The sequence below is a fragment of the Aegilops tauschii genome, chromosome 6 (assembly GCF_002575655.3).
Source record: "Aegilops tauschii subsp. strangulata cultivar AL8/78 chromosome 6, Aet v6.0, whole genome shotgun sequence".
Lineage (NCBI taxonomy): Eukaryota > Viridiplantae > Streptophyta > Magnoliopsida > Poales > Poaceae > Aegilops > Aegilops tauschii.
The window spans coordinates 221,954,809-222,098,987 of NC_053040.3; positions in this window are offsets into that span (position 1 = coordinate 221,954,809).

The window sequence follows — 144,179 nt, forward strand, 5'->3', positions numbered from 1 at the left end:
ACAACAAAGGTTAGTGAGTTAAGACAAAATCGTTAAAATGGAAGGTGAAGTATTCAGGTCAATGGTTTACCGCTGGAGCCGGGTTAGCCTTGCAGAAAGGGCTTAAGCCCTCTCCCGCAATCTGCCAGGCTCTCGTTCAGAAGGGACCTGGTTGTATCATCAATGACGTCCTCAGGTAAGTCGTCTGGACTGTGCCGAAGAGGATCATCCTTCTGGCCCGTGTAATCACACATCAAGCCGGGGCGGCGGCTTAGAGGAATCACCCCCCAGGCAATCCAGACCCGGACCAGATCAATGCCATTTAGGCCGTTCCCCAGAAGAGCTTTGATCTTGTTGATGGTGGGAGTAAGTGGTTGACGTTCAGCTTGAGATAATTTATCTGGTAAGGGGTGATTTGACTCCAGATGCAGGGCGCGAAAGCTGGGCAGAGGGTTCTCATCAGCCGGAGAAGTGTCTTGGCAGTAGAACCATGTCTGGTTCCAGTCTTTCAGGTGGCTTGGCGGCTCAGCATAAGGGAAGAGACAATCTCTCCGCCGTTGGATTGAGACTCCACCGAGTTCCAAGCTAGGCCCATTGGCACATTCATTCTGGCGGTTCAGATAAAATAACTCCCTAAAGAGTAGCAAGCTGGGTTCTTCTCCGAGGTACACCTCACAGAATACTTGGAAGTTGCAGATGTTTGACACAGAGTTGGGTCCGATGTCTTGAGGTCGCAGATCAAAAAAATGCAGGATATCTCTTAAAAATTTGGAGCCGGGTGGAGCGAAACCCCGTTTCATGTGATCAGTGAAAATGACAACTTCCCCCTCCTTGGGATGAGGTTTCTCTTCTGACGGGTCAGGAGAACGATAAGACATGATCTCTTTCTTTGGCAGATAACCCGTCTTTACAAAATCAGCTAAGATGCTGTCAGTGACGTTGGATCTAACCCAGTTGCATGTGATGGGTGCTTTGGGAGCCTTAGGCGGCATTGTGAAAGATGGAAGCCTGTGACAAAATAAAATTTCGGGTTCAAATTTAAGCCGGAGGAAGATTTCAGTTCAGTATTCAAGATGGCGGCTTATGAAGGGGCCTAATGATATATGGCTAATTGTGTTAGGTTATTTAAGCCGCCGTGGATATCATGAGCAATTAAGTTATTTAACTCTATTATGAATGATCCGGAAATTTCACGAAGCATGGCCTCTTTAAGCCGGCGATATGAGCCGCCATGGCTAGCAAATGCAGTTTTCTGCCAAAGTGTTGCACAAACAAGTTTCACAGATTGCAGGGATTATTTTGGATCAAACGATCGTCCAGAAAAGAAAAATTTCTAGACCTAAAAACTGATACAGAGAAGTTCATAAGCTCTAAATGAGGTCTTTTTGCAAGCAAAAGGGATCTGCTAGTATTGAAAATGGGTGTGAAACGACTACCGCCGAAGTTATGTACTACTCTTGGATCAAAGGAGGCCGTTGTGGAAGAACTGCGAAGGAATCGCGAGGAACCACGAAGAACACAGAAGAACTCACGAACCCTAATGCGGATCTAATATACGGGACGGCAAGGACTTACTGGTGCTCATGAGCAGCGGAGGCGCGCCGCGGTTCTTTGGTCAAGACAGGTCGATGCAGCGGCCTTGGTTGGTGCAGACGGGATGCGCGGTGGCGGCGGCGGAGCTCGGGCTCTGAGGCGTCAAGAGGAGGAAGACGATGGAAAGGGAAGAATGACGAAGACCAAAGGGTCGGGCCTACTTATAAGGGATGGCTGATGAATGGGTGCGAGAAACGAGGAGGCTAAAGACATGATTATCTAGCTGCAGAGACGCCTCGATTTTTGGGATAGTTATTAAGACAAGGATTCATGGAGATACATTGGGCAGAACATGCATTAATGACGGATGACGTCACGGCGGGTTACAAAGAATCCAGAAGATGACGTTATGGCGGGTTATAGCCTTTGCGCAGACAGAAGCCAGAAGATTTTTTATTAAGGTATTGAAGATTGACATGAACCGGTTCAAATCAACCAGGGGCCTAATGTTGGGGATATAACTACTGGAGTCACCCGCCCAGGAGGGGCTGGGTTATGTTATGACGATCATCACATGAAGCCCAATATCAAGCTTGAGGATGGCGGTTCAATAATGGGCCCAAGGCCTAGAGGCGGCTTAAGGCCCGTAGTGATAAACCGCCGTTAAGGCATGACTTGTAGTGTAAGGCAAGAATAGTTACGAGTCCGAGCCGGACACTGTTTATAAGCCGGCCGGGACTCTGAGAGCTGCTGGGCGTTAACCTCTCTATATAAAGGGACGACCCAGCGGCGGTTCAGGACAAGTAACATCAGATCGATAACCAGGCATAGCGGTTAAGCTCCCTGGTCATCGAAACCCTAAGTAATTCCACCTCAACTGGAGTAGGCTTTTACCTTCACCGTAAGGGGCCGAACCAGTATAATCCTCGTGTCCTTTGTCTCGTTTAACCCCTTTAAGCTTCCTAGTTGCGATGGCTCCACGACTAAGTCCTTGCACGAGGACATCTGCCGTGATAATTCCACGACTGCTGGGCTGCAAAGTGAAGGGGCTTTTGGGCTACGCGATTAACCGTTGGGGTATCAAACGACCTCCAAATGGAACAAAATTTGACGGGCGGTCTGTCGGTGCTATAACAAGGCCACTCGGCAAATACCGACCCATTCCAAGAAAGTTTTTCTCCCGCTCACGAAACAAGGTCTGAGAGAGGCGACGAGCGCGTTGGGAGTGTCGGATCGCGAAACGGACAACGGGGAAAAGGACCGGATGCAAGTTTGAAAAACATGAGGATGCAATGCAGATGATGACATGGCAAAATGCAACACGCAAGCAGCTGACATGGCAAGGACAGCGAATAACTGGAAGACACCTGGCGCATCGGATCCGGGGCGTTACAGGTGTAGATAGGATTCCACTTAGTTCTTGCTTTTGTTTCCTGCGAAGAATCATGAGGTACCTCGTGGGGGCATGTAAGGATCTGTAGTGCCTTTTGTGTATATATTCCCTGTTATGAAAATTTGCGAACGCATATCCTGTTCGGGCTCGGTCTCCCCTTTCCAACCTCGCGATAGCTTGTTGTTCTATGCTGACAGGTCCTGGTCCCCAGGCAGGCTGCAGCCGTCGCTGGTATGCCAGGTCGTGTGCCGTGGTCAAGGCCAGGAGGTGAGCGGCCCGAGGTCCAGTAAGAGCCCCTGAGGCGCGATGCTCAGGAGGTCCCCCTTAGCGCCCAAGCAGCTATGGTAAGGCAGGAAAGGATGCGGCGTGGCCGCAACAGGAATGCGGCAAGCACGCCCCTTAGGTCCTATCAATTAGCCGGTCTGAGCACGAGACTTATCTCAGTAGTTCAGGGTTGATTCTTCGTGATGCACCAGCCCTGTGCGCCACCATCCACAGCATATCTAGGTTAGGCCCGTACGGGTCCTTCCCCTTCCAATGCTTTCCTTCGTGCTCTACGTCCTCAGGTCCCGGCCCTCGAGCGAGCTCAGCCACCGCTGGTATGCCAGGTCGCGATGCCGTGGTCAAGGCCAGGGGGTGAGGGCTGGAGAGCCAGTAAGAGCTCCTGAGATGCGATGCTCAGGCGCCCCCCTTTTAACGTGCAAGCGGATTACTTGTAAGAGGGGAGAGCCCGCGGTACCGCCCGCTATTATCCTCGGGAGGTTCCTGCAGGTCATCATGAGAAGAAACACGGTTTTGCCGTTATGGTTGCCAGCCTTGCTCTGAGACGGGACGAAGGCACTGAGGGCCTGGTGAGTGACATGCGCGGGGCGTGCCGCGAGCCAGAGCTCGACCGCTCAGGTTTGTTGACGGACCCATGCACCAGCGTCGTGCCTGTGTGAGGAGGCCCCGTGGGAGGCGACGATCGACCAGGTGGTAGCCGAGTAGGCAGTAATCATATGCAGATTAAGCATGGAAGACAAATCAACTTGGGTAAATGCAAAAAGATACATGCCACTGGTCAGGCTCGAGCGGCTTGGGGATGATGCAGCCCGAGGGGCGCCCCCAACAAGGTAAGCTAAAGACACGAGCAAAAGGGGTACATACCACAGGGACGGACCCACGTGGCCTGGGAATAATGCAGCCCGAGGGGCGCTCCCAGCTAAACGAACTTTGGAAAATGTCACCCGGTTCTGTTGACGAAGGAGAGTTGGGGCAGCTAAAGGTACGCGGCGAAGGAATGGCTCCTCACGAGCCACCGGGGCCTAGAGCCTCAGGAAGCTCTGGGGGCTCGGGTGGTTCCTCAAAGACCGTCTCAATCTCTGCCAGGACGGCGTGGTACCTGGCCTCCTTAGCCGCCAGGACACGCCTCATGTTGTGCTGATAGGCTGATGCCACGCTCGGCAAGCCGAAGGGCATGCGAACGTAGCTGTGTGGTGGACCCTCGCAACGGCCTACACGCGAAGGCCAGAAAAGCTCCTGAGACGCGGCCCTGTTGAGCCCTGGGACGTCGATGCAGACGGGCAACCCGGCATCCTCGCCTGGATGGGGAGCTGCGCCTAGTGAGCGGCGGTCTGCGCGCATGGCCCTTGCGTCTTGCAGTTCCTGAGTGGTCTTGGTGATGAACTCCTGAGTGGTGGGCACTCCTTGCCCTGTGTTCTTCTGAGGGAAACGTGCCACGAAGCACGCCTCCAAGTGGTGCCCAAGCTCCTCCCTCGTGAGGTTGGCAAGGTCCGAGGACTCAAGAAGAGAGCCCCCGAGCCCTGCCCGAGGAGGGCGCCGGGCGCGCCTTCCTATGTGATGGAGGGAGGCGCCCCTGGAGCGGGTGCTGATCCTGATGAGGCTCCAGCTACGTCGTCACCCTCTTGAGATCCTGCACGGTGCAGTTGCTTCTTCTTGTTGGGGAGGGCCTCAGGAGGGCCCTCACCTTTGTTGTCGGGGTCGTCGATTGCTGCAGCTTGGAAGGCGCGCTCGAGGGAGCACACCGCATCTCTCTCTCTTCACATGGGACCGTGATGATTCCCCCGCTTCCCGGCATCTTGAGGACGTTGTAGCCGTGGTGGGTGACCGCCATGAACTTGGCCAGGGCCGGATACCCGAGGATGGCGTTGTATGGCAAGCGGATGTGCGCGACGTCGAAGTTGATGAGCTCGGTGCGGTAGTTCTTGCGCTCCCCGAAGGTGACAGGCAGGCGGACCTGCCCTATCGGTGTGGTGGAACCATCGGTCACTCCTGAGAAAGGCTTGGTAGGCTGAAGCTGTTCATATGGGACTTGGAGGTTATCGAACGTGTCGACGGATAGGACGTTGAGCCCTGCGCCGCCGTCGATGAGGGTCTTGGTAACTTGCACATTGCTGACGACTGGTGAACAAAGCATCGGGAGGGCGCCAGTGGTGGCTGCGCACTTGAGCTGATCTGCCGAGTTGGAGGTGATGGCGCACTGGGACCACCTGAGCGGGCGCGTGGCCTCGAGCTTGGGGAGGACTCCATTCACCTCACAAGCGAACTATTTGAAGATGCGCTGAGAGGCCGGGGCCTCAGCGCCGCCCAAAATGCAGGTGATAGCACGCGGCTCCTGGAAGCCCCCAGCCCCCTTGTCCTGATGGTGATTGTCGTTCCTTCTTGCTAGTGGCGGCAGCGGGGGAAGACCAGTGTTGCCCTGAGGACGATCCTCACGAGGCTGGTACCTCCAGGCGCCCTCACGAGGATGGTCCTGCTAGCGGTCCTCACGAGGCCTGTCGCGCCACTCCTGGCACGGGCCACGGTCGTCCCAGCGTCCGCCTCCACGTCCTCCTCCTCGGCCGTAGACCCATTCGCCGTGTTCGGGGCGTCGACCGAAGCGTCCTTCGCGAATGGCTCTGAGCTCTTGACAGTCGCTGGTGTTGTGGGTGTTCAGGTTGTGGAAGGCGCAGAACGGTCGGCTGCCCTTGGATGACTCGGGCTGGTCTCTTCCTCGCTTGGTGTCTGGCTCCGCTGCGAGCACAGCTGCTTCCTTGCTCTTCACTTCCTTGGCCTTGGCCTTCTTCTCCTCTGCACCCGCAGCTGGCAGCTCGAGGAGGGAAAGGCGCCCCTCCTCAGCTCTTGCGCACTTGGTTGCCAGGTTGAACAGCTCCTGAGATGTGCCCAACTCCTCGTGGATAGCGAGCTCCTCCTTCATCTTGATGTCGCGGACGCCGTCAGAGAACGCAGAGATGATGGCCTCATCCGTGACCTTGGGGATCTTGAGGCGAGTGTTGTTGAAGCGTTGGATGTACTTCTGGAGGGTCCCTCCTGGTTGTTGCTTGATGCAGCGCAGGTCACCCCCGGCCGGCGAGCGGTCGCGGGTGCCCTGGAAGTTGGCGACGAAGCGGTCGCACATCTCATCCCAGGAGGAGATCGAGCCGTGCTGCAGGTTCAGGAGCCAGGAGCGGGCACCATCCTTGAGAGCCATGGGAAACCAATTTGCCATGACTTTCTCGTCACCGTTGGCCGCTTCGATGCTCAACTCGTAGAGCTGCAGGAACTCCGCGGGGTCGGCGGTGCCGTCGTAGCGAGGAGGCAGGTCCGGCTTGAACTTGCCTCGCCAGGCGACGCTACGCAGCTCGGGGTTGAAGGCGCGGCAGCTGGCTATGGATGCCGGGGCCCGTTTCAAAGGTGGAGCTTGGTCTTGGTGAGGCCCGCGTGGTGCTACCGCAGGTAGCGTGCGGCCTTGGCGAGGTGGCGCGGGGAGCGCAGGTGCAGCTTCCCACGACCGAGGAATTTCATGTGCACCGGGCGTGGTGGGTCACACCGTGGGGCCGCGCGCCTTGGCGCCAAGGCACCGTCTTGGGGCAGAGGTGGTGGAGGCGCTCCATGAGCCACGTCGCCCGTGGCTGGCGGAGGGCGAGGCAGAGAGTGGGATGGCGCCGGGGAGCCCCCTGCGGCGTGGACGAGTACGGCGACGCGGTCAAGCCAGTCCTCGTAGAGGTCGTCGACCGGGCAATAACGCAGGAGCTCGTTCGCCATGAGGAGCACGGCCTGCGCGTCCGTGGGCGCGCAACGTGTGTGGGACGAGGAACCGGCCGGGGTCAGTGATGGAGTGGCGGTGCGGCCGTCCTGCCGCACCGATGGGTGCAGCGTGGACGCTTGCTGCTCGTTCCCCGCCGGGCCGGTGGCGGCGTTGGCTGCAGGAGACAGAGAACGACGAGGTGCCCACCAACGGGAGCCGTCTAAGCAACACGGGCGGGGAGGGTAGCCCGGCGCTCGGCTCGAGCGCGGCGAGCGTCCTCCATGGAGACGACGGAGCGATGGAGCGACAAATCGACGGAAGGGAAGCTACGGCGCACCCCTACCTGGCGCGCCAAATGTCGAATGTGGGGTTCCGGCAAAACCCTTAAGGTTCGAACTCTGGGGTGCGCGCGAAGTTCTTTCCCTCATACCGATCTACGCCCTAGCTTGCTAAGATCTTGCGGACGAACTCGACGAACTCACAACACGGAAAGACACGAGATTTATACTGGTTCGGGCCACCGTTGTGGTGTAATACCCTACTCCAGTGTGTGGTGGTGGATTGCCTCTTGTGCTGATGAAGAAAAGTACAAGGGGAAGAACAGCCTCCTGAGGTTGAGGTGTTCTTGTGCTCTGTGGACTTGTGGATGAGAACTCGATCCGTCCCCCCCTCTGTGGTGGCTACCTCTACTTATATAAGCCCTGGTCCTCTCCCCAAATATTGAGCGGGAAGGGAGCCAACAACAGTGGGCAAATTTGAAAGGGGACAGCTAGTACAAGCTATCTTGACAAAAGCAGTCTTCGCCTGCAAAAGGCTCTGGTGGTGACGCCGTGTTGGGCTCCATGGTGACCTCCGTCTTGCCGTCCTGCTGGTCTTGGTCTCGTTGCACCGATATGGAAACCTTTGCCTGATGCCTCGGTACTCCGCGCCTGTGCCTGCCTCCTTAGCACCAAAGAGGAAACAAGGACGCTGCGCGCGCTGGCGCCCGCCTGGTGCCAGTCGTCATGGCTCATGTCACGAGAGCCTCGTGAGGTTTTCCCCGCCTTGATACCTCCGCTCCTTGCGAGGTAGCCTAGTGAGGTCGCTCTCGAGGAGGTCTCGCGTCGTCTGCCTCGCGAGGCTTGGCCCCCTCGCGAGGGTCTTGAATGCCTTGATGATGAAGATGGGCCGTACAGGCCCGCTAGCATAGCCACGCCATGGGCCGCAGACAGGCAAGTCTGGGGACCCCCGCTCCCAGAACGCCGACAACTCCAGGTGGCGGACCTCAGCATTGAACACCTTGAAGAACAGCGTGGAAGCGCCGTCGTACTCAAAGTGGATCGCGAGAGCGCCCTCCGCACGGCAAACCCGCGCAACCTCGCCCCAGCCGCGGTTCATGAAGATCTTGCCGAGGGAGACCGCTTCGACCTCTGCTCCAGTCGCCGGAGCGTCGCAGTCAGCATGCTACAACCAGAGCGCGAGGGGTCCCCTCGGAGGCACCACGTCAGAGAAGAACCACGGGAAGCGGATCCAAGAGCTTGGGGGCATCGCCGCCCATAGCACGAGCTCGCATGAGGAGTCCGCCGCATGGACTCCAAGAGCGACGGCGCGCGTCACCAGGGCACATCGACCTTGGCCACGGCGCGCGCGTCGACGCTCGTCGTTCCTTCCTCCTGAGCCCCCGGATTGGGCATACAAGGGCAGCGGATACCCTGGAGGAGGCCGCCGCACCAAGGCCTCGTCACCACCTGCATCGCCGCTGCGTCGCGGCGGTGAACCAACCTCTTCTTCGGCGGAAGCGGCGCCGGCACGTCGAGGGGAGTCTTTCCCTTCTCCGCAGCAGAAAACCTTCGGATGGGCGCTATTGCCACTAGCAGAGGGTCAAGTAGGAAGAAGCAAGCAGGATGGGGAGAAATGGGTGACGGGGGATCCGCCCCCCTCCCTCATTTATAGCAGAAGAAGGCCAACCAGCGCCCTGCACGATCACAGGTAATGATTGTTTTCCTTGCATGTCGCAGGGACTTGTCAAGTCGAGCAGTTGTCGAGGAAGAGTGGGGAAGCGGAGACGCCCAGGTCCAATCAACCACCACGCGTCGACCGAGGCTGCAGGCTATTGGGGCCCACGGCGCTCCACACTTGACCTTTGGCTTCGCCTCAAAGCCAAGCCCGAGCGCGCCTTGGGCCTGGGGGCTACTATCGCCGTTCTGGGAACGGGGGGTCTCCAGACTTGCCTGCCTGCGGCCCATGGCGTGGCTGTGCTAGCAGGCCAGTACGGCCCATCTTCATCAATGAGGCATTCAAGACCCTCGCGAGGGGCAAAGCCTCGCGAGGCGGATGATGCAAGACCTCCTCAGGAGCGGCCTAACCAGGCAGGCTCACGAGGGGCGGAGAGATCAAGGCAACGCAAACCTCACGAGGTTCTCATGACGTGGGCCATGACGATCGAGACCAGGAGGGCGCCAGCGCGCGCAGCGTCCTTGTTTGCCCTTGGGTGCTAAGGAGGCAAGCGCATGCGCGGAGTACCGAGGCATCTAGCAAAGGTTTCCATATCGGTGCAACGAGACCAAGACCAGCAGGACGGGAAGACGGAGGTCACCATGGAGCCCAAGGCGGCGTTGTCGGCGTTCTGGGAATGGGGGTCCCCAGACTTGCCTGCCTGCGGCCCACGGCGTGGCTATGCTAGCGGGCCGGTACGGCCCATCTTCATCAACAACGCATTCAAGACCCTCGTGAGGGGACAAGCCTCGCGAGGCGGGCGACGCAAGACCTCCTCAGGAGCGGCCTCGCCAAGCGGGCTCACGAGGAGCGGAGAAATCAAGGCAAGGCAGACCTCGCGAGGCTCTCGTGATGTGAGCCATGACGATCGGCACCCGGCGGGCGCCAGCGCGTGTAGCGTCCTTGTTTCCTCTTTGGTGCTAAGGAGGCAGGCGCAGGCGCAGAGTACCAAGGCACCAAGCAAAGGTTTCCATATCGGTGCAACGAGACCAGGACCCGAAGGACGGCAAGACGAAGGTCACCATGGAGCCCAAGGCGGCGTCACCACCAGAGCCTTTTGCAGGCGAAGACCACTTTTGTCAGGATAAGCTGTACTAGTTGTCCCCTTTCAAATTGGCCGTTGTTGGCTCCCATCCCGCTCAATATTTCGGGAGAGGACCAGGACCTATATAAGTAGAGCTAGCCACCGCCGTAGAAAACAACGGGATCAGAGGCATCGAATCCTCACCCACACAAGTTCGCCAAGCACAAGAACACCTCCGCCTCCAGAGTTTGTTCTTCCCTTTGTACTGTTCATCATCAGCCCTAGAGGCAATCCACCACCACCACACTTGAGTAGGGTATTACACCACCACGGTGGCCCGAAACAATATAAATCTCGTGTCTTTCTGTGTTGCGAGTTCGTCGAGTTCGTCCGTGAGATCTTATAGAGCTAGTCCGTAGATCGGTAGGGAGGAAATCTTCGCGCGCACCCCAGTGTTCGAACCTTAAGGGTTTTGCTGGAACCTGAGATTCGACATTTGGCGCGCCAGGTAGGGGTGCGCCGAAGCTTCCTTCCATCGCCCCTCGCCACGTTGCTCCGTCATTTTCATGGCGGACGCTCGCCGCGCTCGAGCTGAGCGCCGGGCTGCCCTCGCCGCCCGCGTTGCCCAGACGGCTCCCGTTGGCGGGCCACCTCGTCATTCCCCGTCGCCTGCCGCCAACGCCGCCACCGGCCCGGCGGGGAACGAGCAGAAAGCATCTTCGCTGCACCCCTCGGTGCGGCGGGACGGCCGCACCGCCACTCCATCGCTGACCCCGGCCGGTTCCTCGTCCCATGCACGTCACGCTCCCATGGACGTGCGGGCCGCGCTCCTCATGGCGAACGAGCTCCTGCGCTACCGCCCGGTCGACGACCTCTACGAGGACTGGCTCGACCGCATCGCTGAGCTCGTCCGCGCCGCAAGGGGCTCCCCGGAGCTGTCCCTCTCTCTGCCTCGCCCTCCGCCAGACACGGGCGACGTGGCTCATGGAGTGCCTCCACCACCTCTTCATCAAGACGGTGCCCTGGCGCCAAGACACGCCGCTCCACGAGGCGACCCACCGCGCCCAGCGCTTGCGCATGAAGAGAGAAGCTGTCAAGAAGTCCCTCCGCCGCCAGAAAACGTTCCGCCGCTCCTCGCACCACCGCGCCAGGACCTCCTGCTACGACAAGACCGCGCGCCACCTGTAGCGGCAGGGCGCGGAGCCTATCAAGACCAAGCTCCACCCCAAGGCAGGCCCCGGTGACAACAGCCGGCTGCCGCGCTTTCACCCCTGAGCTGCGTAGCGTCGCATGGTCGGGCAAGTTCAAGCCGGATCTGCCTCCTCGCTACGACGGTACCCCTTGCCCTGCGGAGTTCCTACAGCTCTACGAGCTGAGCATCGAAGCGGCCAACAGCGACGAGAAAGTCATGGCGAACTGGTTTCCCATGGCTCTCAAGGATGGCGCCCGCTCCTGGCTCCTGAACCTGCCACGGGGCTCGATCTCCTCCTGGGACGAGATGCGCGACCGCTTCGTCGCCAACTTCCAGGGCACTCGCGATCGCCCGCCGGATGCGGGTGACCTGCGCCGCATCAGGCAGCAACCAGGAGAGACCGTCCAGGAGTACATCCAGCGCTTCAACAACGTCTGCCACAAGATCCCTAAGGTGACGGACGAGGCCATTATCTCTGCGTTCTCTGATGGCGTCCGCGATGTCAAGATGAAGGAAGAGCTCGCTATACACGAGGAGCTGTGTACGTCCCTAGAGCTGTTCAACCTGGCAACCAAGTGTGCAAGAGCTGAGGAGGGGCGCCTCTCCCTCCTCGAGCTCCCAGCTGCAGACCCGGAAGAGAAGAAAGCCAAGGCCAAGGACATGAAGCGCAAGGGAGCAGTCGTGCTCGCAGCGGAACCGGACACCAAGCGAGGCAGGGACCAACCAGAGTCGTCCAAGGGCAGCCATCCGTTCTGCGCCTTCCATAACCTGAACACCCACAACACCAGCAACTGTCAAGAGCTCAGAGCCATTCGCGAAGGATGCTTCGGTCGGCGCCCCGAACGCGGCTACGGCAGAGGAGGAGGACGTGGTGGCGGACACTGGTTCGACCGTGGCTCGCGCCAAGAGTGGCGCGACCGGCCTCGTGAGGACCGCTGGCAGGATCAGCCTCGCGAGGGCGCCTGGAGGGATCTGCCTCGTGAGGATCGTCCTCAAGGCAACGCCGGACTCCCTCTGTTGCCGCCTCCACCAAGAAGGAATGACGACCACCATCAAGACGAGGGGGCTGGGGGCTTCCAGGAGCCGCGTGCTATCGCTTGTATCCTGGGAGGAGCCCAGGCCCCAGCCTTGCAGCGTATCTTCAAACAGTTTGCTCGTGAAGTGAATGCAGTCCTCGCCAAGCTTGAAGCCACGCGCCCGCTCAGGTGGTCCCAGTGCGCCAGCACCTTCAACTCGGCAGATCAGCTCAAGTGCGCAGCGACCGCTGGCGCCCTCCCGATGCTTTGTTCACCAGTCATTAGCAACATGCAAGTTACCAAGAACCTCATCGACGGCGGCGCAGGACTCAACGCCCTGTCCGTCGACACGTTCGACAACCTCCAAGTGCCATATGACCAGCTTCAGCCTACCAAGCCCTTCTCAGGAGTGACCGACGGGTCCACCACACCGATAGGGCAGGTCTGCCTCCCTGTCACCTTCGGAGAACGCAAGAACTACCGCACCGAACTCATCGACTTCAACGTCGCGCACATCCGTCTGCCGTACAATGCCATCCTCGGGTATCAGCCCTGGCCAAGTTCATGGTGGTGACCCATCACGGCTACAATATCCTCAAGATGCCGGGAAGTGGGGGAATTATCACAATCCCGTGCGAAGAGAGAGATGCGGTGTGCTCCCTCGACCGTGCCTTCCAAGCTGCAGCAATCGACGACCCCGACAGCAAAGGTGAGGGCCCTACTGAGGCCATCGCCAAGAAGAAGAAGCAGCTGCGCCGAGTAGGACCTCAGGACAGCGGCGTCACAGCAGGAGCCTCGTCAGGATCAGCGCCTGCTCTAGGGGCACCTCCCTCCATCGCATAGGAAGACGCGCCCGGCGCCCTCCTCGGGCAGGGCTCGGGGGCTTTCTTCTGGAAGGCCTCAGACCTTGCCCACATCACAAGGGAGGCGCTCGAGCACCACTTGGAGGCGTGCTTCGCGGCACGTTTCTTTCAGGAGGACACATGTCAAGGATCGCCCACCATTCAGGAATTCATCACCAAGACCACCCAGAAATTGCAAGACGCAAGGTCCATGCACGGCGACCGCCGCTCACGAGGCGCAGCTCCCCATCCAGGCGAGGATGCCGGGCTGCGCGTCTGCATCGACGTTCCAGGGCTCAACAGGGCCGCTTATCAGGAGCTCTTCTGTCCTTCGCGCGTGGGACGCTGCGAGGGCCCACCGCACAGCTACGTTCGCATGCCTTTCGGCCTGCCGAGCGTGTCGTCAGCCTATCAGCGCAACCTGCGGCGTGTCCTGGCGGCTCAGGAGGCCAGGCACCACGCCGTCCTGGCAGAGATGGAGACGGTCCTCAGGGAACCACCTAAGCCCCAGAGCCTCCCGAGGCTCAGGGCCCCGGTGGCTCGTGATGAGCAACCCCTTCGCCGCGTACCTTCAGCTGCCCCAACTCTCCTTCGTCGACAGAACCAGGTGACAGTTTCCAAGTTCATTTAGCTAGGAGCGCCCCTTGGGCTGCATCATTCCCAGGCCGCGTGGGTCTGTCCCTATGGCATGTATCCCTTTTTTTGTATTTAGCTTACCTTGTTGGGAGTGCCCGTCGGGCTGCATCATCCCCAAGCCGCTCGGGCCTGACCCAGTGGCATGTATCTCTCTTGCATTTACTTAAGCCTGCAGCTTTCATGCTTAATTTACCTATGATTATCACCTGCTCGATCATCGCCTCCCACGGGGCCTCCTCATGCCGGCACGGCGCTGGAGCACGGGTCCGTCCCTACCACGCCGATAAACCTGAGCGGTCGAGCTCTGGTCGCGGCACGCCCCGCGTACGTCACCTCAGCAGGCCCTCAGTGCCTTCACTCCATCACGGAGTAACCAGTGGCAGGCTGGCAGCCATAACGGTAGATCGTATTCTTCCTTTTGCTGGCTCGTAGGGATCTCATGAGGATAACACCAGGCGGCATCGTGAGCTCCCACTTCTTCCGTGTGGTCCGCTAGCACGTTAAAAGGGGGTCTCCTGAGCATCGCGACTCAGGAGATCTTACTGGCTCTCCAGCCCTCACCCCCTGGCCTTGACCATGACACGCGACCTGGCATACAGGCTTGGAAAACCAAAAAACATTAGTAACAACTTGACGTCCGAACTAGGTCAAGTGTTCGGTGCCAATCCGAAATTGGTCTTAAAAATGTGTGCTTCTATCGTGCATTAATATGACACACCCGATCTCAAGACCTCAAGCGGATCATCCCACGGCTGCAACCTCCTATCCCGAAGGCGGAGTACTACTCGTTAGGCCAGTTTAGTGAACTAAACTCGAACGGCTTTGAGAGAGAAAACTAGGCTCCTCGGCTATCGACCACACACGCGTCGAAAAAAGGAGTGATAGAAAAAGATTTTGCAAAGACCAAGAAGAAAATACTTATTATAAAACGACTCATGTAAATTTAAGAGCCCCCAAGTGACTTGGGTAAAAGAATTTTATGTATCATGATTGTATGTACCGAAGTACTTATATCATATCTATGTTCACCCAAACATTAAACGCGTCTTAACCGACCGTCGGCTTCTCCCACTTCGTTCAAGGGCCGAAAAGTGTTATGTACTCCACGTGTCGAGAATATCGACGGTGTTTCCGATAACCAGGCAATCAGGCCATAAGGCTGTAACAGACAAAGCGCGCTCAGGGAACTTATGCTATATTACTGACGAAGTGTAAGAAGCATCTTCGAAGAAAATAGTACCCCCACCGATACCTTTCTTCGGTTGCTCATTGTTACTATGAGACTTGTGCACTAGATTTTTTGTACTCATGAGTCCCGTTGTGTGCCGACCATGATTGAAAACAATAAGAGTGCTAGCTTTTGGCTTCACCCAGTCTGAGGTCCAAGCTCAGATGACCCGATCGTGACAATCGCAGAGGTGCTCCCTTTACTTCCTAGCCGAACAGTCGGGAACGTAGGGGTAAACACAGAAGCAAGGCAACCCAGCTTGCGGAACACTTAAGTCAACATGGTGAATATTGTGGCGTAATACACGAACAAGGAACGAAGCCGTATAAGTATAATCATATGCAAGAGGAAAGGCTTCATAAAGGAAGCCCCCAAGTAAACGGGGTATTTGAATTTGTGTGCACAAACAAAGTTTTGACAAGGAAGTTTTTCACAAACAACTCTTTGCCAAAAATAGTATAATGCTCGGTCGAACCGAACAAAATTTAAAACTGAAAGTTTTTTAGCATGAAAGCGACTTAGCTGGTTAATGTGATCGACGTTGATGACGCAGGCCGAGATTGCGGCGGGATGAGGTCCCAGCCCCCGAGCCGGTCCTGAGATGGCCGAGCGAGGAGTTCGGCATTCTGAAGTGGTGACATAGCACGGTCGATGTGGCGAGGCCAAACCCCCAGTCCGGCCGAGGTGTGATGATGACGTCGGCATGCCGAGGTGAATGCGTGACGCAGCCGAAGTCGTTAACACAGGGACGCGCACTGAGGCAATGCCACAACTTGATCGATGCAGGCAGGACGACGACGTCGGCCCACAGAGTTGTCCGCGTGACGCAGTTGAAGTTGATTACCTACACACATAAAATAGTGCAAGCAAGAAATAACAACAATAATAATAGTTGAAAGAAAAAATGATTATTTGCACAATTAAGTTTATGCAAAGTAGATAAAAGAAAAATAGTCTGGCGCCAAGGTCAATGAAGACGGAGGAGTGAGGACAGCTGATCCGGTTGCATATATGACATCCGTTAGACTGTGCAAAAAAAGATAAAAAAGAATTCCATATGCAGGCGTTGGTGAAACGCTAGTGCAATGCTAGTTTGCACTGTTCGTTAATTGGCCGTTAAAAACGATGCTGCAAAAACTAGCACTTTTGGTCAGTACTTCATATATGGATGATAGTGACCATATGCGCCAAATTTAGAAAGGAAGGAACTCCCTGAATGCCGCTGCCCGCGCGGGAGTGTCTTCGGTCATGTAATTGCATGGTACGGGCCGTGCTAGGCACGTACTCCTCAGCCCCCGTGACGCCCAACATGTGAGGCTAGCACCTAATTGATCTCGACGGGGCACGACTGCTATGATTAGACATTGCCGTTTACTGATCTTCATACCGCGGTAGAACACAGGATGTTGTGTACCAGCGCGCCACTGGTAGCAATTTTCCTCTGGACCTTGATCTCAGATAAATCATCTCACGCCAGTGCTTGCAAGTACTCCAAGTAGTAGTAGTACTACTCATGGTAGGGTTAAATCAATCTACTACGTGAAAACATGGACGGAAGACAGACTAGAGGTTAAAAGGTTGGACCGTCTTCGTACTTAATTGAATAAAATAAAGGAAAGAAGGGATTGAATCTTCCTGGGATTGCCGCATAGCTGAAGTAGCATCGACCCGGGTACACGTCTTCACGCGAGAAGTACCATGCATGCCTGGTCTCCTTGGCCGTAGCGCCAATGGCCAAACCGCCATATTCTTTTTCGCGTTGACCCGTAGATTGAGTGTGTAGACTCCAGGCGGATGTCTTTATGCAGGTGTTTCTCAGTAGCAGTACACCTCAGATCGGACGCTGCCAGGCAGTGAACACAGCCGCTGCTGCTAATGTTTTCTTGATCCTGATATGCCTATAGACAAAGTAGTACGACGCGGCAGCACTGATTTTGAAGAAGACACAATTTACATGTAACAGATCTTTACTGAAAAATATCACCTGATTGTTAGGGATTCCAGTCGAACCATAGCGATCACCTAGCAGGCTCTCAATGAAAGTACCAATGTCGGTGTGAAATCTGGCATATCTCGTAGTAGGGGTCCTAAGCCAGGCATCTTGGAACGATGGTAACATAGACACAGGATTTTACCTAGGTTCGGGCTCTCTTGAAGAGATAATACCCTACGTCCTGTTTTTGATTGTATTGATATGGGGATAGTACATAGTACTGGTATCTACCACAAGATTGTAGTAATGAATATTTGATGTCTATTGACTAGCCTGGCCTCGGTTTATATAACACACCAGAGGCCTAGGGTTTAGGAGAGTCCTCGTCTTGGGCGCCAAGTCTTGTGGGATCTCCCTTGTATGCGGCATGGGCTGTCCGAACTGGCCCAATAGTGAACTGCCATGGGGGTCCTCGGCCCGACCCACTAGTTGGGAGATGACGTGGTGTGTACCCCCTAGTCCAGGACACCGTCAGCGCCAACCAACGACGCCTGGTTTTCTACCATGGAGCCCGTCCCCGCGCCCTCCGCATCCGCCACCTACCCTACGCAATGCATGCAGTACACGCGGCGGATGCACCCAAGGCGGGAGGCAAGTGGGATGGCAGTTTCAACCCCATGATCGTCGGGCGTGGGCGATCCACGGTTCACGATCTGGATTTTCCCATAACGTTCAGCACAACGTGTGGGAAAACCGGGGCCTAGCCCAGGCTCAGGTTAATGAAGAAGCAAAGAAGATCTCAAGGGGCCAGCCATCTCTATACCCCTGCTGTGCACTAGTTACCCCGACGACGCCCGACAGCGTGTCCGGGCCAGGCCTGGGTGCTCCTGTCGGTGCAACAAACCCTGGGTCCGTTGCCCAGACTATGCACACAGGCCCAAGGATGAGATTACAGCACCAAGGTTAGATCAAAGTGCGAGGGATCAGTTCTTTGAAGGATCAAAGTGCAGACCAAGAAGACCAAGACTAGCCAGAGAGACAAGATACCAGTATGGAAAAAACCTCCCTTGCCGAGCAGGCAAGCCTGGCAAGGTTGGGGTTACCGTGGAAGCAAGCCTTCAAGATCGCCTCGGTAGGCCTGCTGGGGAGGCAAACCACTCCACTGCACCACCTCACAGCGACGCACGCCGTCAATTAGTGCGGTGTCAAGCTCCTAAGTGACTAAGTGGCTGCTTCCTGCCAAATGGCAGCCACTTCCTACAGAAAATACCTCCAAACTACACCCATCCTGAGACGTGTCAAGCAAGCAAACACGAAGCTGGCAAAGCAGCCCAGCAAGGCCTGCCGGGCATGCTGTCATGTGACACTAAGTGGTGCATTTAATGCGCTCTGTCAGCCTGCAGAGTTAGGTATGAAGCACTGTTTGCTATCTAATCAGTATGTAAAGACTGATTTGCCACCATGGTGACCCCTTCATCTATAGAAGGAGGCCCATGGCCACCGTAGAAAGGATTCAGACCCCCACACATTCATACGCGCGTGGCCACTCTTTCCCCGAGGCAACCCTACGGGGCAAGAGCGATGCGTTTTAAACCATTTTTCACCAACAATCCACCAAAGTAGGAGTAGGGTTTTACGCCTCACGGCGGCCCGAACCTGGGTAAAATGGCCCGTGTGATCTCTGTCGTGTTGTGTTACACTTCTCCGCTCTTTGTGCAACGTGCCCATCCCCCCGCCGAACCAAAAGGGGCTCATGGCTCCATAATTGACAGTGGTTTCCCACGACATATTTGCCCTCCCATGTTTTGCAGATTGTTGATAGAAACAGGCATGGACTGATTTGTTTGCCAGTGCACATAGAGTGAAATAATCCATGCAGAACCAAAGAGAATTCTATCTCTGGTGTCAAGTTCGAGGAACTTCACCGAAGAATATCTGCATTGCAGAGAAGAATGAGCTACATCTAATAAACACATGTGGGCGAGAAGATTGGTGGGATGGAGTTAAGCCCTCGAAAATTTATTGCTGACGTGAAGAAATTGGTTCGGAGATTATGTCCGAAGGAATTTGACTACAGCGAGTGGAAGTAGAAGACAAAGTGAAGATGCAGTATTCATTTCGTTGTTCTTCTTTCATTTATTTGAGTCATAGGACCTTCGTCCTATAAAGAGGGGTATAGGTTCTCGAAGCTTAGATTCGATGTGATGCTTAGCCCAAACCTATGTGTCGGTTCAACAAACCCTGGGTCCGGTGCCCAGACTGTGCACAACACGGGAGCAAGATTACAGTGCCAAGATCAGACCAAAGTGCAAGAGATCAAGATCTACAAAGGACCAACGTGCATATCAAGAGGACCAAGGCCAAGCCGGAGAAGTAAGAAACCACCAGGAGAAAAGCCTCCCTTGCCGGGCAGGCGAGCCTGGTAGGGACGGGGTCACCCCCGGAAGGAAACCTCCAAGACGCCCCGGCAGGGCTTGCCGGGACCCGCGGAGGCGGAGCCACCTCACCAAACCACTTCACCATGATGCACGTCATCGATCAATGAGGTGTCGAGCCGCAAAGTGACCCAGTGGCAGCCATTTTCCACATGGCGGCCTCTTTCTATAGGAAATGCCTATAGACGACACCCGTCCTGCGACGTGTCGAGCGAGCAGGTGCGAAGATGGGAAAACAGCCCGGCAAGGCTTGCGGGGCAAGCGATGGTGTGACGTTGAGCGGCGCATTTAATGCGCTCTATTAGCCTGCAAAGTTAGGTATGATAGGACTGTTTGCTATCTTATCAGTGCATAATGACTAATTTACCACTGTGGTGACCCCTTAGTCTATAGAAGGAGGCCGGAGGAAATCTTAGAAAGGGTTGGACCCTGCATTAGGGAATCCACCCTCTCACATTTTGTGCGTACGTAGCCATTTCGCCCTGAAGCAACCCTACCGAGCAAACGCGCTGTGACCACCACCATTTTTCCACCATCAATCCACCAAAGCAGGAGTAGGGTTTTATGCCTCGTGGCGGCCCGAACCTAGGTAAAACTGACCGTGTAATCTCTGCCGTGCTGCCCCACGCTCCTCTGCTCTTTGTGCAACTTGCCATCCCCCCCCCCCCCCCGCGCCAGCAAGGGACCTTTTGTCCGATAGGTGGCCGTGGTTTCCCGCGACATCTTTGGTGTGCCAGGTAGGGGGAACACTTGCACGAACCCGAAAGCGTGACCAGCGTGTCATCTTCATCACCATCTTCATCTTTGACGGTGCCATCGACCATGGCGCCCAAGAAGAAAACCGGTGCTTCAGCTCACCCGTCCACCTCGAAGGCTCCGCCGCCCGTAGCTACCAATGTTACGGGGATGCGGAGGCGCATGATGATGTGGACGCTGCTGGGGATGTGGTCGGAGTAGGTAGCACCGTCACCACCTCCCCCGCGGCCGAAGCAGGAGCAAGAGACACCGAAGGAGAGCACCATCATCAACATCCCGATGGCCATGCTCCATGAGGTACGGGTGAAGGGATTATTCCACCTGCGCACCTTCCTCTCGCCAACGGGCACAGTCACAGCAGTGGCGCTCGGTCTGGGGCGAATCGACCGTCCTCCGGCGCCACCCCATGGGAGCGACCGCGGCGTGCACCTCCCCCGGGGCGAGTCGACCAGGTCGCCGCGCCCAACGCAGTTGCTGCCCTCAAGCGCCTTCACCAAGTCACCATGCCATCCAAGTGGTTGCCTCTCAATAGCAAGGACGTGGTGCTGCCGCCGCTGGTACCGTCATAAGCTAAGCCAGTGTGCGGTCCATATCATCACCACCCATGTTGTCGGATTTTGGGTTCCGCAATCTCTTGAGAGGTTCGAACTCTGGGGTGCGTGGGAAGAACTCAACCTCCCCAATCTGCCTATTCGCTAATCTCACAGCCTAGCTCGACCAACTATAAGGAAAGAGGACACAGCAGTTTACCCAGGTTCGGGCCACCTTGCGGTGTAAAACCCTACTCCTGCTTTGTGCTGGATTGGCCTCGATGGGCTGAGGATGAACAAGTATAGTATGGGAACAACCTCAGGAGGAGGAGTGTTCTTGGGCTCGAGTGAGGTGGTGAGTGTGAGGATGGAATGGATCTGATCCCCGGGCCCCCTCTATGGTAGCGGCTAAGTCCTATTTATAGTGGCCTTGCTCCTCTTCCCAATGGAAAGGCGGGAAGGGATCCCATAACTGCCAATTCGAAGGGAGACAACTAGTACATGCTATCCTGACAAAAGTAATCTTCGCCTGCAAAAGCCTCTGGTCGTAACGCCATGGTGGGCTCGGTGATGACCTCCGTCCTGCCGTCCTGCGGTCTTCATCTCGTTGCATGGGAATGGAAACCTTTGGCTGATTCCTCGGGACTCCGCGCCTGCGCTTGCCTCCTTAGCACCAAAGGGGAAACTGGTACACTGCGCCCGCTGGCGCCCGCCTGGCATTGGTCGTCATGGCTCACGTCATCCGGACCTCGCGAGGTGAGGCTTGCATAGAAATCTCCGCGCCTCAGGAGCCAGCCTGAGGAGGTTGTCGGCGTACAAAAGTAGGGGTCCTTTTTGTACCCCTTTACTTGTGCATGGGCAGTCGTAGCCACACGCTTGAGGCCGCGCTTGGCGGGGCAGAAGAAGAAGCGAAGACACAAGACTACCAGAGCAACGCCAAGACAGAGGCGCGAGGAGCAAAGGGACAAGGTGGGCTCTCCCAGGCAGGAGCCTTGCCGAGGCAGCTTAGGTAGCCCCGGCAAGGGCCTTGCCGGGGCAATTTTCCCAACACCATCGGAGCCGCCACCCTTGAGCCTAAGAGTTCCGACACCGTCGACAACATTGGAACTAAGGCTCGGGAGGCGCCTGCATGGTGGCATGCAGATCTTTGTAAAGACCAAGAACGTACAAGACTAGATGAGAACCAGAAGACGGAAACCCCCAGCAAGACCCTTGCCGGGGACGCCTACAAGACCCCGGCAAGGTCCTTGCTGGGGCCTGGCAAGACACTTGCCGGGGACATCTGTGGGGCCATAGCCAGGCCCCCACCTACCAAGGCTCCACTGCCGTTCCAACACAGAAGTCAGCCCGCCAACAAGGCAGGAACCTGCGTGGCGACATGCAGCTTCCAGGCCAAATTAGCAAGCACCTGCGTGGTGGCATGCAGATCTTCATGAAGACTCTGCCACCGCACCAACTCAGCAGCCAGCCAGCCAGCATGGCTGCATGCCTAGTACACCTGGACGCGTGTCGGAGCGAGGCGAAGCGGTGGCAGACGGGACGAGTTTCCTTGCCGTCCCCAATAAAGTGAGAGGGCACGTCGACAGTGCATTAAATGCGTTTGTCCTACGGTGCCAGGCGATAGACTTGTATACAGTGCAAACTTTCCATCTCCTGTGTGCCACTGTGGCAACCCCCTTCGGCTATAAAAGGAGGCCCAAGGCATACTGGAGGAGGATTCAGACTTTTTGGACCCTGCACGCTTTGTAGCTAGTCCAAGAACACTAGATAAACACAAATCAGCAGGAGTAGGGTATTACGCATCACTTGCGGCCCGAACCTGGATAAATTCCCTGTGTTGATCTTCTAAACCCGCTCTTTCCACAGCCCCGCGCCCGCCAAACGCAGAAGGCATTCCCCGTGATCCAATAGGTGCCATTTCCACCGACATCTTTGGCGCGCCAGGTAGGGGGCGCAAGCTGTGAAAATCTTGTTTTGGAGTCAACTTGCTGAGTCCCTCGTCGCGATGGCCCGAGAAGAGAGCGACGTCAATCAGCCGCACTCTGGTGCCGTCCGCGGCTGCAACGACCATCCGTGTGGCCGCAAAAAGCTAAGTCACGCACAACTTTGAGCATTCTTCTTAATATAAGGTTATTCTCCTCGAAAGATCTTGCTCTTTGTATGGAAAACCTGCACGCAATGGGACCCTTCCGCTATTGGCAACGCCCTTGTTTTGTTTCGAGTCCGCTCAATAGTTCAAGTGGCCGCGCTGAGGATGGCAAGGTGGTCTACCCGCTACTAGCAACACCCTTGCTCTGTTTCGAGTCCGCGCAATGATAACCCACAAGTATAGGGGATCGCAACAGTTTTCGAGGGTAGAGTATTCAACCCAAATTTATTGATTCTACACAAGGGGGGCCAAAGAATATTCTCAAGTATTAGCAGTTGAGTTGTCAATTCAACCACACCTGGGTAACTTCATATCTGCAGCAAATTATTTAGTAGCAAAGTAATATGGAAGTAACGGTAACGATGGCAAAAGTAACAGTGATAGTTTTGTAGTGATTGTAACAGTGGCAACATAAAAGTAAATAAGCAAAGAACAATATGTGAAAAGATCATAGGCATTGGATCGGTGATGGAGAATTATGCCGGATGCGATTATTCATGCAACAGTTATAACATAGGGTGACACAGAACTAGCTCCAATTCATCAATGTAATGTAGGCATGTATTCCGAATATAGTCATACGTTCTTATGGAAAAGAACTTGCATGACATCTTTTGTCCTGCCCTCCCATGGCAGCGGGTCCTAATGGAAACTAAGGGATATTAAGGCCTCCTTTTAATAGAGTACCGGACCAAAGCATTAACGCATAGTGAATACATGAACTCCTTAAACTACTGTCATCACCGGGAGTGGTCCCCATTATTGTCACTTCGGGGTTGCCGGATCATAACACATAGTAGGTGACTATAGACTTGCAAGATAGGATGAAGAACTCACATATATTCATGAAAACATAATAGGTTCAGATCTGAAATCATGGCACTCGGGCCCTAGTGACAAGCATTAAGCATAGCAAAGTCATAGCAACATCAATCTCAGAACATAGTGGATACTAGGGATCAAACCCTAACAAAACTAACTCGATTACATGATAAATCTCATCCAACCCATTACCGTCCAGCAAGCCTACGATGGAATTACTCACGCACGGCCGTGAGCATCATGAAATTGGTGATGGAGGATGGTTGATGATGACGATGGCGACGGATTCCCCTCTCCGGAGCCCTGAACGGACTCCAGATCAGCCCTCCCAAGAGAGATTAGGGCTTGGCGGTGGCTTCGTATCGTAAAACGTGATGAATCCTTCTCTCTGATTTTTTCTCGCCGAACGTGAATATATAGAGTTGGAGTTGAGGTCGGTGGAGCTCCAGGGGGCCCACGAGGCAGGGGCGCGCCCAGGGGGGTAGGCGCGCCCCCACCCTCGTGGACAGGGTGTGGGCCCCCTGGCCTTGATTCTTTTGCCAGTATTTTTTATTAATTCCAAAATAATTCTCCATTGATTTTCAGGACATTCCGAGAACTTTTATTTCTGCACAAAAATAACACCATGGCAATTCTGCTGAAAACAGCGTCAGTCCGGGTTAGTTCCATTCAAATCATGCAAGTTAGAGTCCAAAACAAGGGCAAAAGTGTTTGGAAAAGTAGATACGACGGAGACGTATCAACTCCCCCAAGCTTAAACCTTTGCTTGTCCTGAAGCAATTCAGTTGATAAACTGAAAGTGATAAAGAAAAACTTTTATAAACTCTGTTTGCTCTTGTTGTTGTAAATATGTAAAGCCAGCATTCAAGTTTTCAGCAAAGATTATGACTAACCATATTCACAATAACATTTAGGTCTCATGTTTACTCATGTCAATGGCATAATCAACTAGCGAGCAATAATAATAAATCTCGGATGACAACACTTTCTCAAAACAATCATGATATAATATAACAAGATGGTATCTTGCTAGCCCTTTTTGAGACCACAAAACATAAATGCAGAGCACCTCTGAAGATCAAGGACTGACTAAACATTGTAATTCATGGTAAAAGAGATCCAGTCATACTCAATATAAATTAATAGTAATGGATGCAAATGACAGCGGTGCTCTTTAGCTGGTGCTTTTTAATAAGAGGGTGATGACTCAACATAAAACTAAATAGATAGGCCCTTCGTAGAGGGAAGCAGGGATTTGTGGAGGTGCCAGAGCTCAATTTTTGAAATAGAGATAAATAATATTTTGAGCGGCATACTTTCATTGTCAACATAACAACCGAGAGTCTCGATATCTTCCATGCTACTCACATTATAGGTGGTTCCCAAACAGAATGGTAAAGTTTATACTCCACCTCCACCAACAAGCGTCAATCCATGCCTTGCTCAAACAACGTGTGCCTCCAACTAACAAGAGTCCCGGGGGAGTTTTGTTTGCAATTATTTTGATTTGATTTGCATAAAGCATGGGACTGGGCATCCTGATGACCAGCCGTTTTCTTGTGAATGAGGAGCGGAGTCCACTCCTCTTGAGAATAACCCGCCTACATGGAAGATACAGACAACCCTAGTTGATACATGAGCTATTCGAGCATGCAAAACAGAATTTCATTTGAAGGTTTAGAGTTTGGCACATACAAATTTACTTGGAACGGCAGGTAGATACCGCATATAGGAAGGTATAGTGGACTCATATGGAATAACTTTGGGGTTTATGGAAGTGGATGCACAAGCAGTATTCCCGCTTAGTAAAGTGAAGGCTAGAAAAAGACTGGGAAGCGACCAACTAGAGAGCGACAACAGTCATGAACATGCATTAAAATTAATAAACATTGAGTGCAAGCATGAGTAGGATATAATCCACCATGAACATAAATATCGTGGAGGCTATGTTGATTTGTTTCATCTACATGTGTGAACATGCGCCAAGTCAAGTCACTTGAATCATTCAAAGGAGGATACCACCCTATTATACCACATCACAACCATTTTAATAGCATGTTGGCATGCAAGGTAAACCATTATAAACTCCTAGCTCATTAAGCATGGTATAAGCAACTATAATATCTAATTGTCATTGCAAACATGTTTATTCATAATAGGCTGAATCAGGAACGATGAACTAATCATATTTACAAAAACAAGAGAGGTCGAGTTCATAGCAGCTTCTCTCATCTCAATCAGTCCATCATATATCGTCATTATTGCCTTTCACTAGCACGACCGAATGATGTGAGTAATAATAATAGTGCACGTGCATTGGACTAAGCTGGAATCTGCAAGCATTCAATAAACAGGAGAAGACAAGGCAATACAGGCTCTTGGTTAAATCAACAATAATGCATATGAGAGCCACTTTAACATTTTCATTATGGTCTTCTCCTCTCGACCCCCAAAGAAAAGAAAAATAAATAAAACTATTTACACGGGAAAGCTCCCAACAAGCAAAAGAAGAATAGGAAATATTTTTGGGTTTTCTTTTAATTATTACTACTACAACATGGAAAGTAAACTAGCTAAAAGCTACAACTAATATTTTTTTGTTTTTCTTAAGGTTTATCAAACACACAAGAAGAAAGCGAGAAAAAGAAAATAAACTAGCATGGATATTACAGTGAAAGAGTATGAGCACCGACAACTAGTATGAGTGTGTGAATATGAATATAATGTCGGTGAGAAATACGTACTCCCCCAAGCTTAGGCTTTTGGCCTAAGTTGGTCTACTGCCATGGCTGGCCTGGCGGATATCCGAAGTTATAGTTGGGGTCATACTATGATGGAGCCTCGGGTTGCCACTGGTTGGCAATCTCCTCGTGGAGGAACAAATTGTGGTTCCGGCTCTGGCTCTGTATTTGGTGTGGGGTTTCGGTAGGCGTGAATATCCTTCGGCGGAACAAGGTACTGGCCTGCAGATAAGTGAAACAAGGAAGGAGCAGGCAAAGTAATAATCTCAGGGCGAATTTTATCAAATATCAGTTTGTACTTATGTGTCTTTTCCCCATTCTTAACGATAAAATCATGTGCTACCATACTCTTATAGTCTAGAAAAACAGGAGGCAGCAACTTTTCTTCTTTCTCATAATGTCTAATAGGGACGTTAAAATGTGCAGCGAGGCACGAGGCCCTTAGTACGGTTAAGATGTGCAACAATAGCGCCCATACTAAATGTGTCATCATGGAACAAGGCATGGCAGAAAATAACAATATCAGGGGCACTTAGGTTGCCACAGTATCTGCGACCAATCAAGCATCTACTAGCAAAAGTTGCAAAGTAATGTAGGACAGGAAAATGTATGCTAGTAATTCTTGCATCGGACACCTTCCTAGTTTCCCCTACAGCAATTGTATCAATAAACCCCTCCACATCGTCACGATGTGGTTCCTCTACGCTACCCAAAAAGGGCAATTTGCAAACCTCACAAAATTCAGAGAGGGGCATCTCCTTATACTCATCATATAAATAAAAATCCACTGAAGGTGGTGACCTCCTATCATGGAAATGAAAGTTTTGCACAAGGATATTAGTGAGTAAGAGATACTGTTCGCGTTGGTCACAGAGGAAGTTGGTGAGGCCTGCATTATCAGCCAAGTCATAAAAACCATCATAAATCCCGGCTGCTCTAAAAAAATCATCACAAGGCAATTCACATGGCCAAACTTCCGCGGTGCGAGCGAGATTATATTTGGGCCTCTCTTCTTCTTCACTTTGCTTATCCTTCGAGCTTCGGCTCGAAGAGCCCCTTAAAAATCTCTTCATCATTTTCTGAAAATTTCTGAAATTTTTATTAACTTCAAATAAAAGTGAACCAAGCTCAACAAAATTGAGAGCAACTACTCCCACAAGTGCCTAGAGACTATATCATGCATTAGAACTACTTTGAACCATATAAATTTGGCATGCAAGCTCAAGAACATGGTCACCTAGGCAGCAAAAATTTGCAATGAATAAAGCACTAGAACAAAAACTAATTGGACCGTTGGAGGAGTCACATACCAAGGAACAATCCCCCAAAGCAGTTTTGTTAGAGGGGCTTTGAGCAAGGAGATCGAAAATGGGAGCAAAATGAGCTAGAACTCGTGCTTGAGCTGGTTGGTGATTTTTTGGGAGGAAGAAGGAGTGTGTGGTGGCTGAAATAAGTGGAGGGGAGCCACCATGGGCCCACGAGGTAGGGGGCGTGCCCTGGACCCTCGTGGACAGGTGCTTGCTCCCCCTGCTGTGTTCTCAATGCCAGATATTCTCAAATATTCCAGAAAAAAATCATATTTCAATTTCGGGGCATTTGGAGAATTTTTATTTTCGGGGTATTTTTCTATTGCACGGATAATTCAGACAACTGACAGAAAATACTATTTTTACTTTATTTAAACTACATAACAGAAAGTAAAAGGTGGGTACAAAAGGTTGTGCTTTCTAACTTCGTCCATCTCATGCTCATCAAAAGGAATCCACTAACAAGGTTGATGAAGTCTTGTTAACAAACTCATTCCGAATAACATGGAGCCGGAGAAATTTCGAATAACACTATGTTACCTCAATGGGGATATGCACGTCCCCAATAATAAGAATATCATATTTCTTCTTGATAGTAGGAAGACGAGATTCAAAACCTCCAATAGTGATCGATGGAATTTTTCCAATAGAATTGATACTGTGGACTTGAGGTTGTTTCCTCGGAAAGTGTACCGTATGCTCATTACCATTAACATGAAAAGTGACATTGCCTTTGTTACAATCAATAACAGCCCCTGCAGTATTTAAAAAAGGTCTTCCAAGAATAATAGACATACTGTCGTCCTCGGGAATATCAAGAATAACAAAGTCCGTTAAAATAGTAACGTTTGCAACTACAACAGGCACATCCTCACAAATACCGACAGGTATAGTAGTTGATTTACCAGCCATTTGCAAAGATATTTTAGTAGGTGTCAACTTATTCAAATCAAGTCTACGATATAAAGAGAGAGGCATAACACTAACACCGGCTCCCAGATCACATAAAGCAGTTCTAACATAATTTCTTTTAATGGAGCATGGTATAGTTGGTACTCCTGGATCTCCATGTTTCTTAGGTATTCCACCCTTAAAAGTATAATTAGCAAGCATGGTGGAAATTTCAGCTTCCGGTATCTTTCTCTTATTTGTAACAATATCCTACATATACTTAGCATAAGGATTCATTTTAAGCATATCAGTCAAATGCATGGGGTTAATCATTTCAGCAAAGCGCTCAAAATCCTCATCATCCTTTTTCTTGGATGGTTTAGGAGGAAAAGGCATGGGTTTCTGAACCCATGGTTCTCTTTCTTTACCATGCTTCCTAGCAACAAAGTCTCTCTTCTCATAACATTGATTTTTTTGATTGTGGGTTATCAAGATCAACAGCAGGTTCAATTTCTACATCATTATTATTACTAGGTTGAGCATCAACATGAACATCATCATTAACATTATCACTAGGTTCATGTTCATCACCCAATTGTGTTTCAGCATCAGAGATAGAAATATCATTGGGATTCTCAGGTGTGTCAACAATAGGTTCACTAGAAGCATGCAAAGTCCTATCATTTTTCTTTTTCTTCCTCTTAGAAGGACTAGGTGCATCAACATTAGTTCCCTGAGAATCCTGCTCAATTCTCTTAGGATGACCCTCAGGATATAAAGGTTCCTGAGTCATTTTACCCCCTCTAGTCATAACTCTAACAACAAAGTCATTATTCTTACTATTCATTTCATTGAGAAAATCATTCTGAGCTTTAAGTACTTGTTCTACTTGAGTGGTAACCATAGAAGCATGTTTACTTATGAGTTTAAGTTCACCCTTAACTCTAGACATATAATCACCCAAGTGTTCAAGCATATCAGCATTGTGTAATTGTGTTTCAATTTTCTACCAACATAAGCATTGAAGTTTTCTTGTTTAACAATAAAATTATCAAACTCATCTAAGCATTGGCTAGCAGACTTATAACGAGGAATATCACCTTCATCAAATCTATAGAGAGAGTTTACCTTTACTACCTGTGTCGAGTTATCAAGACCATGTGTTTCTTCAATAGGTGATGGATTAAGACCATGTATTTCTTCAACAGGAGGTAAATCCTTAACATCTTTAGCTTTAATACCTTTTTCCTTCATAGATTTCTTTGCCTCTTGCATATCTTCAGGACGGAGAAATAGAATACCCCTTTCTTCGGAGTTGGCTTAGGAGTCTGTTCAGGAAGTGTCCAATTATTTTCATTGTTCAACATATTAATCAATAGAATTTCAGCTTGATCAACTGTTCTTTCCCTGAAAATACAACCAACACAACTATCCAGGTGGTCTCTGGAAGTATCGATTAGTCCATTGTAAAGGATATCAAGTATTTCATTTTTATTGAGAGGATGATCAGGCAAAGCATTAAGTTATTGGAGAAGCCTCCCCCAAGCTTGTGGGAGACTCTCTTCATCAATTTGCACAAAATTATATATTTCCCTCAAAGCAGCTAGTTTCTTATGAGTGGGGAAATATATAGCAGAGAAGTAATAAATCATATCCTGGGGACTACACACACAACCAGGATCAAGAGAATTAAACCATATCTTACATCACCCTTTAATGTGAACGGAAATAATTTAAGGATATAATAGTAGCGAGTTTTCTCATCATTAGTGAATAGGGTGGCTATATCATTTAATTTAGTACGATGTGCCACAATAGTTTAAGATTCATAGCCATAAAAAGGATCAGATTCAACCAAGGTAATTATCTCAGTATCAACAGAGAAATCATAATCCTTAGCAGTAATAAAGATAGGTGAAGTAGCATAAGCAGGATCATATTTCATTCTAGCATTCAGAGTTTTTTTCTTTCAGCTTAACTAATAATTTCTTAAGATCACTTCTATCATTGCAAGCAAGAAAGTCTCTAGCAGTTTGTTCATCCATAACATAACCCTTAGGCACAACAGGCAATTCATATCTAGGGGGAGAATCTTCATCATCACTTTCATCAATATTATCAGTTTCAAAAATTTCATTCTCTCTAGCCCTAGCCAGTTGTTCATCAAGAAATTCACCAAGTGGGACAGTAGTATCAAGCATAGAAGTAGTTTCATCATAAGTATCATGCATAGCAGGAGTGGCATCATCAATAACATGCGACATATCAGAATTAATAGCAGAAGCAGGTTTAGGTGTCGCAAGTTTACTCAAAACAGAAGGTGAATCAAGTGCATGAGCTAGATGGCAGTTCCTTACCTCCCCTCGTAGTTGAGTGATAAATCTTGGTTTTTTCGTCTTTCAAGTTCTTCATAGTGATCAGCAGATATAAATCCCAAGTGACTCAAATAATAGAGCTATGCTCCCCGGCAACGGCGCTAGAAAATAGTCTTGATAACCCACAAGTATAGGGGATCGCAACAGTTTTCGAGGGTAGAGTATTCAACCCAAATTTATTGATTCGACACAAGGGGAGCCAAAGAATATTTTCAAGTATTAGCAGTTGAGTTGTCAATTCAACCACACTTGGATAACTTAATATCTGCAGCAAAGTATTTAGTAGCAAAGTAATATGGAAGTAACAGTAACGATGGCAAAAGTAACAGTGATAGTTTTGTAGTGATTGTAACAGTGGGAACGGAAAAGTAAATAAGCAAAGAACAATATGTGAAAAGCTCATAGGCATTGGATCGGTGATGGAGAATTATCCCGGATGCGATTATTCATGCAACAGTTATAACATAGGGTGACACATAACTAGATCCAATTCATCAATGTAATGTAGCCATGTATTCCGAATATAGTCATACGTGCTTATGGAAAAGAACTTGCATGACATCTTTTGTCCTACCATCCCGTGGCAGCGGGGTCCTAATGGAGACTAAGGGATATTAAGGCCTCCTTTTAATAGAGTACCAGACCAAAGCATTAACACATAGTGAATACATGAACTCCTCAAACTACGGTCATCACCGGGAGTGGTCCCGATTATTGTCACTTCGGGGTTGCCGGATCATAACACATAGTAGGTGACTATAGACTTGGAAGATAGGATCAAGAACTCACATATATTCATGAAAACATAATAGGTTCAGATCTGAAATCATGGCACTCGGGCCCTAGTGACAAGCATTAAGCATAGCAAAGTCATAGCAACATCAGTCTTAGAACATAGTGGATACTAGGGATCAAACCCTAACAAAACTAACTCGATTACATGATAAATCTCATCCAACCCATCACCATCCAGCAAGCCTACGATGGAATTACTCACGCACGGCGGTGAGCATCATGAAATTGGTGATGGAGGACGGTTGATGATGACGATGTCGACGGATTCCCCTCTCCGGATCCCCGAACGGACTCCAGATCAGCCCTCCCGAGAGAGATTAGGGCTTGGCGGCGGCTCCGTATCGTAAAACGCGATGAATCCTTCTCTCTGATTTTTTTCTCCCGAACGTGAATATATATAGTTGGAGTTGAGGTCGGTGGAGCTCCAGGGGGCCCATGAGGCAGGGGGCGCGCCCAGGGGGGTAGGCGCGCCCCCACCCTCGTGGACAGGTGTGGCCCCCTGGCCTTGATTCTTTTGCCAGTATTTTTTATTAATTCCAAAATAATTCTCCGTTGATTTTCAGGACATTCCGAGAACTTTTATTTCTGCAGAAAAATAGCACCATGGCAATTCTGCTGAAAACAGCATCAGTCCGGGTTAGTTCCATTCAAATCATGCAAGTTAGAGTCCAAAAAAAGGGCAAAAGTGTTTGGAAAAGTAGATATGATGGGGATGTATCACGCAACAGTTTAAGCGGACGCGCTGAGAATGGCAAGGTGGTTTGTCCGGTAGCAAGCGCCCCCCGGCAAGCTGCTAAGGATCCGTCCTCAAGGCGCCATAGCATGGGTTTACGCGCCGGCGAACCTATCCTACTAGGCGTACGGTGCATACTTACAAAGAAAGATCAATACAGGAAGATAGCATGTTTTCATCTTAAAGTATTGCAGAGTTATATTACATTAATTGTTGCTGCGGTTCTAACTTAAGATAAAATCGTCTTGGTCATGAACTCGCAGCGACAATGAGAAATGAGGTGCCTAGTCTCGGCGCTGGCCCTCCACTCTCCTGACTCCATCGACGCGGCTGATGATGGGCGATACGCTCTTTGAGCGCCGCGAGGTCCACATCCTCTGGCAAGCTCTCCAGTGCGCCTCCTTGGTGAGCACCTTGGTCAGGGCGCCCCGGCGAAGCTTCCGGGCCTCATTGGCCAGAGAGGTCGCTCGGTTGGAACGGAACTGCTCCATGGCGTCGAGGATGCCCTCGAAGAACAGGGTCAGCCTGGCATTGGGGCTCACATTCGGCTCCTGGGAGTACCTGATGTTCGGCATCCCCATGGCAGCCAGCTTCATGGTGATCTTGCCGGCGACGTCGACGAGGCGGCTGATTCAGAGGTTTACGCCCTTCCGTACTCCTCGTACTCGGGGCGCCATCCCTCCACAGCCGTTTCTCGTCCTCCAGGGTCTTGTTCAGGGTCTCCTCACGAGCCCCGGCCTCCGAAAGCTTCCCCTCCAAGCCGTCCAGCTTCAACTTCAGATTGTTGATGGATTCGTTGGCCTCGGAGAGCAGCTTGCCCTTGTCAGAGATGGTGACCTGCGCATCCGCTAGAGTTGGTTGGCTGCGTCCCTATCCTCCAGCAGCGCCGAAACTCTCTTCTTTAGCTCCTCCCGCTCCAGCTCCAGCTCCTTCACCTTGCCGGCATGGACTATGGCCTGAGCATCGAGTGCCTCCTTGTGCCTCTGCTCCAGCTCTTGGGTCCGCTGCGCAGCGAGCTTCTTGACCTCCGCATCCCTGCCACGGAGTGTGGCGGCGAGCGCCTCCTCACGGCCGGCAAGCTCCTCCTCCCGGGAGTTCAGCAAAGCCTGGTGCTGTTGTCAAGCGGCCTCGTCCTTGGTGGCCTGTTCCTTCACCACCTCCTGGGCCTTCTCGACGTCAGCCTGCTTCAGGATGAGCTCTCGTTTGCGCTCAGCCAACTCACCCTGGGAAGCCTTCAGTTCTTCCTGAGCCTCGCGGAACCAGGCCTGCATCTGAGCGACACGCTCCTCAAGATCCGCCTCCGCCTTGTCTGCTGCCACCATCCTGGATTTCGCCTTGTCTAGACGGGCACGGTGAAGCGCCTGGAGCTTCTGGAAGTTGACGCTCATGGCCCGAAGAAGCTGCTCCTCTTGGGAACCGCCACCGCCGGCACCCGGTTCATCAACAACCTGAAGCCCGGCAGTGGCGAGCGCCTCGTCGCCGAACACCTCCCCCTTGGATGGCGCCCTGGTGCTCGCCGTCCCTGGGAGGTGGACGAACAGGTCATCGCCCACTTTCAAGTACTTTCCCGGCCAGGGGCTGTAGGGGAGGAAGGTTGGTCGTCTGCCACCCCCTCCCTGGCAGGCCCCTTGGGCCTCCCCGGCAGGCCCCTTGGCGGCCTCCTCGGTAGCAATCTTGTCGGCCTCGGCATCCTTGGCGACCTCCTCGATGACGGTATCAATATCCTCTTTGTCCGCCGTGGGAGTATCTGAATACCAAGAAGGAGAATGAGACGGGGCCGAAATCAAGGTTCAAGAAGAAGAAGAAGAAAACACGGGGACAGGGGGCAGACCACGTACTTGCGCCAGGCTGGGAAGAAGTGGTTCCCTCCCTGCCAATGTTTGTTGCCGGGATGGAGCCACTGCCACCAAAGTTCACCTCCTCCTCCTCCGTGCGTGTGGGCTCGGTGCTTGGTGCCCTTGTCGGGGACGCCCCTCTGGGCGGCATGGTTGACGGGGGCGGCGTGTTGGGAGTGGCCCTCAGCGGCTCCTCCTGCTGCTGTTCTCCTCCTGCGAACCCGGCAAGATCAGCACCAGGGGATCGTGCCCCAACACACACCGATAGGAAGTGAGTAGTGTACTCATGCTGGGGGCTAAAGCGGGGGCTGTGTCGGGGGCTATCGTCCGGGCTGATCACCACCAACTCCGGCGTGCGTGGAGTGCTCGCCACGGGCTTGTCGCCCGTCGATGCCCTGGTCCTCTTCGCCACCCTCTGGGCCAACGTCTCTGTATCCCTGTGAGGATAACATCAAGTTCAAGGAGGATAGCACAGGCGTGGGGTCAGGAGATGATGGAGGGCGAAGTGCTTACTCGTCCTCCGCCTCCTCTTCCACTAGCCTCCTCTTCCTCTTCGGGCTAAAGGACCCGAGGACAAAATTAATCTCTAAGGTGCCATCCGAGGGAGGAGGAGAAGGGGATGGGGTCCAGCGCTGCTTGGATGAGGAGGAAGCAGCCACCTTTTTCTTTGCTACTGCGGTTTTCACCGCCTTCTTCGCTGCCGCGGCCTTCGTCGCCACGGCTCTCGTCTGGCGCACGGACTGCTCCTGGACCTGCTGCCGCTGCGCGGTCCTGCCGGGCCGGACCGGCTCGCCGGAGCTGGCCCGCCGCAGGACGCGCCTCTTCCCTATGGCAGAGGGGTCGATGGCATCGGCCTCTTCTTCGGCTGACTCCTCAACCACGTCTTCAATGAGGGGGGCCCCGGCGTCGATGCTGCTGGCCTCCCCAGCAGACTCCGCCCATCCGGCGAGCTGTTTCTCCTCCGCGGCCGCGTCGGCCTTGTCCTCCATGGTGCTGGCGCTGCCATCCTCCTTGCCGAGCGCCGCATTCGCCGCCCTGGCGGTGATGTAGTCCAGCTCCTCCTTGGTGGTGTCGCAGAAGAGTAGCGGCTCGTCGCGGATATAATTCTCCGACAAGTTGTCGAAGAACGCCTGCACATCCTCCACTTCCAGCTCGACCCAGAGCGGATAGAGGCCGCGTGCGCTCAATTCCGGCATCATGGCAATGATGGCAGTCTGGCGAGAGTTGTTGCTCAACGAGACCACACCCGCCGGCAACCCAAACAGAGACGCCTTGACGGCCTTGTCGGCCTTCTCGGCTCTGCCGGTCCTCTCAGCCCTACCGTCGTCACTCACCTTGAGCTGGAAGAGACTCTGGCAAAAGTGAGCATGCCCCATCACCGTGAAGTTGTGCTTCAGGCCAGCGCGGAGCCTCATGATGTCGGTCGCGTTCCCGTAGTCCCTGGCCGGCCTCCCCTTGTTGTGCAGTGGGGCAATCCAACGGCGGATGAAATCGGCCCCAATCATTTTGAGGGTGAGCCCGGCCACGGTGAGGCAGTTGATCCTGGTAGTGGCGACCGAGAGCTTCTTGTCGTTGGCGTCGAGGTCACTCCAGTCCTTGCGGCGGACCGGCGGACTCCGACGAACCCGGCAGAACTCCCGCGGATCCTCCTCCTCGATCCAGCACCATCGGCCCCGCCACTCGTCCCACCTCTCCTTCTGGGCACCCTCCGGGTACGTGCCCTTCTCCTGAGACCTCGGGATCCAGATGATGCAGCCAGAGATGGCGCCCCCTGGCTGGATGCGAGGATAGAAGTACTAGCGGAAGAGCGCCGTGCTGGGGAGCACTCCGGTGAAGCCCTCGCAGAGATGGGTGAAGAAGGCCATGCACGCCACGGCATTCGGCGTAAGATCCAGAAGACGGAAGCCGTAGGTGTGCATGACGTCATTGAAGAAATTAGAGAAAGGGGCGCAGAGCCCACAAGAGAAGTAGTCAACAAAGAAGGGGTACCGATTTGTGCCGGCCTCGGTGAAACCGCCTGGGACGATGCGCGTGGAGGGGTGCCCCGTCGTCTCCCTCCCCCACAGGGGCCTGAAGTAGTCCCTGAGATGGACCGCATTGACCCTAGAGGGGAAGTAGGCGTGCTGCATCCGCAGCGCCGCCAACTCGCTCTCCGGCGCCTCTTTCTCCCCGGCATCCTTGGCCGCCCCCTTGCCTTTGCCGGTCTTGGGCGCTATGGCGACTGAGAGGGGATGGAGGATTAAGGGCAGTGAGGGAATGGCGGCGGCGAGCAAAGGCAAGAGCTTGAGGAAGAAGAAGTAAACAACGGTTCCGAGATTCGGGAAGGCACATGGGGTAAATGAGCAGTGCGCCTGCGGTTTTTCCCTTTTTATGGGGAAGGCGCGGGCTGCCTCTTTACCATTTACCATGATGTGATGCGAGCGTGCAGCAACCGCACCACGCACGACCCCCACGTCACACATTCAACGTAGGTCGTGGGGAAGCGCAACTGGCGAGGGAGTTACTACGGTAAAACTCCACCACGCGTATTCATGCACAGTTCTGGGCCTAGCCCAATAACGCTCCGCGCTTATATGTGGCCCAGGCCAGGGGGCTCCTGTCGGTGTACAAAAGTAGGGGTCCTTTTTGTACCCCTTTACTTGTGCGCGGGCAGTTGTAGCCACAGGCTTGCGTCCGTGCTTGGCGGTGCAGAAGAAGAAGCGAAGACACAAGACTACCAGAGCAACGCAAAGACAGAGGGACGAGGAGCAAAGGGACAAGGTGGGCTCTCCCCGGCAGGAGCCTTGTAGAGGCAGCTTACGTAGACCCGGCAAGGGCCTTGCTGGGGTAACTTGCCCAACACCCTTGAGCCGCCACCCTTGAGCCTAAGAGTTCCGACACCGTCGACAACATTGGAACCAAGGCTCGGGAGGTGCCTGCATGGTGGCATGTAGATCTTTGTAAAGACCAAGAACGTACAAGACTAGATGAGAACCAGAAGACGAAAACCCCCGGCAAGACCCTTGCCGGGGACATCTGCGGGGCCACAGCCAGGCCCCCACTTGCCAAGGCTCCACCGCCGTTCCAACACAGAAGTCAGCCTACCAACAAGGCAGGCACCTGTATGGCAACGTGCAGCTTCCAGGCCAACTCAGCAAGGACCTGCATGGTGGCATGCAGATCTTCGTGAAGACTCTGCTACCGCACCAACTCATCAGCCAGCCAGCCAGCATGGCGCTGCACGCCTAGTCAGCCTGGACGCGCGTCGGAGCAAGCCTAAGTGGTGGCGGACGGGACAAGTTTCCTTGCCGTCCCCAATAAAGTGAGAGGGCACGTTGGCAGCGCATTAAATGCGTTTGTCCTACGGTGCCAGGCGTTAGACTTGTATACTGTGCAAACTTTCCACCTCCTGTGTGCCACTGTGGCGACCCCCTTTGGCTATAAAAGGAGGCCCGAGGCATACTGCAGGAGGATTAGGACTTTTTGGACCCTACACGCTTTGTAGCTAGTCCGAGAACACCAGATAAACACAAATCAACACGAGTAGGGTACTACGCATCACTTGCGGCCATAACCTGGATAAATTCCCCGTGTTGATCTTCTAAACCCGCTCTTTCCACAGCCCCGCACCCGCCAACCGCTGAAGGGATTCCCCGTGATCCCATAGGTGTCGTTTCCACCGACTTAGGTCGTTCCTACTGAAGGTCTTGGTGTCGTCCGCCTCGCGAGGCTTGGCCCCTCGCGAGAGTCTTGAGTAGTTGTCACTGAAGCTGGGCCGTACCAAGTCGTTGATGGATCCACGCCGTGGGCCGCAGGCAGGCAAGTCTGGGTACCCCCATTCCCAGAACGCCGACCATAGCCCCCGGGACCAAGGCGCGCTCGAACTTGGCTTCGAGGCGAAGCGAAAGGGCAAGTGAGGAGCGCTGCACGCCCTAACTGCCTGCGGCCTTGGTCGATGCGTGGCGATTGCTGGGACATGCACGTCTCCGCTTGCCCATGCTGTCTCAGCAACCTTTCGACTAGATGAGACTCTGCTGCATGCAGAGAAAAAACATCATTGCGTGGGATCATGGAGGCTCGCGGTGGGCCTCCCTCTGGCTATAAATGAGGGGAGGGGCCGAGCCCCCTCGCTCATCTCCATCTTCTCGCTGCCCGCTCCTTCTTCTTCTTCTTTGTCTCGCCGTCTTGATGGAGCATCCATGGCACCGATTAGGAGATTCTCTACAGCGGAGAAGGGAAAACCCCCTCGGGAGGAGCCGGGGCCACTCCTGCCAAAGAGGAGGTTCGGCCGCCCTCACGACACCGGCAAAAGGCAAGAGGTGACACGGCCTTGGTACGAGCGGCCTTCGCCTGGCTTCCCGCTCCCTCTGTACGCCCGCACAGGGCTCCGGATGGAGCGGTAATGCCCAGCGCCGCGCGGGCCGGGGTCACGGTGGAGAGATCGAGGCTGCGTGGCCAGCAGGCCTGCGAACCCATTCCAAGGGGACCTCGCACGAGTTCGTGGTGTGGGCGGCAATGCCGCCACACACGTGGATCCGGCTCCCGAGGTTCTTCGCCGAGGAGATGCCACTGAGGGGGCAACTTGAGCTGTGGCTGCGGCATGCCGGGTACTGCAGCCTAGCCACAGGGGTAGAGGTCGAGGTCGTCACCCCGGGGGGCATCTTCATGACCCGAGGATGGGGCGAGGTCGCCCGCGCCTGCCGTCCGGAGGGCCGACGTATGGAGTGCTGCCCCGGGTACTTTGAGTACGATATCGCCTCCACATTGTTCTTCAAGGTCTTCGATGAGGAGGGCCGACGTATGGAGTGCTGCCCTGGGGGACGCATTCCGTGTGGCACGGCCGCGGACGTCGAGCCCACCTCCGGCCTCGCCGGCAGTTCCTCCAGCAGCAGCGACGACTCCTGGGAATCCGGCGACTCTCCCGAGCCTAGCGATTCCCCGGAGTCCAGCGACGATAGCTACATACCGCCGATCTCTCGTTGTGCTCGGAGCGGGGCAACAGCCTCCGCTCAGCGTCGTTGGTGATTCCCAGCAGCAGGGGTCCCTTGAAGTTTCCTTCTTTTGTTTCCCTGTGCGAAATTGTGACAAACCCCGTGGGGGTATGTAAAAACTGTAATGCTTTTGCTCCAATGTTTATTATTCCTAGTATGATGTTGCAGCTGCGCATCTTGCTTCGGCATGGTTCCCCCTTTTCGTTCTCACGGTAGCTTAGTGGTCTACGCCGACAGGTCCCAGTCCCCAGGCTGGCTTCAGCCGTCGCTGGTATGCCAGGTCGTGATGCCATGGTCAAGGTCAGGAGGTGAGCGGCCCGAGGTCTAGTAAGAGCTCCTGAGGAGCGATGCTCAAGAGGTCCCCTTTGGTGTGCAAGCGGCTCCTGGAGGCCGAAAAGGGAAGCGGCTTTGCCAAAGCGAGATTGCGAGAATCAAAATACTGGACAATGAGGTTCACTCTTATATGTATGGGTGACTTATCTTAGTAAGCCTGAAGTGATTCCTTTGTGCAGCTCCTGATTGTGCCTTGGCAGTGATACTTCCGGGTAGGACTCACGCTGACCTCCCTTCTCCTTGCTCATCTAGGTGCTCTACGTCCTCGGGTCCCGACCCTTGAGCGAGGCTCAACTGCCGCTGGTATGCCAGGTCACGATGCCGTGGTCAAGGCTAGGGGGTGAGGGCTGGAAATTCAGTAGGAGCTCCTGAGGCGCGATGCTCAAGAGCCCCCCTTTTAACGTGCAAGCGAATTGCGTGAAAAGGGGACGGCCGGCGGGGCCTCCCGTAGCTAAACTCCAGGGATTCCTACGGGTTAGTCTGAGAGGAGAGTATAACTCATAATCGAGCTTGCTGTCCTGCCGCTGATCTTTCCGCAAGAAGATGAAGGCACTGAGGACCTAGTGAGGTGACGTGCGCGGGGCAGGCCGCGAGCCAGAGCTCGATCTCTCAGATTTGTTAGAGTTGGAGGGACGGACCCGAGCACAAACGCCGTGCCAGCATGTGTATCCCCCGTTGCGGGATGAGCAAGAGGCTGGTCAGCAATGCGGGAGGCCATGAAGGGCGATAAAACACCGGGCAAGTAGGTGATAACATAAATCAACTCATCTATAGGGTAGAGCTTGTTCTGATAGATGCAAAACGATACATGCCTTAGGGACGGCCCACACGGCTTGGGGATAATGCAGCCCGAGGGGCGCCCCCAACTGAACAAACCAGAAAATGTCACCTAGCAATGTTGCTGAAGAAATGTTGGAGTACCTGAAGACGCGTGCCACAGAAGTTGCCCCTCATGAGCCGCCCAGGCCCTGAACCTCGGGAGGCTCTGGGGGCCCAGGGGGCTCGAGAGGATCCGTCTCCTCCTCTGACAGGATTGCTTGGTTCCTCGCCTCATGAGCCACCAGGACGCCACGCATGTGGTGCTGGAATGTAGCAGCCGCATTCGAGAAGCCAAAAGGCATGCAAACGTAGCTGTGAGGGGAGCCCTCGCACCGGCTAGCACGAGACGGCCAAAAGCGCTCCTGAGATGCGGCCCTGTTGAGCCCTGGGATGTTGACGCAAGCACGCAGCTCGCTGTCCTTGCTGGGACAAGGAGCCGCGGCGGGTGGTGGGCGACGATCGCCTCGCATAGCTCTCCACTCCAGAATCTCCTCGATTGCCTTGGTGATGAACTCCTGAGTACCTGGCACCTGGCACCTTGTACCCTCCCGGCGGAAGCGCGCGCAGAAGCATGCCTCCACATGGTGCCCAAGTGCCTCCCTCGTGACCTTGGCCAGGTCAGAGGCCCTCCAGAGGATAGCCCCCAAGCCCAGATTGAGAGGGGTGCTGGGCGCGCCTTCCTATGCGAGAGAGGGAGGCGCCCCGTCAGTGGGCGCAGGTCCTGAGGTGGTACCGCTGGACACCCCGCTCTCCTGAGGTCCTTGGCGGAGCAGCTGCTTCTTCTTCTTGGGGACGGCTAAGGGAGTCCTGGATTATGGGGTCCTCGGGTGTCCAGGCTGTGTAGCATGGGCTGGATAGATGGGCCATTGAGATACAAGATAGAAGGCCTTCCCCTGTGACTGGATGGGACTCTCCTTTACGTGGATGGCAAGCTTGACGTCCGGATGTGTAGTTTCCTTTCTCTATAAACCGACTCTGTACAACCCTAGGCCCCTCCGATGTCTATACAAACCAGATGGTTTAGTCCGTAGAGGCTATCAGATTTCATATAGGCTAGACATCTAGGGTTTAGCCATTAGGATCTCGAGGTAGATCAACTCTTGTAACCCTTATACTCATCAAAGTCAATCAAGCAGGAAGTAGGTTATTACCTCCATTAAGAGGGCCCGAACCTGGATAAACATCGTGTCCCCTTGTCTCCTCTTACCTTCGATCTTCAGACGCACAGTTCGGGACCCCCTACCAGAGATCGGCCGGTTTTGACACCGACATTGGTGCTTTTCTTGAGAGTTCCACTGTGTCGTCAACGACGGGATCGATGGCTCGCCTTGTCATTAACGACAACATTTCCTTTGGAAGGGCCCTAGCTCCGGGACAGGTCCTCCAGCTCGGCGGTTTCTCCATGGGCGCCCGGGTGGCCGTTAAGCCAAAGGCAACCCTCGAAATCGCTAAACATCGTCTTTGCATCGGCCTTGAACACCTCGAAAAGATGGATCCAACAGATGTCTCATCCTTAATCAAGCTACTAGATCGCATCGCCGCCCTGGGAGTTGCAACAGACTACGATCGGATTGGGCTTAAACCTGATTAGAGGGGAATCAGGTCCCCGCCGATCACCCATCTAGTAGCGGTTGTGGAAACAAGCTATGTTCGGATTTTCGAGGCCTGCGAGCCGGATACCCATCTTTGGATGAGAGCTCATGTCCTCCAAACATAAGGGCGGGCGTGGAGCCCAAAAGCCACCAGGACACTCCGGATCCTGGGCTGGTGACCTCAGAAATTCTTCAAACTCCGGATGCAATAGTGGGTCAGGGTTCAGATTTTAACCCGCCCACCCACCACAAGCAATATTCCCCAAGCAATTCAAGTCCTCCAGATGTATGCGACCTAATGTATGTACGGCAGCAACCTGAGGAAACGGACCATCACTTTTGGGCCAGATTCCTCGTTAAAAACAAGATCAAAGATTGCTGCGACGATGACGCCGTTTCAGTATTTTGTCGTAACTGTATGGACAAGGGATTCCTTAACGCCCTCAACCGCCGCCGCATACTACACTTTGCAGATTTGGCACACATCATACAGAAGTACTGCGCAATGGAAAGCGCCTCCAAGGCCTAGATAGCTCGGTGGGAACCTCCTGCCTTCAAGCAGCCCACCGGACGGACAAAAATGATGTACCCTTATGGGGCATCTGATCACCATCTCATGGAAAGAAGGTCAAGCCCTTCATGGGACACAGAACTTTCCTTGACGTCCTGCTCGACAAACCCTGTCAGATACATATGACGCCGAATACCGAACCAACACATAGCCTTCGGGCATGTTGGGTACTCCGGCAGGTGGCTAAGAGCGGTGAGGCCATCCTCACCAACATTACTTTAGAGAGGCACTCTTTGGAGGACGCCGATCTTAATGTCTTTACGGTCTTCGAGACCTTTTCTTCAAACAATCAGCGCAAGAGGGTGCTCCATGACCTCGCCGAAGTCGACCAAGTAGCTGCAATAAACCCTTGGAACAATATGGAAATAACCTTTGCTGCCGACGATGAACCATGGCCCAGATCAGTCCGAGCACCTGCCGCCTTGGTCTTAAACCCAATTGTGGATGGTTTTAGGCTCACTAAGGTGCTCATGGATGGCGGCAGCGGACTCAACCTCATCTATGAAGACACGCTCAATAAAATGCAAATGGACAAGAGTCGCATCGAGCAAAGCGGCACCACCTTCCGAGGCATTATCCCCAGTCGAGAAGCACGAAGCTCGGGGAAGATTAAACTCGACATCGTATTCGGCACGCCGGAGAACTACAGGTCCGAAGAGTTTCTCTTCCACGTGGCACCTTTCAACAGCGGATATCACGCCCTGTTGGGGCGAGACGCATTTACATGCTTTCAAGCCATACCCCATTACAGGTACATGAAGCTTAAAATGCCAGGCCCTAATGGAGTTATCACTATCACTAGTGACCCGGATATTGCAATCCGCGCCGAAAACAAAACTGCGTCTCTGGCCCTCGAGGTGCTATCCGAGGCCTTCGCGCCGAGGAGCTAACCACTGTGTGCTCCACGATGGACAAGGACGATTTCATTCTCGACAAGAGGCCCAAATCCACTTCCTTCAAACTAGCAGATGAAATAGTCAAATCTCAAGTACACCCAACAGATCATAACAAAACAGTAGCCATTGGAGCGCAGCTGGATCCAACGATCGATGCTGCTCTACGAGCGTTCCTGCGCGAGAATTGGGACATCTTTGCCTTGCATCCTTTGGATATGCCAGGAATCCCACGCGGACTGGCCGAACGGAGCCTCAACATAATAAAGGGGTTCAAACCAGTCAAGCAAACGTTGCGGCGATTTTCCGAACCCAAGCGACAAGCTATGGGCGAGGAGCTAGCCAAACTAATGGAAGCCGGGTTCATCAAAGAGATCAAACACCCGGACTGGCTAGCAAACCTGGTCATGGTACCAAAGAAGGACAAATCATGGCGCCTTTGTGTCGATTTCAAAGACCTTAACAAGGCCTTTCCTAAGGACCCCCTTCCCGCAGCCCCGCATTGACCAATTCATTGACGCTAGTGCCGGACACGATTCACTATGCTTCCTCGACACATACTCCGGATACCATCAAATCAATATGAAGGAATCCGATCAGGCTGCAACGACATTCATTACTCCGTATGGGCCTTTCTGCTTCAACACTATGCCTTTCAGACTCAAAAATGTCGGCGCCACTTATTAATGCATGATTCAAACATGCATGGAAAAACAAATTGGCAAGACGGTGGAGGCGTATGTAGATGATGTAGTCATCAATACTAAACATGTCGACTCACTGGTGGACAACTTACGCCTTACATTCGTCAACCTCCGAACATATGACATACGGCTCAATCCAGAAAAATGCGTTTCCGGTGTTCCGGCCGGAAAGCTCCTCGGGTTCATCATTTCCAATAGAGGAATTGAAGCAAATCCAGCCAAAATCCGGGCCCTGTCACAATTGGCAACGCCAACAGACCTAAGGCAGGTCCAAAAACTAACGGGGTGCATGGCAGCCTTGAGCCTGTTTATCTCCATATTGGGAGAAAAGGCACCGCCACTTTATCGCCTGATCCGACGTACCGACCACTTTGAGTGGACGGATGCGGCAACAGCCGGATTAGAAGAAATAAAAACTTTATTAGCAAGCAACCTTATCCTTGCCACACCAAACGTCAACAAACCTATGTTGCTCTACATATCTGCAACTCACCAGGTTGTGAACGTTGTGCTCGTCGTCCAACGAGAGGAAGAGGGACACAAATTCCCACTCCAAAAACCAGTATACTATGTATCGGCGGTCCTTACACCATGGAAATCCCGATACCCGCACTATTAAAAGATAGCGTATGCTGTCTTCATGGCATCTCGGAAGCTGCGGCACTACTTTCAAGAGTGCTCGATCAAGGTGGCTTCCGAAGTACCACTCAATGACATCATAAACAATCGAGACACCGCCGGCCGCATTGCCAAATGGGCTATCGAGCTCTTACTGTTGGATCACGGGTTCCGGCAAAACCCTCAAGGTTCGAACACTGGGGTGCGCACGAAGAGCTCCTCCTACCGATCCACGCCCTAGGTTTGCTAAGATCTCAAGGACTAACTCGACGAACTCGCAACACAAAGGAGACAAGATTTATACTAGTTCGGGCCACCATTGTGGTGTAATACCCTACTCCAGTGTGGTGGTTGTGGATTGCCTCTTGGGCTGAGGATGAACAGTACAAGGGGAAGAACAGCCTCCTGAGGCGAGGTGTTCTTGTGCTTGGTGGGTGTGCGGATGAACAGAATGAGTTCGAGATAAGTTGCCCCCTACGGTGGTGGCTAATCCTATTTATATAGGCCCTGGTCCTCTCCACAAATATGGAGCGGGAAGGGAGGCAACAACGGCCAATTTGAAAGGGGACAGCTAGTACAGCTTATCCTGACAAAAGTGGTCTTCGCCTGCTAAAGGCTCTGGTGGTGACGCCGTCTTGGGCTCCACGGTGACCTCCGTCCTGCTAGTCTTGGTCTCGTTGCGCCGATATGGAAACCTTTGCTTGACGCCTCTATACTCTGCGCATGCACTTGCCTCCTTAGCACAAAAGAGGAAACAAGGACACTGTGTGCACTGGCGCCCGCCTGGTCTGGATCGTCATGGCTCACGTCACGAGAACCTCGCGAGGTTTGCCTTGCCTTGATCTCTCCGCCCCTCGCGAGCCAACCTGGTGAGGGCGCTCCCGAGGGGGTCTTGTGTCGTCCGCCTCGCGAGGCTTGGCCCTCGCAGGGGTCTTGAGTGCTTGTTGGTGAAGATGGGTCGTACGGGCCCGCTCGCAGAGCCACGCCGTGGGTCGCAGGCAAGCAAGTCTAGGGACCCGCGTTCCCAGAACACCGACAGTAGCCCCCGGGCCCAAGGCACGCTCGGGCTTGGCTTCGAGGCAAAGCCAAAGGTCAAGCGCGGAGCGCTACGGGCCCCAATAGCCTGCGGCCTTGGTCGACGCATGGCGGTTGATTGGGCATGGGCGTCTCCGCTTCCCTATGCTGCCTCGACAACTACCTGACTGTCAAAAGGTTGGCGTAGACAGCGCTTTCCTTCACTGCTTCCTTTCGCCTTGCTCAGATCCCCTTTCTTGCGCCCTGCCTCCGAAATCCCCAGATCTGCTTCCATCTTCTCCCGCATCAGTTACTAATGGCGCCGCGCAAGGTAAAGTCTGCGTCGCCGCCGGCTTGGTACGAGCCAGCCCTTGATGCGCCCAACGTCTCAGAGAAGAACCTCGAAGCCACGCGCTTGCTAACGGTGGGGGAAAGCAACAAGAGGGGGAAGACTGAGCTCCGGGTCGGCTATGCCGTGCCAGAGCCCGAAGGAAGCACCTTCTTCCCCTTCTTCACGAGTAGCATCGCCGCAGGACTGGTTCCCCCCTTCTCTGACTTCTTCTACGAGGTCCTCGGCCACTACGGGCTGCATGCGCTGCATCTTCATCCCAACTCCATCCTTCTCTTGTCCATCTTCGCCTACTACTGCGAGGCGTACCACGGCATGATGCCGTCCGTGGCTCTTCTGCGCCACTTCTTCTTCCTCCGCGTCAAGGAGGGTCACACCTCCGGGTGTGCCAACTTCATCGCGGCCGGCAAGGCCAACTCGAGCTCGAAGACGGGGAAGAAAGCCGAAGGCTTCTGGAGCAAGTGGGCCATGATGGACGCTAAATGCGTCCACCCATGCTTGACGCTACCGACGGAGATGCCCCAGTCTGACAAGGGGTGGTCTTGCGCGAAGCTCACCGACGAGCGGGCGACATTGGTTCTGGAGCAGATGAAGACCGACCTGAAGCCGGTCAATGCGAAGGCGGCGAAGGTGACAGGGGCCATGCTCCTGAGGGAATTCCGGAAGCTGCGCGTAGCCCTGCTTCAGGCCCGTACGTGCCCCTTGTGGGAGCTTGGGGACGAAGAGGACAGTCGCCTGAGCCCGACAGCCTTGTCCGACGGTGAGCTGGCCACAGTTCTCCGCTTCTTGGTTGGGGACGACCAGGAGTACCGGCCGAGCATCTTCACCCCCTTGTTTCACCGTGAGGACGAGGCGCAGGTCGTGGCTTCTAGGCCGACTTTTGACGGACGCGGGCTGGTGCCGGCGGCGCCTACCGGGGCCCCTGCGGCGCCGAAGCCGGTGGAGCTGTCTTCTGATGAGGTCCATGGGGAGGAAGAGGGGGAGGAGGAAGACTCGGAGGTGACTCCCGAAGGGATGGGGGAGACCTCCCCCTTGAGCAAAGCTGACATCCTCCGCGCCTTTCCTGACGACGACGAGGCCGACGCCCGCCAGGAGGAGGGGGAGATGCCCGTTATCCCGACGAGGGGCAGATCGTCGCTGGTCTCTCGAGATGTTATTCCCGTCTTGGCGCCGTCTGAAGCTACTTCCGGCCCTTCTGTTGCGCTGTTTTCTGCTCCCGGAGTCTGCGCGCCCACTCCTCGGGCCACGAGGCTCTCAGGCTTCAAGCTCACCAAACGGAGGGTGGACTACGCTGCTATGGACCAATAAGTGCTTGGGCTTCATCTTGTTCTTGCTTATACTGCTGCCTCCTGACATTCGTCCTTGTTTGACCAGGCCGCCGCCTTCGGCGAAGAAGAGGAAGGAGGATGCAGTGCCCACGCCTGGGACCGAACCATCTACAGCGGCCGCACCCCCCTCCATGGAGAAAGGTAACAAAAACTCTCGTACCTCTCCGGCCCTGTCGCCCTCGCGAAGCCTGGAGGGGCGTCGCCCGGAGGAGTCAGCCCCCGAGGCCCCGCTGGTTTCGGAAGTGCCGATGTCCGGTTCGGCTGCTGAGGTCCCGGAGGCTCAGGAGCCCTTGGTCTCCCAAGCCCTGGTGATGACGTCGCCTCCTCCTCCTGCTGCACCATTACTCCCAGGTTCTTCTACCTCCTCTGCTGTCTTGGAGCGTGCCCTTTTAGGGATGACTTAGCTGCGGGAAGATCTCCTGGGCGCGGATCCGCGCCTGGTAGCCGGGTGCCTGCAGCTGGCCTCCGGCTGGCTTCAGTCTGACACAGCAGTCCGAGCAACGCTGAGCCAGGCCGCGACAACCTCCGAGAAGCAGAAGCGGGCCGCCGCTCAAGCTGCGGCCGATCGCGAGGCGGTGCTGAACGACGCCGAAGCCGCCCACGACCGCTGCCGGGCGCTGGAGGATGAGCTGAACACTCTGCATGATGAGCACGCAGAAGAAGCTCGCGCCCACCAGGCAAAGGAGGAGGAGATGAGGGACCGGGAGTACGCCATCAAGAACTGCGATGCCGAGCTGGGGGAGTTGGCGAAGGCGCAGGCCACTGAACGCAGCCGGCTGGAGGAGCTGGAGCGGAAGGTGGAGGCGAAGGTGGTCGATCTTGATGCCCAGGCGAAGGTCCCGGCTGAGGACCGCGTGGCCTTCGCGCTTCTTGAGAAGAGGTCCCGCGTGGCGCTGAAAGCACTTTACGAGAAAAGCCTGGAAAAGCCGCTGACCACCGACGAGGATGGCCCTGCTCAGCTGCTTCCCTACTTGGGTGACGCGCTCAAGGAGGTTGTGGATGGCATCGGTCCCATGGCAGAGGTAGAGGCTCGTGTCGTTTCTTCAGCTGCGCTGACGCATGTCTTCAGCCATCTGCACCTTCGCGACCTCGGCGCTCGTCTTGATGAGCTGCTAGAGCCTGTGGCTGGCGAACACTGCACAGCCACCGCCACAGCCGTGCAAGGTCAGGTGGAGGCCCTGCTGAAGAAGTGTCGCGGCTCTGCTTCCGCGCCTTCAACCGGAGACGCCGCCACTCCTGCAGCTCCGGCCGGTGGCCAAGACGAAGGCGACGTCGTCAAGGGAGGAGTGCCCCTCGTGGGCGTCGGTGGTGTTCAGGGATGACCTGCGGCTCCTATCCTGTTTTATTCCTGCAACATGCATCATGCCTCGTGGAGGCGTTAAACTTGCGTTTGATATTGTGAGAACAATATGTCTTGTAATATTTGCTTTGAGATTTTGCGATTTTCTTCCTATTTGCTTTACGTTCTGCGCTAGCAGAGCCCGGCCCCGTGCATACCTCTGCCGCCGTTGGGCCGACTGGAGACTAGGACGGAACCAAGGAGTGAGGGGCTACGTGACCAGTTAGGCTCCTGAGTCGCGATGCTCAGGAGTCCCCCTTGACGTGCGAACAGCTTATAGGAAGGAGACGCGGGGATAGGTTTGGTGTTCTACGTCGGCAGAGCCCGGCCCCGCGCATACCTCAACTGCCGTTTGGCCGACCGGAGACCAGGACGGACCCAAGGAGTGAGGGGCTACATGACCAGTTAGGCTCCTGAGTCGCGATGCTCAGGAGTCCCCCTTGACGTGCAAACACCCTTCATACCTTTGACCTCGCCGAGGCTCGGAAGGGGCGCGCGACGACTGGGCCCGGGGGATCCGGTTGGGGGGCGTACGCTTGGGCGTGGCCCGAGCGCAGCCCCCTCGCGCGACTATCCCAAGGGGAGGTGTTGCGCTGAGGCCGGACACTGAGCTCAAGGGCTCCCTGAGGTTGATGCGGCCGTGGGGCCGCCCTCAGTTGTTTATCACCAGCGTGGAGCATAGGGCTTCCGCACTTGCACGGGCATAGCCACTCCTCGGCAGTGTCGACGGCCAGCGCGGAGCATGGTGCTTCCACTAGTACGTGGGAGGGGACTCCCTACTGCGGAAGGCCCCCGGGGCGTGTACAGCCCCGCCCTGACACGTCGCTTGGACGGCAGGGCTAGACGAGGTGTGTCTGGGCACTCGTGAGTTAGCGCGGGACTCACAAGGCCCTACCTCAAGGCGGGTTGCGCCTGGTCTTGGTTTTTGTTTGCTATGCTGGTCCTGCGAGGTGGTCAGAGAACCTGCACCGAACGAATCTCCAGAGGTTATCGTGTGAGAAGGACAAGCACCAACGGCCCCAGGAGGTGACGTGAACGGGGCCGGCCCGCCACAAAGAGCTCAGCCATTGGATTTATCGACGCTGCAGGGATGGGCCCGAGCACAAACGCCGTGCCTAACTCTCTCACGCAAAGGATCCTGAAGAAAGACGGCCGGTGTGCGGCTCCCATGGTGGGTAACGATCGAGCAGGTGATAATCATAGGTAGATTAAGCATGGAAAGCAAACTGGCTTAAGTAAATGCAGGGAAGATACATGCCACTGGGTCAGGCCCGAGCGGCCTGGGAATGATGCAGCCCGGGGGGCGCTCCCAGCCAAATAAACTTGGAAAATGTCACCTGGTTCTGTTGATGAAGGGATGTTGGGGCAGCTGAAGGTACGCGGCGAAGGGGTTGCACCTCACGAGCCACCGGGGCCCTGAGCCTCGGGAGGCTCTGGGGGTCCAGGCGGTTCCTTGAGGACCGTCTCCATCTCCGTCAGGACGGCGTGGTGCCTGGCCTCCTGAGTCGCCAGGGCGCGCAGCAGATTGCGCTGATAGGCAGACGCCACGCTCCGTAGGCAAAAAGGCATGCGAACGTAGCTGTGCGGTGGGCCCTCACAACGTCCCACGCTCGAAAGCCAGAAGGGCTCCTGAGATGCGGCTCTGTTGAGCCCTGGGACATCGATGCAGATGCGCAGCCCGGCTTCCTCGCCTGGATGGGAGGCTGCGGCAGGTGAACGGCGATCGCTGCGCATGGCCCTCGCATCTTGTAGCTCCTGGGTGGTCCTGGTAATGAACTCCTGAGCGTTGGGCGCTCCTCGTCTTGTGTCCTCCTGAGGGTGACGTGCCACAAAGCACGCCTCCAGATGGTGCCCGAGCGCCTCCCTCGTGATGTTGGGAAGGTCTAAGGACCTCCAGAAGAGAGCCCCCGAGCCCTGCCCGAGAAGGGCGCCGGGCGCGCTTTCCTATGCGATGGAGCTAGACGCCCCAGGCGCGGGCGCCGACCCAGTCATGGCGCTGCTTGAGGCGCCGCTTGCCTGAGGCCCTGCGCGGAGGAGCTGCTTCTTCTTCTTGGGGGTAGCCTCAGGAGGGCGCTCGCCCTTGCTGTTGGGGTCGTCGATTGCTGCAGCTTGGAAGGCACGCTCGAGGGAGCACACCGCATCTCTTCCTTCACATGGGACCGTGATGATTCCGCCACTTCCTGGCATCTTGAGAACATTGTAGCCGTGATGGGTCACCGCCATAAACTTGGCCAGGGCTGGGTACCTGAGGATTGCATTGTACGACAGACGAATGTGGGCGACGTCGAAGTCGATGAGCTCGATGCGGTAGTTGTCGCGTTGTCCGAAGGTGATGGCCAGGCGGACCTACCCGATCGGGGTAGTGGAGCTGTCGGGCACTCCTGAGAAAGGCTTGGTGGGCTCAAGCTGATCATACGGCACTTGGAGGTTGTCGAACGTGTCGGCGGACAGGACGTTGAGCCCTGCGCCGCCGTCAATAAGGGTCTTGGTGACTTGCACATTGTTGATGACTGGCGAACCTGAGGACGATCCTCATGAGGCTGATCCCTCCAGGCGCCCTCGCGAGGCTGATCCTGCCAGCGGTCCTCACGAGGCCGGGCGCGGTACTCCTAGTGCGGGCCACGGTCATCCTAGCGTCCACCACCATGTCCTCCTCCTCGGCCGTAGCCCCGGTCGTTGCGCTCGGGGCATCGACCGAAGGGTGCTTCTCGAATGTCTCTGAGCTCTTGACAGTCGCTCGTGTTGTGGCTATGCAGGTTATGGAAGGCGCAGAACGGTCGGGTGCTCTTGGATGACTCGAGCTGGTCTCTGCCGCGCTTGGTGTCCGTCTCCGCCGCGAGCACGGCTGCTCCCTTTCGCTTCACGTCCTTGGCCTTGGCTTTCTTCTCCTCCGGGTCCGCAGCCAGGAGCTCGGGGAGGGAGAGGCGCCGCTCCTCAGCTCTTGCGCACTTGGTCGCCAGGTTAAACAGCTCCAGAGACGTGCACAGCTCATCGTTGATGGCGAGCTCCTCCTTCATCTTGACGTCGCGAACGCCATCGGAGAACGCGGAGATGATGGCCTCGTCCATCACCTTGGGGATCTTGAGGCGGACATTGTTGAAGTGCTGGATGTACTTCTGGAGGGTCTCTCCTGGTTGTTGCTTGACGCGACGTAGGCCACCCGCGTCCCTGGAAGTTGGCGACGAAGCGGTTGCACATCTCATTCCAGGAGGAGATCGAGCCTGGAGGCAGGTTCAGGAGCCAGGAGCGGGCACCATCCTTGAGGGCCATGGGGAACCAGTTCGCCATGACTTTCTTGTCGCCGTTGGCCGCCTCGATGCTCAGCTCGTAGAGCTGCAGGAACTCCGTGGGGTCGGGAGTGCCGTCGTAGTGAGGAGGCAGATCCGACTTGAACTTGCCCGGCCAGGCGACGCTACGCAGCTCAGGGGTGAAGGCGCGGCAGCCTGCCGTGGTCACCGGGACTCTGTGCTGGTGGAGAACTTGTGCTTGATGGGGTCCGCGCACCGCCACCATAGGCGGCACGCGGTCTTGCCATGGTGGCAGATGAACCGGCCGGGGTCAGCGATGGAGTGGCGGTGCGGCCGTCCCGACGCACTGTAACACCCCAAAAATTTGACCTTGTTTTATTAATTAAAATTTTGCCAGGAAATTAATTTTTTATTTTTCTGGATTTCTCCTTTGATTTTAGAACCCCTCTTCTCTTTAATATTGTGGGTTTTTACCTCAAGTGGAAACTTTTCAAAAGTATTATTGGACTTGTATGCTCTCTAAATAAAACAATTCTTTATCAGTGGATTTATTTGCATAATTGTTTTTCCTGAGCTTTATACTTTTAAAATGATCTTTCATAAATTTGGAGCCCCTTTCTCACTGCAACCTTTTGATAAATACATTTAAAATGTTCACCAAAATTTGGGGATGTCATGTGAGGTTCCCACATCACTTTTATGCACAAATATCTTTTGGTTATTGGAGATTTTGAGCTCTACATCAATTTTTCAAATCTGGCCCAGTAGGTATTTTTGCACTACTACCTATTTAAATATTCTTCTAAAAATTCTTCCAAGTGTTTGGAGATGTCAGTGGATGCTTATAGTTCAACTTCATGCAAAAACCCAGTGATGTTCTATGAAATTTTTGAGTGAATCAACCTCATTTTCATTCTGGTCCAGTTTGGTGATTTGTACTGCAACCCTATTTTTATTTTGCTCTAGAGCCCATGAACTTTCTCCTACTTATAGTCCTCCCTACCAAACCCTTAGGTCCAGGAGATTGGACCCATTGGAGTATTTTTGGTGCATGAAATGATAGCCTTTAGTTTCTGCCCAAAACTGGTTTTCTCAAAAACTTGCACTAACAAGTTCCTGCTTTTGCCAAACTAACCTTACCACCTTCTTGAGCTCCTAAAGAGACTAGGATCTGGAGAGTTTGGCCACCCCAAGAGTTGCCTAGATGCCCATGGCATTCTGTCGAACACCCTGTGTGCAGGAACAGTTTTGGCATGTCTTCTAGTTTGCATTGTGGACTTGAGCCCCTGACCCATCCACCATGTCCACTGAGCTCCTAGCTATCCCTACCCTAGTCCTGTTAATTGCCAGCCTTCCTCTCGCACTCTAGGCTGCCCTGGCTTTTCGTCGAGCATGTCCCGTGCGTGCCCTGGGCGCGCCCAGAGCGCACGTTTTGCACGCTCGCGCACTGAGCCGCCGCGTCGCACTGCCGCCCTCGTCGCGTCCCGTCCCTGGCCCCTGCTCGCCTGCTGAACCACGCACTACACTCGCCCACTCTCCATGCCACCCCTGGCGCCCTACAGCGCCGCTGGCAGAGCTTTGGCGGCACGCCGGCATCGGCAACGAGCCTCTGCCGTGGACGGCGCCGCCCAAGCCACCCGCGCGCGCCAGCTTCCCCCTGCCCCCTGGGAACAACCCGAGCTTATCCGCAAGCCGTCGGCACGCGCTCGTCGCCGCCACGTAGTCCTGCGGCTACAGCACAGCGGTCGCCGGCGATCTTATCCACGGCCGCCGCAGGACCGACCTCGAGCGCCTATATAAGGGGACTCCAAGCTCAATGTAGCACTCAAGCAACCTCAGACCTTCCCCCTAGAGCTCCCCTAGCCGCGGATTGACCGGAAGAAGCTTTCTTCCCCGCTTCTAGCTAGTTCGGTCGCCGCCGCAATCCGGTGCAGCACGACGCAGCCGGACCCTTCCCCGCCTATCCAACGCCACCAGCCGTCTCCCCATGGTCTTGCGGAGCTGCCCAGCACCTCAGACTCGACCAAGGACCACCGTAGCCCGAAGCCCCCTTTGCTCCCGAACCACCGTCCGCCGCGGAGCTCGCCGCCGGTGACTTCCTCTGTCCCCACCTGCCCAACGACCACCGGGAGGACCGCCCCGGTCTGGCGGGTCCATCCCCGCCCTCAGGTGCCCTCGAAGAGCCACCGTTCGTCGACGGCGATCGCCGGAGGCCCGCCACCGTTCGGGCAGAGAGGGAGGAGGGAGGGAAGACCAGTCAAACCTGACCAGTGGGCCCCCTGGACCCACTGTCAGCGACCCGCGCGCCCATCCACTCTGGTTAAGTGATGGCGCAAAATCCCGAGTACGTCTCCTCTGCTTCCAAAGCGTATTCTCCCCCGAAGCGTTTTCTTTTTCTGATTTTATTAAAAACAGAACTTTGACTGATCTTTGACTGGCTATATCTTTTAAAATAAAACTCCAAATGAGTTGATTCTTTTTCCTATCTCTCTCAAATTTCATCTAGTTTATTTTAAGATTTATTTCAAAAATATTTGGGACAACTTTTTGTACTGTATTTGAAATGTGTGTTATTTGAATATTTCTCAAAATACGATTTTGGAGAAAGGGCAACCTTCAAAAAAATGCACCCCCACATGCATACACTTGAAGGCAAGCATTCTGAACCCTGGCTTAATATTTTTGGATGTTGTTGATACGGTTACAACATCACCTTGACTTGGATCATACGTATTTTATGTGACGGTAAGATCATACGCATGAGTGAAAAATGGAGTTTTCCCTTGCTGTTATAAATGGATATGCTGGTGATATGATCGTCCTCGTAAGCTTCTCATGCATGCTGGAAGGAAGTCGGGAAAGTCGCGGTCTTGGGTAGACGCGAGCTTGTCCCTAGTCCCTCGTTGAGACGAGTATGTCCGGTATGGCATGGTGGAGCTTGATGAGTGTTAAGCTTATCTGTTATTGGAAATATTTTGTTATGCTAATCATGCAGGGAACACTTGAACCTCCTAAGTCGGCCCTAGATCGAGTCTTGTCCAGTAACCCCCACACTTGCTTCGTACTACCACTTGTCCCTGCCATAGTTAGGGTACGGTTCAGTAAGTTGTCAACCCCTTTCTAGCACACACCGTACAGAGAGGCCGTGATGAGGGTCCCATGGCCATGGATTAAAGCCAGTCATCCGGTCCGGGGGCATGGGTGTTTCGGTTGTAGCCGAAGGGGTAGCTCCCCTAGTTTGCGCGCGGTATAAATTTTGTGATCCCATGCTACGTTGAGGTTGTAGCCTCCCCACTTAGAGTTTCGCTTGACGGGTGTCGTGGGTGATTCCAGACACCGGTAAGTTAAGCTGGTGTGCGCAGGTCAGGCGTGTTTTCAATTAAAAGACCGTAGACGGAATTTGTCCCGATGGACTAAAGAAATCCGTTACCCATGGGTAAAGAGTACACCCTCTGCAGAGATTATACATCTATTCGAATAGCCGTGTCCATGGTTAAGGACTACAGTCTGGGATAGGTCAAGTGTCGGTCTTCGGAGGAAAAACTGCTAAACCAGAACATTGATTATGAACTGTGAATTATGATCATTATTATTGTGGACTAACCATTTACTTTATTTGAACTATTGAGTATCCCTGGGACGGTTCTACCTCCTGGATATTCACTGTGATTATCCCTTATAAGCCCTTTATGCGGTGTCGCGTAGACGCCCGACTGTGGCATGCTTGTTATTTCTTTTATTTATAAGCCCTTTATGTGGTGTCGCTGAGACGCCCGACTGCGGCATGCTTGTTATTTAATTATCCTTTATAAGCCCTTTATGTGGTGTCGCTCAGACGCCCGACTGCGGCATGCTTGTGATTTAATTATCCTTTATAAGCCCTTTATGTGGTGTCGCATAGACGCCCGACTGTGGCATGCGTGTTATTTCTTTTATTTATAAGCCCTTTATGTGGTGTCGCTCAGACGCCCGACTGCGGCATTGTTAATTTATTTGCACCCTTTTCGAGGAGTCATTTCAGACACTCGATCACTACACTCTATTTCTATAATGCATATTCATATTTTACCCGCATGCGTACATCATGGATTTCGTATATTTCGTGACAGACGTTATAATCATAGAATATTTCGGAGCATGTTTAGATATATTATACCCATGTTCTTGATGTTTGCGAGTACATTCAAACGTACTCACTGGCTTGTCCCTAGCTATTGTCTTGGTCAGATTTCTTGCGTGGAGAAGAGCGTTACGACGACAGCCCCGGAACCCATGTAAAGGTGGTAGCAGCCTCACGAAGATAGGAGTTATCCTGGTCAGCTGTTCTTATGGGAAATGGAGTCCCATAGACGCAGATGAACCTCAAACCTCTTCCGCCATCAACCACTAGAAACCAAGTGTTGTACTCATAGGCCACAATGGTCTTGTACTACATATTTTGTACCTTGCTTGGAATTCTTGTATCAAGTTGGTGCCTCATCAGCTAACAGTAATCCTGGGGCTGGTGAGCACAAGGGCCATTTTCTGGAGAATTAATATCCCGAAAATCCGGTCCTGACACGCACCCAGGGGTGCAGCGAGGATGCTTGCTGCTCGTTCCCCGCCGGGCCGGTGGCGGCGTTGGCGGCAGGCGACGGAGAACGACGGGGTGGCCCCTCGACGAGATCCGTCTGAGCAACGCGGGTGGCGAGGGCAGCCCGGCGCTTAGCACGTGCGCAGCAAGCATCCGCCATGGAGACGATGAAGCAGCGGGACACGGAGCGGTGGAAGGGAAGCTTCGGCACGCCCCTACCTGGCGCGCCAAATCACGGGTTCCGGCAAAACCCTCAAGGTTCGAACACTGGGGTGCGCACGAAGATCTCCTCCTACTAATCCGCGCCCTAGGTTTGCTAAGATCTCAAGGACTAACTCGATGAACTCGCAACACAAAGGACACAAGATTTATACTGGTTCGGGCCACCATTGTGGTGTAATACCCTACTCCAGTGTGGTGGTTGTGGATTGCCTCTTGGGCTGAGGATGAACAGTATAAGGGGAAGAACATCCTCCTGAGGCGAGGTGTTCTTATGCTTGGTGGGTGTGAGGATGAACTGAATGAGTTCGAGACGAGTTGCCCCCTACGGTGGTGGCTAATCCTATTTATATAGGCCCTGATCCTCTCCCCAAATATCGAGCGGGAAGGGAGCCAACAATGGTCAATTTGGAAGGGGACAACTAGCACAGCATATCCTGACAAAAGTGGTCTTCGCCTGCTAAAGGCTCTGGTGGTGACGCCGTCTTAGGCTCCACGGTGACCTCCGTCCTGCCGTCTTGCTGGTCTTGGTCTCGTTGCGCCGATATGGATACCTTTGCTTGACGCCTCGGTACTCCGCGCCTCCGCTTGCCTCCTTAGCACAAAAGAGGAAACAAGGACACTGTGCGTGCTGGCGCCCGCCTGGTCTTGATCGTCCTGGCTCACGTCCCGAGAACCTCGCAAGGTTTGCCTTGCCTTGATCTCTCCGCCCCTCGTGAGCCAACCTGGTGAAGGCGCTCCCGAGGGGGTCTTGTGTCGTCTGCCTCACGAGGCTTGGCCCCTCGCGAGGGTCTTGAGTGCTTGTTGGTGAAGATGGGCCATATGGGCCCGCTCGCAGAGCCACGCCGTGGGCCATAGGCAGGCAAGTCTGGGGACCCCCGTTCCTAGAACGCCACTTACCATTTGAAATAACATACAAGCCACGCCGAGCTATTAAATCTCGGGTGTTAGCCGACTTTGTCGGTGAATGGACAGAAGCCGAAGTCCCTAAAGAGTACAGCACATACTCCAACTGCGTGATGTACTTCGACGGCTCTAAAATGTTAGCCGGATTGGGGGCTGGTGTCATCCTAACATCCCCTACAGGGGACATAGTCTGTTAAGTTTTACAAATCATGTATACGGACTCCAAAAACACGACCGAATATGAGGCACTACTGCATGGTCTCCGGATGGCCGTTTCTATGGGCATACAACGCCTCGAGGTGCGTGGGGATTCGAACCTCGCGATATCTCAAATAAATGGAGAATTTGATGCAAAAGATCCATAAATGGCGGCCTACCGCAACGACATGCTCAAAATATCAGCTCGGTTTGAGGGGCACGAGTTTCATCATGTGGCTCAAGACAGTAATCAAGCAGCGGACATCCTTGCTCGAATGGGCGCTAAATGCGACCTCGTCCTGCCTAACACCTTTGTGGAAAGGCTTTTCAAGCCATCTGTGGTATGGCAGGATGAGAGCAGAAACACCAGTCCGGCGCCGATCACACCCCTGGATGCGGAACACGATTCAGATATCATCTGGGGCTCGGGCACTGAACCAACGCCTTCCGCCCATGTAATCATGGCGGTAATCGCTCCATGGACCGAACCCTTCTTAGCCTACCTTAACAGGTAGGAGCTCCCTGATGACCAAAACGAGGCACGTCGCATAGTTCAATGTTCTAACGCCTACAAAGTTCACGAAGGGGAACTCTACAAGAAAGCACTCATGGAGTTCTTCAAAGATGTATCTCTGAAGAGGAGGGGTGTCAACTCTTGGCCAAAATACATGATGGCCTCGACGGCCATCACACGCAGCTCGAGCCCTCGTAAGCAAGGCCTTCCATACAGGTTTCTTCTAGCCCACAGCCCGAGAAGATTCGCAGGCCCTTCTACAGTGCTGAGTCGGATGCCAGCTTTTTGCCAATCAAAGCCATATGCCGCCCACCGCCCAAAGAACAATCCCCATTACTTGGCCTTTCGTAGTCTAGGGGATAGACATGGTCGGACCCCTTAAAGGGGGAAGCCATAAGAAGAAATATTTACTGGTTATGGTAGAAAAATTCACTAAGTGGATAGAGGCCAAACCAGTAAAGACGGCTAAAGCCGGACCGGTGGTAGATTTTATATCCGGTGTCGTACACCATTATGGTGTCCCGCACAACATTATTACTGACAACAACTCTAGCTTCACAGCCGATGAGGTGAAAAATTGGTGTGCTAACCTGGGCATCAAGCTCGATTACGCCTCCGTATATCACCCTCAAACAAACGGGCAGGTCAAACGGGCTAATGGCCTGATAATGAGCGGCATCAAACCCAGACTAGTGTGATCCCTAAAGGAGTCGGATAAACACAGGGTCGAGGAACTCGATTCCGTACTCTGGGGGCTGCGGACCACGCCCAATCGCATGACCGGATACACACTGTTCTTCATGTTGTACGGCGAAGAGGCTGTCTTGCCCTGCGACATTATTCATGACTCACCTCGAGTCCGCATGTATGAAGAGAGAGATGCTGAGCTCGATCGGCAGGACGACTTAGATGGCCTGGAGGAGGAGCGCGATGTCGCAAAAGCCTGTTCTGCATTCTATCAACAACAAGCTCGGAGATACCAAAGCAGAGAAGTGCGGGCAAAGACATATAACGTCGGTGAGCTCGTTTTATGCCTCCCAGAGAAGAAAAAGGACAAACTCAAACCGAAATGGGAAGGTCCCTTCATTATAGATGAAGTTCCACTAGAGGAGCCTACCGCCTTCGCAATGCATCGGAAATCGCTTAGAGCCAAACCCTTGGAACGCTGCCCGGCTCCGAAGATTGTACGCATAAGTTCGGCCATGATTCTTATTCATTCCTTTGTCTCCTTTTCATTTTTTTCCTTTTTTGGTTTTTATACGTTTCCCATGGGGTGTTCGTATAAGCCGAATACTTGAGGGGTAGACATCCTTAAATGTACACACCCCACCATGACTGGGGGCTTCTGTAAGTAGAGGCTTATTATTATACCAAGCCTAGAGCTCACAATAGATGTGTCGTTTGCCGATATACATCCTTTTTGCCCTTATATGCACCTCTATGACTTAAATTTTTGCCAAGCTGGGTTGCCTTGCTCCTGTGCTTATGCCCTACGTTCCCGATTGTTCGGCTAGGGCATAAAGGGAGCACCTCTGCGATTGTTACAACCGGGTTATCCGGACATGTACCTCAGACGGGTGAAGCCGAAAGCTAGCGTTCTGAAGGGAATAATTGGTCGGCACTAAAACGACAGACTGTTGCCGTATTGCAACCATTTTAAGCCATGCGAGACAGTTTTTCCGTATTACGGACCACACACCCCGGCACGTGTAGTAATAATATGCCGACCCAAGGAAAGGAACCCTTAACGTAACTATTTTCCTTGGAAGATGTTTCTTACATACGTAATATGACATACATCCCGAACTCGAATTTTTTGTCTGTTCGAGCATAATGACTGGGTTGCCTGGTTTCCGGATAAATACTTCCTTTTGTCATAAGTATCCGGAAACACTCCACCATTTTGGTCCAGAGGTTAAAGCCGAAAGCCTGCGATGACAATATCATTTCACATGTTCGGATCAAACCAAAGGTTGATCATAAATGTACATTGATACATTAAGTCAAAAACCTATTCCTTATCTATTCCGTCTAGAAGGCTGTCTAATCTACAGTCTTCCTGCGAATATTTCACAGCAATCATTACTTGATCATAGACCAAATTTAAAGGGATTTCCTTCCCATCTGGTCCCTGTGGTCCTACTTGGTCCATATGATTCGGGTCTAGTTTAGTCAAGTGTGTCTTCACCATGGCCCAGGCTTCTCGTGCGCCTTCACGGCAGGCAGACATCTTCCATAGCTCGAATCGGCGCCAGGCACCTTTGAACAGGTTTGCCAGGCCCTCCATACTTTCTGGAGGGGTATCAGATGGCCATAATGCCTTCACCACACTCCTCATTGCTTTTTGGGCCCGAGCATGCACGGCAGACAACTCCTTTAGCACGTCGCCTTGAAATCTGGATACTTCCTCTTCCGGCCGACCAGTTAACAGACCTGCAGCAACAAAGTCATGATATTCCGCATTATGGACTACACATGAGCACCTATGGTGGTTCTAAATAAGAGTTGAAGACATACCGAACATGCCGCCCTTCAGTTTTTCATTTTCCTTCCGAACGGCCGTTAGCCGAGCCTTCAAGCTCTCTATCTCTTCGGACTGTTTGTCCTTTTGCTCCTCAAGTTTTTTCTCCCTAGGTGCGCCCGTCGCGGTCTCTTTCAATTCCGCTAGTTCGGCGGTGACCGCATTCAGTTGCGTCTGGTTTGTGTTCAGCTCCTGGGCTAGCATAGTGTTCTTTTCTTTCAGAACTTGCAAAATTACCGATCCTTAAATCGGTTTGCTTCACCGTTTCAAGTCTCGGGGGCTACTGGCATATGACCATACAAATTGTATCTAATTTTACCTGTATATCCTTTGTGAACTGCTGAATGACTCCGGCAAGTCCGTCTCGAGCGGCTCGGGTATATGCATCCACCGAACTCAGTGTGGCAAACTCTTGTTCGGAAAAGGCCGGAGCACGCATAGCCTCCTTTAATCAACGATGATTCATCATGCTCTCCACATCAGAATTCGTGACCTATACATCATCAGAATCCTCTTGAGGATGCGGAATGGGCATTGCATCGACTCATGTCCTAGTTGACAAGTCCGGCACCGGATTTGTGGACATTTGGCTAATCGAGCGTTTTCCCACCGTCTGCCGCATACTCCTCCTGATGTCAAGGACAAAAAGGGAGACTTTTAACAACCCAGACTCATGCCTAGGCATATATTAAAGCACACATACCTCTTGGAAGACTGTAGGTCTCCGCAGTACTCCTGGCCCCTTTTCATTTTGAACGACGACCTTGTGTAGGAGCCGCCCTTGTGGAGATACGGTCCCTAGAGCGTCAATCCTACTAAAATACCGGATGAGTACAACGGGTAAGGATGCAGAAAAGGATCTCCTTTTAAAGAAGCCTCCGGATACTCACGATGCAGAAGGGATAAAGGCGAGGGTAGTCGGCGGTGATAGCCACTTCCGAACCGTCAAGGCTCACTTGATAGAATACCCCATCATTGAATTCTATATCTATGTCCGGATCCTCGCAAAAGCCAGGATCTTTATCACGATTATGATCCTCTGGCTGGGGAGCAGGACAGTGGACGTCCTCGGTCATCCTCCTCCATGACTGTTGGTGGAAACAAAGAGTAAATTCGATTAGTGTCTGCAACGCAATGAAATAACCACAGATGATCGAGATCTTACCCATTCAATTGGGGTGTACATAGAATAAGCCTCCCGGCAGTTTAACCGAAGAAAATCTTCTTTTTCGCCCTTATACAGATCAGCCAAAATTGAGGCCAGTACGGCTGGGGTATCCGGACCGTTCCATCTGTAGCGGGACGCGTCGTCTTCTCCGTTGTAGCACCATAAGGGAGTTACTCTGGATTGAAGAGGCTGGACACACCTCTTTATTGCAATGGCCATGACTTGAACTATTGAGAGCTCGGTATGGGCTAGCAACCTGACCTTGCTAACCAACCTCTTTATCTCCTCACTGTCCTCTTTCGTGGGACTACGGGGATGCCAGTTGAGGCGCTTCCTTAAAGGAGCATTGGAAAATTCAGGGAGACCATGTCGAACTGGGTCCAGCAGCGGGACGTCGTCCATATAAAACCATTCCAATGACCACTGCGGGTATACCTCTTTAGGTGTTCCTACAGGGTATCTGGAACCGGCTATACGCCATACTTCGACACCACCTACTTCAAATATGGAACCTCCTCGGTGGCGGGGAACGAGGCGAAAGAATTTCCTCCATAATTCAAAATGGGCCTCGATGCCTAAGAATAGCTCGCAGAGGGCAACAAAACCTGAGATGTGCAGAATCGAACCTGGGGTCAGGTTGTGTACTTGGATGCCGTAAAATTCCAATAACCCCTAGAGGAAGGGATGGATTGGAAATCCCAAGCCCTGCAACAGAAATGGGATGAAGCACACCCTCTCCTCCTTATTGGGGTTGGGGAAGTTCTCAGCCATCCCATTGTTGTCGATTGAATACAAGCCCGCTCGAACGGAGACTAGATCCGCGAGGGGGAGGTAACCCTGCGTCTGGAGTCGGCTCAACTGAAGATGAGGCATGGAGCAACTCTGCCAATCACTCTCTTGAGGGCCATGGGGGCGTGAAGAGGAGCCTGGAGCACTGGCCATGATGGAAGGCTTTTCTTGTGGCTGAACTTGGTGGTTTTCCTTCCGCGCGATGTGAGATGACATTTGGAGATCTACATCTCCTTATATAGGTGCCATCCAAGCGTAATGAGGAGCTTATTTGCAAAAGAAAGCATAGACCATTCATATTCTCCCGACGCGAGAAAATCAGAGCATCGACAGGGGGGAATCGTAAAAGACATCGAGGTTATCACCAGATTGTCATTGGTCCAGATTATAATGAAGAACCCGCCTTTTAAAGCCGAAGACATGAGATGAATACTATGTCATCATTGAAGGCAAGTTCGGGGGCTACTAAGGGAGTTCTGGATTATGGGGTCCTCGGGTGTCCAGGTTGTGTAGCATGGGCCAGACTGATGGGCCGTGGAGATACAAGATAGAAGGCCTTCCCCCATGTCCGAATAGGACTCTCCTTTGCGTGGATGGCAAGCTTGACGTCCGGATGTGTAGTTTCCTTTCTCTGTAAACTGACTCTGTACAACCCTAGGCCCCTCCGGTGTCTATATAAACCGGAGGGTTTAGTCTGTAGAGGCTATCAGATTTCATATAGGCTAGACATTTAGGGTTTAGCCATTACAATCTCGAGGTAGATCAACTCTTGTAACCCCTATACTCATCATAGTGAATCAAGCAGGAAGTAGGGTATTACCTCCATTAAGAGGGCCCGAACCTGGGTAAACATCGTGTCCCCTTGTCTCCTGTTACCTTCAATCCTCAGATGCACAGTTCGGGACCCCTACCCGAGATCGGCCGGTTTTGACACCGACAATGGCCTCAGGAGGGTAGACGGCGCCTTCGTCATCTCGACCGCCACAGCCTGGTAGACGCACTCGAGGGAGCACACCGCGCTCTTCTCCTTGTAGGCGACCGTGATGACGCCGCAGCTCCCTAGCATCTTGAGGACATTGTAACTGTGATGAGTCACTGCCATGAACTTGGTCAGGGCTGGATACCCATGGATGGCGTTGTATGGAAGGAGAATGTGGGCGACGTCGAAGTCGATGAGCTCAGTGCGGTAGTTATCGCACTTGTTGAAGGTGACAGGGAGGCAGATCTGCCCTATCGGGGTGGTGGAGCCGTCTCTCACTGCTGAGAAAGGCTTGGTAGGCTGAAGCTGGTCATAGGGCACCTGGAGTCGGTCCAACGTCTCGATGGAGAGAATGTTGAGCCCCGCACCGCCATCGATTAGAGTCTTGGTGACGAGCACGTTGCTGATGGTAGGCGAGCAGAGCATCGGGAGAGCACCGGCAGTTGCCGCGCACTTGAGCTGGTCAGATGAGCTGAAGGTGATGGTCCACTTGGACCACCTGAGCGGACGCGTTTCCTCGAGCTTGGGGAGGGCCGCGTTCACCTCACGGGCAAACTGCTTGAAGATGCGATGAGAGGCAGGGGCGTGAGCGCTGCCGAGGATGCAGGTGATGGCACGAGGCTCCTGGAAACCCCCAGCCCCCTCGTCTTGAAGGTGGTCGTCATTCCTTCTTGGTGGTGGCGGCAGCGGAGGAAGGCCAGCGTTATGCACAGTGGCTGCGTGGGGGATTTGGAATGGAAGGAATGACAAACACTTCAGAGGAATCTAGCCAACGTTTGAATCTTGGAAGGCTAGGTTCAAGAAAGACTTTGCTATGCTAGTCCACAGGGCTAAACAGGAGTTTGCCCCATACATCTTGTCCTTTGTTGCTACTTTGTAAACTTGTATGTTTGTAACCTCATCCCCCCTCTCACAATGTAGACTGTAAGTGGACTGGCTAACCTGTATTGACACACTAAACTAATTAATATAAAGTCAGTGGGATCCTCTCCCACTGTCATCAGTTCTCAAAATGGTCCTCACGAGGCTGGTCCCTCCAGGGGCCCTTGCGAGGCTGGCTCTGCCAGCGGTCCTCATGAGGCTGATCACGCCACTCTTGGCGGGCGTCGCGGCTGTCCCAGCGTCCTCCACCTCGGCCTCCTCCGCGGTTGTAGCCTTGATCGCTGCGCTCAGGGCGACGACCGAGGCGCCCGTCATGGATGGCCCTGAGCTCCTGGCAGTCGTTGGTGTTGTGGATGTGCACATTGTGGAAGACGCAGAACAGGCGGCTGCCCTTGGATGACTCTGGGTTGTCACAGCCGCGCTACATCTCTGGTTCGGCCGCGAGCACGACCGGTCCCTTGCACTTCACGTCCTTGGCTTTGGCCTTCTTGTCTTCTGGATCAGCCCCTGGGAGCTCGAGGAGGGAGAGGCGACCTTCCTCAACTCTCGCACACTTTGTTGCCATGTTGAACATCTCCAGAGCTATGCATAGGTCCTCATGTATGGCGAGCTCCTCCTTCATCTTGACGTTGCGGACGCCATCAGTGAATGCCGAGATGATAGCCTCTTCCGACACGTTGGGGATCTTGAGGCGAATGCTGTTGAAGCGCTAGATGTACTTCTGCAAGGTCTCTCCTGGCTGCTGCTTGCTGCGCTGTAGGTCACCCGTAGCCGGTGGGCGGTCGCTAGTGCCATGTAAGTTGGCGACGAAACGCTCTCGCATTTTGTCCCAGGAGGAGATCGATCCCGCGGGCAGGTTCAGGAGCCACGAGCACACACCATCCTTGAGGGCCATGGGAAATCAGTTCGCCATAACCTTCTCGTCGTTGTTGGCTGCCTTGATGCTCAGCTCGTAGAGCTGTAGGAACTCGGCAGGGTCGGGGGTGCCGTCATAGCATGGAGGCAGGTCGAGCTTGAACTTCCCTGGCCAGACAATGCTGCATAGCTCCGGAGTGAAGGCGCGGCACCCCGCTGTGGTCACAGGAGCCGGTCATGGAGGTGGGGCCTGATCTTGATGTGGCGGTGCTGGGAGTGCATGAGCATCTTCTTACGGCCGCTGCACCACCTGGCAGCTTTCCTCTTCACGCGCCGAGGCCCTGCGCGGCGGGTCGTGTCGAAGCCCTGCGCGGCAGATCGCGCCGCGGGGCCTCGCGACTTGGCCCGAGGGCGACGTCTTGATGGGGAGGTGGAGGAGGTGCTCCGTAGGCTACATCACCCACAGCAGGCGGCGGGTGAGGCAGCGAGCGAGATGGTGCACGAGAGTCCCCGGCGGCGCTGACAAGCTCGGCGATGCGGTCCAGCCAGTCTTCGTAGAGGTCGTCGACGGGGCGGTAGCGCAGGAGCTCACGCGCCATGAGCAACGCAGCCTGCGTGTTCGTGATACGTCTCCAACGTATCTATAATTTATGATGTATTCATCCCATGTTTACAACAATTTTATATGGTTTTGGTATGATTTGCATGGAACTAACTCGGGCTGATGCTTTTTTTAGCAGAACTCCCGCGGTGTTGTTTTTTGTGCATAAATGAAAGTTCTCCAAATGAGCTGAAACTTTTGGATGATTTTTCTGGAACAAAAGAGACCCCCGGAGCTTCATGGGAGGGCCAGAAAAACCACGAGGAGGGCACAACCCACCAGGGCGCGCCTGCTGGGCCATCTTCGTGTGAAACCGACGCCAATAAATCCTATAAATAGAGAAACCATCAGAAGTAACCCTAGATCAGAAGTTCCACTGTCGCAAGCCTCTGTAGCCACCGAAAACCAATCTAGACGCCGTTACGGCACCCTACCGGAGGGGGGAATCATCTCCGGTTGGCCACCACGATGAGGAGGGAGTAGTCCACCATCGGGGCTGAGGGTTTGTACTAGTAGCTATGTGCTTAATCTCTCTCTCTCTCTCTCTCGTGTTTTTGAGATGTCACGATCTTGATGTATCACGGGCTTTGTTAATATAGTCGGATCATATGGTGTTTCCCCCTCTCTATCTTGTTGTGATGAATTGAGTTTTCCCTTTGATATTTCGTTTTATCGGGTTGAGTACTTTCATGGATTTGAGAGAACTTGATATATGTCTTGCATGTGAATACTCGTGGTGACAATGGGGTATTGTATTGATTCACTTGATATATGTTTTGGCACTCAAGTCTCGGATTCCCAAGGTGACATTGGGGTAATCTACGCATAGGGGTTGATGCACGTTCTTGTCTTTGTTTCTCCGGTAGAAATCTTGGGGCACCCTTTGAGGTTCTTTGTGTTGGATTAAGTATTATGAATCTGAATTTATTTGGTGTTATTTTAGTATGAACTCTTAGATAGATCGATCGAAAAGAATAGCTTCGGGGTGGTTTCGTACCGTACAAATAATTTCTTCTTATGTTCTCCGCTAGATAGGAACTTTCGAGTGATTCTTCATTGCACTTTGAGGGGTGGTTATATGATCCAATTATATTAGCACTGTTGGGAAATTGCACTAGTGAAATTACGGACCCTAGGCCTCATTTTCAAGCATTGCAATACCGTTTGTGCTCCGTTTTATCAATTGCTACCTTGCAATTTTTATTGTTCCTATTATAGAAATACATTTCTACCATCCATATTACACTTTTATCACCATCTCTTCACAGAACTAGTGCACCTATACAATTTGGCATTGTATTGGGTGTTTTGGGGACACAAGAGATTCCTGTATTTGGTTGCAGGGTTGTTTGAGAGAGACCATCTTCATCCTACGCCTCCCATGGATTGATAAACCTTAGGTCATCCACTTGAGGGAAAATTGCTACTGTCCTACAAAACTCTGCGCTTGGAGGCCCAACACGAGTCTACAAGAATAAAGTTGCGTAGTAGACATCAAGCTCTTTTATGACACCATTACCGGGGAGGTTAGGTAAGCGGCACTCACGACCCATCAACGAAGCTCTTTTCTAGCGCCGTCGCCGGGGAGGTGAGTGCTTGAAGGTATATCTTTAGATCTTGCAATCGAATCTTTTAGTTTCTCATTATATCACTAGTTTGGTTTATAAAATAAAACTAAAAAATGGAATTGAGGTTGCATCATATTATTCATCTTTATAATGTATTTCATGAAAATGATGGAAAGGAAAATTGTGCTCAATTGATAGAAGAAGAATTCAATAGAATGTTTGGTATAAATGATGAGCATGATTGCAATGTTGTTAGTATGAGTTGTTTGAATATCCATGATGCTAATGATATGAAAAGCCATAAGCTTGGGGATGCTATATTTGATGAAGATGATATTTTTAGTCCCCAAGATTTGATGTGCAAATTTGTTATAATGATTGCATGCCTGCTATTTATGATGATTACATTGATGAAAGTGGATTTGGAGAGGTCATGACTTTATTTAGTGATTAATCAACTATTTCGGAAGAGTTTTCAATATATTATGAAAACAAAGTTGCTATCTATGATGATTATGGTGATGACACATATGCTATAAAGAATAATGATAACCATGAAACTTGTCATCACGATTTTAATATTCACTCTCATGATAGTTATTTTGTTGAGTTTGCTCCCGCTACTATTGATGAGAAGAAATTTGCTTATGTGGAGAGTAATAAGTTTTCTATGCTTTTGTGTCATGAAAATAATGCTTTATGTGATGGTTATATTGTTGAATTTCTTCATGATGCTACTGAAAATTATTATGAGGGAGGAACTTATGCTTGTAGGAATTGCAATAATATCAAGTTTCCTCTCTATGTGTTAAAGTTTTGAAGTTATGCATGTTTTCCCTTCCTATGCTAGTTGATTCTTGTTCACATATGTTGTTTGCTCACAAAGTCCCTATGCATAGGAAGTGGGTTAGACTTAAATGTGCTAGTCATGTGCTTCATGATGCTCTCTTTATGTTTTAATTCTTATCTTTTATGCGAGCATCATTGAACTCATCATGCCTAGCCAAAAGGCATTAAAGAAAAGCGCTTGTTGGGAGACAACCCAACACTTTTACCTACTGTTTTTGTGTGTTTCACATGATTATGCTACTGTAGTAATCATGTTTTACTGTTTTTGTTTCAATAAAGTGCCAAGTAAATCCTTTGGGATCATGTTGGGTGATAGTTGATTTGATCTTGCTCAAAAACAGAAACTTATGCGCTTACGGAAATAATTCTCATTGTTAACAGAACAGTTATTTTGAGTTGATTCTTTTTGCAGAAGATTAATATACAATTTTCTCACGTGGTCCTAATTGTTTTAGAATTTTTGGATTAGCAGAAGTATGGTTATTCTGCAGATCATTACAGACTGTTCTGTTTTTGACAGATTTTGTTTTCAATGCATAGTTTGCCTGTTTTCTAGTTTCTATGGCTTATATTGCTCAATATAAATTGTGGAAATGATATGCTACAGTAGGAATTCTGTGGAAGAAATTATGAATCTTGTCTTTGACAGTACCAAATTGGAATGGTTTGCTCTTTATCACACAAACCTATCTCACGAAGTTCCGTTAAGTTTTATGTGATTGAAGTTTTCAAGTTTTGGGTGAGATGTCGATATGAGGAGAATAAGAACTGATAAGAACCTAAGCTTGGGGATGCCCAAGGCACCCCAAGGAAATATTCTAGGAATATCGAAGGAAATAAGTTTGGGGATGCCCCGGAAGGCATCCCCTCTTTCGTCTCCAACATTATCGGTAACCTCACTTGGAGATATATTTTCATTCGTCACATGATATGAGTTTACTTGGAGCGTCATTTTATTTTGGTAGGATTTTCTTGCTGTTATTTATAATAATGTTCAATAAAAGTGTCAAGTATGGCCTTCACCATGCTTATCTTGCAAGTATATGAGTTGCTATTTCAAAACAGAAAGTTATCGATGTTGCAAAAATTCCCTAGAAAAGTCAGAATGTGATAAAATGTTGATTTTTTTGCAAAATAAGCTCTGGTAAATTGTCTACAGTTTGGAAGATTTTCATAATCTTTGGAGTTTAAGAAGTATTGATACTGTTGCATTCTTTACAGACTGTACAGTTTTGGCAGATTGCTGTTATGTTTGCATTGGTTGCATATGTTTTCTTGTTTAATGGTTCTATTTGAGGATAGGAGTATTAAATATGCAGAGGCATTTAGTATGCAATGTTGAATAATAATTTTAGTGATTTGCTACAATAGAGAATGATAAGGTTTTTGCATTGGTTTATACTAACTTATCTCATGAGTTCTTGGTGAGTTTTGTGTGGATGAAGTTTTTAAGATTTAGGGAAGCCGTGATATAAAAGGAATTAAGGAGACACAAAAGCTCAAGCTTGGGGATGCCAAGGCATCCCAATATAATATTTCAAAAAGTCTCAAGCATCTAAGCTTGGGGATGCCCCTTTAGGCATCCCACCTTTCTTCATCAACAATTATCGGTTAGTATCGGTTGAGCCTAAGTTTTTGCTTCTTCACATGAGTTGTGCTATTCTAGAAATGTCATTTTATTTTGTTTTGCTTGCTGTTTGAGTAAAATATTTAGATATGAAAGTTATAAAATAAAAGTGAGTCTTCACGTAGCTACCTATTTACAGAACTACTCGTTTGATCTTCACTTGTATCCTTTTTGGAGTAGTTTATCATTTACTCTTGTGCTTCACTTATATCCTATGAGTAAATTGTTGAATGAATTGAATATCATGAAGTTGAAATTATATGTTCATATCGTGCCTAGTGGTAGCTTCACATTGGGTTTAGAAAGTGAAATCTTTTCAAGCTTGAAAATCACAATTTTGGTCATGAAAGCAATTCATGAATGGTTAGTAAAAGGAAGGGAACTTTCACATGCAAATACACTATCTTGGAAATCTTTTGTGATTGTGACCCCCATCAAAATATTATATGCCAAATTTTTTTACGTTGGACAAGGAAGACAACGTAATTTATATAGGGGCCAACCCTAGTTGCCCGATCTTTCACGATTGGAGCGGATCCTACGAAGAACACGAGGGAAAAACACGAGGAGAGAATCACTCAAACCAACAAGAACAATCACACATGTGCTAGATCCTCGAAACACAAAGAGATGCACGATCCTAATCAAACAAAGGACGATACATAGGGTAGCTAGTTCATCTCCAAAGGAGGTCTTGGTGATCTTCCCAAAAGGGGTCTTGAATCCAAGGAGGATCTTCTCCGAAGAGGTGTCTGTCCCTCGCGGTGGAGTAGATCCGGATGGATGAGCGAAGCTCTATCTCACATATGAGCTAACACAACACTGACCCTCGTAAGGAGCTAGGGGACCAGTATATATAGTCCAAGGGGTAAGTTGGGGATACATGGGTCGAAACCCCCTTCACTGCGCATAGGCAGGGCGGTAGTACCGGTCATGGGGGCAGTTCTACCGCTGGGAGTCCAGGTGCTGATTCCTGGAGGTGTACGCGGAAGGGAGTAGCGGTTGTACCGGTGGTCTGGGCGGTTGTACCGGTCTTTTGGCTGTTAAGGGGATAAACCGGGGCGATACCGGCCTTGCACCACTCGATCACCGAAGCTTGGACGGTAGTTGGGCGGTGGTTGAGCTATTGTACCGCCCGGCGTTAGTTGGGCGGTACATGGGCGGTTGTACCGGGATTTCTGGCCCGGGCAGATTCTCTTCATGCTCTTGATGTCCATCTTGCACCGTAGCTTCTCCTTGGTTGCTTCCTTGGTACCTAAGCACACAAAGCATCTCTGTTTGAGGTAGTAGCCATGTCTTAAGTGGGTCAAAGGGGAGTTCAACAAGGAGAGAGTTAACCTCGTTCTCGATAGCCTTTGCTCGAGCTCGTGTCATTGGTCCAAGTGGTGTCATGGGAGATGTAGGTAGGTCCACGGGGATGACCTTGGGATGCTCCGCATCATCTCCCCCCACCCTTGGGAAAGATCCGACCTCAGATCGAAATCCTCATCACCATGGTACGGGGAGAGATCTTTGACGTTGAAGATGTCGCTCACGGAGTACTTGTCACGTGGAATGTCGATCTTGTAGGCGTTGTTGTTGTAGCGTTCACGCACCTTGAAGGGTCCATCGGCTTGTTGAAGAAGTTTGGACTTGCGTTCGTTGGGGAAGTGGTCCTTGCGAAGGTGTAGCCACACAAGATCTCCAACGCTGAATATCATGGGTTGCTTGTTGAAGTTGAGCTTGGTCGCGAGTCGTTGTACTTGGCGCTCGATGGTGTGCCTTGTATCTTCATGCATCTTCTTGAGGTAGATGACTAGGGCACTCGCGTCCATGTTGGTGCGCTTTTGTAGTGATAGAGGGAGAATGTCCAATGGGGACAACGGGTTGAAACCATAGACGACCTCGAAGGAGGACTTGCAGGTAGTCGAATGTCTTGCGCGGTTGTAGGCGTACTCGGTGATGGGTAGGCACTCCTCCCACTCCTTGATTTTCTTCTTGATCAACACGCGGAGGAGAGTGGAGAGCGTATGGTTGGTCACCTCCGTTTGGCCGTCGGTTTGCGGATGGTATGCCGAAGAGAACAATAGCTTGATTCCGAGTTTGGCGCATAAGGTCTTCCAAAAGTAACTCAAGAACTTGACATCGCGGTCCGAGACAATCGTCTTTGGCACTCCATGTAGGCGCAAGATTTCCCTACTAAAAAGATTGGCAACATGTGAAGCATCGTCTATATTGTTGCAAGGAATGAAATGTGCCATTTTAGAGAATCGGTCCACAACAACAAACATGGAATCCTTTCCATTTCTAGTCCTAGGCAAACAAAGCACAAAATCCATGCTAATATCTTCCCATGGGTGATATGGAATTGGAAGGGGGTATAAAGACCATGAGATTGAGCTTTGGACTTAGCTTTGCGAGATGTCGAGCATCGGTTGGTGAAGCGTGAGACGTCGCGGAACATCTTGGGCCAAAAATAGTTCTTAGAGAGCGTAGCAAATGTCTTGTCGCGTCCAAAGTGTCCCATTAGTCCTCCTCCATGGCTTTATTGATGATGCTACTTCTACTATGAATGATGCTTATGGTGATGTTAGTACCTTGCTTGATAATGATGTTGTGCCACTTGGTGAATTTCTTGATAAACAAATTGCTAGAGTTATACAACATGATGTTGTTGAATCTGATGATGAGCTTGAAACTGAAACTCCTGAAACACCTGCTGGAACTAGCCTTTCTAGATATGAATTGCCTAAGGTACCGGAAGGTTATGTTATGAGTGAAGAAACAACTAGAGATATTCTTGCTTGCAATGATAGAGATGATCTAGAGAAATTATTACAGAAGTATAAGGAAAAATCTCTGAATGCTAGAATGAAATGTGATCCTAAGTTTGCTACTTCACCTATCTTTATTGATGATAGGGATTATGAATTCTCTGTCGACCCAGAGTTAATTACTCTGGTTGAATCCGGTCCTTTCCATGGTTATGAAACTGGAACTGTTGTGGCACATCTTACTAAGTTGAATGACATAGCCACCTCTTTACTCATGATGAGAAAACTCGCTATTCTTTTATTATCAAATTATTTCCTTTCTCATTAAAGGGTGATGCTAAAGCTTGGTACAACACTCTTACTCCTGGCTGTGTGCGTAGTCCCCAGGATATGATTTATTACTTCTCTGAAAAATATTTTCCTGCTCATAAGAAACAAGCTGCCTTACCGGAAATATTTAACTTTGTGCAAATTAAAGAAGAGAGTCTCCCACAAGCTTGGGGAAGGCTTTGCCAGTTACTTAATGATTTCCTTATCATCCTCTTAAGAAAAATGAAATACTTGATATCTTCTATAATGGACTAACCGATGCTTCTAGGGACTTCCTATATAGTTCTGCTGGTTGTGTTTTCAAGGAACGAACTATTGGACAAGCTGAAGAATTATTGAATAACGTATTGAAAAATTATGATGATTGGACTATTCCTGTACCACCAGCTAAACCCACTCCGAAGAAGAGGGGTATATTATATCTCAGTCCTGAAGATATGCAAGAGGAAAGAAATCAATGAAGGAAAAAGGTATTAAAGATGAGGATGTTAAAAATTTACCTCCTATTGAAGAAATACATGGGATTATACACCACCAATGCCTAAGGTGGTAGAGGTAAATTCTCTAATGAAGTTCAATGATAATGACAATCCTCACAATATGCATCCTAGCCAATGCCTTTATGAGTTTGAAAACTACATTAGAAAACAAGATCACTTCAATGCAAATGTTATCAAACAATTGAAATATAATTTTGATATGATTGTTCGCTTGAGTGACTTGTTATTTAGAATCTCAAATGATGTTAGAGGTGTTGGAAAACATGCTTCTATGGTTCAAACCCAACAAGAACAAGTTGTTAAATCTCAGAGAGAATTACTTGATGAAATGAATCATAATATGCATGACTTTGCTGTTAGAGTTTCAACTAGAGGAGGTAAAATGACTCAGGAACCACTTTATCCTGAAGGACACCCAAAAATAATTGAACAAGATTCACAAAGAATTACCACTAGTGCACCTAGTCCTTCTAAAAAGAAAAAGAAAAATAAAAATGATAGGACTTTGCATACTTCTAGTGAACCTAAAATATAAAAACCTCCTGATAATGATAATGAAATTTCCATCTCTGATGTTGAAACTCAATCTGGTAATGAACACTCACCTAGTGATAATGAAAAAGATAATCATGAGGTTCATGAAGACTCTCAACAAAGAAATGATAAAGAACTAGATAATGATGTTGAGATAGAACCACCTGTTGATCTTGATAACCCACAACCCAAGAATAAAATATAGGACAAAAGAGGCTTTGTGGCTAGGAAACATGGTAAAGAAAGAGAACCGTGGATTCAAAAACCTATGCCTTTTCCACCCAAGTCAACTCAAATGAAAGATGATGAAGAATTTGAACGCTTTGCTGAAATGCCGAGGCCAGTCTTTTTGCGTACTCGCTTGACTGATATCTTGAAAATGCCTCCTTATGCAAAATACATGAAAGACGTCATTACAAATAAGAGAAAAATACCGGAAGATGAAATCTCCACTATGCTTGCTAATTATACTTTCAAAGATGGAGTACCTAAAATACTTGGAGATCTGGGAATACCAACTGTACATTGCTCTATCAAAAAGAATTATGTGAAAACTGCTTTGTGTGATTTAGGAGCTGGTGTTAGTGTTATGCCTTTCTATTTGTATAAAAGACTTGACTTGAATAAACTGACACCTACTGAAATATATTTTCAAACGGCTGACAAATCAACTGCCATACCTATCGGTATCTATGAGGATGTGCCCGTTGTGGTTGCTAATGTTACTATTTTGACTGACTTTGTTATATTTGAGATGCCCGAGGATGACAATATGTTGATTATCCTTCGTAGACCCTTCTTGAGTACTGCAGGGGATGTTATTAATTGCAATAAAAGCAAGGTCACTTTTCATATCAATGGTAATGAGCATACGGTGCACTTTCCGAAGAAACAATTCCAAGTGAATGGTATTAATGTTATTGAAAAATCTCCGACAATCACTATTGGAAGTTTTAAAATACCTCTACCTACTGTCAAAAAGAAATATGAAATACTTATTTTCGTGGTAATGCATATCCCCATAGAGGTAACTTAGTTATTTACGAAAGTCCTTCGGTTTCATGCTAATCGAAAGTGGTTGTTAATAAGACGTGATCAACCTTATTAATGGATCATTTTTGAACGAGTTGATGAATTTAGTAAGCACTACCTTCTGACCCCACTTTTTTTTCTCTGTTTTTGTTAGTTAAATAAAATAAAATGCCATGATTTATTTGTTTTCTTAATTTTTCGGGCAATAAAAAAGACCCAAAAATAAAAGTTCTCAGAATGCCCTGAAAATTTTATATGTTTTTTTCTGAATATTTAAGAATTTTAGGTGCAAATAATACCAGAGGGAGGTGCACCAGGTGGGCACAACCCACCTGGACGTGCCAGGACCCCCAGGCACGCCCTAGTGGGTTGTGGTCCCCACGTGGGCCCCCTCGCTTACCTCTTTAGCCCACATCATCACTCACCTCCAGAAAATAATCCCTATTGCTGTCTCTCCCGTGTTCTTGAGCTCAAACCCGCGGATTTCAATCTCTTTGGTCGAAGCTCCATTTCCGAAAGTGTTTCGGGGGATTGTTGCTTGGTATGTGAATCCACCATTTGTCCAATTAGTTTTTGTTTTAGTGGTTTATACTTTGAATAATTATTTACTCTTAGTGCTACTGTAGATGTTCTTGCACGTTGAATTCTTAGTGTTCTAAGTAGTTTGAATGCTTGCTATGGCCTCTATGTATCCCTATGAGTAGTTGCTATCAATTTTGTGAAGTTTTGTTGACAAATTTTGGCCACCCCAAAAAAATTTATTTTCAGAAAATTGTACGCGGACATGATGAACCTATTTGGAAGGAGTTCTTCGAGGAGACGATCCTCGGGGCATCTTCTAGTGACAGTTCCGCTCGCCAGTCTTACGTTGAACCGAGTGAAAGTTCCACGCGAGATGCCGCCACCAAAACATGCTTATGGCCTTGCAATGAATATATGGTGCGTGTGGGCATCAAGGAGGAATTTGAGCAATATGTTCACAATGCCGGTCTCGGTCCGCACCTTTCAGATAAGTGTGAACAACACCAACTTCTCACTGAATCATTTGTCAAAGGATTTAAATATTTTCCACATGAGTCTAGGGTGTCTTTTATGCTTTATGATGAACCATTTACCATCCCACTGGAGAATTTTGCTTACCATTGCAAACTTCCATTTTGGGGTTCGCTTGATGAGCCATCAAAGGCTGAGTTTGAGTCTTTCTTGACTAGCCTTTGTTATGGTGAGGGTAGGGGAGTGAGACAAGGAAGAATAAAAAGCATTCACTTTCCCGCAATTCAGTACCTTGCATTATTTAATGGGAAATGTATAGTAGGCAAGCAACACTGTAGCATACTTTGTGCGTCAGACTTTAGCCTCATTCACGCCTCTCTCACTTGTGAAAGGAATTATAACCTTGGAGCGATTGTTGCACGTAGACTTCAGCATAACGCTAGTAGTGGCTGGTTCTATGGTGAAATTTATGCCACACGTCTAGCACGAGGACTGAGTGTTTCACATTTGCCCTTTGATCCTATCCTACCCACTCGATATTTAGATTTTAATGCCTTGAAGGAGCATATGATTCTCAAGGGAAGGGGTGATAACTTCACTTATAATTTGTTGTTTAACCAATCACATGTTGTGGACACATATTTGCCTGCGCCTGCTCTCTTTGATTGTCACAGCAAGGGGAGATATTTTGTTCCTGACAGCGAGGCCCGAGCTCACAACACAACAGTGGTGGCAGCCCAGCAGGCCGAGGCATCCGCACCAAGAGCCTCCGTGAGCTACCACGCCGACTACTACCCTCTAGGCTACTGATCGACTACCAACTTAGGCCAAAAGCCTAAGCTTGGGGGAGTACGTGTTTCCACCGACTTTACATTCATGTTCATATCATTCTATTTGTCGGTGCTCACACTTTTTCATTGTATCATCCATGCTTAGATTTATTTTCTTGCTTTCTTCTTGTGTGTTTGAAAAACTTTAGAAAAGAAATAGTTGTAGTAATTTACTTTCTATGCATGCTTAGTAGTAGCATTAAAAACTAGAAAACCCAAAAAGATTTCCTTGTTCTTCTTTTGCTTGTTGGGAGCTTTCCCGTGTAAATAGTTTTTCTCGTTTTTGCTTTTTATTTTACTTGTTGAAGAAAACCAAAAACTCCAAAAATATTTCAATTTGTTTCTCTGAATTTCTTTTCTTTTTATTCGAGTTGTACCGAGGAGAAGACCACGATGAAAATGTTGAGTGGCTCTCATATGAATAATTGTTGAACTAATAAAGAGCACATTTTACCTTCTCTTCTCCTGTGGAATAAAATGTTTGCAGATTCCAGCTTAGTCCACGGCATTCTTGCACTATTAGTATTCTCATATCATTCGGTCGTGCAAGAGAAACTGGTATGAACTTGACTTGTTCTGTTTGTGTAAATATGTTTAACCTAGTATCCAGGCTTCAGTCCATTGTGATTAAACATGTTAGCAATGACAACTAGAGATTGTAGTTTATCATGCCATGCATAAATAGCTGGGAGTTGATAATGATTTATCTTGGATATCAACATTGCGTTAAAATGATTGTGATGTAGTATGATGATATGGTATCCTCCTCTGAATGTTCAAGTGGCTTGACTTGGTACATGTTCATGCATGTAGTTGAATCAAAACCAACATAGCCTCTATAATATTTATGTTCATGGTGCTCATATCCTACACATGCCAGTGTCCAATGTTACTTATGCATAATGCATGGTTATGATCGCTGTTGCTCTCTAGCTGGCCACTTCTCAATCTTAATTGCTAGCCTTCGCCTGTACTGTGGGAATTCTACTTGTACATCAAAAACCTTGAACCCAAAGTTATTCCAGATGAGTCCACCATACCTACCTATATACGGTATTACCCTGCCGTCCTAAGTAAATTTGCATGTGCCACCTCTAAAAACTTCTAAAAGACTATCCTTTTTGTGTACCCGGATTGTTCATAGAACGACAGGATGTGGTCGATATCTTCCATGCTAAGCGGGTTATCCTCAGGTCGAGTGTTTATTCACTCGCCATCGCACGAGGAAATGGGCGGTAATAGGGAGGCCCAGTCCCAAATTGCAAACATGAAAAAGAGTTCATCTCTGAAATAATCAAACAAAACTCCAAACAGAGTCAAAACCTTTACTTTCATCGCCTGGGAACCGCCACTAGTCTGCTTAGCATGGAAGATGCTGATAACTGATGGTCGTGATGTGAATGAGAAGGGTGCATGTCTCAAAATATCATTTATCTCTGTTTTAAAAATTGAGCTCTGGCACCTCTGCAAATCACTGCTTCCCTCTGCGAAGGGACTTTCTATTTACTTTTATGTTGTGTCAACACCTTCTAGAAACAAGCGCCAGAAACTGAGTAGAGCACAGTTGTCATGATTTATGCATTGTGTGTAGCTAATGTTGGGTGCATCATGATTGGATCTTTTCTACCATGAATTACAATGTTTAGTCACTGGTTGAACTTTGGAGGTGCTCTGCATTTATGTTTTGCAGTCTCAGAAAGGGCTAGCGAGATACCACTATTGTCATATTATATCATGATTGTTTTGACAATGTTTTGCTGTTTGAGATATCTTATTATTGCTCGCTAGCTGGTTAGTTATAATGTTGGCTGAAAACCAGGGTGTTGTTTAAGCTTATTTATGCAAACAAGAGCAAAAGAGTTTGTAAAAGTTTTTCTTTCTCACTTTCAGTTTATCAACTGAATTGCTTGAGGGCAAGCAAAGGTTTATGCTTGGGGGAGTTGATACATCTCCAACGTATCTACTTTTCCTAACGCTTTTCCTCTTGTTTTGGACTCTAATTTGCATGATTTGAATGAAATTAACCCCGGACTGACGCTGTTTTCAGCAGAACTACCATGGTGTTGTTTTTGTGCAGAAATAAAAGTTCTCGGAATGGAATGAAACTTTGCGAGGATTTTTTTTATATCAATAAAAAAATTCTGGAGCCAAGACCTGCCGGAGAGGGGCACCTGGGTGGGCACAACCCACCAGGGCGCGCCCCCTCTCCTGGCGCGCCCAGGTGGGTTGTACCCACCTGGTGGCCCTGCCGACGACCCCCCTGATACTATAGAATCACATATTTCCAGAAAAAGAACCAGGCAGAAAGAATTATCGCGATCCACAAGACAGAGCCGCCGCCAAGCCCTGTTCTTCCTCGGGAGGGCAGATCTGGAGTCCGTTTGGGGCTCCGAAGAGGGGGATCTTCGTTCTTCATCATCACCAACCAATCTCCATCGCCAATTCCATGATGCTCCCCATCGGGAGTGAGTAATTCCTTCGTAGGCTCGCTGGTCGGTGAGGAGTTGGATGAGATTCATCATGTAATCGACTTAGTTTTGTTAGGGCCTGATCCCTAGTATCCACTATGTTCTTAGATTGATGTTGCTATGACTTTGCTATGCTTAATGGTTGTCACTTTGGGCCCGGGTGCCATGAACTCAGATCTGAACCGTTTATGAATTCATCATTATCTCCATGTTTTAGATCCGATCTTGCAAGTTATAGTCACCTACTACGGTTATGATTCGACAACCCCGGAGTGACAACAACTGGGCCCACTCTCGGTGATGACCGTAGTTTGAGGAGTTCATGTATTTACTATGGTTATTTCAAATGCTTCTACACAGTCATCATCAAAAACAAATGGTATATCCTTTTGTATTAATTAGTCAGAGGCCGAGAAATTTTTGAGAAGTCCTTAATGAACCTCCTATAAAATCCGGCATGACCGAGGAAACTTCTTAGACCTTTGATGTCCTTGGGACATGGCATCTTTTCAATAGCATCAACCTTGGATTTATCAACCTCAATACCTCTTCCAGAAACTTTCTGCCCCAAAACAATACCTTCATTAACCATAAAGTGGCACTTTTCCCAATTCAAGACAAGATTAGTTTCTTCACATCTCTGCAAGACTCGATCAAGGTTGCTCAAGCAATCATCAAAAGAGGATCCATAAACGGAGAAATCGTCCATGAAAACCTCACAAATCTTTTCACAAAAGTCAGAGAATATAGCCATCATGCATCTTTGAAAGGTAGCAGGTGCATTACATAAACCAAAAGGCATACGTCTATAAGAAAAAGTACCAAAAGGGCAAGTAAAAGTAGTCTTTGATTGATCATTGGCTAACACAGGTATTTGAGAGAAACCAGAATAACCATCTAGAAAGCAAAAATCTGTATGTTTGGATAATCTTTCTAGCATTTGATCGATATATGGTAAGGGGTAATGATCTTTTTTAGTAGCCTTATTTAATTTGCGGAAATCAATTACCATCCTATAACCTGTAATAATTCTTTGCGGGATCAACTCATCTTTATCATTAGGAACGACAGTAATACCTCCCTTCTTAGGGACACAACGGACATGACTTACCGACTGACTATTAGCAACGAGATAAATTATACCTGCCTCAAGGAGCTTTAGTATTTCCTTTCTTACCACTTCTTTCATCTTAGGATTCAGCCATCGTTGATGATCACGAACTGGTTTGACATCTTCCTCCAAATTTATTTTATGTTGACATAGAGTGGGACTAATGCCCTTATGATCATCAAGAGTATATCCAATAGCAGCACGGTGCTTCTTCAGAGTTTTCAATAATCTCTCTTCTTCATGCTCTCAAGGGAACGGTTTGAGCTCAAACACGGGATCACCCTTGGGTGGAGGAGGATCCCCTAGGGTTTCAACAGGCAAATTGTGTTTCGGGATGGGTTCCTGTTTAAAGAATACTTCATCTGTTTCCCTTCTTTCATTCATAAACATATCATTTTCATGGTCTAGCAAATATTGTTCTAAAGGATCACTAGGAGGTACGGCAATAGAAGCAAGACCAATAATTTCAACCTTACTAGGTAATTCCTCTTCACGGTGCTGTCTACGAAATTTAGAGAAATTAAACTCATGAGACATATCACCTAGACCAATAGTAACAACATCCTTTTTGCAGTCTATCCTAGCATTAACGGTGTTCAAGAAGGGTCTACCAAATATAATGGGACAAAAGCTATCTTGTGGGGAGCCAAGAACAAGAAAATTAGCAGGATATTTAGTTTTCCCACACAAGACTTCAATATCTCTAACAATTCCAATGGGTGATATTGTATCTCTATTGGCAAGTTTAATGGTAACATCAATACCTTCTATCTCAGCAGGTGCAATTTCATGCATAATTTCTTTATATAAGTCATGAGGTATAGCACTAGCACTAGCACCCATATCACATAAGCCATGATAACAATGATCTCCTATTTTAACAGAAATAACAGGCATGCCTACCACAGGTGTATGTTTATCTTTAGCACAAGGTTTGGGAATTCTAGCAGTTTCCTCACAGAAATAAATAACATGCCCATCAATATTACCAGACAAGAGATCTTTAACAATAGCAATATTAGGTTCAACTTTGATTTTCTCAGGAGGTGTGTAAGTTCTAATATTGCTTTTGCGAACCACAGTTGAAGCTTTAGCATGATCCTTTATTCTAACAGGGAAAGGTGGTTTCTCAACATAAGAAGTAGGAACAATAGGATCATTATAAGTGACAGTCTTTTCTTCAACTTTAGTAGGTGCAGCTACTTTTACTTCTATGGGAGGATGATATTTAAACCACTTCTCCTTGGGGAGATCAACATAAGTAGCAAAAGATTCATAGAATGAAGCTAATATCTCAGAGTCAAGTCCATATTTACTACTAAACTTACGGAAAACATCGGTATCCATAAAAGTTTTAACACAATCAAACTTAGGTGTCATACCTGACTCCTTACCTTCGTTGAGATCCCAATCTTCAGAGTTGCGTTTAATTCTTTCCAATAAATCCCATTTGAATTCAATAGTCTTCATAGTAAATGAGCCAACACAAGAAGTATCGAGCATGGTGCGATTGTTATCAGAAAGCCGAGCATAAAAATTTTGAATAATTATTTCTCTTGAGAGCTCATGATTGGGGCATGAATATAAAATTGATTTAAGCCTCCCCCAAGCTTGAGCGATGCTTTCTCCTTCGCGAGGCCAAAAATTATATATATAATTGCGATCACGATGAACAAGATGCATAGGATAAAATTTCTGATGAAATTCCAATTTCAATCGTTTGTAGTTCCATGATCCCGTATCATCACATAGCCCATACCATGTCAATGCATCTTCCTTCAAAGATAAAGGGAAGACCTTCTTCTTAATAAAATCACCGGGCACACCTGCAAGCTTAAATAATCCACAAACTTCATCCACATATATTAGGTGATCATCAGGATGCTTTGTTCCATCTCCTGCAAAAGGATTAGCTAACAGTTTTTTTAACATACCCGAAGGAATTTCAAAGTAAATATTTTCATCTTCAGTAGGTTCAGTAGGTTGAGGAGCAACTCTTTGCTCTACTGGTCGGGGTGAAGATACCCCGAACAAGCCCCTCAGAGAATTACTTTCCATAGTAACAAGTGACAGTAAATTTCAGCACACTATATAAATTTTTCCTTACCAAATTCCACCTACCAAAGGCGCTTCACTCCCCGGCAACGGTGTCAGAAAAGAGTCTTGATGACCCACAAGTATAGAGTATCTATCGTAGTCCTTTCGATAAGTAAGAGTGTCGAACCCAATGAGGAGTAGAAGGAAATGATAAGCGGTTTTCAGCAAGGTATTCTCTGCAAGCACTGAAATAATAGGTAATAGATAGTTTTGTGATAAGATAATTTGTAACGAGCAACAAGTAACAAAAGTAAATAAAGTGCAGCAAGGTGGCCCAATCCTTTTTGTAGCAAAGGACAAGCCTGGACAAACTCTTATATAGAGAAAAGCTGTAACACCCACGATGCGGCTATATCTCCCACGTGTCGAGGCACGACTTAGAGGCATAACCGCATTGTGCTTTTGTCGCAAGAAGGTTCATCTTCACACAATCCCATGTAATGAACAAGAATGGGATAAAGAGTTGGCTTACAATCGCCACTTCACACAATACATAAATAAATCATACATCATTCAAGATACACACATAGGTCCGACTACGGAACCAAGATAAAAGAAGACAACCCAACTGCTAGATCCCTGATCGTCCCAACTGGGCTCCACTACTGATCAACATGAAAAGAAACAACACAACGAACAAGATCTTCATCGAGCTCCCACTTGAGCTCGGTTGCGTCACCTGCACTGGTCTCATCGGCACCTGCAACTGTTTGGAAGTATCTGTGAGTCACGAGGACTCAGAAATCTCACACCCGCGAGATCAAGACTATTTAAGCTTATAGGAAAGGATGGTGTAAAGAGGAGGAGTTGCAGCAAGCACTAAGCATATATGGTGGCTAACATACGCAAATGAGAGCGAGAAGAGAAGCAACGGAATGGTCGTGAACTAGCAATGATCAAGAAGTGATCCTGAACTCCTACTTACGTCAAACATAACCCAGAAACCGTGTTCACTTCCCGGACTCCGCCGAGAAGAGACCATCACGGCTACACACGCGGTTGATGCGTTTTAATTAAGGTCAAGTGTCAAGTTCTCTACAACCGGATATTAACAAATTCCCATCTGCCTCATAACCGCGGGCACGGCTTTCGAAAGATAATACCCTGCAGGGGTGTCCCAACTTAGCCCATCATAAGCTCTCACGGTCAACGAAGGATAAACCTTCTCCCAGGAAGACCCGATCAGTCTCAGAATCCCGGTTTACAAGACATTTCGACAATGGTAAAACAAGACCAGCAAAGCCGCCCGAATGTGCCGACAAACCCCGATAGGAGCTGCACATATCTTGTTCTCAGGGCACACCGGATAAGTCAAGCTACGAGTAAAACCAGACCTCGAGTTTCCCCGAGGTGGCCCCGCAGGCTGCTCGGTTCGGACCAACACTCGAAGGAGCACTAGCCCGGGGGGGGGGGGTCTAAAATAAAGATGACCCTTGAGTCTGTAGAACCCAAGGGAAAAAGGCTTAGGTAGGCAAATGGTAAAACCAAGGTTGGGCCTTGCTGGAGGAGTTTTATTCAAAGCGAACTGTCAAGGGGGTCCCATAAATCACCCAACCGCGTAAGGAACGCAAAATCAAGGAACATAACACCGGTATGACGGAAACTAGGGCGGCAAGAGTGGAACAAAACACCAGGCATAAGGCCGAGCCTTCCACCCTTTACCAAATATATAGATGCATTAATAATATAAGAGATATTGTGATATCCCAACATAAACATAATCCAACATGGAGCATTCTTCATCTTCACCTGCAATTAGCAACGCTATAAGAGGGGGCTGAGCAAAAGCGGTAACATAGCCAAACAATGGTTTGCTAGGAAGGGTGACAAGGTTAGGGGCTGACATGGCAATAAGGGAGGCATGATATAGCAAGAGGTAGGTAGCGCGGCATAGCAATAGAGCGAACAGCTAGCAAGCAAAGATAGAAGTGATTTCGACGGTATGGTCATCTTGCCTGAAATCCCGCAAAGAAGAACAACGAGTCCATGAAGAAGACAAGCGGACGTAGTCGAACGAATCCTCACAACTCCGGAACGAAACCGAAGCTAACGAGAGAAGCAACCCGGAAAGAAACAAACAACATAGTAAACAACCACCACATACACATGACATGATGCAAAAACAAATATGATGCATGACCGGTTTAATGAGGCATGGCATGGCTAAATGCAACAAACAACACTACAAATTAAGTGGAGCTCAATATGCATCGAGTTGCATATTGACAAAACACCACATCAATTATTTAGTTCTCTCTCGTTTATGGACCCAACAATATTAAATGTTTTTAACCATGGCAAGAGGTGAAGCATAAGGAAACTACCTATTTAAGCAAGTTAAATGAGGCCGGAAACAAACAACAACAATTCCGGAAAATCCTCGTGTCCATATATTGGGATTGGTACTGTTCTGCCCTAAACGCAATTTTAATGTTGTTAAACAGCAAAATGAAGTGCACCAGGTTAAACTAGGCACTTTTCTACCCCATTTACATATATAATTTATTAAAATCCGAGCTACGGTATTTAGTTATGAATTAAATCATTTTAACATGTCATTTATGCAAATTTAAACAAACAGCATTTTAAACATTTTTAACATGGATGCAAGAAGCATATTATGAAACTAGATGCGATTCTAGACATTTTACATATATGACATGTTTAATTTGGATGCATGGTTAAATAGTTATTAGCAGTTTAAAACAGGGGCATTTCTGAAATAAGCATGTCCAGGATTTAAGACAAAATCACATCACAGAAAAAAAAAACAAGTCACAGGCCGAATCTAGCTGAACTGGGCCAGCTGCTGCGAGCGCTGCACACGGGTGGGCTTCGGTGGGTGTCTCACCACGGGCCAGATCTGGCTTGCTGGTGGAGAGGGGGCGGCTGGGCCGGATGAGGCTGGGGCGGCGCTGGGCCTTGGTCAACGCTCTCGAGAACGAGCGCAGCTACTCGGTGTTCAGGCGCGCGGCATGAGCATAACTCCTGCTTGAAGAAGAGGAAGCAGAAGCCGCAGGAAGCTGGACTTGGCGAGGACAGCTCCCTGGTGGTGACGTGCAGCTCCAGTACTTGGCGCGGCGAAGGAGGAGCGGATCCGGGCGTGGGGAGCTCGTTCCCGGCGGCAGAGAGGGAGATCCGGTGGGAGAGCTCGAACGGTGGCAGCGGGGTCCCTGTGATCCACGGAAGAGAGCCATGGGAGGGGGAGAAGAAACGAGATGGGGAAAAGGAAGGAGAGGGAAGGGCGCGGGGCGGCGGAGCACTCTTGCGGGGAAGATGGCCGGCGCGGCTGGGACTCCGGCGAGGACGAGGCAGAGCAGCGGCACTGGGCCTTGGCGAGGCAAGAGGAGACCAACGCGCGGTCAACGCGCGCGAGCGGCCGCAGCGCTCCAGCGAAGTCAACGCGACCTGGCACCCGCGTCTTGAACGAAGCAGAGGCGTGACGCGGCGGGGCTGCGGGGCACAGGGAGGCACAACTCCGGTGGGCAGGAGGTCGCCGATGTGCCCGTTCCCTGCTGGATCAAAGCGGCGGCGGGCTGGCGGAAGAGCTGCAAGCTTCGAAGGGGCACGGCCATGGCGGACGGGCGAGGACGATGGGGAACGAGCCTGGGCTCGGGCAGGAGAAGCCCTCCTGCTCGAGGGGCTTGGCCTCGGGCGCGATGGCTACTGCTCCGCGGCTGAGGGCACGGGGACGAGGAGGTGGGAGGCGGCAGGGAGCTCCTCTCCCTAGCTCGCGACGAGGGGAACGGGGAGGTCTGCATGGGCTGTGATGGTTGGATGGATCGGGAAGGAGGAGGCTGGTAGGTTGGGGATGGATCCCGAGGGGGATTTTTGGAGTGGCGGCGGCCGAATGGGGATGGGACAAGGCTCCTAACTTCTAGGGTTGGACCTCGAGTATAAATAGCAGGGAATTAGGTTAGGGGCTAGTCCCTCCGATCGAAATCAACGGTCGAGAAAAATAGGCTATGGGCGTCCAACAAAGAAAACGGTGATGTTTTGTAGATGTTAGGGGATGATCCGGACCCAACGGTAACGAAAGTCCGGTTCGGGTTCGGGACAAATTTCGGACGCGCGCGAGGGGGCGATGCACTGTGCAAAGAGGGACTCCGGTTTAAGCAAGAGGGAAAACGAAGAACGAGGTTGGTCTCGGAAGGGTCAGCGGAAGCAAGGGGGGAACGCGGCAACTACGATCGGATGCATGTTTTAAAAAAACAAAGCCGGCAACGAAGTGCCGATGCAATGCGGATGATGCGATGATGAAATGCAACAAACAAATAAAACACATGACGACAACGAAAAACATGGAAGGCTTCTGGAGCGTCGGTCTCGGGGCGTTACAACACTCCACCACTACGAGAGGATCTCGTCCCGAGATCTAGGATGGCACAGGAGAAAAGCGGAAGAGGAAGAGGTAAAACAAATTGCTTCTTTGACAAGCGAGTGAAACCAAAGAACCTTGAGAGGTAGCAAAGCTTGAAGAAATGACACGACAGAGGTGAACAAAATTGAGAAGACTCCGGTAGAAAAGAGAGACAAGGAACACCATGTGAACCTTGAGGTTAATTGACACGATAGATATTTAAACCACTTCGGTTAAAACAAGATAGGGAAGGAATAAGAATGATATAATTTGGGCAGCACTCCGCCTGTAAATGGAAGGAATTTAACATGATCTTGACAAGATGAGAGGATACTCGATGAAATAAACAGCACATTGCCTCCGGAACTAATGAAAGAATGGCACAAGGGGTAAGAAAGATTTCAGACAGCACTCCGGTTGAGGAGGGAGTTAAAACTTGACAGAATGGGAAGAACTTGAAAAGAGGGCACGACACTCCGGCTGAACGGATAAGAAAAGAAAAATTACATGATCTTTACAAAACAAGATGATTGGTCGAAGAGAGCAAGATCACAAAACCTCCGGAAGAAAGAATAGAAGATAGATCGTCGAAATAAGAGAACGGAGAAGGAAATGCCAACTTCTGCCACAAATGAGCTTGGAAAGCACCCTTCGGAGAAGGTTAGAACGGAGTTGTTGGGAAAATCAACAACGAAAAAGAACAAACTTGTTGAGGGCTTATGGAACACATCTCAAAATATGAGGTGAAAATTATGCCACTAACGAAAACAATTGCTTGCTTGAGATCAACGAAGAGATGAAATCTTCTTCCGCCAAGAGGAGAAAGAGAAAACTTGATCATTGATAAACACCACAATTAGCAACATTCCTTAGGGAAGGCTGTAGGAGAAATATAACCCAAGATAACTCCAACAAAAAGATTGATTGGTTGAAAAGATCTCTTGAACGAAGAGAAAATGATGGATTAAATTATCTCATTCTTGACAACATGTGAATCATTAAACGCAAACTCAAATTGTCAAGAATGACATAACACCACCTCAAGAGATAAGAGAGAGAATTGCACTTCAGAATGCAAGATGAAGAATGCTTGGACTCCTCAAAACAAAACATGTGTTGAACACCATGTTTATTTTAGAGTATAGCTTGACGGATCATAACGTCAAGAGAAATCTTGAAGAACAATTGAAAAATGAAAGGAATCCTTGACGAACCACCATGTAGAGCCACCATGAAGAACTCCGGTAATAAAAGAATGATCAAACGAAAGGGAAAGTTGAAAAGAACTCCGGGAGAAGCCTTGCAATGATTAGATGAAGCTTTGAAATGAAATAATTGAAATAACCTAGAGCTCCGGAAAGAAAAGATGAACAACTTGGAACCGAAAATTTGATATAATGAACGAACTCCAAAAGAAGGAATTAAACACTTGGAGGAAACAAGAATAAGAATTACATTACGCGTATCCTTCACCAATTTAGATTGATGACAAGCAACGGATCTTGCATACTACTTATTCTCGTAGAAAGGATTAAGATAGATATTGCGCAAACTAGTGAAGGTCTTCATCGAAACACCGGTAGGATTTGGAAACAACGAATGAATTGATATGGTAACGGGGGAAGAGAAATCTTGAACGAACCACCGTAAGAATTGGAAATGAAAGTAGCAAAGGCACAATTCAACGGAAAGAATTAGAAAATGAATGAAGATACTTGACAGAATTTAGATACACGAGAATGAAGAGATCGTGAACTGATTAGAGGATATTTGAACGATGCACCGGAAGAATTCGAGAACGAGAGCTGAAAGCTGAGAACGAAGAAATCTTTGAAATGATGGCCTTTGGATGATCAAGAAGCGAAAACAACTCATGAAATGCTCCGGATGGGTGAAAAGAATTCTCTTAATCGAAAACAATTATGAGAGGATGGCATAAGCTAGAACTATGAATTTTCAAGAGAACGGACCAAGATTTAGGAGAAATACTTCTTCGGTCATCACATGTTGAGAATGATGACGAGAAACACCACCATGAATTATTGAGGCACTCCGGAATGAAAAATTAGAAAGGTTGAACCAATGATGAAAAGAATTTGAAAGATCTAGGAGAAATACATTTGACTGATGATAATTCATTCTTACGTCAAACTTTGCAATGAATTTTAGAAACTCCGGGAAAATTAGAAGAGTCAGGTAAGATCTTGGGAAAAGACCTGTGGGTTAGAGCCCACTCAAAATATACATCGTTGGAATGATTTAAAAGAGAGATCGCACTAGTTGAATTAAATGGCTTGAATGAGATAGCATCCTCAAAAGGACTTGAGTGAATTGAGAATGGAAACTTGAATCTTCTGAGATATCTTCATCACTCCGGAACAATTGAATAACGAGAAGTGGAAGATTAAGAGGTGCACCGGTACGAGAAAAACATTTGAAACAAGGAAAAGATATGATCGACAAAGCTTGAATTTAATCCACCGGAGAAGAAAAGAATGAAGAATGATAAACTTGAAATTTCGTGAGCATCTTCATGAGAAATCACCAGTGAAGAACATTGACGGAAAAGAATGGAGAAACTTCACCTCCATAAGATGGATACATGATTAAGAAATCTGAGTCATTGAAGAAAAAGGGTGGGAGGGCGGGAAAAACAAAGGCAACTTGGGACGGATGAAACAAAAAATGTTGGGAAACTGAGAGGTGATCTTGCGAATGTTGAAATGATTGGATCCACTTGACGAGAAGCACGCCGGTTGGAAAAGAAATTACCATGATGACCTCGATGATCAAGAAGGATTAGTATTCACATAGCAATCTGAGAACACCGTTTAGGAAAGGTATGGATTCAACACTTGACTTCGAAGCAACTCGAATACCACAAAACAAAACAAAACAAAGGATTGGCTCGCAGAATAAGCCGGAACAAACATATGATAGAGATTTCGTCCGAAGTTTTCGTGGTGGGGCCCACACGGGCTCAATCGTACAGCACCGTCATGTACAAGGCTGTGCACATGACATACGAAGCGTCCCCGAGTCGGCATAGCCATGGACTCTTTAAGACACTACGAGACCACTGTAAAACCAACCGTGGAAAGGCGGACCACTAGACGTCGAACCTCAATCTCATATCATGCATCTGTCGGAAAGATATCCTAAGAGCTACTTGAATTCCCACTTATAAACTCCCGAAACTTTCTGGTTATGCAATCTGGTGTTGGGGATACAGGGGACACAAAATATATCACCCAAACTAACAATACCTAGATCCAGCTGTATCCATCCGTCAACACATAACCAAGAAAACTCCGGAAATCGTTTAGCTCAACCTTCGAAAAGCATCCGTTATACAAGTTATGGCAATACTCCCGAACTCCCGCCCCAGTACTGGGTGGCGTCGAGGTGATCTCACCAACAACTGCATAAAAGAGATTTCGGTGTCGGCGAAACTCAGGTATTCCAGAACTGCAACGATAAAATTGTGACGACAACACCTCGGAGCTCAACTCCCCGGGACACTGCCACAACCCCTAAATGTCAGGAGGCACCAAGAACAATGTTCTCGTCACAAAACCATCGGAACGATTCCAAGATACCCGCGTGATCCAAAAAAAAAATTTAGTGAACTTTGAGGAGAGAAAAGTCAAAACTTCTACGTCAAGAGGCCTCACCAGAGCGACGAAGGGACTGAGGAGTAAAAAGAATCCTACTCTCCGATATATATAATCCTAAGACTCAAAACATTTCTGTTCTAGACTCAACAACGTCAGCGATTCGATCAAGGAGGGGGCTCCTAAGTCGGGCATGGCTCTGATACCAACTTGTAACACCCACGATGCGGCTATATCTCCCACGTGTCGAGGCACGACTTAGAGGCATAACAGCATTGTGGTTTTGTCGCAAGAAGGGTCATCTTCACACAATCCCATGTAATGAACAAGAATGGGATAAAGAGTTGGCTTACAATCGCCACTTCACACAATACATAAATAAATCATACATCATTCAAGATACACACATAGGTCCGACTACAGAACCAAGATAAAAGAAGACAACCCAACTGCTAGATCCCTGATCGTCCAAACTGGGCTCCACTACTGATCAACATGAAAAGAAACAACACAACACAAGATCTTCATCGAGCTCCCACTTGAGCTCGGTTGCGTCGCCTGCACTGGTCTCATCGGCACCTGCAACTGTTTGGAAGTATCTGTGAGTCACGAGGACTCAACAATCTCACACCCGCGAGATCAAGACTATTTAAGCTTATAGGAAAGGATGGTGTAAAGAGGAGGAGCTGCAGCAAGCACTAAGCATATATGGTGGCTAACATACGCAAATGAGAGCGAGAAGAGAAGCAACGGAACGGTCGTGAACTAGCAATGATCAAGAAGTGATCCTGAACTCCTACTTACGTCAAACATAACCCAGAAACCGTGTTCACTTCCCGGACTCCGCTGAGAAGAGACCATCACGGCTACACACGCGGTTGATGCGTTTTAATTAAGGTCAAGTGTCAAGTTCTCTACAACCGGATATTAACAAATTCCCATCTGCCTCATAACCGCGGGCACGGCTTTCGAAAGATAATACCCTGCAGGGGTGTCCCAACTTAGCCCATCATAAGCTCTCACGGTCAACGAAGGATAAACCTTCTCCCAGGAAGACCCGATCAGTCTCGGAATCCCGGTTTACAAGACATTTCGACAATGGTAAAACAAGACCAGCAAAGCCGCCCGAATGTGCCGACAAATCCCGATAGGAGCTGCACATATCTCGTTCTCAGGGCACACCGGATAAGTCAAGCTACGAGTAAAACCAGACCTCGAGTTTCCCCGAGGTGGCCCCGCAGGCTGCTCGGTTCGGACCAACACTCGAAGGAGCACTGGCCCCGGGGGGGGGTCTAAAATAAAGATGACCCTTGAGTCTGCAGAACCCAAGGGAAAAAGGCTTAGGTAGGCAAATGGTAAAACCAAGGTTGGGCCTTGCTGGAGGAGTTTTATTCAAAGCGAACTGTCAAGGGGGTCCCATAAATCACCCAACCGCGTAAGGAACGCAAAATCAAGGAACATAACACCGGTATGACGGAAACTAGGGCGGCAAGAGTGGAACAAAACACCAGGCATAAGGCTGAGCCTTCCACCCTTTACCAAATATATAGATGCATTAATAATATAAGAGATATTGTGATATCCCAACATAAACATAATCCAACATGGAGCATTCTTCATCTTCACCTGCAACTAGCAACACTATAAGAGGGGCTGAGCAAAATCGGTAACAGAGCCAAACAATGGTTTGCTAGGAAGGGTGACAAGGTTAGGGGCTGACATGGCAATAAGGGAGGCATGATATAGCAAGAGGTACGTAGCGCGGCATAGCAATAGAGCGAACAGCTAGCAAGCAAAGATAGAAGTGATTTTGAGGGTATGGTCATCTTGCCTGAAATCCCGCAAAGAAGAAGAACGAGTCCATGAAGAAGACAAGCGGACGTAGTCGAACGAATCCTCACAACTCCGGAACGAAACCAAAGCTAACGAGAGAAGCAACCCGGAAAGAAACAAACAACATAGTAAACAACCACCACATACACATGACATGATGCAAAAATAAATATGATGCATGACCGGTTTAATGAGGCATGGCATGGCAAAATGCAACAAACAACACTACAAATTAAGTGGAGCTCAATATGCAACGAGTTGCATATTGACGAAACACCACATCAATTATTTAGTCCTCTCTCGTTTATGGACCCAACAATATTAAATGTTTTTAACCATGGCAAGAGGTGAAGCATAAGGAAACTACCTATTTAAGCAAGTTAAATGAGGCCGGAAACAAACAACAACAATTCCGGAAAATCCTCATGTCCATATATTGGGATTGGTACTGTTCTGCCCTAAACGCAATTTTAATGTTGTTAAACAGCAAAATGAAGTGCACCAGGTTAAACTAGGCACTTTTCTACCCAATTTACATATATAATTTATTAAAATCCGAGCTACGGTTATTTACTTATGAATTAAATCATTTTAACATGTCATTTATGCAAATTTAAACAAACAGCATTTTAAACATTTTTAACATGGATGCAAGCAGCATATTATGAAACTAGATGCGATTCTAGACATTTTACATATATGACATGTTTAATTTGGATGCATGGTTAAATAGTTATTAGCAGTTTAAAACAGGGGCATTTCTGAAATAAGCATGTCCAGGATTTAAGACAAAATCACATCACAGAAAAAAAAACAAGTCACGGGCCGAATCTAGCTGAACTGGGCCAGCTACTGCGAGCGCTGCACACGGGTGGGCTTCGGTGGGTGTCTCACCACGGGCCAGATCTGGCTTGCTGGTGGAGAGGGGGCGGCTGGGCCGGATGAGGCTGGGGCGGCGCTGGGCCTTGGTCAACGCTCTCGAGAACGAGCACAGCTGCTCGGTGTTCAGGCGCGCGGGACGAGCAGAACTCCTGCTTGAAGAAGAGGAAGCAGAAGCCGCATGAAGCTGGACTTGGCGAGGACAGCTCCCTGGTGGCGACGTGCAGCTCCAGTACTTGGCGCGGCGAAGGAGGAGCGGATCCGGGCATGGGGAGCTCGTTCCCGGCAGCAGAGAGGGAGATCCGGCGGGAGAGCTCGAACGGTGGCGGCGGGGTCCCTGTGATCCACGGAAGAGAGACCATGGGAGGGGGAGAAGAAACGAGATGGGGAAAAGGAAGGAGAGGGAAGGGCGCGGGGCGGCGGAGCACTCTTGCGGGGAAGATGGCCGGCGCGGCTGGGACTCCGGCGAGGACGAGGCAGAGCAGCGGCACTGGGCCTTGGCGAGGCAAGAGGAGACCCACGCGCGGTCAATGTGCGCGAGCGGCCGCAGCGCTCCAGCGAAGTCAACGCGACCTGGCGCCCGCGTCTTGAACGAAGCAGAGGCGCGACGCGGCGGGGCTGCGGGGCACAGGGAGGCACAACTCCGGTGGGCAGGAGGTCGCCGATGTGCCCGTTCCCTGCTGGATCAAAGCGGCGGCGGGCTGGCAGAAGAGCTGCAAGCTTCGAAGGGGCACGGCCATGGCGGACGGGCGAGGACGATGGGGAACGAGGCTGGGCTCGGGCAGGAGAAGCTCTCCTGCTCGAGGGGCTTGGCCTCGGGCGCGATGGCTACTGCTCCGCGGCTGAGGGCACGGGGACGAGGAGGTGGGAGGCGGCAGGGAGCTCCTCTCCCTGGCTCGCGACGAGGGGAACGGGGAGGTCTGCGTGGGCTGTGGTGGTTGGATGGATCGGGAAGGAGGAGGCTGGTAGGTTGGGGATGGATCCCGAGGGGGATTTTTGGAGTGGCGGCGGCCGAATGGGGATGGGACAAGGCTCCTAACTTCTAGGGTTGGACCTCGAGTATAAATAGCAGGGAATTATGTTAGGGGCTAGTCCCTCCGATCGAAATCAACGGTCGAGAAAAATAGGCTATGGGCGTCCAACAAAGAAAACGGTGATGTTTTGTAGATGTTAGGGGATGATCCGGACCCAACGGTAACGAAAGTCCGGTTCGGGTTCGGGACAAATTTCGGACGCGCGCGAGGGGGCGATGCACTGTGCAAAGAGGGACTCCGGTTTAAGCAAGAGGGAAAACGAAGAACGAGGTTGGTCTCGGAAGGGTCAGCGGAAGCAAGGGGGAACGCGGCAACTACGATCGGATGCATGTTTTAAAAAAACAAAGCCGGCAACGAAGTGCCGATGCAATGCGGATGATGCGATGATGAAATGCAACAAACAAATAAAACACACGACGACAACGAAAAACATGGAAGGCTTCTGGAGCGTCGGTCTCGGGGTGTTACAAAAGCGCTCCCGAGGACACATGGGAATTATCGTCAAGCTAGTTTTCATCACGTTCATATGGTTTGCGTTCGGTACTTTGATAATTTGATATGTGGGTGGACCGGTGCTTGGGTGCTGTCCTTACTTGGACAAGCATCCCACTTATGATTAACCTCTATTGCAAGCATCCGCAACTACAACAAAAGTATTAAGGTAAACCTAACCATAGCATGAAACATATGGATCCAAATCAGCCCCTTACGAAGCAACGCATAAACTAGGGTCTATGCTTCTGTCACTCTAGCAACCCATCATCTACTTATTACTTCCCAATGCCTTCCTCTAGGCCCAAATAATGGTGAAGTGTTATGTAGTCGACGTTCACATAACACCACTAGAGGATAGACAACATACATCTCATCAAAAATATCGAACGAATACCAAATTCACATGACTACTAATAGCAAGACTTCTCCCGTGTCCTCAGGAACAAACGTAACTACTCACAAAGCATATTCATGTTCATAATCAGAGGAGTATTAATATGCATAAAGGATCTGAACATATGATCTTCCACCAAATAAACCAACTAGCATCAACTACAAGGAGTAATCAACACTACTATCAACCCACAGGTACCAATCCCGGACTTGGAGACAAGAATTCGATACAAGTGATGAACTAGGGTTATAGAGGACATGGTGCTGGTGAAGATGTTGATGGAGATTGCCCTCTCCCGATGAGAGGAGCATTGGTGATGACGATGGCGATGATTTCCCCCTCCTGGAGGGAAGTGTCCCCGGCAGAACAGCTCTGCCGGAGCCCTAGATTGGTTCCGCCTCGTGGCAGCAGAGTCTCGTCCTGAAAGCTTGCTTATGATTTTTCTTCGAGCGAAAGACTTCATATAGCAGAAGATGGCCATCGGAGGACCAACAGGGGGCCCACGAGGCAGGGGGCGCGCCTAGGGGGTAGGGCGCGCCCCCACCCTCGTGGACAGGTGGTGGCCCCCTGATGTATTTCTTCCGCTCAGTATTTTTTATTATTTCCAAAAATAACTTCCGTGGAGTTTTAGGACTTTTGGAGTTGTGCAGAATAGGTCTCTAATATTTTCTCCTTTTCCAGCCCAGAATTCCAGCTGCCGGCATTCTCCCTCCTTATGTAAACCTTGTAAAATAAGAGAGAATAGGCATAAGTATTGTGACATAATGTGTAATAACAGCCCATAATGCACTAAATATCGATATAAAAGCATCATGCAAAATGGACGTATCACTGCTGTGGCTTCGTTCACCTACGGTCCATGGTTAGCGTAATCGTGCTCCTGAGATATCGGCTGTACCCAGTGGCTGTTGTCGTCGAAGGTGTCGATGAAGTTCCGGGGCGGCTCGCGGAGAGCCTTGAATTCATGTGCCCCCAACGCCCAGCCTGATGAGGAGAACCCGCCGGGGCGTTCTCTTGACGCGTACTATAGATCCATCATGGGGGGTACGTAGGAGTCTAGGACTGCCGCACCAGGGTCGTTGTCTAGGTGCCCCGCCTTGTTGGCCACTAGGATCGGTGCCAGGCTCTGACGGCCACAGGGTGGCGCCCCGGTGCGGCCCCAGGAGGGACCGCCCGAGCTCGCCTCGCCTGGGGGTAGCATGGTAGGCAAAAGGACGACCAGCGCTGCGGGCCGGGTTGGCGTCGGTAGGTCCCTCAGACGCTCCAGGGAGGGGCCCGCGGGGGTGGCAGGGCCCCCCGCATGCCCTTGTCACAACCTGTGATGTAGGCAGGGTACAGAAAGGTGTCGCGCGCCTACAGGCGGCGTCAAGCAGCTCGGCGACCCGCTCCAGCAGGGCATCACGGCCGCCTTCCGCCAACCTACACCGCAGCAGCTCTCGTGCCACGATGAGTGCGGCTTGCATGTTCTCCTGCTCCCGGCGAGAGAGTGGCACCGTCGCCGAGGCGTAGCTCTAAGATCGCGTAGTGGCGCGGTTGCGGGGTGGCGTGAGGGCGGGCGATGGCGGCCCCCACCGCCCGCGACAGATAGCATCGGGCGGCGAGCGGGCTGCAGGGAGCGCGGAGTGGAGATCCTATTGGGCTGACGGTTCTGCTTGGGCAGGCCGAACAACCCAGTGCTCAACATGAGCCCTCGGGGAGTCGGCCATGATAACTGCAGGGTGGCGGCGAATCTGCTGGAAGAAGAGAGTCTCCGACACACCCCTAACTGGCATGCCAAATGTCGGATTTCGGGTTCCGCAAACCCTTGAGAGGTTCAAACTCAGGGGTGCGTGCGAAGAACTCAACCTCCCCAGTCTGCCTACTTGCTAATCTCACGGCCTAGCTCGACGAACTGTGTGAAAAGGGCACACGGCAGTTTACCCAGGTTCGGGCCACCTTGCGGTGTAAAACCCTACTCCTACTTTGTGGTGGATTGGCCTCGACGGGTTGAGGATGAACTAGTACAGTGGCGAACAGCCTCACAAGGAGAGGTGTTCTTGTGCTCAAGTGAGCTGGTGGGAGTGAGGGTGATATGAAATTATCCACCCCCTCTATGGTGGTGGCTAAGTCCTATTTATAGTGGCCTTGGTCCTCTTCCCAAATGAAGGCGGGAAGGGATCCCACAACAGCCAAACTCGAAGGGAGACAACTAGTACATGTTATCCTGACAAAAGTAGTCTTCGCCTACAAAAGCCTTTGGTCGTGACGCCGTGGTGGGCTCGGTGATGACCTTTGCCCTGCCATCCTGGCGGTCTTGGTGCCATCCGCCTCGCGAGGCTTAGCCCCTCGCGAGGGTCTCAATTGTTGATGTTGAAGCTGGGCCGCACCAGGCCGTCGATGGAGCCATGCCGTGGGCCGCAGGCAGGCAAGTCTGGGTACCCCCATTCCCAGAACGCCGACACATAAGGCTGGAGGTTCCTGCCGTGAGCTTGGCCTCCGCGGGAATTGGGAAGATGGACCAGCACTGCGACCTCCGACAAGCCAAACAGATTAGTTCTACCTCTTGTCCATAAGTTTTGTGTAAGCTGAAACTTGTGCATGAGAAAACCTCACCACTCTTTGAAACTTAGGTGCTCCCATCTCCGGACTTGAACGTTGCATCAACCAGGATGGTTGTACTGGCCTTTGGTGAAAAGAGATTGGCGGGGGGCTGGTCCCTTTATTTTTGCTCGGTAGGCTCAGTTCTCCGGCAAAAAAATAAAAGGGTACCGGCAGGATAGCCTGCCGGGGAAAACTTTTTTATTTAAAGTAAAGAGGCATTCCATCTCTACATGGACATGTACATGCACGAGTCCCCGGAAAGGTTCATACTTTTTCATTAATATGCTGATCATACAAGTAACCTTACAGAACACAGACATGGACTCGAGAGATTTCATTATTTGAACAAAAATTTGGCAAGTGCCTACAGATTTAAGAGTGAAAAAAGATAAGTGCCTCGTAAACTCCTCTCCCTGTCCCTCTTGTCCCAGGTAGTGTGGTGGAAAGATAAGAGGGTAGGAGGCACACCGGCACAACGCCACCCCGATCCCGTCAAGGCCTACCAAATACAACCTGACAAGATCGGGAGTGGCAAGGCCACGAAGGAGGAAGACAAAAGGAGCACCTCAGCGCCCCCCTGGTCACCACTTCTAGGACCAGTCAAAAGGCTCTAGCACAGGCACCGATAGAGAAGGACGTCAGGGCCCAGCTGGAAGACCACTAGAGGAAGAGAAAGCACCAGGAGGGCGACCCTTTCCCTATAAACTGATAAAACGGTGATGACGGTGCTGGGGAAAGGAGGGGAGAGACAGAAAGACAAGGCACCAGGTCGCCAGTACGAGATGAACAGGTCGGTGCTATCATACTCTGACTGGACGGCCTGCCTCCCGCCTTCTCCATCTCCAATGGCTTCATGTTCATCAACACCGTCCCAGGGAAATGCTAACCTCATGGTCCGGCGTCTTCCTCGAAGAGACGGCAAGCGACCAAGACGGCCAGGGGGCTCGAAGCGCACCGCTCCCCACCTCGACGGGCAGGAAGGTGCACCTCTCGTCGACATCAACCCCAGGGCCTCCGGAAGGGGCAGTGCTGGGATTACCAACGACCCCCGGCACTGCCTCACAGGCAAGCATCAAAGACACCGAGAACCTGGTCGCCAAGCCAACGAGCAGCAGCAGCCTAGGGCTAAATGCTGCAATACCCAATGGGCAACGGACCATGGTAGAAGGGGCAAGCATTTCCCCACAATGGGGAAGCTTTATATCTCCCATGCCACGGGCAGCTTGTCCACGGCGTCTTCTCCAAGTATGTGATGTCACTTGAAGCTACGTCGGTATTTCCCCAAAGAGAAAGGGATGATGCAGCACAGCGGCGGTAGGTATTTCCCTCAGATATGAAAGCAAGGTTACCGAACCAGCAGGAGAACCAAGCAACACGACATAAACAGCCCCTGCACACAGATAATAAATCCTCGCAACCCGACGTGTTAAAGGGGTTCTCAATCCCTTTCGGGGTACGGCGCCTCAAGTGGCAAACGGACGTGAGATAAATATGCAGTAAATTGATAGATCGAACGCGAAATAAAATAAATAAAGAAAAATTGCAGCAAGGTATTTTTGTATTTTTGGTTTAATAGATCTGAAAACAAATGCAAGGAAAAAGTAGATCGCAAAGGCAAATATATGAGAAAGAAGACCTGGGGGCCATATGTTTCACTAGTGGCTTCTCTGAAGAAAAATAGCAAACGGTGGGTAAACCAATTACTGTTGGGCAATTGACAGAACTTCAAATAATTATGACGATATCCAGGCAATGATCATTATATAGGCATCACGTCCAACATTAGTAGACCGACTACTGCCTGCATCTACTACTATTATTCCACACATCGGCCGCTATCCAGCATGCATCTAGTGTATTAAGTTCATGGAGAAATGGAGTAATGCAATAAGAATGATCACATGATGTAGACAAGATCTATCAATGTAGAGATAGACCCCATCGTTTTATCCTTAGTAGCAACGATATATACGTGTCGTTTCCCTTTCTATCACTAGGAGCAAGCACCGTAAGATTGAACCCACTACAAAGCACCTCTTTCCATTGCAAGATAAATAGATCAAGTTGTCCAAACAAAACCCAAATATTGGAGAAGAAATAAGAGGCTATAAGTAATCATGCATATAAGAGATCAAAGAAACTCAAATAACTTTCATGGATATAAAAAGATATAACTGATCGTAAACTCAAAGTTCATCAGATTCCAACAAACACACTACAGAAAGAGTTACATCATATGGATCTCCAAGAGACCAGTGTATTGAGAATCCAACGAGAGAGAGAAAGCCATCTAGCTACTAAGTACGGACCCGAAGGTCTACAAAGAACTACTCACGCATCATCAGAGAGGCACCAATGGAGGTGGTGAACCCTATCCGAGATGGTGTCTAGATTGGATCTGGTGGTTCTGGACTCGACGGCGGCTGGATGAATATTTCGTCGATGCCTTTTGGGTTTCTGGAATATTGGGATATTTATAGAGCAAAGAGGCGGCCCAGGGGGCACCCGAGGTGGGCACAACCCACCAGGGCGTGCATGGGCCTCCTGGCGCGCCCTGGTGGGTTGTGGCCCCCTCGGGGCACCCCCAGGCGTAGCCAGGGCCCGTTGTGTTCCTTCTGGCCCATAAAAATTCTCCGTAAAGTTTTGGGGCATTTGGACTCCGTCTGATATTGATTTTCTGCGATGTAAAAAACATGGAAAAAACAACAACTGGCACTTGGCACTATGTCAATAGGTTAGTACCAAAAAACGATATAAAATGACTATAAATGATTGTAAAACATCCAAGATTGATAATATAACAACATGGAACATTAAAAAATTATAGATACGTTGGAGACGTATCAGCATCCCGAAGCTTAACTCCTACTCGTTCTCGAGTAGGTAAGTGATAAAAACAGAATTTTTGATGTGGAATGCTGCCTAACATGTCATATCATATTTCTTTTCTTTATATCATGGATATTTGGACTTTTAGCTTTTCAAAGCTGTCGTGGTGGGCGCACGGCAGATGCCAAGGGATGGCTAAAGAGAGAAGGAGGCTCGAGGGCACTGGTGGGCTCAAGAGGCGAGGTCAGCATGAGCGAGCGCGGGACGGAAGACATAACCAGGTTTGTGGCTCTCTGGAGAGATAACACCCCTTGTCCTGCCGAGTGTAGTCGATGTGTGACAGTACAGAGTTGCTCCTAGAGCTGTATAGAGGAAGAAGAAAGGCAGGCCAAGGCTCAGGCTGCTCCCTCTCCTGGTGTGTGGCTAGTCTAGTTGATCTGGTGTTCGCTACAGTTCTCGTCGTGCATGCGAGAGTTGATTGCTCGTATGCATGAGGGCTCCGCGGGGGTTTATAGGGCTACCCCCAGGGGTACAATGGTAAAGTTACAAGGCCGTGGGGCCGGGTTGTCATCGTCCGGGAAACCGGTGTTGGGACCTGCCAGGTGTCAGCGCTTGCCGGATTCTCTGGGCACGGGCCCCGTATGCCAAGGGGCACTATTCGCCGTCTTGTCGATCGTCAGGGAGTGGCCGGGTTGAGTCCGTTACAGTGGCGCTCCGTCAGGTCGCCGCTTGCCGGCGTCAGCAGTGACGACGGGTGCACTGTAGCCACGCCAACCCTGGTCAGCGGGTAGGTGGGGCACTGTTGCCACGCCCCGGCTGACCAGAGGCATGGGAGGGGCACTGTTGCCTTGCTCATCTCTGAATGAAGACACATCCCATCGTACAGCCAGGATAGGACGGGAGCTGACCCGCGGCCGGGTTGGGGAACACGCCAAAGGGGAGCTAGCTTGCTGGAGAAGTCTTGGTGCACCGGATTCGGCTGCCTTGCGCCGGCCGTTTGGGCCAGGTTGAGGAATTCGGCTGGGTTGAGGAACCCGGCCAAGCATGAGCCGGCTTGAGGGGCGTGGCTGGCCCCGTTGTTTTTGAAAATGATCCGGGTTCCCTTGCCTGCCTGGGGTTCATCCCCCCGACAGTAGTCCCCGAAGCTATGAAGGTTCGCCGTCTTCAGGTGGGAGGGCCTTCGCAGTGCCCCCCTGAGGAGGTGAATTTTGTGACCGCCCGGTCTGGCAACACCTACTGTGTGTCGGCTTCCGGATGCCGGATCACGGCATCCCGGCAGGGGTGGGAAACCGAAGAGTCCGTCGAATCTTGAGGCAATCTTTTAGGCTTCGCGCGGGCGCCATGTGGCGCCTGGAAGCCGGAAGGGCCTGACAGGCCACGCGCGTGACAGGACGGGGCGACGCTCTGGGCCCGCCGCCACGTGCCCTCCGCCTACACGCGCCGATTTATTGCGGCATCCGCAAGTCGGATGCCATTCTCAAGGCAGTTATTGCGTGCGTACGTGCACAGTTATTGCGGGAAAGTGGGAGGGGCAAGCGCAAACGATCCCACTTCCCCACGTTCGAACTGTGAATTATAAATTGGGGGGAGGGGACCGGCGGAAATCATTCTGGCTCGCGCTCCCCTGCCTCTTCATCCTGTCACTGCTCTTTGCGACCACCGCCCGCTGCAACGCCCGCTGCTTCGAGCAGGACTCCATCGCCATTCTTCTTCCCTTCTCTCTGTCTTCGTCGATGGCGCTTCCGCCGGGCTCGTGGATGGGCTCGACCGTCACCATGGATGACGTCACTTATCACCGCACCACCAGGCGCTTGTCGGGCGAGACGGAGGTCACCGTGCGCCTGCAGCAGGGCGAGCGGGAGCCGCAGCCCAAGGGCACGGAGCGCGTGGTGTTCTACCTGCACTTCAAGCGCGGGTTTGGCCTTCCCGCGAGCACCTTCTTCCGCAGCTTCCTGGAGTTCTTCGGACTCCAGCCCCACCATCTTGGCGTGGGCGCCATCGTGCAGCTCTCCGGCTTCGTCACCCTCTGCGAGTGGTACCTGGGGGTCGAGCCTTCGATCGATCTCTGGGTACACTTCTTTTTCTTGAAGCAGCAGGGGCTGAGGGCCGGGGAGATGTCCAACTACGGGGCCGCCATTATCTCCAAGCGGTCGGGTGCTGATTGCCCCAAGATGCCGCTGGAGGATTCTGCCAAGAAGTGGTAGAACTCTTTCTTCTACGTCTGCAACCTTGGCACGGATCGCATCAACCTGCCGCCCTTCGTCGACGCGCCGCCGCGGGCGAAGCAGAACTGGGGTTACTACCCCAAACACCCGTCGCAGGAGGTGCTCAACCTATGCCAGCGGGTGTCGGAGATGAGGGAGCGGGAGGGGCTCACTGGTACTAATCTCATCATTTCCTTCATCAGGCATCGGGGTGTTGCCCTTGCAGGAGCGCACCCATATCATTGGTCAGATGACCAGACTCCAGGACCCCAACCGCATGTCGAAACTTGCGCCTGGCGGCGGACCAGGTCGCCTGCCGGGTCAACGGCATCTCCAAGGCCGGGCTATGGGAGGATTGGGAGTTCGGCAAGCCTCCGTACAGCCAGGCGAACCCGGCACCCGTGGTGAGTCCCTGGTCCCCGTACTTTGCTGCCGCCCATCTTCTTGTTCGTCCTGACGCGACACAGGAGGTGCTCCTGAAAACCATCGGGCATCCATATGACCGAGCGCCGACACAGGTGGTGCGGGCCGGCTCGGAGGAGCCCGCGGCCCACGGCGAGGAGGAGGTGGCGGCCGCCGATGCTGGTGCAGGGCGCCGTGCGGGTAAGTTTGTCTTCCGTTTTTCTTGAGTTGCCGAGAGCGAAGCGGCGAGGGGAACGCTGGCGCGGATTGTCGATGTAGCGGCGCCGAGTGGAGGAGGCGGCGCGGCTAGAGCCGGGTCGTCCCGTGGGGCGACGGTGGCGAACCGGCCGCACGGGAAGGACAACGTCACACCCGAAGTCCCGACTGTGAAGCGCGCGGCGAACCCGGCCGGGGGTGCGAAACCACCCGCCAAGAGGAGGCGTGGCGCTCCGCAGGAGAGGCCGTCGAGGCCCGTCGTTCTGGTGGTTCCCGGGTAAGTTTCTACTCGTCTGAATCCGAACAGTCAGCCGGTTCTGCTTGGTTCTTGCTTGTTTACTTCATTGAGCCACAGGTCGCCGATCTCACTGGCTCTAGCGGTGGCGGACGCCGCGTCCGCCAAGGGCGCCGCGTTCCGGAGGACATAGACTAGTGCCGGCGAGGAGGAGGAGGCGGCGGATCCGGACCTCGGCCTGAACCCGGCCGATACCGAAGGCCTAGCCTGATGGGACCGGAACAGGGCGGAGGTGGAGTTGCTGGCGGCGTCAGCCCAGGCCTAGGTCAACACCGCGAGCCGGCGTGGCCGGAGATGCCGGCAGGGACTTTGCCGGCGGCGACGGTCTTCGTGCCGACATCGGAGGGGGAGCGCGGCCGTGCGGACGCGACGGACCTCGACCAGGGTCATGGTGGTTGGGGATGAGACCCCGGCGTGGACCAACGTGGTGAGCGGGAGGCGGCCAATGGAGGCGGCGATGACGCCGTCTTGGAGGAGGCACCGCGGGCGGCGCCAGAGGGGGCGCCTCGGGCGTCGACGAGCGTTGTGCCGCCGGTGGTGGTGCCGCAGGCCACTCCGGCTGTTGAGCCGGCGAGGGTGCCGGAGAGGGCGCCGGAGAAGGTGCCGGCCACGGAAGAGGCGGTCAGCGCCGAGTACGCCCTGGTGCCCAGACCAGGGGGTCGCCGAGCCGTCGGGTCGCTGCCGGCTCGGGGCGGGACCAGCGAGGTCTTCTTCGGGCCCCTGACCCAGGAGGAGGCGGTGATGGCACCGTGAGCCGGCGCCTATGGGGGTGGATGGACCGGATCCAGGCCTTCGCCTAGGCCGAGGTGGAGCAGACTCTTCTGTTTTTATTTTTGTTGCTTATTCTGGGTGGGTGTGCGCTAGCGCACCCACTGGGTGTAGCCCCCGAGATTCGCGCCTACTGCGTAGTAGTTGGGTTGAATCTTAAATTGTTGTCTTGTGCTGATCATTGCTCCATGCAGCAACTGGACTCCTTCCGGGCCAGTGTCTTCAACCGACTTTTGGAGAAGCACTGGGAGCTCAAGGAGCAGCTTGCCGCCAAGGAGTTTGGAGCATGCTTCCGGCCAGGACCTCAAGCTGCCCCACCGTGGGCGCCAACTGTCGTGGTGGGCACACGGCAGATGCCAAGGGATAGCAAAAGAGAGGAGGAGGCTCGAGGGCGCTGGTGGGCTCCAGAGGCGAGGTCGGCATGAGCGAGTACGGGACGTAAGACATACCCAGGTTCGGGGCTCTCACAAGAGATAACACCCCTAGTCCTACCGAGTGTAGTCGATGTGTGACAGTACAGAGTTGCTTCTAGAGTGGCATAGAGGAAGAAAGGAAGGCACGCCAAGGCTCAGGCTGCTCCCTCTCATGGTGTGTGGCTAGTCTAGTTGATCTGGTGTTCGCTACGGTTCTCGTCGTGCGTGCGAGAGTTGATTACCTGTATGCATGAGGCCTCCTGGGGGGTTTTATCGGGAAACCCCCAGGGGTACAATGGTAATTTTACATGGCCGTGGGGCCGGCTTGTCATCATCTGGGAAGCCGGTGCTGGGACCCGCCGGGTGTCAGGGCTCGTCGGGTTCTCCGGGCACAGGCCCCGTATGCCTTGGGGGCACTGTTCGCCGTCTTCTCGATCGTCAGGGAGTGGCCGGTTTGAGTCCGCTATAGTGGCGCTCCGTCAGGTCGCCGCTTGGTGACGATAGGTGCACTGTAGCCACGCCGACCCTGGTCAGCCGGTAGGTGGGGCACTGTTGCCACGCCCCGGCTACCAGACGCATGGGAGGGGAACTGTTGCCTTGCTCATCTCTGAATGAAGACTCGTCCCATCATACGGCCAGGATGGGATGAGAGCTGACCCGCGACCGGGTTGGGGAACACACCAAAGGGGAGCTGGCTTGTTGGAGAAGTGTTGGTGCGCCGGATTCGGCTGCCTTGCACCGGGCGTTGGGGCCGGGTTGAGGAATTCGGCTGGGTCGAGGGGCTTGGCTGGGTTAAGGAACCCGGCCAAGCGTGAGCCGGCTTGAGGGGCGTGGCTGTCCCCGTTGTTTTCTAAAAGGATCCGGGTTCCGTTGCCTACCTGGGGTTCACCCCCCCCCCCCCCCGACAAAAGCAAAAGTCTAGTTTTGACATGATAATTTAGATACTCAAGCATATCAACAAGCAACCATGTCTTTCGAAATATCAACACTAAAATAAGTTATCCCCTCAAACATTGATCCATTCATGAAACACATTCTAATATTAGCTACACCCAATACTTAAGTATGACCATATTGCCTCCTAGTTGGTGCTTTTATAAGAGAAGATGGAGACTCAAAATAAAAATTACATAAAGTAAAAGAAAGGCCATTCGCAGAGGGAAGTAGGGATTTGTAGAGGTGCCAGAGCTCAAAACAAAAAACTTAGAGATAAAAACATTTTGGGAGGTGTATCCATCCCACCAACGAAAACGACTTAGTGTTCCCAACACTTTCCATGGTAGATATATCATAGGCGGTTCCCAAACAGAAAATAAAGTTTGTTCCTTTTTCCACCATACTTTCACTTTCCATGGCTAGCCGTATCCACGGTTGCCCTCCATACCAACACTTTTCCAAGGAATTTATTATATGACAACATAAAGTAAATTCATTTTTTTTTGCATTTCGGGACTGGGCATCCCTAGTACCTTTGCCTTACTCTCGTGCAATGACATGTGAATAAACACTCATCGTGAGAATAACGCATCTAGCATGGAAAATATTAGCCACCCCTCACCGCTCCGCGAGTGAAACAAACACATAAAAGAGAAGCTTATTTTGAAAATTAGATATGGCACATACAAATTTGCTTAGGACGGCAAAAGAATACCGCATATAGGTAGATATAGTGGACTCATGTGGCAAAACTGGTTTAAGGGTTTTGGATGCACAAGTAGAGATCATACTTAGTACGAAATGAAGGCTAGCGAAAGATTGAGAAGTGACCGACCAAGAAACAGATAATATCATAAGCAAGCATTAAGCATAAATAACACCGAATAATGCACCACAAGTAGGATATAATTTCATTGCATGACTATTGACTTTCGTACTTGCATAGGGAATCACAAACCTTAACACCAATATTCTTACTAAAGCATAATTACTCACCAACATAACACACATATCACATCATCATATCTCAAAACTATTACTAAGAATCAAGTTTATTTTGTCCAATGATCTTCATGAATTTTATTACTATATCCTTCTTGGGTATCTATCACTTTGGGACTAATTTTCATGTGTTTCTTTTGTCAGGACCCCGATCCTAAGTCACATCGATCTAGCATGTAACACATCATATCACTTTGAGGCCTCACGCACAGTATTCCCACGGGTGCCACCTTACCTGGCCCGGGACCGTTTGTGCCTTTTGGCTCACGTATATGATAGTGTCGCTAGCATCCATATGACAGAGAACCTGGGCCGACATGACTAGTCGTGAATCCAAAGTGGCACTAACTTACAAGGACAGGCATACATGACCCAACAACGAACATGTCGGTCATCAGCGAGTGAATCCGAGCTGTAGCAGCTGGCTAACAGGACTCCGGAGAATCCGAGATATAGTAGGCTAACAGGACTCCGGCAGACACCGCGTGACATTTCCCCGAAGGGACATACAGACACATGTTCCGGAGTAGTAGCAAGCTACCATGGCTCAGTGGAAGCACTAGGAGCCATTTCCCCATAAGAGAGGCTACAAAGTATAAACAACTTGGTTGTCGGATCCCACACCAAGCATTTCAATAACATACACACAATATGCTTGATATGTGCAAATACAACATGGCATCACAACATAACTCTATGACTCAAAGTATTTATTCACTAGGCTCCGATTCGCCAGATATTACAAATATGGGTCCGATGACCTAGCATTCAAGTCATACAAGCAACAACACGGGCGGAAGCATAAACATGTCTGAGTACAAACAACTACAGAAGAAAAATGTTGAGACGCCTGACTATCTACAAGACCCTCCCAAGGGTACAAGATCGTTGCTGAGGTAACAACTAAACATTGAAGTCCACGTGGAACTACTAGTGAGACTGAAGTCTCTCTACAAAAACATAAATTAAGCAAACGTGAGTACAAATGTACCCAGCAAGACTTACATCAGAACTAGCTACATATGCATCAGTATCAACAAAGGGGGTGGTGGAGTTTAACTGCAGCAAGCCAGCTTTGACTCGGTAGCTATCATGTACTACAACTGCTGGTAACTCTTTTGAGGTGGCGCACACGAGTCCACATATTCACAAATCAATACACCACTATGGGTCCGCTCCAGTCTCCCTACGAGAACGCCATCCATAGCACTCACGCTTATCTTGCGCATTTTAGAGTATCCACTTTCACTTGTCTATGAACTGTACAGGCAACCCAGAAGTCCTTTACCGCGGACGCGGCTATTTGAATAGATGACGTTTACCCTGCAGGGGTGTACTTCTTCACACACGCTCTCACCACGTATCGACGTTTACACGACATGTACTCGGCAACCTTCAAGCGGAAGCCAGCGAGGGTGTCGGCCATGACCTGACTAACCACACAAGTCTCTAGTCCAGGTTTATCACCTATATGGGTTCCATCCGCAAGGAGATCCGCCCGGGGTTTCGTTCACGGCCCCAAACCATGAGAGCTGGGCTCCCGAGGCACCAAACAGGCGTCCCGGTACACTATGCCTCGTGTCTCTACCGCATCATACCCCACCCCTAGGGTTAGCGCTACGCACGGCCCCCAACACATATCCTACAAACACCAGAAACTTGGTGCAACTCCTGGACAGAGATCAAGGCGATTAATAAGTCGAGACGGGCACTTAAGCATTCCAATGCGTGGTAGTAGCCGTTCATGGATCACAAACACAAAACTCGGTTCCTGAGGATGCTTTCGAGACAACCCACCATGTACTCCTACATGGCCTCTAACCGCTACCTTTACCAAATTGTGTTCACACACTTACCTTTCAACAGTAGGACATGTTCACCACATTCCAATTCATCCCTGATGAGTCAGACCTGACTCAACCCTAAGCAGTAGCAGGCATGACAACAAGCATGAATGAGTAGGCACATCAGGGCTCAAACAACTCCTACTCATGCTAGTGGGTTTCATCTATTTACTGTGGCAATGACAGGTCATGCAGAGGAAAGGGGTTCAACTATCACAGCATGTAACAGTTGAAGCGTTGTTGTCCTAATGCAGTAAAAGAGAGTAGAAGCGAGAGAGTGGGATTGTATCGGAATGAACAAGGGTGTTTTTCTTGCCTAACACTTCTGAAGATAGTATAGTTCTTCATCCGTGTCATCGATCTGATCATCGGAACAACGTCTACTGAGAGGGGACAAATACCGGTAGGGCTGGAAAGAAAGCTCGAAGCTTGCGAGCTAAACGAGTAGCTCGTGACTCGGCTCGAATCGACTCGAACTCGAAGAATAACGAGTCGAGCCGAGCTTTAGTCAAAGATCGTTTATAGACCAAGTTAAACGAGCCAATCTCACGAGTGCTCGTGTAACTCATTAGGCTCGGCACAAAAGATCAGCCACTCCCAATACAAAAAAAGATCAGCCAGTCGGCACCCTATGTCCTAGGCGCACAACACAAGGCCTAGTCGTTGAAGGGCCAACCACCTAGGAGACTCATGCGTTACAAGGAAATTACTATTGTTTAGTGATATATATGTTTAACATATACATAATCAATTTATAATATATGAGGGTTTTATGTTCATATCTTTAACAAGCTTAACAAGCTAAACGAGCCAGCTCACGAGTTATACGAGTCGAGCCAATCTTGGATTTGAGATCACTATAATAACGAGTCGAGTCGAGCTAGCTCGTTAACGAAACGAGCTCTAGCGAGTCAAGCCGAGCTCGCTCGACTCGGCTCGAATTCCAGCCCAAAATACCGGAAACAGAGAAGAAACACAATCAAATGCAATGCAACAAAATGATGCATGATAATGACATAGCAATATGTTGTTGATTGAGATAATGCAACTAGCAACGATTTAAATGAAGTTGGTTTGAACCAAAGGTTCAAATTCAAACTCCATATGTGAGAATTCAAATGCCATTTATATGATTTGTCCTAAACAGTGAATAGAAGTTCTTCTAACATGCATGGAAATGGTACAGATGGATAGATTGGATTTTTCTGATAATTTTTCATATATAAATCTTTTCATTTGGAATTACGGATTATTTTCTATGATTTTCTGAAGTTAAACCCTTTTCTCGATTTTTCTGATTAGTTAGAATTGAACTAATTCCAGAAAAGGAATTACCGCGTCAGCATTGCGTCACCATGACGTCAGCGGTCAACTAACCATGCTAGGTCAAACCTGACTTGTGGGTCCTGCATGTTAGCCTCTCCTCTAACTAAGGGTATTAATTAGCACTAATTTAGCCCTAAGCCTAAACTAATTAGGAGCCGCCTGCTACCTCTTGAGCATGCGTCGGTTTTCCCTTGAAGAGGAAAGGGTGATGCAGCAAAGTAGCGTAAGTATTTCCCTCAGTTTTTGAGAACCAAGGTATCAATCCAGTGGGAGACTACACGCAAATCCCTAATACCTGCACAAATAATTAAGAACCTTGCAACCAACGCGATAAAGGGGTTGTGAATCCCTTCACAGCCACTTGCAAAAGTGAGATCTGATAATGATAATAAGATAAATATTTTTGGTATTTTTGTTGTATAGATTGAAAAGTAAAGATTGCGAAATAAACAGTGAGAGAAATAACTAGTTGACGGGAGATTAATATGATGGAAAATAGACCCGGGGGCCATAGGTTTCACAAGTGGCTTCTCTCAAGATAGCATATTTTACGGTGGGTGAACAAATTACTGTCGAGCAATTGATAAAAAAGCGCATAGTTATGAGAATATCTAGTCATGATCATGAACATAGGCATCACGTCCGTGTCACGTAGACCGAAACGATTCTGCATCTACTACTATTACTCCACACATCGACCGCTATCCAGCATGCATCTAGAGTATTAAGTTCATAAGAACAGAGTAACGCATTAGGCAAGATGAGATGATGTAGAGGAATGAACACAAGCAATATGATATAAACCCCATCTTTTTATCCTCGATGGCAACAATAGAATACGTGCCTTGCTGCCCCTGTTGCCACTGGGAAAGGACACCGCAAGATTGAACCGAAAGCTAAGCACTTCTCCCATTGCAAGAAAGATCAATATAGTAGGCCAAACCAAACTGATAATTCAAAGAGACTTTCAAAGATATCAAATCATGCATATAAGAATTCAGAGAAGAATCAAATATTGTTCATAGATAATCTTGATCATAAACCCACAATTCATCAGATCTCGACAAATACACCACAAAAAGTATTACATCGAATAGATCTCCAAGAAGATCGAGGAGAACTTTGTATTGAGATCCAAAGAGAGAGAAGAAGCCATCTAGCTAATAAGTATGGACCCGAAGGTCTATGGTAAACTACTCACACATCATCGGAGAGGCCATGGTGTTGATGTAGAAGCCCTCCGTTATTGATTCCCCCTCTGGCGGAGCGCCGGAAAAGGCCCCAAGATGGGATCTCACGGGTACAAAAGGTTGCGGCGGTGGAAAAAGTGTTTCGTGGCTCCCCTGGATGTTTTCAGGGTATAAGAGTATATATAGGCGAAGGAACTAGGTCGGTGGAGCTACGAGGGGCCCACGAGGGTGGGGGCGTGCCTCCCTGCCTCGTGGCCACCTCGTTGCTTCCTTGACGTCCACTCCAAGCCTCTTGGATTGCGTTTGTTCCAAAAATGATCCTCGTGAAGGTTTCATTCCGTTTGGATTCCGTTTGATATTCCTTTTCTACGAAACACTGAAATAGGCAAAAAAACAGCAATTTGCACTAGGCCTTCGGTTAATAGGTTAGTCCCAAAAAAATATAAAAAGGTATTTTAAAACCCATTAAACATCCAAAACAGATAATATAATAGCATGGAACAATAAAAAATTATAGATACGTTGAAGACGTATCAAGCATCCCCAAGCTTAATTCCTACTCGTCCTTGAGTAGGTAAATGATAAAAACAGAATTTTTGATGTGGAATGCTACCTAACATAATTTTCAATGTAATTCTCTTTATTGTGGCATGAATGTTCAGATCCAAAAGATTCAAGATAAAAGTTTAATATTGACATAAAAATAGTAATACTTCAAGCATGCTAACCAAGCAATTATGTCTTATCCAAATAACATAGCCAAAGAAAGCTTATCCCTACAAAATCATATAGTTTGGCCATGCTTCATTTTCGTCACACAAAATGCTCCCATCATGCATAACCCCGATGACAAGCCGAGCAATTGGTTCATACTTTTTAACGCGCTTCAGCTTTTTCAACCCTCACGCAATACATGAGCGCAAGCCATGGATATAGCACTATGGGTGGAGTAGAGTATGATGACACGGGTTATGTGAGAAGACAAATAAGGAGAAAGTCTCACATTGACGCGGCTAATCAACGGGCTATGGAGATGCCCATCAATTGATGTCAATGTGAGGAGTAGGGATTGCCATGCAACGGATGCACTAGAGCTATAAGTGTATGAAAGCCCATCAAAAGAAACTAAGTGGGTGTACATCCAACTTGCTTGCTCACGAAGACCTAGGGCATTTTGAGGAAGCCTATCATTGGAATATACAAGCCAAGTTCTATAATGAAAAATTCCCACTAGTATATGAAAGTGACAAAATAAGAAACTCTCTATCATGAAGATCATGGTGCTATTTTGAAGCACAACTGTGGAGAAAGGATAGTAACATTGGCCCTTCTCTCTTTTTCTCTCATTTTTTTTCTTTTTTTTCATTTGGGCTTCTTTGGCCTCTTTTTTTATTCAGGCTTCTTTGGCCTCTTTTTTTTCGTCCGGAGTCTCATCCCGACTTGTGGGGGAATCATAGTCTCCATCATCCTTTCGTCACATGGGACAATGCTCTAATAATGAAAATCATCACACTTCTATTTACTTACAACTCAAGAATTACAACTCGATACATAGAACAAAATATGACTCTATGTGAATGCCTCGAGCGGTGTACCGGGATATGCAATGAATCAAGACTGACATGTATGAAAGAATTATAAAGGTGGCTTTGCCACAAATATGATGTCAACTACATGATCATGCAAAGCAATATGACAATGATGGAGCGTGTCATAATAAGCGGAACGGTGGAAAGTTGGATGGCAATATATCTCGGAATGGCTATGGAAATGCCATAATAGGTAGGTATGGTGGCTGTTTTGAGGAAGATATAAGGAGGCTTATGTGTGATAGAGCGTATCATGTCACGGGGTTTGGATGCACCGACGGAGTTTGCACCAACTCTCAAGGTGAGAAAGGGCAATGCACGGTACCGTAGAGGCTAGCAAATTGCGGAAAGGTAAGAGTGCGTATAATCCATGGACTCACATTAGTCATAAAGAACTCATATACTTATTGCAAAATTTTATTAGCCCTCGAAGCAAAGTACTACTACGCATTCCCCTAGAGGGATAGATTGGTAGGAAAATACCATCGCTCGTCCCCGGCCGCCACTCATAAGAAAAGCAATCAAAGAGCACCCCATGCTTCAAATTTGTCACACAACGTTTACCATACATGCATGCTACGGGACTTGCGAACTTTAACACAAGTATTTCTCAATTTCACAATTATCCAACTAGCATGAATCTAACATTACCACATTTATATCTCAAAACCATTATCAAGTATCAAATTTATCATATTATTTAATGCACTCTATATGAAAGTTTTTATTATACCCATCTTGGATGCCTATCATATTAGGACTAATTTTATAGCCAAAGCAAATTACCATGCTGTTTTAAAACACTATCAAAATAATATAAGTGAAGCATGAGAGATCAATAATTTCTACAAAATAAAACCACCACCGTGCTCTAAAAAGGTATAAGTGAAGCACTAGAGCAAAATTATCTAGCTCAAAAGATATAAGTGAAGCACATAAAGTATTCTAATAAATTCCGATTCATGTGTGTGTCTCCAAACGGTGTGTACAGCAAGGATGATTGTGGTAAACTAAAAAGCAAAGACTCAAATAATACAAGACGCTCCAAGCAAAACACATATCATGTGGTGAATAAAAATATAGCATCGAGTAAAGTTACCGATAGACGAAGATGAAAGAGGGGATGCCTTCCGGGGCATCCCCAAGCTTAGGCTTTTGGTTTTCTTTGAATTTTACCTTGGGGTGCCTTGGGCATCCCCAAGCTTAGGCTCTTGCCACTCCTTGTTCCAAAATCCATCAAATCTTTACCCAAAAACTTGAAAACTTCACAACACAAAACTCAACAGAAAATCTCATGAGCTCCGTTAGCGAAATAAAACTAATCACCACTTTAAGGTACTATAATGAACTCATTCTTTATTTATATTGGTGTTAAACCTACTGTATTCCAACTTCTCTATGGTTCATACTCTCCGATACTAGTCATAGATTGATCAAAATAAGCAAACAACATACGAAAAACAGAATCTGTCAAAAACAAAACAGTCTGTAGTAATCTGTATTGTTCGAATACTTCTTGAACTCCAAAAATTCTGAAAAACTAGGATAACCTGGATAATTTTTATATTTATATACTTAAAAAAGAATTGGTATTGTATCAATTTATGGTGAATTTTAACAATTATTTTCGTGAGTGCAAAGTTTCTGTCTTTTTCAGCAAGATCAAACAACTATCACCCAAGAAGATCCTATTGGTTCTACTTGTCACAAACACTAATTAAAACATGAAACCACATCTAACAAGAGGCTAGATGAATTTTTTATTACTAAACAGGAACAAAAAGCAAGGAAGAAAAATAAAATTGGGTTGCCTCCCAACAAGCGTTATCGTTTAACGCCCATAGCTAGGCATAAAAACAAGAATAGATCTATGTGTTATCATCTTTGGTAGGCAATTCTTCAATAGAACACTTATAACCCTTAGGAGTTTCCTTTTTTTAATTAATGATCAAACTCCTAGGCAAGAAATCAAGAAATTCATTGGTAGCAAAAGGTTCCTTAATGATAGCGAAGAAGTTAGGGTGAACACTTATTGATTTGAGATCCGCATTTTCCTTTCTAGAAGATTCACCCTTATTTTTAGGAACATACATAAATTTGGCAACTTTGGTAGTAGGAGGATTCGAAGTGTTTCTTATGGCAGAAAAGGCAGACCCTAAATTGGTAATAATATCCTCAAGTTTATCAATTCTAGTGGAATCTTGGTCTATCTTTTCATTAACTATGGGTTCTTTTTCTCGAAGAAATTTCAGAGTAACTCCTACCTTAGATCCATATTGGGTAATTTGGTTGTGGATATTTTTATCCAAATTCTCAATCAACTCTACAGTGGCAACTTTATTTTTGATAATTTCAAGTCTTTGCATCACATGTTCCAAAGTTAAAATAGTTCCATTGACCAAAAGAGGTGGTGGGCCAAACAAATCTAACATAGCATTATAAGAATCAAAAGCAGGCTACCCAAGAAATTCCATCCGGTAATGGTATCAAGAATATTTCTGTTCCAAGGAGTGATGTCTACCTAAAAATTCCGAAGAAGAACGGAAGTAGATTGCTTCCTAGTAGATCTATTCCGAGCATTGCAAATTTTATGCCAAGCATCTTTTAAATTTTCTCGCTCCCTTTGTTTGAAATTAAGAACTTCATTCTCGGGAGTACTAACAACATAGAAGGACTGGCCGTGACGGCGAAACAAATGACCTAACACACGGGGACACAAGAAGCAAGCAAAAAGAGACAAACGAAAAAGGGCGGATAAAACGGCAAAGGTGAAGTGGGGGTGACGAAAACGAGAGGCAAATGGAAAATAATGTAATGTGAGGGATAAGAGTTTGTGATGGGTATTTAGTATGTCTTGACTTGTGCGTAGATCTCCCCGGCAACGGCGCCAGAAATCCTTCTTGCTAGCTCTTGAGCATGCGTTGGTTTTCCCTTGAAGAGGAAAGGGTGATGCAGCAAAGTAACGTAAATATTTCCCTCAGTTTTTGAGAACCAAGTTATCAATCCAGTAGGAGACTACACGCAAATCCCTAATACCTGCACAAACAATTAAGAACCTTGCAACCAACGCGATAAAGGGGTAATGAATCCCTTCACGGCCACATGCAAAAGTGAGAGCTGATAAAGATAATAAGATAAATATTTTTTTGGTATTTTTGTTGTATAGATTGAAAAGTAAAGATTGCAAAATAAACGGTGAGAGAAATAACTAGTTGACGGGAGATTAATATGATGGAAAATAGACCCGGGGGCCATATGTTTAACTAGTGGCTTCTCTCAAGATAGCATATTTTACGGTGGGTGAACAAATTACTGTCGAGAAATTGATAGAAAAGCGCATAGTTATGAGAATATCACGAACATAGGCATCACATCCGTGTCAAGTAGACCGAAACGATTCTACATCTACTACTATTACTCCACACATCGACCGCTATCCAGCATGCATCTAGAGTATTAAGTTCATAAGAACAGAGTAACGCATTAGGCAAGATGACATGATGTGGAGGGATAAACTCAAGCAATATGATATAAACCCGATCTTTTTATCCTCGATGGCAACAATACAATACGTGCCTTGCTGCCCCTATTGTCACTGGGAAAGGACACCACAAGATTGAACCCAAAGCTAAGCATTTCTCCCATTGCAAGAAAGATCAATCTAGTAGGCCAAACCAAACTGATAATTCGAACAGACTATATCAAATCATGCATATAAGAATTCAGAGAAGAATCAAATATTGTTCATAGATAATCTTGATCATAAACCCACAATTCATCAGATCTCGACAAACACACCGCAAAAAGTATTACATCGAATAGATCTCCAAGAAGATCGAGGAACTTTGTATTGATATCCAAAGAGAGAGAAGAAGCCATCTAGCTAATAACTATGGACTCGAAGGTCTGTGGTAAACTACTCACACATCATCGGAGAGGCCATGGTGTTGATGTAGAAGCCCTCCGTGATCGATTCCCCCTCTGGCGGAGCGCCGAAAAAGGCCCCAAGATGGGATCCCACTGGTACAAAAGGTTGCGGGGTGGAAAAAGTGTTTAGGCTCCCCTGGATGTTTTCAGGGTATAAGAGTATATATAGGCGAAGGAAGTAGGTCGGTGGAGCTACGAGGAGCCCACGAGGGTGGGGGCGCGCCTACCCCCTTGGGCGCGCCTCCCTGCCTCGTGGCCGCCTTGTTGCTTCCTTGACGTCCACTCCAAGTCTCCTGGATTGCGTTTGTTCCAAAAACGATCCTCCCGAAGGTTTCATTCCGTTTGGATTCCGTTTGATATTCCATTTCTGCGATACACTGGAATAGGATAAAAAACAACAATTTGCACTGGGCCTTCGGTTAATAGGATAGTCCCAAAAATAATATAAAAAATTATTTTAAATCCTATTAAACATCCCAAATAATATAATAGCATGGAACAATCAAAAATTATAGATACATTGGAGACGTATCACTGACCCACATGTTAGTGGGTTAGGGGGAGTCCAACCCCTGGTCAGCGGGTTCAAACCCGTCGGCGGTTAGCTGCCGGTGACCAAAGGCCAGGGCGGAGGGCTTCGGGAATCATCCTCTGGCGTCGGATCGATGCGCGGAAAGGTGCGTTCGATGGCTGGGAGTGTGTCGTGTTTGTTGGTACCAGTGGTTAGTCGCGGGGGCACCGGGGCTGACGGCGGCGAGCTCATCCGCGGTGGCCGGAGCTCGGCTGTGCTCGGCGAGGTGCTGCGGCTTGCGAGCGAGCGAACTGGAGCGCTGGGTAGGATCTACGGGACGTCAGGAGCTCGTCCAAGTGCTTGGCTTGGTCAGCAGGAGTGACTAGCAACGACGAGCTTCGCGGCGGCGGCGGTGAGTGCTCGGCCATGGCAGGGCTGCGGTTAGAGGACGTGAACAGAGGGGGCGAGCACGGGAGGAGGTGTAGGAGCCCACAGGGATGCAGTAGAGAAGGTCAGCAGGCTCAGGGACGCGTCGGAGATGGCGAATCGACCGGCGAAGTTCGGCGAGTAGATGAAGTGGTAACGAGATCGAAGACGACGTCATGGTGATCCTAGGCTTCCGTGCCTCGGCGAAGAGGAAGAGGGAGTCATGGTGGAGCTTCCAGACACGAAGGATAGGCGAGGAGGTGGTTGTGGCCGCGGTGGCTTTGGACGAGGGCGACGGCTACGCTCGGCGTTCGCTGGAGGGAGAGACAAGAACGGGGTGAGTGAGCGAGGGGAGGCCGAGGGGATCCAGGGGGTGCACGTGGCACTTCTAGCCAGTCTGGGGCGAGGCGGCAAGCAGGAGGTGGCGCACGCGGCGACCACGCGCCCTGCCTACTGGCGTGGGGAGGAAGACGACAGAGGGGTTGCAGTGGTGGGCTGGGCCAGTGCGGCTGGGCTGCCAGGTAAGTTAGGTAGGCCTCTTTTCCTTTTCTGTTTTTCTTTATGGTTTTCAATTTTCTGTTGTATGTTTTGAATTTGGTTTCAAACCAAATTATTTTAGTTGCTCCTAGAAAATATTGTGGATGCAAAATAGGATATTCCAAAGCCCCACAACAAGTTCCAGAATCAATAGAGCATTAAAAGTATTTATAGCACTTAAATGCCCTAATTCAAATACAATATGATTTAATTCAAAAATCCAGGAATGACCTAGAAATATGTTCATCATTTTTGGCAGAGGTTTTCACCTTTATCAGAAATCATGAACATTTTCAAAGGGCATTTTGGGTTCATTGAAAAATATTTTGAGTTGAATCTATTTGAATTGATTTAGTGCGAGGGCTTGGTCATCCCTAATTCAAATTCATTTGAATTTAACATGATGCATGGATGCAGATGCAACTATTTGCAGGCAAAAATTCTAGGGCTGTGACAGCTTTTGACAAGCTCAGACGAATATATGTGAAGATCATTAGCATAATTTTTTATTCTTTCTCTCAAATTGATTAAGTGAATCAAGAGAGAATTTGTTGAATATTTTACTAACTCTCAAATAAATCTAAGTGAAGCAAGAGAGCATTTCTTCAAAAATTCTAAAGCACACCGTGCTAAAAAAGATATAAGTGAAGCACTAGAGCTAGTACATTGCTCATAAAAAATTAAGTGAAGCATAGAGAGAAATTCTAACAAGTCAGGACATAATTTTGGCTCTCCCAAATAGGTGTGTCCAGCAAGGATTTATGACTTAAAACAGAAAATAAAATAAGCAAAGACTCATATCATACTAGATGCTCCAAGCAAAACCCTTTCATGTGACGAATAAAAATATAGTTTCGAGTAAAATACCGATGGTTGTTAGAAGAAAAAGGGGATGCCACTCGGGGGCATCCCCAAGCGTAGGCTCTTCTATCCTTCCTTCATCCATCGTAAGATAACCCAAAACTTGAAAACTTCAATCACACAAAGCTCAACAAAACCTCTGTGAGATCCGTTAGTGTAAGAAAGAAAACCACTACTATAATTACTGTATCAAACCAATTAATATTTTGTTTTTGTATTATATCTACTGTATTCAAACTTTTCTATGGCAAAAACTCATCAAAGAAACCACAGAGCCATCAAAATAAGCACACAACACAAAGAAAACAGAATCTATCAAAACAGAACAGTCTGTAGCAATTTGACTTAGATGAAAACCTCTGGAACTCCAAAATTCATAAAAACTAGGACGACCTGAGCAATTTTTATATTAATCTTCTGCAAAAAGAATCAGGGCAAAAGCACTTTCTGATAATAAATGAGAATTATTTTCGTGAGCGCAAAGTTTCTGTCTTTTTCAGCATGATCAAACAACTATCACCCAAGAAGATCCTATCGGTTCTACTTGGCACAAACACTAATTAAAACACAAAAGACACAATCATAACATTAGCATAACTGTATAAGCACTCAAGAACAGAAAGCAAAAAGCAAAAATAAATTTTATTCATTGGGTTGCCTCCCAACAAGCGCTATAGTTTTACGCCCTTAGCTATGCATAAAGCAAGGATCTAAGTTTTGTCATCTTTGGTTCGAGATCCATAAGATGCCCTCATGATTGATTCATAAGGTGTATTAATTCTAGTTCTAGGAAAGTGTTCCATACCATTCCTCAAAGGAAATTGGAACTTAATATTGCCTTCTTTCATATCAATCACGGCACCGATAGTGTGTAAAAACGGTCTACCAAGAATAATTGGACAAGACGGATTGCAATCAATATCAAGAAAAATAAAATCTATGGGCACATAATTCCTATTTGCAAGAATAAGAACATCCTTAATTCTTCCCATAGGCTTCAGACCAACAATCCTACGAGTCTACGGATTAGTAACACGTGATCCTGATAGAAAGATGAGAAGCCTAGTTCTTAATCCCCGTAGAAGAGAAGAGGGTGACTCAGATCAGAAGGGCATAAGGTATAAGAAGTAAAAAGAGCCTTACGTTCCCTTCCACAATCCATTCCCTTATATAACTAAAGCATTTCTAGACTCAACTTCGACCAGTTTGGCTTGGTAATCCTACAGGCAGTCAGGCTCTGATACCAAAGCTGTCAGGACCCCGATTCCAAGTCACATCGATCTAGCCGGTAACACCTCATATCACTTTGTGGCCTCACGCACGGTATTCCCACGGGTGTCGCCTTACCATGGCCCGGGACCGTTTGCGTCTTTTAGCTCACGTATATGATTTTCCATCTGAGTTATGGATTGTTCTAACTAGCAGCATGTATGCCTGTCCCCGTAAGTTAGTGCCACTTTGGGTTCACGACTAGTCATGTCGGCCCGGGTTCTCTGTCATATGGATGCTAGCGACACTATCATATACGTGAGCTAAAAGACGCAAACGGTCCCGGGCCATGGTAAGGAGACACCCGTGGGAATACCGTGCGTGAGGCCGCAAAGTGATATGAGGTGTTACCGGCTAGATCGATGTGACTTGGAATCGGGGTCCTGACAGCTTTGGTATCAGAGCCTGACTGCCTGTAGGATTACCAAGCCAAACTGGTCGAAGTTGAGTCTAGAAATGCTTTAGTTATATAAGGGAATGGATTGTGGAAGGGAACGTAAGGCTCTTTTTACTTCTTATACCTTATGCCCTTCTGATCTGAGTCACCCTCTTCTCTTCTACGGGGATTAAGAACTAGGCTTCTCATCTTTCTATCAGGATCACGTGTTACTAATCCATAGAAAAATAAAATCTATGGGCACATTCTTCAAGGTCAGTAAGACCAAGCACATCACATAAAGATTTCGGAATTGTAGAAACACTAGCACCGAAGTCACACAAAGCAAAACACTTATAATTTTTAATCTTGACTTTGATAGTAGGTTCCCGTTCATCATGCAATTTTCTAGGAATTGAAACTTCTAATTACAATTTTGTTCAGTAAAAGCCTTATTTTGTTCATAAGCATGGGGTTAATTTATCATGGCTTGCAACAAAGAAATGCAATCAATCAAAGAGCAACTATCATAATTAAATTCTTTGTAATCCAAAAGAGTGGGCACATCACTAGTTAAAGTCTTGACCTCTCCAAACCCACTTTCATCAATTTCCTCAACAAGATTTTCACCCTCCGAAATGTTAGGACGCCTTCTACCTAAAGTACTTCAGTAAAATACTTATTATGCTCAAATTGTGTAGTCGTATATTCCTCAGTACTTTTCTCAATTTCAAGAAAAATATTTGGGTAAGGAACATCATAATATTTTCTTTGAGGCATCATGACTATGCAAACAAGAGTGCACACAAAAACAGACCCCGCAAGAAAACGGCGAACAAAAAAGAGAGGCGAATAAAACGGCAAATTTTTGTGAAGTGGGGCCGGGCGAGGAAAACGAGAGGCAAAAGGAAAATAATGTAAATTGCGAGGAGATGAGATTTGTGATTAGGAACCTGGTATATATTGAAGATCCTCCCCGGCAACGGCGCTAGAAATTTCTTTTTGATGTCGCTTGAAGCTACGTCGGTATTTCGCCAAAGAGGAAGGGATGATGCAGCACAGCGGTGGTAGGTATTTCCCTCAGATATGAAACAAAGGTTATCGAACCAGTAGGAGAACCAAGCAACACAACGTAAACAGCCCCTGCACACAGATAACAAATCCTCGCAACCCGACGTGTTAAAGGGGTTGTCAATCCCTTTCGGGGTACGGCGCCTCAAGTGGCAAACGGATGTGAGATAAATTTGTAATAAATTGATAGATCGAATGCTAAATAAAATAAATAAAGAAAAAGTGCAGCACTGTATTTTTGTATTTTTGGTTTAATAGATCTGAAAACAAATGCAAGGAAAAAGTAGATCGCAAAGGCAAATATATGAGAAAGAAGACTCGGGGGCCGTAGGTTTCACTAGTGGCTTCTCTCGAGAAAAATAGCAAATAGTGGGTAAACAAATTACTATTGGGCAATTGATAGAACTTCAAATAATTATGACGATATCCAGGAAATGACCATTATATAGGCATCACGTCCAAGATTAGTAGACCGACTCCTGCCTGGATCTACTACTATTACTCCAGACATCGACCGCTATCCAGCATGCATCTAGTGTATTGAGTTAATGGAGAAACGAAGTAATGCAATAAGAATGATGACATGATGTAGACAAGATCTATCTATGTAGAGATAGACCCCATCGTTTTATCCTTAGTAGCAATGATACATACGTTCGTTTCCATTTCTGTCACTGGGATTAAGCACCGTAAGGTCAAACCCACTACAAAGCACCTCTTCCCATTGCAAGATAAATAAATCAAGTTTGCCAAACAAAACCCAAATATCGGAGAAGAAATACGAGGCTATATGTAATCATGCATATAAGAGATCAAAGAAACTCAAATAACTTTCATGGATATAAAAAGATATAACTGATCATAAACTCAAAGTTCATCAGATCCCAACAAACACACCGCAGAAAGAGTTACATCATATGGAACTCCAAGAGACCATTGTATTGAGAATCCAGCGAGAGAGAGAGAAAGCCATCTAGCTACTAACTATGGACCTGAAGGTCTACAAAGAACTACTCACGCATCATCGGAGAGGCACCAATGGAGGTGGCGAACCCCATCCTAGATGGTGTCTAGATTGGATTTGGTGGTTCTGGACTCTGCGATGGCTGGATGAATATTTCGTCGATGTCTTTTGGGTTTCTGGAATATTGGGGTATTCATAGAGCAAAGAGGCAGTCCGGGGGCACTCGAGGTGGGCACAACCCACCAGGGCGCGCCTGGGCCTCCTGGCGCGCCCTGGTGGGTTGTGCCCCCCTCGGGGCACCCCTCAGGCGCAGCTAGGGCCCGTTGTGTTCCTTCTGGCCCATAAAAAATCTCCGTAAAGTTTCGGGGCATTTCGACTCTGTCTGATATTGATTTTCTGCGATGTAAAAAACATGGAAAAAACAGCAACTAGCACTTGGCACTATGCCAATAGGTTTGTACCAAAAAATGATATAAAATGACTATAAATGATTGTAAAACATCCAAGATTGATAATATAACAGCATGGAACAATCAAAAATTATAGATACATTGGAAACATATCAGTATGGACCGGACTCACTCCCCAAGCACCAACACAAACATTTGGCGGCACCAACCCCAGGGTAGAACTCGGGGCCTGGCCCTAGTTTCTTCTCTTCAACATAACCAGCAGGAGGCAGAAAACGGAGAAGAAGGGATGTAAAGATGGATGACTTCGCTCTCCTATCGCCCCTCCTTTTATCGGCGGGCCGAGGAGGAGAGCCGCGCCCTCAACAAGCGACCACCGCCCTCCTCCGCCAATTCAAGAAGACTGGGCCCTCGCCTTTATGCTCTCCCGCACCACGAGCCTCCATTACCTACCCCGCGCGATGCATGCAACATACGTGGCTAAGGATAAGAGCGTGGTGGGAAGAGTGAATTGGCAGTTTCTACCCCATGCGTTAAAGTCATTCATGGGCCATGACAAGGGTGGCCCCACCACGATTGGCTTTACACGGCGCAAGGGAAAACCAGAAACGGGCCCGGGCTCAAGATTAATGAAGAAGCAAATAAGACGTTAAGTAGCCAGCCTCTTCCGCACCCCTGCCTGTGCACTTATTAGGGCCTACCCCGACGATGCTCGGCAGCGCGCTCGGGGCAGGCCCGGGGTCTTCTGTCGGTGCAACAAACCCTGGGTCCGTTGCCCAAACTGTGCACAGGCACAGGAGCAAGATTACAACACCAAGATCAGAGCAAAGTGAAAGAGATGACCAAGGACAAACATGCAGATCAAGAGGACCGAGACCAAGCCAGAGAAGTCAGAAACCACTAGGAGAAAAGCCTCCCTTGCCGGGCAGGCGAGCATGGCAGGGACGGGGTCGCCCCCGGAAGGAAACCTCCAAGACGCCCCGGCAGGGCCTGCCGGGACTCGCGGAGGCAGAGCCACCTCACCAAAACACTTCACCACGACGCACATCATCGATCAATGCGGTGTCGAGCCGCAAAGTGACTAAGTGGCAGCCATTTTCCACATGGCGGCCTCTTTCTACAGGAAATGCCTACAGACGACACCCATATTGCGACGTGTCGAGCGAGCAGGTGCAAAGCTGGCAAAACAGCCCGGCAAGGCTTGCCGGGCAAGCGACGAAGTGACGTTGCGTGGCGCATTTAATGCGCTTTGTCAGCCTGCAGAGTTATGATAGCACTGTTTGCTATCTTATCAGTGCATAATGACTAATTTGCTACTGTGGTGACCCCTTAGTCTATAAAAGGAGGCCCGAGGCAACCTTAGAAAGGGTTGGAACCTTCATTAGCGAATTCACCCTCTCACATTTTGTGTGTACATAGCCGTTTCGCCCTGAAGCAACCCTGCCGGACAAACGCGTTGCGACCACCACAATTTTTCCACCATCAATCCACCAAAGCAAGAGTAGGGTTTTATGCCTCGCAGTGGCCCGAAACTGGGTAAAACTACCCGTGTGATCTCCGTCGTGCTGCCCCACGCTCCTCTGCTCTTTGTGCAACATGCCATCCCCCCGCCGAACTAGCAAGGGACCTTTGGTCCCATAGGTGGCCGTGGTTTCCCGCGACACTATGCGAGACTGAGAGAAATCTATTTATGTTTCATATGACTACCTGCCAGCAGTGGACGTTGTTCTTCATGCTGCAGGAGATATCTTTCGAACTAAGGAGTTAGCATTACTTGCTCCGCAAGGAATGTGACCATTGTGCTCCATTTCAGGCCGTTGGACTCGTGTGTTCGTCTATTGGCTGCTCCATAGGTCCAATTTGGTCTTTTCCCTTTAGGGAAGGTTGTGGCTATAAATAGCCACCCCGCTCGAACGTTGCCCGTTGGCTGCTCTGCTTAAGATTTGTGAGAAGATCGATTGAGCAACCCCTCTTCGAGTGATTTGAGTTTAAGATCGAGTGAGAGAAAAATCAAGAGCTGAAACATAGATAGTGGTTGAGCATCGTAGTAGTTCTGAGTTAGAGTTCTTGTACCTATTACTCTTGAGAGCTGTGCAACCAAGACGGATAGGGGTCGGCTCGAGTGTTGAAAGGTTGTTGTCTTCACTGAGCAAGATCTTTAGCAACCATGAGTCATTGTGGTTCGCGAAGAGGGTCTGTCGAAGGTTTGGAGATCGCCACCGACAGGTATCTACCATGAGTGAAATCAACTAGAGTCTGATCAACTCTGAGTTGAAGGAGAATAGGGAGAAGAGAGTTTATCTTTGGTTTTAAATCACAACTCCTCCAACCAGACGTAGTCCTTTGGTAGAAGGGCAAACTGGTCTACCAAATCCAACTGTCGCCATCGAGCACCACTGGTTCATTCTACTTTACTACATTACCTTCAGCAATATACTTTCGTGCTCTGTAACGATAGTTTATCTTCAATCATTGACTGTTGCATATCATTCACTTCTGTAATCTATTTCATTCCCATTAGTTACTGTTCATGCACATTTTGTTACATTCTCTTCATTCATCTTAGTCTTCCCTGTCGTACATGTTTCTCCTCGTGCTTATCTTATTTAGACTATGTGGTTTCCCTGTGTTACTTTCTTTCACCTCGTCATTGTTCTTTCTCGAGTTTCACCTTGTAGTTCATATCTTGTTTTCTCTCATGCTACTGCATTTGTTAATATATTGCATTACCTTCGTTATTGCCAAACCTGTGATATCCTATGCTCAAACCATTATTGCTTCCTACATTGAAAGTTATGTTCCTCTCTACCGAACCTTATTTCTGCTGGTGTGTTTGGGATTAGATCAAAACATTCACAAGAATTTTTGAATCTCCCATTCACCCCCCTCTAGTCGATATACTCTCGGTCCTAACATAATGCTTGGAGCATGAAGACATAATGTAGACAAAGTAATACCAAATAATATGTTCGAACCCCATCGTTTTACCCTTAGTAGCAACAATACAAATACGTGCCTTGCAGCTCCTCCTGTCACAGAGTGAGGACACTACAAGATTGAACCTACTACCATGCACCTCCCCACTGAAGATAAATCAATCTGGTTGGCCAAACTAAACAGATAGATCGGAGAAATACATAGCTATAAAATCACACATAATAAAGTTCAGAAAAGACTTAGTTACTTTCAATGAATAATCTGATCATAAACCCACAATTCATCGGATCCCAACAAACACACCACAAAAGGATTACATCGAATCAATCTCTCATGAGAACATTGTATTGAAGATCAAAAGGAGAGACAGAGAGAGAGAGCCATCTAGCTGCTGCTATGGACCCGCGACAAGTCCTATGGGAACTACTCACGCATCATCATGGAGGCAACAAGGTTGATGAAGATGGCCTCCGTGATGGATTCCGCCTTTAGTAGAGTACCAGAAAAGGCCTGCAGATGGGATCACTTGGAAGTTGTCACTGAAGGTGACACGCTAAAGACCGCGCGCCCAAGGGAAGGATGCCGCTAAGCTCTAGGGACTCGATCATGAGCTCCAAGAAGCTTCCTCCCGAGTAGATAGATCAAAGAAAGAACTGCAGTAGGCGATGGAGGTTACCTCGGGTAAGCCATATCTACTGTAGTGTGTCTTTGACGGTCAAGCTTTCCCTGAGTTGACACAACTTTGGCGTGTGTCAGGCGCATTCTGGGATCTCATGCCGCATGGAGGAGTGTTGCTAGCTGTTTGGTGCACCTCCTGGTCCATCTGACAAGAAGCTGAAAGCCTTCCGGTTCTGTTTCGAGGAGCCAGGGCGTTCTCAAGTCTTCGCCTATAAGAGGATGGCCAAGCCCGCCATGGAGGACCTCTGCAAGGCCTTGTGTTCGGGGGATCCTCTACCGACCACCGTCTTTGGGCTTGTACGTCGCCTTTAGGAGCCGGTGCTTAGAGTGAGCTGTGGAAATGGTTGGAGTACTTGAAGGTGCTCGGCGAGCTTTTGCGGCCGTGTAGGCACATTATCTGAAGCTGGATCTGGAGCCCATTGCCTAGCGGGTTCCCGAGAAGCATGACTAGGAGGTGAAGCTCAAGAAATATTGAGAAGGTAATGTCGGCTGCTCGGATAGCTCAGGAGAAGTGCAAGAGGGAGTTCATTATAGAAAATCTTGATTAGACTTGCATTGTATTCCCCTTAGTAGACCGAGTAGTATATGTAAAAAAGACAAGTCCTTAAGATGGCGTTCGCTATTTTGAGCGGATAAGTTTGATCCCTCGCTCGTCATTATTTGCTTTATGCTTTGTTACTTTTGACTCAACCATGACCATCAAGATGTTTAGTTGGTCCATCGTCAGCTTCTGCCCCAAGTGGAAACTACTTATGGTGTTTTCTTTCTGATTGTAACCCTTAGCCGACGTCTCAGTGCCTAAAGGCGGTTATATAAGAGAGACAAGGCATATAGACTAACAAGGCTGAAACATACCCTTAGTCGTAGGAGTGTTTGAGGTGAGTGGCAAATAAATAGCCTCCTGAATAGCCCAAGTTGTCGGGAGTTACATGCTCGGATTAGATATACTTCGGCCTTTTTCATAGAAGTCCTTTGTTTTACACAGATAGCAAAAGTGGGTTTTTAGTTTAACACTTGTCCAACCTGCCGACCGATTTGCGTATATTGTGCTAGTCAGGTCACGACTTGACCCACCTGAGGTACTTGACTAGTGGAACCAAAGTAACAATCGAGAGGTGCTCCCTTTACACCTTTAGCCAAACATGCGGAAATGTAAGGGGTAAGCATAAGAGCAAGGGAACCCAACTATTGAACAAAGACACAAGTCGAAATCGATGCATATATTGGCTAGAGGACCAAGAACAACATGGTATTGTCTACTACGCAACTTTATTCTTGTACACAGGTGTTGGGCCTCCAAGTGCAGAGTTTTGTAGGACAGTAGTAATTTTCCCTCAAGTGGATGACCTAAGGTTTATCAATCTGTGGGAGGCGTAGGATGAAGATAGTCTCTCTCAAACAACCCTGCAACCAAATAACAAAGAGTCTCTTGTGTACCCAACACACCAAATGCAATGGTAATTTTATAGGTGCACAAGTTCGGCGAAGAGATGGCAATAAAAGTGTAGTAATGATAGTAGATATTTGTTTTCGTAATAGTAACAATAAAAACAGCAAGGTATCAAGTAACAGAAGTAAGCACAAACGGTATTGCAATGCTTGAAAATGAGGCGTAGGGTCCGTACTTTCGCTAGTGCAATCTCTCAACAATGCTAATATAATTGGATCATATAACCATCCCTCAACGTGCGATGAAGAATCACTCCAAAGTTCTTATCTAGCGGAAAACATAAGAAGAAATTGTTTTTAGGGTACGAAACCACCTCAAAGCTATTCTTTCCGATCAATCTATCCTAGAGTTCGTACTAAAATGACACCAAGAAATTCTTTCCTATCAATCTAAACAAGAGTTCGTACTAAAATAACACCATATGATACACATCAACCAACTCTAATGCCACCTAGATACTCCAATGTCACCACGAGTATCCGTGAGTTGATTATACGATATGCACCAAACAATTTCAGATTCATAATACTCAATCCAACACAAAGAACCTCAAAGAGTTCCCCAAGATTTCTACCGGAGAAACAAAGAGAAGAACGTGCATCAACTCCTATGCATATATTACCCCAATGTCACCTCGGGAATCCGCGAGTTGAGTGCCAAAACATATATCAAGTGAATCAATATGATCCAAATTCACCACGGGTATTCATAGCAAGACATACATAAAGTATTCTCAAATCCAAAAAAGTATTCAATATGATAAGAACGAAATCTCAAAGGGAAAACTCAATTCACAACAAGCCCGTGATACATCAAGATCATGACATCTCAAGAATATGAGAGAGAGAGAGAGATTAAACATATAGCTACTAGTACAAACCCTCAGCCTCGAGGGTGGACTACTCCCTCCTCATCATGGTGGCAGCCGAGATGATGAAGATGGCCACCGGTGATGATTTCCCCCTCCGACAGGGTGCCGGAATGGGGTCTAGATTGGTTTTTCGTGGCTACAGAGGCTTGCGGCGGCGGAACTTCTGATCTAGGGTTATCTTCGGGGTTTTGGAATATTTGGCAATTTATAGGGCGAAGAGGCGGTGCGGGAGGCCACCGAGGTGGGCCCAACCAACCTAGGCACGCCTAGGCCCCCAGGCGTGCCCTGGTGGGTTGCGCTCCCCTCGGAGCTCCGCTCTGGTACTTCTTTGGCCCACCGGGTGTCTTCTGGTCTAGAAAAAATCTCCAAAAAGTTTCACTGCATTTGGACTCCATTTGGTATTGATTTTCTGTGATGTAAAAAACAAGCAAAAAAGAGCAACTGGCACTAGGCACTATGTCAATAGGTTAGTCCCAAAAAATGATATAAAGTTGCTATAAAATGATTGTAAAACATCCAAGAATGATAATATAACAGCATGAATACTTCATAAATTATAGATACATTGGAGACGTATCACATGCGATGTTGGAATCAAGGCTCCAGGGACCCAAGAAAAGGTTCGAACCCTGAGGTGTGCTCACAGAACTCTGCTAGGCTTCGTCCCATAGCTCAGTCACCTCACGGCGATGCTCCGGCATGCTCAAGCGAGAGGAAAGGAAGACACGACACAGTGATTTACCCAGGTTTGGGCCACCTTGTGGTGTAAGACCCTACTCCTGCTTTGTGTGGATTGCCTCGCGAGGGAGGATGAGTATTAATGTACAAGGAAGATGAACTACCTCGGGAGGCTCTGGTCCGGTCTCAGGGATCCCACGACCCGATCCTTCTCTACGGTGGATACTAACCTATAATTATACTGGCCCCGGTCCTCTTCCGCCGAAAACTCTAGGCAGGAAGGGATGCCACCACGGCCAATTTTGAAGGGGGACATGAGTACATCCTATCCTGACTAAAGGTGGTCTTCTCCTGCCAAAGCTTCCTTCCATGACGCGGTGGCGGGCTCGGTGCTGACCTCTGTCCTGGCGAGCCCGCTGTCCTGGACTTCTTGCACCAAAGTGGCAACCTTTGTGGATTGCTTCGGGAACCCTAGTGTCGTCCTTGCTTCCTTGGCACAAAAGAGGAAAACATCCTGATCCGCGCCTACTGGTGCCCTTCTGGGACTGCTTGTCGTGGCTTGTGTCACCCACGTGTAGTGCGAGGCAGGCTTGGCGAGCCTAGAGATATCCGCCCCGCGAGGAGCCTCGGGAGGCAGCTTCGGGAGGCTGCCCTACATGAGGCCCTCAGGAGCCCTTGACGACCCTTGGCGACACTCACCCCGCGAGGCGGGGGCCCTATCGAGGGTCTTGCTCATGAAGCCCTAAAGCTAGGCCGCGCTGGGCCTTCTGATAGAGCCATGCGAGAGGCCGCAGGAAGATGGGCCTGGGTGCTCCCAGTCCCGCGGGCCTGATAGTAGCCCTCGGGCCCGCGGTGTGCACGACTCCGCTCGCGGCGGAAGGAAAGAGATGGGTGAAGCGAGGTGGGCACCAACCCCCTACGGGCCAGGCTTGACGCGTGGCGCACAATGGGGCGTGGGACGCCTCCACTTTCCCATGATGCCTCGGCAACTGCAGGCTGACATAAAGCCTAGCGGGCACTGCAGAGCCATCATTGTTCCTTCTCCTGCTTGCATCTGACTTGTTTTGCCCCTTCTTCTCTTGCGGGAGACTCTCTCAGATCCAATTTGTCGGTGTACAAAAGTAGGGTGCTTTCTGTACCCCTTTACTTGTGCGCGAGCAGTCGTAGCCTCACCTGCGGCCATGCTTGGCGGGGCAGAAGAAGCAAAGGTAAGACACTGCCAAGGTAGTACTCAAGCCAGAGGCGCGAAGAGCAAAGGGGCAATATGGATTCCCCCCCGGCAACACCCTTGCCGGGGCGGCCTGCATAGCCCCGACAAGGGCCTTGCCAGGGCGACTTGCCCAACACCAGCAAGGCCAACACCTTTAATCCTGAGAGCTCTGACACCATCGACAGCGTCGAGACCAAGACTCAGGGGCGCCCGCGCGATGGCATGTAGATCTTTGTGATGACCAAAGGCCTGCGAGTCTAGATAAGGACCAGAAGACGAAGACCCCCGGCAAGATCCTTGCCGGGGACAGATGAATACCCCCGGCAAGATCCTTGCCGGGGACGGCCGCGAGACCCCAGGCTGGATCTTTTCTGAGGACGGCCACGAGACCCCGGCAAGACCCTTGCCGGGGGCATCTGCGGGGCCACGACTAGGCCCACACCCACCAACGTTTTGCTGCCCCACGGCCGTTCCGACGTAGCAATCAGCCCGCCAACTAGGCGAGCACCTGCATGGCAGCATGCAGCTTCTAGGCCCACTAGTCAAGCACCTGTGTGGTGGCATGCAGATCTTCGTGAAGACCCCGTCACCGCACCAGCTCAGCAGCCAGCCAGCATGGCGCTGCATGCCTCGTCAGCTTGGACGCGCGTCGAAGCAAGGCGAGGCGGCGACGGACGGGACGGGCTCTGTTGTCGCCCCCGATAAAGAAAAAGGGCACGTAGGCAGCGCATTAAATGCGTTTGTCCTACGGTGTCAGGCGATAAACTTGTACACTGTAGACACTTTCCACCTCCTGTGTGCCACTGTGGCGACCCCTTTGATACATAAAAGGAGGCCCGACGTGTACGGTGGAAGGATTCGGACTTTTTGGACTGGGCATGCACCGCAGCTAGTTCAAGAACTCAAGAACACCAAATATACACAAAAGCAGGACTAGGGTTTTACGTATCGTTTGTGGCCCGAACCTGGGTAAAAATCCCCTCGCGCTGATCTTTTGGACCTGCTCTTTGCGCAGCCCCACACCCCGCCAACCGTAGAAGGGATTCCCTAGGATCCCATAGGGGTCATTTCCCCCGACATCTTTGGCACGCCATGTAGGGGGCACTGAGGCCATGAAAATCTGGTCTAAAAGTTAGCGCATCGACTTCATCATCGCGATGGACCCCAAGAAGAAAGCGATCACAGCGATTGGATCGTCTGGAGCTGGACCGCCCGTACCAGCACGGGCGGGTGACGGGGTGGCCGCGGATTGTGGCGGAGGCATGGCCCGCAAGCATCCACGACACTCTGGCAATCGGAGCCAGGCGAGCGACATCGTTCGTGCCCAAGACGACGAGCGGCGCGCCGCTGGGTCAAGGGGCGGGGCCGTGCTGCCCCCAGGCGGCGCGGCGACCTCCAGGACGCCCCATACGGCGCCCGCACCGCGGTCAACCTAGGCCGCGCATGGCGAGCAACGCCGCGATGTCGGTGCCCCCGGGCACCGCCACGGGAAGAGCCCTTTGCGTCACTCTCGAGACGCATCGGGCCAGCATGCGCGCCCAGACGCTGGCGGAAATGGCGCGCGACCGCGAGACCTTGATAGAGCTCCTTCTAACGTGGTTAGAAGTCATAGCGCGTCACGGTCAACGCAGCTTTCGCCGCCACCCACGCCATGAGAAGCGTTGGCGCGCGTGCAACTGCTCCTCGACTTTCCTCCTTCCGCAGAGAAGCTCGACGAGTGGAGAGCCACCATTCGGAGCCTCATCAGCTTCGCCAATAAAGATGAACCGCGATCGGCGGGACCCTCATGCCGACACTCTGTCGAGCCGGTGCACGCCGGTGGTGGAAGGACCAGAGATGCTGCGACCATGGTGCACTCTCCTCCCCCACGCCAGCAACAGCAGCCGCCGGCTTGTCGGGCCGACGCCCGCGACAACGTTTCCACAACGTCGTCTGACCCGCGAGCCCGCTGCGACAAACGTCAAGTTCTTCGGGAGCGAGCTCAGGAAGACGCTCACACCACTATCGAGCGGCGGCGGGAAGCGCGCCATCAGTCAGATAGGCGTGCAGGGCCCACAATGGACCGCCGAGCGCCGAGGGGTTCCGGTGACCTACCTTATGAGGTGGGTTGTCCAGCCTTTACCCGTGAGCTGCGGCAGTTCCAGTGGCCCACTCACCACACCTTCAAGCCTGAAGTCGGAGAAAAGTACAACGGCAAGACTAACCCGTCGGAGTTCCTCAGCATCTACACTATCGCGATGCAAGCTGCCGGGGCTCGCGAAGACAAGGTGCTTGCCAACTACTTCCCATTGGCACTTAAGCCCAACATCATGTCATGGTTGATGCACCTGCCAGTGGATTCCATTTCTTCTAGGTCAAATCTGTGCCACGAGTTTGTTGGCTCCTTTACCGGATGCCACCAAGCTCCTGGCCAGGCAAGTGATTTGCATGTCATCCCCCAGAAGGACGGCGAGACCCTGCGCAAGTACATACAAAGGTTCAGCCGTGTGCAGTACAATATCCCAGATGTTCATCCCGCCACTGTCATCAGTGCCCCATCAGAATCTGCACAACCGCAAGATACACGAGGAGCTGGCGATGAACAAGGTTAAGGATGTAGCCGAGCTTTATGTTCTGGCTGATAGATGTGCTCGGGCTGAAGAACGGAGGAAGTACCCCGGTGAAGACGCCGGCGCAGAAACCGACTCCACAGACGAAGACGCCATCGCCCCGGCGCCACCAAGAAGGCCAAGGCTGACGACCCCGGTGAGGAAGTTGCCAGGTGCGCCGCCTGCCGGGCCTTGGCGGCTGTTGACAAGACAGGAGGCTCCGACAAGCGTACTGCAATATCCATTGCACCAAGGGCCATGACCTCTAGAATTGCCAGCATGTTGAGCTGCTTACAGAGAAGCATAAAGCTGAGTATGAGAGGCGTGACAAGGATAAGGGCCAGGATGGTGCTGAGGCGTCTGACAAGAAGCGTGGCGGTCGAGGAGGTCGCCGCGACAAAGATAATCAACAAGAGAGGCTCGCTCAGGGCCGCGACAAGAAGGAGGGAGTCGATGATCATGATGAGGACGACGAGTCCGGCACGCACGAGTTCCAGAAAGCTACGGGGGCCATGTGCGTCGACGGTGGCGCCTCGTTGCACACCTCTCACGGCCAACTGAAGCAGTGGGCGCGTGAAGTCACTGCGGCGGAGCCATCGTTCGATGCCCAGAGGCCACTGAAGTGGTCCAACACGCCTATCATTTTTGACATCAAGGATCACTGTCAGGACCCCGATCCTAAGTCACACCGACCTAGCATGTAACATATCATATCACTTTGCGGCTTCACGCATGGTATTCCCACGGGTGCCACCTTACCTGGCCCGGGACCGTTTGCGCCTTTTGGCTCATGTATATGATAGTGTCGCTAGCATCCATATGACAGAGAACCTGGGACGACATGACTTACTTACAGGGACATGCATACATGACCCAGCAGCGAACGTGTCGGTCATCAACGTATGAACCCAAGTCGTAGCAAGCTACAAGGACTTAAAGGAACAATGCTTGACATTTCCCTGAAGGGACAAACACATGAATGAAGAAGGACACATGCCGGCCAGCTTAAGTATTCCGGAGCAGTAGCAAGCTACCATGGCTTAGTGGAAGCACTAGGAGACATTTCCCCATAAGAGAGGCTACCAAGAATAAACAACTAGATTGTCGGATCCCACACATACCAAGCATTTGAAAATCATACACACAATATGCTCGATATGTGCAAATACAACATGGCATCACAACAAAACTCTACGACACAAAGTATTTATTCAATAGGCTCCGAGGAGTCGTACATAGTAAGAATTACAATCATGGGTCACATGACCCAACATACAGGGCATACAGGCAACGGAAGCATAACATGTCTGAGTACAGACAACTACAAATGAAAAAGGCTAAGAAGCCTGACTATCTACAAGACCCTCCCAAGGGTACAAGATTGTAGCCGAGGTAACAAGCTAAACGTCGAAGTCCACGCGGAACTACTAGTGAGACTGAAGTCTCTCTGCAAAACATAAATTAAGCAAACGTGAGTACAAATGTACCCAGCAAGACTTACATCAGAACTAGCTACATATGCATCAGTATCAACAAAGGGGTTGTGGAGTTTGATTGCAGCAAGCCAGCTTTGACTCGGTGGCTATCCTGAACTACGACTGCAAGTAACTCTTTTGGAGTGGCGCACACGAGTCCACATATTCACCATATCAATACAACACTATGGATCCACTCCCGTCTCCCTACGAGAAGGCCATCCATAGCACTCAGACTTATCTTGCGCATTTTAGAGTATCCACTTTCACTTGTCTATGAACTGTACAGGCGACCCAGAAGTCCTTTACTGCGGACGCGGCTATTCGAATAGATGATGTTAACCCTGCAGGGGTGTACTTCTTCACACACGCTCTCGCCACTTACCACCATGTACACGTCGTGTATCTCGGCAACCTTCAAGCGGAATCCTGGTGAGGGAGTCGGCCACGACCTGACTAACCACAGAAGTCTCTAGGCCAGGTTTATCGCCTATTCGGGTTCCATCCACAAGGAGATCCGACCGGGGTGTCGCTCACGGCCCCAAACGATGTGAGCAGGGCTCCCAAGCCCACCAAACGGGCGACGCTTGGTACACGGTGCCACTGCACCTAGTCTGTCCCAAGCTCACCTGTACCGGGTGCCACTTGGTAGACTACTAGCACTACCTAACAACAACAGAAACTAGTGGCAACTCTAGGACAGAGATCAGGTTGATTAATAAGTCAAGAGAGCCTGGAGTGCCCGGAGCCCAATGTGTGGTAGTATTTGTTCATGGATCACAACCACAGAACTCAATTCCTGAGGACGGTTTCAATGAGACAACCCACCATGTACTCCTACATGGCCTCTCACCGCTACCTTTACCAAATCGTGTTCACACACTTAGCTCTCAACAGTAAGACATGTTCACCACATTCCATTCATCCCCGATGAATCAGACCTGACTCAACTCTAAGCAGTAGCAGGCATGACAACAAGCATGAATGAATAGGCACATCATGGCTCAAACAACTCCTACTCATGCTAGTGGGTTTCATCTATTTACTGTGGCAATGACAGGTCATGCAGAGGAAAGGGGTTCAACTACCGCAGCATGTAACAGTTGAATCGCTATTGTCCTAATGAAGTGAAAGAGAGCAGGAGCGAGAGAGTGGGATTGTATTGGAATGAACAAGGGGGTTCTGCTTGCCTGGCACTTCTGAAGATAGCATTGTGTCTTCATCAGTGTCATCGATCACATCGTCGGAACAACGCCTACCGAGAGGGAACGACACCGACAAAGGAATAGAAACAACATTCAATTCAATGCAATGCACGAGCAAATGAATGATATGACATATTAAGGTACTGAATTGAGCTAATGCAACAGCAAGTCATTTTAATTGAAGTGGAGTTCAAACTACATCAAATTCCAACTCCAAACATATTTTCCAAATTTAACCTAATCATGTTTTATCCTAAATAGTGGAGTTAACTTTCTCAAACATGCATGATCATGGCATAAACAGATTCTTTGGATTTTTTTGATCATTTTTCATATATAAATTATTTCATTTGGAGTTATGGTTGAATTTCTATGATTTTTTTGAAGTTTTAGCTATTTTCTGGAATTTCCTGGTTTATTTTAAATCCATAAAATGTCTTACTACGTCAGCACTACGTCATTGTGACGTCATGAGGTCAACGGGAGCTGTCCAGGTCAAACCTGACAAGTGGGGTCCATTGGTCAATGACCAAGTGTCGTTTGCTGTCACATACAGGTGGGTCCGGTGAACTGCCAAGTCAGCATGGTCAACTCTGGCGCGTCGGTCCCGCTGGGTTATAAACTAATCTTAACCAGAAAATTAGCTCGTTGAGTTAAATATGCGGGTCCCACTGTCATCCACACGGGGGGAATACTAAGTGGGTCATTAGTGCCTAATTAACCCTGCCACGTCAGCATTGTCCGAGCTCAACGCCGCCGACCTGGAAACGCGGCGGTGACCCCTCGGAAGGGCACGAGAGCGGCGGCCGAGGCAACTGGGCTGCAGCCCGTGCTCGCCAGCATCCAGGGAAGCACGTAGCTAGGTGCGTGGTCGCCGGAGTGAGCGGCGACGAGCACATCCGCGACGGCGCCCGCACGGGGTTGGCCGGGATGGCGTTGTAGTGTACGGGAGGAAGAGGTGGTGGGTGTTCTCGGCTCGTGGGAGCGTGATGAGCACAATGACGCTCTCGGACGCAAGCTTGAGTGGCCGTAGCGACGACGGTGATATGGCCGGCGGCAAGCGGAACTCGGCTCCGGTGCATCTATGGCTAGAGCGTGAGAACGACGCGGGGAAGATGGGGGTTAGAGGTAGGACCTCACAGTGAGTCAGACGGGAGGGTCAGTGAGCTCAAGGATGTGTTGTCAGCGGCGAATCAATGTCGGTGGTGACCGGCTCCCGAGGTGGAAGACGGTGGCAATGATGATGCTACGGCGCGCCCCGACTGGCTTGGCTCGGTGGAGATGACGAGGAATACGACGCGGAGCTCGTGGGCATAGCAGAGGGGCGAGGGGGTAGCTGTGGCCGTGGTGGTTCTCGTCGGCGGTCTCGGGTGCGTACGAACGGTCACGGGAGAGAGAGTTAGAGAGGGGATGGGGACGAGCAAGCAATCGAGGGAGGCGTGGGAGAGTGTGTGGCGTCCTTAGCCAGCTCCAGGTGGTCGGTGGCAAGCAGGAGGTGGCTAGGCGCGTGCCAGCGCGCCGAGGCCACACGCTCATGTCCTCCTCGCGTGAAGAAAGAGATGACTGGCAGTCGCCAGGTGGGTTGGGCCTCTTCTACCAGGTAAGGCCCAGGTGAGGTTTCTCTCCTCTCTGCTTTATTTCTGTTTTCCGTTTTTTGTAATTGTTTTTTTGATTTAGTTTGGCACTAAACCATTTTCTAAGCTTTTGAAACTTTTTATGGGAACTAACTGAATTATTTCAGAGACCCTCAGCAAGTTTCAAAATATTTGGAGCTGTGAAAATATTTATAGAATTTTAAAGCTCTAATTCAAATACATATTGGATTAATTCAAAGCCCATTTATGTCCTGGAAAAATGTCCACCATTTTTGGTTTAGGTTTTCACCTTGTTCCATAAATTATGAACATTTTTGAAGGGCATTTTAGGTTCATTGAAAAAGATTTTACTTGAGCCTATTTGATTTAATTTGATGCTAGGGTTTGCTCAACCCCCATTTCATACTTAAATGAAACTTAGACATGATGACATGATGATCATGCAAGGACAAGCAAAGGCTAAGCTAGGGCTGTGACAACTCACCCCCACTAAACAAGAATCTCGTCCCGAGATTCAAGACGTGAGGTAAAAAGACAGAGGGGACACAAGGCTAACACGATCTTCATGAACCAATTGCCCTCCTCGAAGATTATGATACATTGCTCCAATTGACATTGACGTCTTTGCTTTTGAGATCTTCATCCAACATGATGACGACAGAGAGAAACTCTACAGGAATCGATCTCCTCAAAGTTTGAAAACTCAAGATCAACTCATGGAGTGAGACGAAAGAACACCCCTTGAGTTGAGACTCAAAACACACATTAGAGGGTGGAACAATAACATATGACGAAGATTCAGTTTGGTAAGCAGCAATTCCACGCTGGAGTAGGATGGTGCATGGTTTTCTAGGTAGTTAGGAGATAATTGTCATGATTCCATAACGGGACACCTCGGGAAAGGTGACTCATAGAATTATTCCCTTAGGTGGCAAAAATAATTACTTTTGATACAGAGATCATTGAAACTCTCTATACTAGCTTAAGGAAAATCACAATTGATCGTTTCAAAGAGTTTGAAGGAATGGCATACTCAGACTAGAATGGATGATCTGGACTACCTTGTTGAAGACAACGCAATGGATGATTTTTTCTTATCATCGGAAATGGATGGAACCCATGGTAGGAGCACTTCTAAAGATGATCCTGGACAGCAACTGCTGAGAAGGGCGGCCCATGGGAAATGGGCACAATGTCGGTGCAAGCTGGGAACAAAATGCAAATGTTGGGAATGTTCCAACCATCATATCTGCCTGAGATTCAGATCTGGTTAGTAACAGGATACTTCAGACTCAACATGTCTGAAAAGAAGAGTTGCAACACAAATCGACGAGATAGCGTTGCGAGGTTCTTGGGAAATGAACTACGATAGTAAGCTCCAAAACATGAGTTGGTTCTGCTACACACATGTGAACATGTTGTCCTAGACAAGCATGACCACATAGTTATCTTATAATAAAACACTACCGAAGTTCAGGTGAGGAACCATCATTGAGGATATCGAAGTCCTTACATAAATCCGGATTAGCTCTTAGGAAGGAACTTCTCCTTGAACAAATCAATCAGTGGCTTGATGTGCTAGGAAATACATATGGAATGAAGATGATCAGTCTATCAAACCATAGAATACTTCGCACGTGCATGGCTGACTTGGGATGATTCCAGAGGAAGCAAAACAAACTTTCTCGGATCCACAATGACAACTTACATCAGATACACGTGAATTAGAGGAAGTCACTTCTCTTATCCAAACATATGCTTTATGAGCTAGCATGAAGAAATGCTTACAAAAGTTTCCAACACTAACTTAGATGTTCAACATGAATCATGGACAAGATGAAAATGTTGTCAATGGGCTCAACAACAATCCATCCAGGGGTGAGGATGACATGTGGCCCCTGCTGGGAGGTGTGTATGACAGGTGGGGCCACCCTGTCATACTCAGACATGCTTCAAAAATATTGGGGATTTAAACAGCAACCGAGGGGATCGAACCCGGGTCTCCCCAGTGCGGGCTTGGGTGGTCAACCACAGGGCTAGCTAGGTGCTCGTGCTAGGATGGGGGTTTGACCTTATTTGAAGTTACCCAAGTCGGAGATGGCCTCTAGATCGAGGCCAGAGACTTCGACGACGACGTCGGCGAGCAACGTCGGTGACTAGCGGAGCAGAGCAGCTCCGGCGGGCGCATGGGATCGACAGGGGGAGCGCGTGCCCTAGAGAGATGCGCGCTCGGGCCATGGCGTGCGCAGCAAGCAGGGAAGCAGCATGGCACGGCGGCGAAGCAGAGAGGGCACGTGGGGAGTGGGCATGTGTGCGCGAGACAAGTGCAGCGAGCAGGGGGGTAGTTCTCGAGCATGCGAGATCCAGGAGCAAGCAGGAGCAGGGCAGTGCACGACTCGGAGCAACAAATACAAAAGAGAAATAAAAACATGGCCTTGACCGGAGCGTCGAGAGCACGACATTGACACGGGCATAGCAACGACTACGTGGCACAACCAACGAGGAGAGGGGTCTGAGAGGTGCAACTGCTCACCTAGTGTCCACTGGACATGAAGGTGAGGCCGGATACGCGATGGAGACGGCGTGACAACACGCGGGACTTGCCGGTCTTCGTGTCCGTGAAGGAGAGGAAGAAGACAGGTCGAGGGAGTCGATCTGGAGGTCATGTGGTGGCGTGCGTGGAGGCAGGGTACGGAGAGGTGCTTGAAGGTCCTCTCCACGGCAACGGGCGGGTCGGAGGCGCGACGTGGACACCTACCCCGAGCTCGAGCTCTTGCTTGCTCGGGTCATGGTGGGCAGGGCGATGGCAAGGCGCGTGGAGACCTACCTGGTGGCGGCAAGGGAAGGAGAGGGCCTGGATGGACAGAGGAGAGACCGGGGTAGGGTTTGGACATGTCTTATAGGCCTCTAGGGCACCGGACAGCCGTCAAATCGACCGGGGCGTCGACGTGGCTCCTGTAGATGAGCTGCCGCATAGGAGGACGAAACTCCTGTTGCGTGCGGGCCAGGTGGGCTGACTGGGCTGCGGTTGATGTGCTCTGTTGGGCTGGGGAAAAGGCCTAAGTGGGTGCATTGGGAGGCTTTTCCTTTTTCTTTATAATACTGCAAATTTACATCCACAGCTGTAGAAGAGGAAAAGGCTAGGGAGGTAGGAGATGTATATTAGAGATATGAGAATATTCTCATGATCTTGGAATTATGCTCTATTTGAATAAATTGCATTGGACTTTTTTAAAGGTATAAAAATAAAACAAGTTTGAATTATATTCAAACTTGAGGTATTTTTAAACCTAACCAAAGCAACTTCAAATGGGATGCAATTTTACAGTGAGGGTGTAGGCATGGTATAAGATTTATAGGGAGAAGATGAACATTTATGGAGGAGGGCAAGATGGCACTTGCAAGAAAAGAAAAGAAAGAAAGGGAAGGAGAGGTGGTGATGAGGGGGAAAGCGATGAAGCTTGGATCCCAAAGAACATGCCTCAATGCAATATGCTCACAACATGAAGATGCACATGATGATGGGGATATGCACAATGACACCAAGCACAATGCAAACACATGATGAGGCCATAATGCAACAATGGATGGCAAAAGAAATATGACAAGTAATTATAAGACAATGCAATGGCAAACAAAGCAAATCCAAAATGAAACCCACGATGAGGAAAACCACTTGGTATTGAACATGACAAGGTTTGATATATCTCCAAATATGGAAGTTTTACACCTGGGGTGTTACAAGTTCCCAGTAAAAAAACAGAATCTGTCTTAAACAGGACGGTCTGTAGTAATCTAAACATTCACCATACTTATGGTACTCTAAAAATTCTGAAACATTAGGAAAAAATAAACAATTTGTATAGAAATACAGTGCAAAATGTTTCAAAAACTTTCGACGTTCCAGTAAAGAAATGAAAAATCATGCACTACGGCCAAAGTTTCTACTTTTGCACCGCACATATCAACAAGCAATCTAATCATGCTAAAGGAAAATCTTGGCACATTATTTTTGTAATACAATGGATTTGTACATGGGGTAATTTTTTTGTTGAAAAGTTTCTGTAATTAAGTTTCACAAAGTTACCATGGGCATGAACAAAGTTCAAGGCTAGCTCCCACTTTTCCTTTTGTGAAGTTTTAAGTTACCCTCTATTTTTTGTGTTTTAAAACTTTATAAAAGCACTCAACAGAATAAAATGATTCTCTAAAACTTCTGGGTTGTCTCCCTGGCAGCACTTTCTTTAAAGCCATTAAGCTAGGCATAAAGTGCTCAAGTAATGAATCCACCCGGATCACAAGATATATCAAAGCCAATTTTAATTAACAATGATTTGGCATTTAGTAGTGACCACAAAGCAACATATATCATGCAATGACGAAGTCTAACTTTCTTCCTATGCATCGGCATGTCATTTAAGAACAATTCATGCACATTAAGTAAAGGCCAATACATAGTATAAGCAGTTTCTTGAGATTTTATCGTTTTGGAAACATATAGAGGCGGAGATGTAGTTCCTCTCTCATAATAATTGTAAGTAGGAGCAGCAAGCACATGCATATTATATTCATCAAAATCATCATGTGTAGTGGTAGAACACAACCCATCAATGTAATCCTTAATAATTTCAAACTTCTCCGATATAGTATAGTTTGGAGAATTCAAAAAGATAATAGGACTATCATGTGTGGGTGCAATAGCAACAATTTCAGTCTCAACATAAGGAACTATAGCAAGTTCATCTCCATAAACATAATTCATATTGGCATCTTTGCCACAAGCATAATAATCATCAAGTTCATCAAAAATGGATATTTCAAAAGAATCAGCGGGATCATAGCAATTATCATAGCATTTAACCTTCAGTAAGAACGAAGGGACATTAAACAATGTATGAGTTGGAGGGTTACTCTCATTAGAAGGTGGGCACGGGTAGCTAATCCGCTCTTCCTCCTTTTGTTCTTCACTCTCTTCATCATCTTTTTCATCCAATGAGCTCACAATGTCATCAATTTCTTCTTCCATAGACTCCTACAAAATATTAGTATCTTCTTGGATGGCGTAGGAGTCCTCAATATATGGTTTAACATAGGCCTTAGAAGCATAATTATCATACCAATATTTAACTATGGCAAAATTTTCAGATTTGTAAAGAGTAGCACAATCAAAGATGCAATTTCATAAGCACCCTTAAAAGCAACAAATTCTTCAATTTTTTGAACATCATAGTAATTATAAACACCCTTAGCATACGAAGATACGATTCCATTATCACTAAACTCACATTTGTAAGGAAGGTGTTTCTTAGGGTCTTCAGAACAACAAGTAAAATCATATAATTTAGATAAATTCCAAGCATAGCATTGCATAGTATTAATTTGATGCCATTAAAGTTTCCCTCTCGGATGCCGCACCTCTCGGATGACGCCAGCCTCTTGCAGTTTGTGGATCTCCTAGATGATGAAAGACTGCTTCTCCGGGGCTTGTCGTCGTGCCTTGTGCTTCACCGGGCGCGCGCCATGGCACATCATCAGGTGGTGCTCGATTACTCCTCGTGGGACGCTGACCAAGTCCGTCTCCTCCCATGCAAACATGTCCTTGTTCGCATGGAGGAAGCTGACTAGCGCCTCTTCCTAGTCCGGAGGGAGGCCGACGCCTATGGTGAAGGTGGGGCCTGATCCCCCCTCGTTGTCGACTGACACTTGCTTCGTCACGGCCCGGTCTTGGGAGAACAACTGCTTCTTCTTCGCTGGCGCGGCCTCCGAGATCTCTGGAGCGCCCCCAGTGTGCGGCCACGTGGCCGCCGCGCCTTGAAAGCGAGCTTGAGGGCCATGAGCGCATCCTTGGTGTCCCCCGCCATGGTGAGGACACCGCTGCTTCCCGTCATCTTCATGATGTTGTAGCCGGGGTGAGTCGTTGCGATGAACTTGGCGAGGGCCGGATACCCGAGAATGGCGTTGGACGGGAGGTCGATGCGGGCGATGTCGAAGTCGACGAGCTCAGTGCGGTAGTTGTCGCGCGTACCAAAGGTGACGGGTAGGTGTATCTACCCCAGTGGAAAGGTGGAGCCGTCGGCCATCCCCGAGAATGGCTTTGTGGGGAGGAGTCGGTCGTAGGGCACATGGAGCAGGCCGAA